A 144,179-nucleotide genomic window follows, 5' to 3' on the forward strand; every position below is an offset into this window, starting at 1 on the left:
CGTACGAGGGGGACGCTGACGAAGAACTGGATAAGGACTTCAGCGTAGAAGAGATCAGGACGGCGCTGCACAGTCTCAACAGAAGATCGGCAGCGGGTCTAGATAGGGTGTCGAATCGTGCTTTAAAGAATCTTGACGACCGATCCTTGCAGTGGCTGACGGAATACATGAACGACTGCTGGCAGCGGGGTTGCTTGCCGGAATAGTGGAAAGCTGCGAGAATTCTTATTTCCAAACCCGGGAAAGCGCCGAGCATCGACAATCTTCGCCCCATATCGCTGACGTCGTGTGTAGGCAAGGCTATGGAGCACGCTCTACTTAACCGCTGGCAAGCCTATCTAGAGAAAAAAGGGGCATATCCATCATCGATCATCGGATTCCGCCCACAGTTATCCACACAAGATGCAATGCTACAGTTGAAACATCACGTACTCGTTGGCAACACGAAAGGGACCAGAGCAATTCTTGGCCTCGACCTCGAGAGCGCGTTTGATAAAATCGAGCACTCGGCGATACTGCACCAAATATCTCGACAGAACCTCGGTCTACGTGCGTACAACTGCGTAAAAGATTTCTTGACGGACAGGCGAGCCGTTCTGGTGGCAGGAGACCTCCAACTAGAAGAGCAAATGTTGGGAAGCACTGGCACACCACAAGGATCGGTAATCTCGCCCATACTTTTTAACCTAGTCATGATTGGGCTCGCTGAAAAACTGCAAGCAATTGAAGACGTCCGGGACTCAATCTACGCCGACGACATTACTATCTGGGTGCACCGAGGCAGCGATGGCCACATCGAAACGGTGTTACAACTAGCAATCGACACAGTAGAGGAATATCTCGATGGAAGAGGACTACGATGCTCACCAAAAAAGTCCGAGCTCCTGCTCTACCGCCCCACACACAGAGAGAGGTAGGCCACTCGGGCCTAGGGGAATGGCGGCGAGGACCAGACGAGAATACGAAGAGATCAGGCTACGCACGAGTAACGGAGCAACGATTCCGATAGTAAAAAGAATAAGGGTCCTCGGTATGATAATCGAGGCAAATGGAGCTAACGGTGAAATGATCACTAAACTAAAACACAAGACTGCAAACGCCATGACAGTTCTCAAGAGGGTCACTAGCAGAAGAAGCAGAATGAGAGAGGATTGTCTCATACGACTTATACACTCTTTCGTCATGTGTCATATTGCGTACAGTGCGGCATTTCACAACTGGTACAAGGTAGAAGCCAAGATCAACGTCATTATCCGCAGAGTGTACAAGGTGGCACTGGGTCTACCCGAGTCCACCAGCACACACCTGCTACTTCAACTGGGACTTCACAACACGTTAAGCGAAATAGCCGAGGCGCAGCGCACTTCACAACTGAAAAGACTATCGGGCACGACAGCGGGACGCCATATCATGAAAAGTCTCGGCATCCGTTATTACACCGAACAAAGCCAGAAAGTCGCTGTGCCAGACGCGATCCGACAAACGATAAGGGTTGAGCCAATTCCACGCAACGTTCACCCGGAACACAACCCGGGCAGAAGAGTGGCCAGGGCAAGAACTTTCTTGCGCACTTACGCCGACAAAATGGGAACGCGGTTCGTTGACGCCGCTCAATACGCAGACCGCTCGCGATTTGTAGTCATGGTCATCGATTGGAAAGGCGAAACGAGACTATCGGCAAGTATTCGATGTGACCACGCACAAGAAGCGGAGGAAGTAGCGGTGGCGCTCGCGCTCACGGATCCGTCATGCACTACTGTCCTCTGCGATTCGAGACAAGCAGCAAGAAACTTCGCCAAAGGATGGATCTCGCAACAAGCGGCTAAAGTCCTGCGCAATAGAAAATTTTATCAAGAGACAGAGCTTCAAACCAGAGTCCCGTGGTTCCCGGCTCACATAGGGGAGGTATCGGAGACACACCGCAACCTAAACTAGACGGCACACGCCAAGGCACGCGAGCTCGTGAACCGCGACGGCGACCGTCCTCTATGGGGAAACACCAAAGATTGTTTGACGACTTATAATAAAATTACCAAGGCTTTCCACCTGGCCCGCCGAACCTTTCCTCCACCCAGCGAGAAGCTGAACAGGATGCAGGCGGTGTCTTTGCGACAGCTGCAGACGCACACGTATCCCAACCCATCGCTGTTTAGCAGACTATACCCCAACATATATCCGACGAATATATGCAATATATGCCATAGTGAGGTTGCCACATTAAGTCACATGCTCTGGGACTGCGCTAGAAATCCGCAAGGTGCTAAATCCGGAACCCTTCCGCCGCGGTTCGCCGCTGCCCTGTACAGCCCTAGCCTCGGTGACTAACTCTGGGCCGTCCAGCAGGCCCGCGAGGCGGCGGTCAGGGCAAGGTCTTGACGTCCCCACGCGGGAGACCTAGGGTCCGGTCGGCGAAAGCTCTGCCTGACTTCCAATAAAGTTCTTACCAACCAACCAATGTGCTTTTTCTGTCGTTTCGGAGTTAACTTGTAATTTTGTCGAGCATACTTCTTTCACGAGCGATTCAGATTGTGATCAGGATTCGTGGACACTTGTATCAGGTATGTCGTGGAATACCAAGTTATGCTGTCTACTATGATTTTCAAGATCATCAATCTTATTTTAAAGCAACTGTATCACCCCGTGCCGGGTATCACAGCGCGCGGTACACTCAGTGATAGCGGCTTCTAATTTTGACAGCACTGACGTTTTCCCTTCCATTGGCGATACTCATTCACTCAAGTCATGTTCCGCTTGGTTTGCTTCAATGGTATTAAGCTTTCGAACATTTGCGTTTTGCCCATCCAAAATTTTCTGTAGCGTCACATTAACGACAGGGCCAGGATTCATTTCGATATCCCCACAGAGAATTAAGAACAAAAAATAAAAGCAAAAACGACGCAGCAACAAAATTTGACGCTTTGAGCAGCTCCATCGAAAATGCAGCCGGGATTGGATCCCGCGACCGGCGGGTCAGCAGCCGAGTATCTAAGCCACAGTATCACAGCGGCGGGGCGGTTTTTTGCGCTTTGTGATGACAGCAGTTTACGAGGACAAAATTATCTAAGCCACAGTATCACAGCGGCGGGGCGGTTTTTTGCGCTTTGTGATGACAGCAGTTTACGAGGACAAAATCACCAGCGCAAAGCTTTGCTGGGCAACACACGCATTCATGCCGTTGGTGGTGCAAAAAAGTCACTTTCACCAAGCAATGAATGTGATAGCATGCGAAGCAATGAATGCGATAGTAGCATATTCAAATGTTTTACAAAGCAAGGCTAGCATTTTTAGTAACAATATTAATTGTAGTCGCATGTGGGCACATTGTTTGTCCGCTTCGTGCTGTCGAACTGCGGGGTCTTGCAGTTGCTGTCGCCTCAGCCTCGTACTTTTGCACTGAGACATCTGGCGGGCCAATCACAATGTTATACGAAGCAAGGCTCCCAGTTGGCTCCTTTAGATTCGATCTCACGTTAACTCTACAAAACAAAACTCTCACGATAACTCTACATTTCTCAGCTACATGGCAATTAGCATTTCTCACCTGAAAGATGACCAGCGCTGTCACAGTTATAGTCGATGAAATACATATAAAACCTTACTTTAACTACAAAGGAGTCGATATTACTGCCGCTGCACTTAATAGAAATGAAGCTGCTACCTATGCACTCGTTTTCATGGTGCGCAGCCTGATGTGTAAATTCAAAGAAGTTGCGCACATCGTGCCGATGCACCGAGTAGAGGCAGAGGTCCTGCAAAAGACACTTTAAAACGTGATTTGATGGTTGGAAAAGATTGAGTACCGAGTTATGTGCGTCGTCAGCCAGAACAACTCCGTGAACAGAAAAGCGATGTCACTTTTCGAATCACCTCAACGTAACAGAATTGTGTACCAACATTCATCAGACCCTTCAAAGCCGCTGTTCATTACAGACCCAGTGCACATTCTAAAATGCATAAGAAATAACTAGGTAAACCACAAGAATGACCAAATTTGTTTCTAGCTCCCGGAGATCCACGGATATATGCAAGACTCAGAGTGAATGCAAACAGCGTCATTGCAACAATCAGGGACTTTGACAGCAAAGAGTGCGACCAGCAGTTGAAATATGGCAATGGGCTGTTAAAAAAAGCCCTCTACCTTTCGAGTCTTGAAAGGCATGATGTAAGGCTTGCTTTACAAATCTTCAATGATTATTTACCAGAGGCGTTATGTGCTGTTGGAGCAAAGCATAACTTATTCTCTTTCGAGGCCACAGCTACATTCATCGAGAACATAGTCGAGTGGTGGAAAATTGTAAACGTCAAAGCTCCACGGAAGGGTTCGCTTAGAGATCACTTCCAACAACCAGTGCTTTCCATTGATAACGATCCAAAAATTGACGTTTTGCACATGTTCCTGAAGCGGCTATTTTCTGAAGTGGAAGTTTCTGAAGTGGAAAAACAAAGGTTTTGGCAAGGATACTTCAACAAAGAAGACTCGTGCTGCTCTTGAACACAACACCTACACACTTGTTGAGTTCGCTAGGTACGTCTTCAAAGAACTTGAAATGTAATACTATGTCCTTTTATGAAATATTCAGTCAGACTACCCTGAAGACCAGTTCGGAAGGAATAGGCAGCTGGCAGGTACGCAATATCACACCTCTATCAGACAGATATATGAAGTCGGAAACAAGCTACCCTTGCAGAGCACCTCGCGTACAGTTTTTCCTTATCAGCACTGGGAATATGTCCAAAAGCAAGTCGAGGCATTGCCTCCTAGCAGTAACGTAGTTGTTACCAGCTAGGCTTTTACGAAGATGCAGGACGTCCTCCCATTCCTCGTCTACGTTGCAGGTTATGCAATATATGGGACACTTTAAAAGTTGAACTGCGAGCAATCTAGGGACTCGTTGACCGTGGACAAGATAACAGTCTCTGCCTCAAACGAACATTATGGTCTCGTGAAGCAGCTGGATCGAGAAAACTTGGTCTATCCATCAATATTTGCACGTAAAACAGTTGCTCACGGCTACGTTGTAGTAGAGCAGCTCACTACAAAGCCAGCGCTGCTTATGACACCTGAACAATGCAAGGTCGTAACCAAAATAACACTACTATTGCTGGCTAGTGAGGAGCAGTCCGATACGTGTGAGAATGGCCACACAGTTGAATTAGGGCAGAAACACATCCTGCAGTGCAGCACCAACATTCTGCTAAAGAACTTTTGTAGGAAGCTGAACGACAAACTTCTTGACGCTGCCGATAATTTAAAAAAAACACAAAGCCACAACTCTTGAGGCCAAATAACTGCATGCATTGTTTTTAATATAAAGCAAGCACAAAAGAAACTGGGCTTTGTAAATAAATGTTTTGCTCCTACTGTTTTCTGGCGTTCTATTTTTTAATATATGCACGCTTGTTCTTGCAGACAAAACAAGTTTCGCGCAGTTTACCTGCGAGACAACCTCTCTGGAACAGCTCAACATCTTTATTTTCAATCCCCTCCATCGTGTGACGTCATGTCAACACCCATGATGTCACACGATTAAAGCAAGCAGATACAGTGGTGAGATTGCCTTCGAGCATTTTAAAGCTTCTCTTGGAGCTGGCAAAATCTGCTTTTGGAGCAGCTGCCTCAATGTTTGGAGAACACACGAGCTTTCTATAACGCACACCAAGGAAGAAACTTTAGCTTAAATTTAGTTTAACGTACCTCAGTAATAGAGCATCGCACGCATTACTTGATGGTCGCAGGTTCAAATACTGAAAGTGATCAGTCATTTTTCCGTCCACTTTTCTTTCTCCACATGTTATTACAATTGTTTCTAATAACAACCATTGTGCTTTCCCTGTAATTATTGTCTAATATTTCTCACTATTATTGAGTCTACCAAAGAAAACGAGCCCTTCATTTATTTTCCTTCACTCAGTTCACATAACTACTTAGAAGCAGCGAGCCCACAAAATAAGCAAAAACATAAACCAAAGTAGGATTAGGGACAGAAGCGGTCATATAAGGTAGTGAAGAATATTGCACCAACAAGCTAGCAGCAGCACGCGGTTCATAGCAACGCGCACACAAACTCACACATCAACACACAGACTCATTCAAAGCTCATTACAGTAAAACCTCAATACGTTCATGCATGCCGAGAACTTGCCAGGAACGGTGCTAACTGCAGACTAAACGTAGTAAGCACTAAAGGAGAGACTGCAAGTACACAAGCTTGCGCAGGGTTTGATCTAAGGAGGGAGGGGGCAAAGGTTCCTCAAGTGCCCCCCCCCCCCTCCTTATGTCATGATAGGGGCTGACTGCACCCCCTTCTCGCCCCCCCTATGACTATGTGTAGCCCTGTCCCTCCCCCTATGCACACGCCAGTGACAAAGTACACACTTCTGTTTCTTTACATGCGCCATCACCGCTCAAGAAGGAATAAATATAGTGCCGATGTTGCCTAATGCCCCCACCATGAAGCCATTTCTTTCTTTTTGAAAATGTTAGAAATGATTGGCATTCTCGCATGACTGTCTAAAGGCGCACGGTGGAGAGATCAAAGAGCATTTCAAAACTACTGTGTGGTTCGGGATACGCAGCCAACGCAGCGACTTTCTAATTGGTGCAGGTTGGCACGATTGGTGCAGCTTTCCCCAGTACTGCACAAATTACCAATGTTGCCTGGAATAATTCTCGCAGTGTCACATATACTCTTGGATTGTTACCTCTATATTATGGCGCGCACCCATGAGATGATAAGCAAGCAGCGTTCAGTTGGACATTCCACCTTTTTCTGGGGTCCGTAACACTGTCAATCTCGGCAGATGTGATCGTGCGCACCCAGTGCATGCCTTACACTTGCCAGCTCGAAATACTGAAACCTGGTAACTACCTTTTAAGGTGTTCACAGACAGAGGAGAAATAGACCTTGCGTAGTTACACCTGGCCAATACGAGGCTAAAAGACCCTTCTGGTTTTCTAGTGGTCTGGCTATTTGCTCTTGTGCTGCCCTTCTTAGCCACGCCGAAAAGAAAGAGACCCAGGAGCATGGTCTTTCTTCCATGGTGGAGACTTGCCTTACCATGTTGGGCAATAAAAGAAGAGACCGTATTCTTCAAACCATGCGGTAAAAAGGACAACTTAATTAGCATTGCTATGCCAGCATTGACAATCGGCTTTGCTATGTAGACACAGGTCGTTGACGTCTTTTCAAAAATGTGAATTTTTGTAAAAGTTTATCGTGTCTATATTTAAGACTTTGGAGGCCAAAAACTGGGTTTTGTCTGCCTATTTTTGGCGCCTAAAATGCGATTTTTAGTGCCTAAAAATCCAGCCTATCTTCATACCTAACACCAGTTAAGCAATACTCACATTTCTTCATACATGCTCCTGAAAGCTACTTTCAATGAGCAATGAAAGCAGCTGTTACTTTTCTACAAGATTTTCCACGGCGTTTTGCTCACACTCGTCTGCAAATACTTGCCACTGATCAACGTCGAAGCCGATGTTGCTGTGTTCTTTTGGAAACATTGTTCACAAAAAGGTCATAGCCGAAGTTACTTGGTTTGCTATCAATAAATCCACATTTCAGTTCCTTCCCTAAAGTGATGTCCTCAAAAACCACAACTTACCATTTACTCACTCGATTGTTCTCATAGGGCCGGGTCACTGGTTTGTCTCGACTTTTTTGCAATGAAATCCAAGGGCAGCAAATTAAATATTAACGCACAATGACTGTTACCAAAGCAGTAAACGACAACGAAACGAGCCCAGGGCCAAAACGGAAGGTGTGTGATGCTCTCAACTATATATGCTGTGCAATAACTATACAACACTGAGCATAAAACCAAGGGCAGCTTGACCCCCACCAAACGATATTTTTATTTTGCGCATGATGGGGCCCACCACTTTCAGGGCTGTCTGACGCAGCACCGTGCCTGCTTGTGCATGTAGTCGAGCCAAGTGCAACGCGGCTTCGCAGCACTGCGCACGACTGCGATCGCCGGGACTTTGAGGCGCATCCGCTCCACCCACACTCGGCCTTTGCCACATAAGATTTTATCGGGCACTGTATAATCAAATAACGAGCTACTTCTGAGGCCCCAGAGGCGGCGGCCTCTTGGGGTAGGCACCCGAGCGTGTGACGAGCGTCGACAGTGAGTCGAGGCGCGGGAAGCGCGTAGCCATCGGGTGGCCACTCTCCTCTTCACCCGGCACGTGCACAATCATGCGTTCCGCATCGTGCGCTGCGTCTGCGTGCACGCGCTGCACGTGGCTGCGGCAGTCCGCGCGATTATAAGACTGGTAGCTGCAGCGAGTGCACTGGTACCGACTGTAGCCCAAATGCACAGCTGCGTGCCGTCGCAGGATCGAGAAGCTGGAGAAGAGCCGATCACAGCGCAGGCACGCCAGCCGGTCATAGTCAATGATGGCCAGAATCTTGCGCTCCATGGCTGGCGAGACGCGCTTGCTGCAAGCACTGTTGCGCGGCGGCTGCACTGTTCTCTCAGAAGTCCTGTCTGGAGTTGAGGGCGGCCTGCGCCGCGGCACGCCTTTGCGGCGGGCTTTTTTTGCTGCCGTTACCGCCGACGTCCGGGGAGAGCAGGGGCAGCCAGTGGACGGCCGGCCGCAGCGGCTGCAGAGCCCGGCAGTGCCATTGTTTCTCAGCAAGCAGTCGACCATGTGTTGCAGTCTGCTCTTGCGCAACTGGACACCACCGCGGATGCTGTCGCGCAGCTGCACAATTTGTTCCTTGGTCTGGCCATGCACACTTACCAGGTGGCGTGTGACGCCCCACATTTGCACAAAACTGGCGCGGCACAGTGGGCACGGGTAGTAGCGGCGCGTGGTCGAGTGCAGAGACACCATGTGCAGGTAGAGCGTCTTGACGGACGTGTACGTGGTGTCACAATTGAGACACGCCAGCCGGGTCAAGTCACAGTCGCTGCGCGCCGACAGGTAGCTCGTCCGAGACGAGGTGGCTACACTTGATGAAGGTCCTTTATCCTGCTGCTCTTGCTGCTGCGGCTGCTGCTGCTGCGGCTGCTCGCGAGCCACCCGCTGGTACATGGCATTAGTGTTGCCCGTGATGGTGGTCAGCTGCAGCTCACCACCAGTGGTCGGCTCCTCCGCTGGGGCTGACAGCGCGCACAGGGGCATTGCCTCGCACAGGTGCCGCGTGCAGTAGACTCGCTTGTGGGCCAGCAGGTTGGCCAAGCTGCGAAACAGGCTGCGGCACACCTTGCACTCGAACAGCACGCTGCACTCGTTGAGCAGCACGTCCTTGACTTCCCGGCTGCCATTGGTCATGCACTGAACGATCTGGCGCACACCCTGCACACCCAAGGTGATAGGCTGCTGCAACACCGAGTGGTCCTCCTCCTTCGGTGCCTGCGAACACAATGCTCCACGTTATGCACACGCTTCCTAAAATTATAGAAAGTACACCTTCCAACAGCACAACACAGAGCAAGAAGCGATGCACTGAAATCAAAATCATGGTCACTTTCTAATTTCCAAAGCTGGTCACTTTCTAATCTCATGTAGCGTAGGCCTTTTCCTATGACCTGCGATTGGGGGCCCAGGTGGCGTCACTTAAAGGTCCCTGAAACACTTTTTGAGCAACCATGAAATTAATTCACTGGACAGGCGTACTGCCTCAAAAAGTCAATGCCGCAAAAATTTTAAGAATCTGTTCAGTACGAGTGGAGTTACAAAGATTTGTCATATGCTGCAATCGCATTCTCTTTTTATCTCGTCCCGAAGAAAGCGCTGGAAGCTAAGCAGGGAGGTATGGGAGGGGTAAACAAACAATGTCGCGCGCGTCTCCCGACTTTGAGCACTCTTTCCTTTTTTTTTTCTTCGAATGCACGAGTTTTTCAGTGTGATCGCGAGCACACGTGTGGATAAGTAGCAATCTCCCGCGGTGATCTCAGTAACGACTGAGCACACCATGTTCAAATCAGCCAATGGCTGATAGATGGGCTTACTATGAGTGATTTTTGGGCTTATTCCATGATTTATCGAGAGAAGAGAAAGCAATTTTTACCTGACTTTGATAATTAATTGTGAATTCCAGGCAGCATGCGGCACTATTATATTTGGCTCGCGTGTTGTCGGCAGCCTCTGCTACCGATCGGCAGCGTTTTCTGACCATGCTCAAAAAGTGTTGCAGGGCCCCTTTAGGTGCAAACTAACTGTGAGTTGAGAGAAACAAAATAGTGAACTTTGTGGACATGCTGGGAAGCGTAGTTCATTGAAGCAGTGGGCTTCATGTCTATACTCGCCTACAACCTAGGAACACATGCCAGCTACTCCCACAGCCATAACCATCCATGCTAAAAAAATTCACACAGTTGGTTCAACATTACTATGCTCACTTATTTTTGCATCGTGAAACATTCATTAATGCCAAAGACAGTCGAAGGTTTCCATATAGAGACATGCATGTGATTTTAGACACAGCTTTAATGCCCTAGCAATTCTAGCAGAAAGTCCAATGCCACTACTCAGCCAAAGAGACTATTTTATTTAGCATTTCAAGCAGTACTTACATTAGCATAAAGAACTTTAACTTTCATTGAAAACCAGCCGATACATCTTCGAAGAAATTACATATACTAATAATAACAATAATTTCTGGGAAGTTTTATGCTTCAAAACTATGATATCGTTATGAGAAACATCACAGAGGCACAAAACAGTATACAGAACGCCACCTTATTGCCCGCCACCCCACCCCGAAAATGCCTACGGGTCAACAGCCGAGTGCCGTAGCCACTGATTCATAGTGGTGGACTGCATTAGACGCTAACACACCGTGAATTTGTGGATTGAGCTTACTTATCTTTATGTTTTAACCAAGAAGATAATTAAACGCTGTCTGGCATATTCCCAGGACTAGAATACCACAGGATGGCCGAGGACAACGAAGTGACGAGCCTGAGCAGCAACCACCGTTCCTCAAAGAAAGACGACGCTGCGGAGTATGCTCTTTTGATCCTTTGAAACGTTGGCAAGTAAATAAAAATTATCAATGTTTCACAAGTCATAGAAAAAAGCATTTAGAAAATTTATTTAAGAAATTTAGTATTACCCTTAGTTCTGAAAATATCCTTTCTCTTGAGGCTTCTTTTCCGAGCCACAGCAACAGGAACTTGCATAGCAGTTTGCGAATTCCTTAGCGAGACAAGAAGGTATGGTTATTCCTAATGAAATCCTACTTATTTGGAATTCTCATTTAGATATTATTTGAACTAAAGTCCTGTAGCAACTTTATTCTTACGTAACCTTATAATTGTCTAATTTTATATCCCCTAAATGACTCAATAATCCTTTTCCTTCATCAAGCTTTTAAATTCTTTTTTCCTCATCATGTTAACTGCCAGTTTAATCGCCTCGTAGCATATACAGGTAAACCTGCTTATAACGAACTTCTATATAACGAATTCCTCGATGTAACAAAGTTTTTATACTCCACGTTGTTACTCCATAAAGGCACATGCATATGCAGCCTCTATGTAACAAAGTCACAGTGGGAGACAACCTTGATATAACGAATTTTCGCCACGAACAATCTAAAAATTTCTGCCCTGAATTTTGTCATTTTAGCACGAGCATGCACCTTTTGCGGTTGCCCCACCACTGACAAAGTGCGAAGCGGTGGCGGCAAGCTCGTGGCTCGGTGGCTCCCAGGTGAGAGCGAGCTCTCGTAATTGCACACAGGCAGGCCTGCGTCCGTCGAGCCGGCGTTTCTGTCGTTTGCGGGTGCATATGCCCTCCACCCCTCTCCAAACAAAAAAAGTCGCAGCATATCCTCGGAGTGAATGATGATGAGTGAGGCGAAGCGTCCATCAGCCTGTCCGTGCTTCCGTTCGTCCTTGCTTTCATCTGTCCGCGCGATCATTCGTGCATCCATTTATGCGTCTGTCCATCTTTTAGTCGGTCTGTCTGTCCATCCGTCCGACCGTTGGTCCATCTAGTGAACACTCCAAGAACCGCCATCTCGGATCTCGAATCCCCTGTAGCACATACCCGCTCTGCGCGTCCATCCATCCGTCCGTCCATCTGCTAGTCAGTCTGTGCACAGACCGTCCGTGTGTCCATCTAGTGAACACTACAATCTCCCATCTCGCATCTCGGTGGCTACGTACAATAACAACAGAGGATGGTCAGATCCACGCCTTAAGGAGCTTTGCCCCTAAAAAAGAAAACTACTTTTGCATTGCCAGTGCCACGCTATATTTAGTTAGCTTCACATATGTGGGGCTGGGCTGGACGTTGTCGAGGGCGACACTAGGCGCGTACAAAATAATGCACGCGCCTGGCGTGGGCCCCAACGACGTTAAGCCTTGTTTATTTTTATGCGTAGAGTTAACAACTGTGTCGTCACAACCAGGGGGATTTCCGATTAAGTGCTGATGGAAACTCTCTGAGATCACAGTTACAATAAAAAATTTTCAGAGGTCAACTCATCACGCGCTTCTGCACCGCGAGACTGCAGCCTTCATGATTAGCTGATTAATTCTGGCAACAACACGGTGGCACATTGAATGGAATGCAATGAATGTGATACCAACAAATTATAATGTTATACGAAGTAAGGCTGGCAGCGAACTCTTAAGGATACGATATCACGGAACTCCTACGAAACGCTAAATGCGGCCGCTTCAGGGAGAAGTGCTTGCTTCACAGTCTCTTTGCGTTGAAAGTGCACTGATGCTTACCGAGATAGCACATTGGCCAGCGATTTCGACCACGCCCTTGAAATCAAAGTTCATCATTGCTATTCAAGCGACCCCCTTCTTTCCTCAAACCCCGCCTTTTTTCATGATAGTTCAAGACGAGTGGTTTCCTTTCTGTATGGCATTCGACGGCAATTCTAACTCACGGATGGATGTTATCGCGTTTGCTTTCCAGGCGATAGGGATGGGCCGGCTTATTTGATTGCTGCTTCAGAAGCACTCATACACCTTTACCCGCTCTAAAAAGTTACGATGCGCGGTGGCATGTTATCGATTCGGGCTTGTTACAGAACATGGCGGTGACCGCAAGAACCCACGGAAAGAGAGTATACAATTGCTATCGCAATATTAACGCAGTTTTTACCGCCAAATAAGTGCTTTAGGTTACTCTGCCTTGACTTCCCTTTTTGTTTAAAATGTGCGTTTACATTTAGAATTTTCGTACCGAACTTGCATATAATGAAATCTTCTTTATAACAAATTTTTTGCAGAATTCGTCAATTTCGTTATATCCAGGTTTAACAGTAACAGCAAAAACATTGGCTCAAGCAAAAAACCAAGCAAGCAAAGACCTTGCTTTCCACTGTCACACCGTGGTCCTGTTTTTTCTGTGTTGTGACACTGGTGAATGTGCTAGACTTCAACTCCTGATTCTCAATATTCCTGGGAGACGATTCCAGGAACCAACCAAAAGTTTTGAAGAAACCTGACGTTTCAAAACAGACTTGGTTCCTTCCTCAGCGGTGACTGCAAAGACTACGTAGCAGCAGCGTCTTCAAAGCACTCGCGGGGTGGATAATGACGCCCTCTCTCTCGTTTTGCCGTGGAGCGCAGTCCGTGTGTATACACTGGGGGACGGATTCCGAGAGAGCGGTTGATGTTATGGGCTCTCCTCTGTATGTGCCACGACTCGAGTAATAACCTTCTCCTCCAGTTCGGCTCCCTTTCAAGGATAGCTGTTGCTTCGAAATTTATCCGGTGATCCAACCTCTCAGCATGTTCGGCGACTGCGCTGCGCTCTTTGTAGAACTTCCGCACATCGTTGGCGTGTTGCTTCAGTCGTTCCAGTAGGTTTTTCGTCTCGCCGATATACGAAAAGGGGCACTTGGCGCACGGAATTCCGTAAACGACACCGGGGGTCCTGTCCATTGTTGGCCGGTCTTTCGGGCAGGGGAGGAGGCAGCCCAGCGTACACGAAGGCATGTGCGGGATGCGAACCCCTTCTTTCTTGAAGGTCCACGCCAACATGTCGCTGGTTACCTGAACGTATGGATCTGGTACACGTTTCGGGGGGCTGCCAATTAAGGTTAATTAGGGTTTTCATATCCTCTGTTGCTCTGCCCGGCGGATTGCGGCTCAAATGAAGTTTTTTGGGTATTCATTTTTTCCGAGGTCCGCAATTACGCAGGCCTTTTCTTTCCTTTGCTCTGTGTCATTGGAGCATAAGTTCCTAGCTCTCTCGAGTAGCGTGGTCACAACCAAGGCCTTGTGGCAGGCGGGGTTGGAAGAGTCAAATTGAAGGTAGCGGCCAGTGTGCCTAGGCTTCCTATGAACGGAGAACTCCAGGCTGTTGTGCTTTATTGCCACCTGGACCTCGAGAAAGGGCAGGCAGTGGTCGCTTTCACAATCAGTCGTGAATTGTATGGCTGGGTGCATCGAATATAAGTGTTGTCTGAAGTCTTAATGACGGTGTAGAAAATTTGAGAGGGCTCGGCATAGGGAGGAAGTGAAGTCTACAATCGGTCGGAGGGGGATGTCAGGCTTGTGAATTTTTGGTATCCTCCCCATGCGAAGCCCTTTCAAATTTTCTACACAGAATCTTCGCCCCACTAACCCGGAAAACAACAACTCATGTCCGTGACTCCGGCCACTTCGTGCAGCTAGCGTCAGATGTGAGCATCGACGATAACTAGAGCATGGTCTCATGTTACGTCGATTCATTGTTCACCAACGTGCCAGTTCCCTTAGCTGTTTCCGCTGCCCGTTCTGCGCTTCAGGAGGACGCCAGCCTGAGTGAAAGGACTCTTTTGGCAGTTGCCGAGCTCTGCCGTCTACTGGAGTTCTGCCTGTCCAGTGCGTACTTCTCCTACAGAGGAACCATTTTCAGGCAGAACAGTGGAACCGCGATGGGAGCTTCGATCTCCATCACGATGGCAAACCTGACCATGGAGTACATAGAAGAGAAAGCACTCAGCTCCTTCTCGCCGCGACCCAAGCTTTTTCTGCGTTATATGGACGATTGCTTTTGCGTCATGAAGACCTCTGAAATTGAAAACTTAAGACCGCACCTAAATTTCGTGCACCAGCCATACAATTCACGACAGAGTGCGAAAGCGACCACTGCCTGCTCTTTCTCGACGTCCAGATGGCAAGAAAGCGCAACGGCCTGAAGTTCTCCGTTCATAAGAAGCCAAGGCACACTAGACGCTACCTTTAATTTGATTCTTCTCCCCCCGCCTGTCACAAGGCCTCGGTTGTGACCACGCTACTCGAGAGAGCTAGGAATTTTTTCTCCAATGAGAAAGAGCGAAAGAAAAAAGAGGCCAGCGTAATTGCGGACCTCAGAAAAAAACGGATACCCAAAAAGCTTCATTCAAGCCACCACCCGCCGCGCAGAGCAACAGAGGATACAAAAACCCCTATCAACCTTTATTGGCAGCCCCCCGAAACGCGTACCGGTTCCATACGCTCAGGGAACCTGCGAGGTGTTGGTGCGGATCGTCAAGAAGGTGTAAAGGAAAACTACCGATTGGTGAAAGACCAGACTGAACGCCATTTCTCGTTTTTAACTTCTTCTTCTTCTTTTGCAGTACTAGCCTGCACACGTTTATTCCTTTTCTTTTCCAATATACTCCCGCCCCCCAGTAGCGTCGCTCAATTCCAGTCAGTACAATTTCTGTACTGGTCTTCTGAAAAACTTCCCGTCTTGAGCTTTCACTCAACAAGGATAGACTGTTTGGGGAGAGTGTGTGCAAGCTGCAGTTGTTCGACGTCCTTCGCGAACACTTCCAGCTGAACATATCGGACCCAAAACATTTCAGACTTTCTTAGCTCCCGTGCCAAAATTGTTTCGCTGAGCAAAGTTTGAAGTCCTTGGCATTGATTCACAAAGCGAAAGACCCAGGCGGTGACGCGCAGGAGCTTCTGCAGGTCTTTATGCTTCTTTATATCGATCACCGGGTGTAAGTTTCTGGACAACATTTGTAGAAATACATATTGCATCTCAATCTCTGTCTCTTCGTTTATCGGTTCGTACTGGTTAGGTTCTGGAGGCCAGCCTGATTTTTGCTGGGACAACCATTCAGGTCCATACCACCAATAGCGACATGCATGTAGAGTCCTTATCGGTCTACCTCTAGTCAGTACATCCACCAGGTTGTCTTCGCAAGGCCAGTAGTGCCATAACGCTGTTTTCGTAACTTGCGTTATTTCAGTCACTCTGTGCTTTACAAACTGACTCCACTTGCTATGGTTTTCGCGGATCCACCTCAGTTTGATCATGGAGTCAGTCCACATGACGTAATGGAAATGCTTGAAATCCCACGAGGAGCAAACGTATTTTAGCAATCTGGCTCCCACTACCGTGGCCATAAGCTCGAGCTTTGAAAGCGTTAATGTCTTAATAGGTGCCACCCTTGAATTCGCTACTCTCAGAGAGATAGCTGAGTTTTCACCTTCATCAAATGCTCACAAATAGGCACATGCTCCATAAGCTTTCGGGCTGGCGTCGACGAATATATGCAGTTCAGCCTCTTAAAGTGCTCCATGCAGTCCGTCTCTCACGCAACGCGGAATTTTTATGTGGCCGAGCTGTATTACATTTGCACACCAGGCTGCCCACTGCGTCTTGATCTCGGCGGGCAATTCTTTATCCCAGGAATGGCCTAAAACCCAAAGGCATTGAAACAAAAGCTTCGCAGTGATGGTGAATGGCAATAGAATGCCAAGTGGGTCATAAATTCGAGAAGCAACCTTCAGTAGGGTACGTTTCGTGTCGAGCTGGCCAGCCACTAAATACTGGGCCACCGACTTGGTAGAAAATTTGAAGTAATCATTTTCTATATCCCATTTCATTCCCAAGACCGCAGCTGCTTCTCCGGATGCTCCTTCTACTTGCTCCTCCTGGTTGTCAAAAATGTTCTGCAGCTGATGGTCATTGGTCTTCCACTTTCTGAGCTTCATGCCAGCATCTTTCATAATTGCTTTCGACTGCTCATAGATGCGCCGACCTTCATAGAATGTCTCCGCACCCACCAATAAATCGTCGACATAAAATGCCTTCTTTAACGTAGAAGCGAGCTCTTTATCTTTATTAGCTAATGCAGAAGTGAGCTCTTTATTAGATAACATGCGTTATCTGAATGGCAGTTAATAGTTGCCATGAGCAAGAAAGGGCTTGGCATTGATCCAAACAATACCCGTGTCATGCGCCATTTGACGAGCTTACGATGTTGGCTTACGGAAATAGAGTCAAACCAGAAAAACCGGAATGCATCTCGGTCAGTCTCCTGTATCCTAATTTGTAAGAATGTCTTTTTGATGTCGGAATTGATGGCGACAGGGTACCATTGAAAGCGAAGAAAGACTTGCAGCAATTCTGGATTGAGGTTCACTCCTTTATCCAAGCAGTTGTTAAGGAATGGTACACCTTGGGTGTGTGACAATGCGTCGAACACTACACGCAGTTTGGTAGTTAACGATTCCTCTTCTATTACTTCCCAATGTGGCATATAATATATGGTGTGATCTTGATCCCGAGGAGTATCCTTAGGCACCACTTCCGCGTGACCCAACTCCAGATATTGCCGGATTACTATGTCATATCGCTGCAGCATTCCTTCCATCGTTGATAGCCTCCGTGTTAATTTTTGTAGACGCAATTGCGCGATTTCCCGGTTGTTTCCTAGAAGCACTTTCTTATCTTCCTTCCAAGGCAACGCCACAGTGTATCTGTCACTTTTCTTGCTAATGGTTTCATGGAATCTTGCAACGTACTCGTGGCAGAAAGGTTCCATTGAATCTGCGATGCCCATTGCTTCTGGTTGCCAAAAAGATTGCAAGATCTGCGAGGTTGATTCGTCATCAACGATTGCTTGCACTTTCAGAATGCAGACCATTAGGCTAGAGCTGCAGTCAAGAAAGGCTTTTTGGTGACTGGGTCCTTGTAGCGTCCATCCAAAAGCTGTATCGATTGCTACCAGTCCTGGAACTTCTGCACTTTTGACGATACGTCCCGACATGATTTGCCAGAGGTGGTCAGCGCCGATCAACAAGCTGAGGCTATTTTCCGTTTCCGCATCAAACTTCTTTTCGTCCACAATGATCTTGCCTTCAAGACGCAGGTTCTGAACGAAATGGCTGTCAGCTTTCGGGGAAGCAATATCATGGCAGATAACTGGAACAACGATTACGCGCAACGCACAGGTGTCAGAACCGTGTTGGCTACGCAGAGGAACTTCTACCACTTGCCGTCTTTCCACAGTACTTAGTGATGAACAGCCAAACGTATTCAGCACAATTTGTGTTTTTCCCAGCACCTGTAGGTGTAATGTCTTGACGAGATCTTCCGTGAAGAAGAATTGCTGGCTCCCTCCGTCGAGAATCCCTCGGACATACCTTGTTTTGCCGTTTTTGATGACAAAGGCGCGAAACGTTTGTAGATATAGTTCACTGTGATTTGTTGTGCCCCCACTCAGTGAATCCTTGTCACACAGGATAACTGATTGTGACGACACCATTCCTACAGTGCTGCCAGAAGAGTCAACTGGATGAGAAGATGTCGCTGTTTGGTTCGATGTATAGTGCGGGTCGCACATACTTGATGCGTGCCTCTCGTGGCAACTCGAGCACGTGAGTTTGACACGGCACGAACGTGCCTGATGTTCTCGGGACGTGCATAGATAGCAGCGGTTGTCTTCCGTAAACATTCCTTTCTTCAAATCAATGGCAAGGTTCTCGTCACAAGCGCGGGTGCCATGTTTCTTCGATTTGCAGAAAAAACACTCCACCCAGCTGCTCGATGTACTGTGTAGTACAGAAGCAGTGCTGGTGTTGCCGCTTCGAGTCCTCTGTGCACTGTCATCCAGCAGTCGGTCATTAAAGGGCTTGCACTGCTCCCGACTTTCTAGCTCTATACGTGTATAGGTGAGCAGCTCCTTTAACTGCGCATCAGGTGCAGCAGCTGCCACGCTTGGCTCAAAGACATTGGCAGCAGACCCGTTTTCTCTTAGTGCCTGACTGCGCTTTGCACGTGTGTAGGCCAAAATGATGTCGTATGGTAGGGCTTCCCGTAAAATGTCAATCAGCATAGCGGAGAAGCTAAGCGTATCAACATTTAGTGCAGTTAGACGACGAATATTTAGCTGCACAGCATCGTTAAGTCGCCTAAGGCTGCGGACGTCGCTTCCCGACTTGATGTGAGGTAGATTGCGCAGTGCTGATAGGTGGTGTTGCTCAATCCGTTTTCGATCTCTGAAGCGTTCCTTCAATAACTCGATGGCGTCTGCATAACAGGCTTCGGAAGTCCGAAAACCACATATCGCAGCTGCCGCTTCACTCGCAAGATAATGACGTAGATAGAAAAACTTCACCGTTGTTGACAAAGCATTGTTCAGGTGGACAGTTTGCTCAAACTGCTCCCAGAAAGCCGACCATTCATGTATATGACCTCTAAATGTTGGCATGCCAAGGTTCGGCAGCCTTGGGCCAATTGTGGTCGGCACGTCAGAAGGTGATGTGTTTGCTTTCTAAGGAGCAGCCGCTGCTGTACTGTCTCCATGTCGCAAACCGTCTATGTTGCAGCGAATCTCAGCGAGCATGCTTATAGCTTTGTCGTTATACTCTGCTGCCGCGACATACTCAGCTTCGAGCTCCTCGTCCGCTACATACTCCTCGAGCGCATCATTGATTTTCAAGAGCTCGTTGTTACTCGCTGACAAACGGTCATAAATACCTGTGAGCTTGGACTTGTCCGTGGTAGGGTCACTTAGCAGTGACCTCGCTCCTTGCAGGAGCTTGGTGTTCTGGGCTCGTCGAGCGGAGCGCTTGGTCTTGAGGTGATCCATCGGATCCAGTGTTGGAGTCTGGTCCGGTCTACGCCGATCAGGAACGATTCGTTGCAGTCCTCGCCGCACACAAAACGACGCGGTCGAGTAGAAGGTCCCCTCGAGTCGTACGATGAAGGAGACAAGTCCGCACGAGGGGTTTCGGCACCACGATGTAAAAGAAAACTACCGATCGGTGAAAGACCAGACCGAACGCCGTTTCTCGTTTTTAACTTCTTCTTCTTCTTCTTCTTTTGCAGTACTAGTCTGCACACGTTTATTACTTTTTTTTTTCCAACAAAGAAATGGTTTTGCATCGTGCATGTGCCTTCGTGTACGCTGGGCCGCCTCCTCCCCTGCCCGAAAGACCGGCCTGCAATGCACAGGACCCCTGGTGTTGTTTACGGAATTCCGTGCGCCGAGTGCCCCTCTTCGTAAATCGGCGAGACGAAAAACCTACCGGAACGACTGAAGCAACACGCCAACGATGTGCGGAAGTTCTACAAAGAGCGCAGCGCAGTCGCCGAACATGCTGAGACGTTGTATCACTGGATAAATTTCGAAGCAACAGCTATCCTTGAAAGCGAGCCGAACTGGAGAAGAAAATTAGTCTTCTTTGCTACGGTACGACAAACGATACGACGTGAGCGACACCATTAGAAATCGTAAGCGCCAACCTATAGGTCTGCAGAGACGAACGCCCAGTAACAGCACTGATAGATACTGGTGCAGGCTTTTTTATCTTTGTTTTTCCGATACTGCAGCCCGAAGCAAAGCTTTTGCAGGAGTGGTGTACATAAATAGCAAGGACTAACAATAATATCACAACATGTTTTTTATAAAACAAATATTGTCACCTCCTAAGCAGAATGAGAGAAAAAATAGTAGCCTTACTCAAATGACTCTAGAAAATCTGGTTTATTCATTTTACAAATAGAAATAAGTGGATAGTTCCAGTAAACAACAGTCCTTGAAAAACTATATTTGAACATGTTAGTACTTGCAGAAAATGGCTTTATGTCAAAATTGTGACCCCGTCTCATTGGCAGAGCACTAGTATACAGCGCGTAATTGTCATTAGACAGCCGACATGACGTGTTAGCAAAAGAGAGCAATAGTTTCAAGAAAGAGTTGATGTCACGCCTAGTGCACAATAATGATAGTTTCAAAGATTTGATTGCAGATGAAAAAGAAATATCCTAGTCATAGTGATGAAAAATAAAACAAACAGTCTTCCTTTGGACAGATTCAAGTTTACCTGCATCACACACCTTGTACATATTCCACATGCACTAAATGTACTCTAATATAGGACAAATCAATATTTTGTACATTAGCAATTTGGTGCATTTTGGGGATGTAGCTGGCATATTAAGTAATTCAATTCTTTTCAATGCTTTAGATGTAATGTAGTCTATGTGATGCCACCATTGCATGTTGTGTGTGAACATAATGCCAAGGTACTACAGTCGAACCCCGCTAAAAGGAACGCCGCTTCAACGAAATTCCCGCTTCAGCGAAGTATTTCTTATTCTCCGTCAGCTTGCCATAAAAAACAATGCATCAGCGTTCTCGCTACAACGAAACATTTTTTGGGGCTTGTGTTTGCTTCAACGAAACTTTCGCTCAGCGGTGCTTGGATCGAAAATTGGTTTGATATTTATAACTGAGCGCATCGCCAACTGTGCAACTTTTCGTACGTTGACGACGCTTTGTTTCACCGAAAATGTGCGGCCATGGCACGCCGCACCGCCTGTAAACAAAGTTATGGAGAGCGCCATTTATTGGTGGTCATGACGATGCGGCTGGCTGTCTTGCAACGTGAGGCTGTCGCGCTTTGCTGAGCCGGAGCCACAGCCAAGACGTATCCATGCCAGATCACGTGATCATCTGTGACCGAAGCTGCCAAAGCCGCCGAGGTGATCATTGCGTTTCATTTGTACTTGTGTGTACTCGCGTATGTAGAACTCGGTGCCATCATGGCAGTAAAGCGCAAGTGTCTTACTCTTGAGGTAAAGGCACGAATCATCAGCGATGCTTCAACCGGCAGAAATAAAGGAGACATTGCTGCGGAATTCGGCATCTCAAACAGCACGCTGTCCACAATTTTGAAGGCAAAGGACGCGGTCGCCAGTGCTATATCAGCAGGGACGTCCACAAAGCACAAGAAGTTGATGTCGCCGGCACACGAGGGTCACGAAAAGACATTGTACACTTGGTTCCTTGACATGCGCGCCAAAAAGATGCCTATCAGTAGAAGTGTGTTACAACAAAAAACACTGAATTTTGATTGCATTATAGGCATTGAGAACTTTGTTGCAAGCACAGGTTGGCTGACACGTTTCAAGGCCCGGCATGACATCGCGGGAAAAGCTTTGTGTGGCGAGTCTGCAGCTTCAGACGCCAATGATGCAGCGACTTGGGCGTTGTCTACTTTGCCGGGCATACTAAAAGACTACGCTTCGTGCAACATTTATAATACGGACGAGACAGGACTTTTTTTATTAACTGCTTTTGAAAAAGACTCTGCATATAAAGGACCAAGCAAGCAGCGGAGGGAAACACAGCAAGAAACGTGACTCTGGTTCTCTGTACTAACATGGATGGTTCAGATAAACACTACCCACTTGTCATCGGCAAGAGCTTGAAGCCTCAAAGCTTCAAAGGCAGCAGAATCTTGCCAGTAAAGAACGTGGCGAACAGAAAATCGTGGATGACATGGGCCATCTTCTGTGATTGGATAAAGGTGTTTGACCATGACATGAAGGCCCAAAACAGCAAGGTGTGCTTGCTAATTGATAAGTTCTCAGCTCATAACGTTGAGGACGTTGAGCTGAGCAATGTGGACGTGCGATTTTTCCCAGCCAACTGGATTGCTTTGATTCAGCCGTTACATTAAGGCATAATTCGCAGCGTTAAAAGCGCTTATCGGCAGTGGCTCATTCAGCGACGGTTGCTGAATATTGACACAGGGCGCCAGACAAAAGTGGATGTATTCGTGACCCTACAAATGGTTGCCGCGTCGTGGACGGTGACTTGGCGAAGCATCATAGAAAACTGTTTTACTCACGCTGGCTTTAAGCCTGACACTGAAGTAATGGCCAACTCGCCAGTTCAACTCGACGAAGACGATGATCGTGGCAGAATGGAGCCACCTTCGAGAGAAGCAACTGCGACCTGGGCAGCCCTTTGGGACACCCAAAATATACCAGAGAATGTCAGCATCGATCAGTCCTTCGCCAGTGATGCAGAGGTCATTGCTCGCGAGAGGCTCACTGATGAGGCAATTATTGATGAAGTTTGCCATGACAACGCGTCGTCAGACGACGAGTGTGTCGCTCAAGACGTTTCGGCGCCGCCTCTTGCGTTGAGTGTAATGGATGCATTTGATGTGATTCGCAATTTCTTTGGCATCCATGATGATGGCCTCGCGATGCAGCAGATCACCGACTGCGAACATCGCGCCACGGCACTAATGTCGAAAGGAAGACGGCAGACGAAGCTGTCAGATTTTTTTGGCAAATAAATTATGTTTGTCACGTTTCTAGTCAAATACAACAGTGTTCTGGGGCAGATTTCGCCATAACCAAATTTCCGCTTCAACAAAATTTTTCGCGCGTCCCTTTAGGTTCGTTTTAGCAAGGTTCGACTGTAGCGTGTCTGTGCTCGATCGAACTGCGATGTTGAAGAAATATGCATGATGTGATAAAGAATGGTTACTCGTGAATGACAAAAAAAATGCATTTTTTAGAAAGTTTGTGCACATCTGCCCATCCAAAAAATGCGAGGAAGAATCCTGAAGTTTGGCGTGATCATTAGGAAAAGCAAATTACCTGGCAAAATACACATTCATCGGCGTAGAGACGAGCTTTGGATCTAATATTACTGGGAAGGTCATTTACAACAAAAATTAAATATAACAGGGGACTCGAAACAGAGCTCTATGGGACACCAGATGTAACTTTTGCTGCTCAGGACAGCTAGGAATTAAATGAAAAGAATATAGAGGGCAAGTTTAGAAAGCCTGCTATCCAGTCGACCAATTGCAGATTACTTAAAATTACCTACAAGCTTGCTGTGAATATCAGTGTAAAAAGCCTTTGATATGGTGATAATGATATATGAGGTGTAACGTTCCAACCCAAGATCACCGTATGATTATGAGAGACGCAATAGAGAGGGCTCCAGAAATTGCTGCCACCTGGGGTTCTTTAATGCGCACCCTAATCTGAGCACACGGGCCTAGCGTAAGAAGCTTTTGGAGAATCTATAAATATGAAGCATTGATTAAATTACCGATGCCTAAATTATTCATAATATCATACGAAAATTCCACTAGTTGTGTTATTGGGCTGAATCCATGTTGTGTGCTGGACAAAAGGTAATTCGATTAAAGAAACTTGGTGGTGTGCTCATGAATGATGTGTTTGAGCAGCTTTCCAAAATTAGAAGTGATATGGATCTATGATTGAAGAGGAGCTGTCTGTTTTACTACTTATGCAGAGGCAGGACCTTGGCTAGCTTCCATGACTCGGGAATTGTATTTGAAAACAAAGATTTGTTAAAAACGAGGGTCAAACAACGCGAGTACCAGAGAGCGTATTGCATCATAAAGCTATGTGGAATATTATATGGGTCAGTGCACTTCTTTGCATCTAACTTAAGAATCAAGGATACAATATGTGTTATTTACCGGATCGTCAATGTACAGCTCTGCGCTAGAGCAAAGGGAGAGCATTACTGTCGTGTGTGAACAGTGACTGAAATAGATACTAAGATCATTGAGGTGAGCTCGTTTGTACGGATTCATTAGAAACACAGCACTCAAGAAACACGAGACAGCACAAATCCTTGTTCTTAAATACTGAGTGCTTTAACAATCTTGAAATTTCAAGCAGCCATGCTATCTATAACAAAAGAAAGTGAATCTGTTCAAGTGCGGTTGATAGAAGACCAGAATTTGTGAGGGTTAGATGTCAGTAAAGCAGGAAGTTGAACTTCGCAATAAAAATTGCTAGCACATTTCACTTTTTTATGCAGATATATTACAACAGTGTTAAGGCGACCGAGAACATATGAATCACCTGTGTTTTTCAAATGGCGCAGACAACGAATGCCACATGAAATCAGCAGCAAGCTATCATTCATCCATGGAATCTGCAGATCTCCTTTTTTTTTTTAAGAGGAACAAATTGATCAATGCATAACTTCACCACGTACTCAAATGTGCTGACTTATGTTTCAATGAAACCGTGACTACTAAGAGCTTTAAATCAACCAAAATTTAAAGCAACAATATTTATTTCTTTATTTATTTAGTGATACTGTCAACCCACACTGGTTCATTACAGGAGCAAAGAACAAAAAGAAAGCAACAAGGGTGCTATGTTCCACGAAATGACATACTTTACATGTGAAACATTGGAGGTGCAAGCTTTAATATTAGATTCGAACTTATTAAAGCAGATAAAGTGTACTAACACCGGCATACATAATACAAAAAAGCGCCTTTCACAAGAAAAAAAAAATAGATGAAACAGTGTTTCATAGCAAGATAATGTAATGAGTTCAAAGATAATGTAATGACTGCAAAGTAAGCAGGCCGACAAGTCACGGCAACACAAAACAATGACTTAAATAAATCAGTTAAATATTTCCATGAATTCACCCAATGATGATGCCTACACTACAGCATCGTGCAGTCCATTCCATTCTTTGATAACTCTTGGGAAAAAACTAAATTTAAAACTATCGATAGAGGCACAAGGTGGAGGAATGTGTGCCTGTGATTCATGTAGATGTCACTTTGGATGATAAAGTAGTCATTCTTGTTTATGGTGATGAGATTGTGAATGATAAGGGAAAGAAGTTTTAGTCTTTCAAGGGAGGTCCTAGACTCTAATGAGTGCACATTGGCAATTTTGTTGAGTTCTTGTTGCAGCTGAGAGGAGGAGAAAAACCTGAGACAACGTCGTGCAGGCGGCCGACGGGGCCGTGTCGAATCTCACGACTTTAATACCCTCGAGTCAAAGCTCAGCAGCGGCGGCTGCCAGCATCCGACAAGCCAGGCGCATGTACCCGTTCTGTCCTCGCGCCGCTCGAGCTAGAATCAGCTGCGCGAAAGGCGCGGTACGGTGGTCAAGAGAATGATGCTGACATTGGCGCAATACAGAGCTCCCCCCCCCCCCCCCTAGTGCTTTGCACGACTTCAAACGCTTAAGCAAAAGAACGAGATGGAAAGAGACTATATACATGAATAATCCCTAAAGTCTCCATTTGGGAAGTCCAGGTTGTCAAGGTGGATAGGCCATCGGGAAGTCTCCGGTGGGCGACTCTTGCAGTTGCGCAGCGGACGAAGAAACAAACAACGGGCCGTTGTGGTCGATGACAAGCAGGTCCCACGATGACTTGGTGGGTGCATTTGTGAGCGCGCCAGGTAGCACGAGCAGACGCGTCTGGGAAATGTGCTCGTAAGAGTGCCGACTTGACTGCTAACATTGGCAGTGGGTCATTGGTGCTCGTGCTGACGTCGGTGTCTACACAACACAGACCTCAAGGTTGTGCCGCGTTCAGCATGCTGGCACGGATACACGTGCTTGCGGTCACGGGAACGTGTCCGAATAACGGCGCCACCTGCACTGCGAGTAGTCGGGTGCCCAGCAAGTGGTTGGCCATAGCGTCCAGGAGACCTAGTAGGCACTTGTGCCGTCTTGAGGGCCACGACTGCAGCATATGGATTCGTAGCAGGGGGGCTCAAAAAGGGCCACAATGTTATTATGCGGAGCACGTTGACTTCGTCGACGAAGTCTCATGAGTGGTAGACTACAGGATGCATGGGCATCATCACTGTTGTGACCAGCGAGCCTGCGTTGTGGACACTCGTTTGATGGCTGCCGTCTGGCGTCAGAGGCTGCAGGGGATGGTGGTTGTGGATCCCAGTCAGCGTGGGCTCTGCCAGAGGACGGGCCTAGATGCTGGTGCTCGTGGAATGACCTGCGGTAGTCTTAGCCTGAGGGTTGGCGTGCAGGTCTGCATAATCATTGGCCGCCTTCATGGCAGGCGTGTCATGTCTGGTGTACCCTGCCGTAAGCATACCAGGCACCTCGTTCTCCAGCGTGTTAGTCATAGTTGCAGCGTCTCTGAAGTTCAGACATAGTTAAAGGGGACTTGAACTTCCGCTGCAGAAGACTGAGAGGGCGAGGCTGGTCGCTGCTTACAAATCGGACAGAGCGTCGAGTTTTATAAAAGGTCGGGTCAGTCGATGACTGGTCGGGTGAAAACAGTGTCTGTCTGTGGAAGGCTCCAGGGCGTGCGGCAAGGTTGCCGTCATGAAGCCTAATGCGTCAGAGGTGTTGTGGGCCGTGGAGGTTGGCCAAGACGAGTGGGTGGCGAGCATGCCTACAGTTATCTTCAGCCGAGGACGATGAAAAAACGCACCTCGTGGTCGACTGGTCTCATGCCGCACGAATGTCCTGAACCTTGTCAGATAGGCAGTCGAACGCGAGACTCTCGTCACTAGTGGCCGGACGAGAGGTTATAGGAGACATAGCCAGAGAAGCAAAGTCCTGGTCGAGACACAGATGATGGCCAGTTGATGCCGCTTGCTGCAACTCATGGTAAACCAGGAAGTCAAGGGTCAACAGAAGCGGGCGGTAGATAAGACCGTAGGAGGCCAGCACCACAGAGCAGAGGTCATCGTACGGCTGCGGGCTGGAGCTTGAAATGTCAGCGAGATGACACAGTTCTACAGGAAGGGCGTCAAGAAGAATGGTGTGCATCAGCGGCTGGTCTGTCACGCTATTCACCGCAAGAACGGCGTCGAGCTGCGTAAACCATACCTTGGGGTAGGTCGATTGAAACGGCGGCACTGGTGGGCAGAGTTGCGGGAACATGGCACCAATTGCTCGCCCAAGCGTGCGTTCTCTGGGTCACCACTGTTGCGGGCGAGAAAAGGAGAAAGAGGTGAGACGACGTCGTGTAGGCGGCCGGCGGGGCCATCTTGCTACATTATTACCCGCAGGTCAAAGCTCAGCTGCGGCAGCTGCCAGCGTCCGACACGCCAGGTACGTGTACCCGTTCTGTCCTCGCACCGCTTGAGGTAGAATCAGCTGCGCGAAATGTGCAGCGCAGTGGTCAAGAGAATTATGATGATGATGACGCACCACATTCTAAAGGGCAGTCATGTCCTCGATACTTACTATAAAAAAAAAACCTTAGCACGAGATGAAGATAAAATACAAGTTTACGTTTGTTTGTTTCCGTGTAAGGGTCCCATATTATTCTGGCATGCTCTAAAATAGGCCTGACTAATGTTCTATTTGTGTGCCAGACTTCTCACTTCAAGAGGTGCACTGTAAATGCGTCTTCTTAATGGCCCAAGAAGATTCTTTGCCTCAGAATACACGTCAACAATATGAGTATTCTAACTGAAGTCAGATGTTATTGTGACACCAAGGTATTTACACTCTTGTTAAGACTGTGATAAAATATGTATGAAGCATGGTTTTCTTTTTTTCTCGAAACCGACATGACGGCAGTTTTCTTCTTGTTTAATACCATCTGTTAAGTGTCATACCAAGTTTTAATCTTTTGCAAGTTTGGTTTAGGCAGAGTCTGGTTATGGGGATCCTCTACTTTATTACAAAGGACACAATCGTCTGTGATATATTGATACTGTGATATCACTGGGCCTTTCATTATTAAAAATTAAAAAAAGACAGAGGCCGAAAACACTGGCTTGAGATACTCCGGAAAGCAGTGATAGTAAAATCGGTGACAGGGGCATCGTCTGCACGAACAAAGTCATGAAACCGTAAATATTGGCTGCTGTTCTTTGGGAGCCAGCTGTGGTTTGTTTCTATCTACAGGGATCGCTGAACGCCAATATGAAATGTTTCCACTAGATGCAAAATGCATGCATTTCTTCAAGCCTTCACAATGTAAAACGAATTTATTAAAAACAGTTTCAATGAACTCATCTTCAACATCAGATGTTTTAAAGGCTCTTGGCAATTAGCGTTTGCTCAGTTCAGAAACATTTACAAGAAAAAACATTGTATTTACATGAAATGCAACTGTTTCCACGGCAACTGAGTCTGCATTAACACGGAAACGGCCACAATTTCCCACTTTTATGTGATGAGCTCACTATAGTGTCCACTGTGCTTTCGTGTTGAAGCTCCCTAGTATGACTGGTCATCACAATAATAAATATAACAAGATGGCTAAACGGGTAAAGAAAGCCTCTTTTGTAGCACACATGTGTGTACAAGCTGCTGTGCGGTGATAATCACGTTTGTTTTTGGGCGATCGCACGTAACATGAAGTGAGATGTACACTGTGGTGCACTGTTGACCATCGTGCACGATGGTCATGTTCATTTACTTCGGTTTGTCTTTTTTTTTTAAGGCAAAAGCCTTAAATTCCTCGTCAAACAGTGAAATTAACCGCCGGCATCCCGTACCGTCAACACGAGTGACACAAAAAATTGTCACGTGATGGCATCCCCATGACATCACCGAATTATTTTTATTCATTTATTTATTTATTGAATACTGCAGACCAAGAACTGGTCCTAGCAGGACAGGTACAAGAGGCAGGATATAAATAGAAAAACTCATGAGATAACATAAGAATATATGACGATAAATAGAATCGAAAACTCGTACTAACAGAATGCATAAAAGTTAACATGGCAAAATATTACATAAAAAGAAACAGAACACAAATTGACAGCGCTTATTTTAGCTCTAAACAACAAAAAGTTGGCCGAGATCAGTCAGGCAGTTCCACTCTGACACAGTACGTGGAAAAAAAGAAAATTTAAATGCGTTGGTTTTGGCAAAATACAGGGTTAAAGAATGGGTGTGATGATGACATGTATGCCTAGTGGACAGAGGAGATACATATGCACTCGGATCAAGGGCTAACTTGTGATTACTTAGCAGATATAGGAAGTTAAGGCGGTTCCTTTTTCGTCATAATGAAAGTGTTTCAATGTTGTTAGCAATGATGAGTTCAGTCAGAAAGTCCGTAAGTTTGAACTTAGAATAAACAAACCTAACAGCCTTCCTTTGTACTGCTTTAGTAAAAGGGTCCCATACAACACAAGGGTATTCTAGTTTTGTTCTTATGTACGTATAATAAATAAGTAGTTTTATGTTAGAAGGAGAATTTTTAAGTTTATGTTGTAGAAAACACAGCTTACGGAATGCAGAAGAACATACGTTGTCTATGTGAGTATTCCAAGACAGGTCATTAGTTATTGTCATGCCTAGATATTTGTAGTTTTTTATCTGTTGTAGTAAGGATGAGCTGAGATTATACGTAAAATAAAGGGGTGTTTTTGAACGAGTCATGCAAAGATAAACAGGTTTTTGTGCGTTCAGTACCATATCATTGTCACTACACCAGACTAGTATCTTATTAAGACATACGATCAGGTTCTCTTGATCATTAGAACAAGTAATTTCACGAGAGAGCACACAATCAGCTGCAAATAATCTGATTTGAGTTCCTGGTAGTACTGTGTTTACAATGTCGTTTACATAAATTAAAAATAACAGCAGGCTCAGGACACTACCCTGTGGCACGCCTGATGTAACAGGAAGAGAGCTCGAATCGATCCCATCTATTGAAACAAACTGCGAAGGTTCTGACAAATAGTGTTGTACCCAGGAAATAAACATGGCGGGTAGATTTTCTTTATGTTTTATAATTAATTTATGATGAACAACTCTGTCGAATGCCTTGCTAAAGTCAAGGAAAATGACGTCCATTAAACCATTTTTATCCAGAGTTTCTGCAAATGAATGAACCACTGAGACTAACTGAGCTACCGTTGAATAAATTTTTCTAAAGCCATGCTGAAAATTTGTCAGCCCAGAGTTTTGCTCGAGAAATTCCACAATGCGCTTAGATAATACATGTTAGAGCATTTTAAAAATTAGTGATGTTAATGAGATGGGACGGTAGTTTTCTACAAGTGAATGGTTGCTTTTCTAAAACACGGGAACAACACGAGCCCTCCTCCAATCGCTGGGTAGTTCTGCACTCAACAGTGAACACCGAAAGAGCACAACAACAAAAGTAGTCATACTTTCGGCATAACGGTGAAGAAAGACATTTGGAATAGTGTCTGGACCACAAGATTATTTAGTATTCAACTTCAAAATCATTTCAAGAAAACCAGAATAAGATATAAAGTCCACTTCATTAGACTGAAATACTCTTTGCTGAAGCGTATGAAGACTTGCCTCAGAAAACACGCTATGGAAAAATTTGTTAAAATGTTCCACAACAAGCTTCAGATCTGTAATTGTATTTCCATTAACTAATATATGTGATAACTGTTTCTTACTATCACTGAGGTTTGATGAAATTAGTGATGGCATCATGATGTCATTTAGTGTAATTTCGATAGATCAAGTCATTGCATGGCATGGTCACTTAGCACCGCCTCTGTGGGCCGATCACACAGGCTATGTGAAACCAGGAGAGGTGCAGAAACCTGGGGGCAGGATGCTACCAAATTAGAAATTAGGTACAGGAAGCTTTAGGGGGGGGGGGGGGGGGGGCAGTGGAGGATCAAGACACTGCATGAAGAAAAAGAACAAGGTATGGCTTTTGCCTTGGGGTCATTTTAGGCGAAAGCATAAGGGACTGCGAGAGATTTTTTATTCATGTGTATTTTACCTATATGATAAATTTTTCAAAATGTGTAGGTCCTACATCTGACATCGATATTGCTGATCACCACATTTTCATTACCTGATGGAGACACATCGTCAGACCACGCATCGTCGGAATCGTATGAACTTTCTGCGGAGAAACGCAAAACACTTCCTGATACTAGTTATGCTTGCACAGTGTGAGACGCATGGTTAAAAAGAGTCATTACCCTTTTTAGCCCTGGATTTTTTATTTTGGTCTGATACACTTTTTGTGCGCGTTTTTCTCATAGTTAAGACCTCAGAAGACCACAAACAAAAAATTGTGCCATTGGTACAAGCATTTTTGTTTTAATTAACGTGGCATCAAATTAGGTGATTAGGGCCCAGTGATTGGAAAATGAAAAAAAAAATGGCTTCTTTTTTTCTGCCAATCATTGGTGTACACGCAATGGAAACCCACGTCTTACTTTTCAGCCTAATACTCACTGAAGCAGCTTCGGTACGTCGTCCCGAAAATGGTGCTTACTCGCCTCTACTTACGCGCCTAGGCTTCACGGTAGACCACGGTCGCGCTTCTTCTTCTTTGTGGCTGCTGCCTCCACAAACTTGCCGCAATATTGGTGTAAATTGCAGTGGGAATCATGCCCCCAAGAATGGAGTATTCATTACATTTCCAAGATACTAGGGTAAATGTTGTGCGGTGGTGTCAATGGACACCGCCAGGGCCGAAAGGGTTAAGTTAATAGAAAAGGTCAAGAACTTAGCAGTATGGTTTGTTCTCTATAATTATGAGTGGAAATTGAACATACTCTTCGCAAAGGCTGAGGAAAAAGCGAAGATTAAAAATTTGTTTTGTGTTGTGTTGAGTTTTGTGATGCAAAAGAAACTATGGCCATATTGCATCAAAGGCAAGACATTTTTTGTGTACAAATGAAATATTGAAAACAGGTCCTAATATTTTGGGTAATAAGCGTCAGAGTAGCTTCAGTACATTTATAGCTTTTAGTAATCTGGTGAGATTTTTCAGCTCTATTGTAGGGTTTTCGCCCATAAAAAAAGCTGGATGAAATGGTGTTTGTTGATGGTATAGGAGTCAAAAAAATAAGTTTCCGTTCCCGCTCTAGTTTTTTACAAGAGATCAAAAGATGGTTTACTGTCAAGATTTCTTCACACCTCTGACAAGTTGGTTGTTGCTCCTTGCGCAAAAGGTAACTATGGTTCAAGTGTGTATGCTCAATTCCTACCTAGTCTGTACAGAACTACTTCTATGAAGCGTTCCTGGTGTCTGCCTGGCTTCCATTTTCCGATCATTGGTTTAATAACACGGAGTTTGTTAGATTTTTATCCCACTTTAGTAGCCATTGCTTGTTGAGTGATCGCCTAAACGTTCCTACACAGTCGGTGGAAGGTACTTCTATGTTTTTTTATGGGCAATTTTGTTGCCATGTTTGCACTGTTATCTGCTCTATCATTTCCTTTTATACCGACATGACTTGGGATTCAGCAAAATTTTAGAACTTTCCCGGTTTCGTTTGCCTCTGCGACGAGTCTCAATATATCTCCTACAATAGGGAGTTGGTTTTTTTCGGACGCGATTGATTGGAGTGCGCTCAGAGAATCACTACATATAACTGTATTGTGGCTGTTGTAGTTTATTGCTTTTCTTACAGCTGTGTATATCGTGAAGAGTTTAGCAGTAAAAATCGAAGCATGATTCGGTAAGTGTATTCTCTCTTCCTACTTCACTCCGATAACTCTACAGCCGATTTGTTTACGCATTTTAGATCCGCCGGTGTAAAATTCTATGAAGCCTTGGTTTGGTAAGTTTCCTGCATAGAATAGAACTGCTGTATGAAGCGTTCCTTTGGCATTTCTCTGTTCAGTTTTCAGTTTTGTAAGCCTAAAGTCGCAGATGGCATGAAAACTTTTCCATTGCAGAATAGCTTGTGGTTTTTTTCATACATACAGATATTTTTCTGGAATATTTAATTTTTGACAAACCTCTTCTAATCTGAGGCAGAGCGGTTTTACAGCGGAAGGTTTATTAGTATATAGCAGTTTTTCTCTGCACTGTGGAACAATGCTAAAACATGGATGTGTGGGTAATGAGCGAACTTTTAGGGCATGTGTTGCTAAAAGTAAAGAACGTCTGGTGTCTAGGCATGGTTCGTTAGCTTCTACATGTAGGCTTTCTAATGGGGATGTTCTGTATGCTCCCGTGGCTAGTCATAGAGCATGGTTATGAATGGGATCTAGTTTTCAAAGGTATGACGGTCTCGCTGATCCATATACAGTACAACCGTAATCAAGGATGCTGGGTACCAATGATCGATACAGATGAAGGATGCATGCTCTATCGAAACCCCAGCTTTTTCTAGATAGCATCTTTAGAATGTTAAGAGATTTATTTGCTTTTGTCTTCAGAGCATTTACACGAGGTATAAAACTTAGTGATTTATCAAATAAAACATCGAGAAACTTGTGTTCTTTTTCTTATGGGCAGATTCTGTTTGTTAAGCCGCAAATCAGGGTCAGGTTGAAGTCCTCTTTTGCGCGAAAACAGCACAGTCACCGTTTGTGTCGTTTGAAAACCTGAAGCCATTTTTATCTGCCCACTCAGATAGTTTATTTATACCTTGTTGTATCTGTGTTTCACAGGTGTGAATTTTGGAAGAGCGACATGCAATTTGTAGGTCATCTACATATACGAAATGCTCTACAGTACGGGGTGTTTCTTTTGCAACAAAATTAATTTTCACAATAAAAAGGGTTGTGCTTAAAATACGTGGTCGATCGGGCACGGCGGACCATCAGCAAACATGTGGCTTAAACCGTTCTGCTACCTCGTTCGTGCAGGTGCTTGTTCATGGTCTCTCCGGATCAACGATACCGCAACAGCCGAAGCCAAAAGCAATCGACCAGCCATATCTGCTCGACTTCAACAAGTGTACATGGGCCCCAACTACGTCACTGATGCCGCGTCATTGCTGGTTCAACGCCTCATCTTTGCCATTTTGGGATGCACCATGACTGGTGCCACTTATGGTCTACTTGACGTCGATGCATCGGTTAAAAAGACACCACCACCAAACCTACGCCTTTTGGGGGCACGGCGAACCATCAGCAAACATGTGGCTTAAACCGTTCTGCTATCTTGTGCAGGTTAGTAACTGTTATAGCACGATTAGGCGTGATTGCCGCGGTCTTTTGGTCTTGCCGTGCCCCGAATGCTGTACTTCTGTTATGATGTTTATTGTGCGTGTTTATTGTTACTGGGCGGTGACGTCGAGTTAAATCCCGGTCCCACTAACAATGGTGGCGCTTCTATCGAGTCCATGTTAAAGGAGCTGATGTCTGGCCAAAAAAAGTTGACAGCAGATGTGGCTGCACTCAGAGAACAGCAGAGTAACATGAAAAAAGTTATCGATAGTTCGAGAGATCGACTAATTGAACTAGAAAGACGAGCCTTGCGTGTCGATGACCTTGAACATACTGTAAAACCACCAGAATATACATATTTTGTCCATTTCTAAGTTTCAATAATGTACAATTTACATAAGAAAGGCGATTACAATTCACTGGACAAGAAAAACCGTTTGCAAGAAAGGGTGAAGTTACACATAGCTTTTATTTCTGGAGGCACAGCGCTCCAGGGTTTGAGCTCCGAATAATTCTAGCAGTCGTTCGCCACAAACAATTTTGCAGGGAGGAAGATTTAAACTTAAATGACTTGTTTGCCTGGTGTTTGCACGTGGGAAGTTGAATATGGTGTTGGGTAGTGGAAAGTTTGTGTGCAGTATTTTGTGAACTAAGCAAGCTACCTTACAATTTCTCAGCACCGTAAATGAAAGCATATAATGATAATTGAGCTATGAACGGGAGAAAATGTTATTATTCTTAAACTACATTTTTGTAACTGCAGTATAGGTCTAAAATAACTTTTGTAAGTTAGGCCCCAAGCCTCACAGCAATAGCCAAGGTGTGAATGAAACAGGAAAAAGTATAAGCAATGGAGTAGATAACACGGAAAATATTGGCGGGAACGGACCAGTGCACAACAGCTAAAAGCTAGTTTACTACACACAGCATTGATCTAGCATCTTCAGTGCAAGTGTTAGTCAAAAAGAACTCTTAAATATTTGAATGTGTTGACCTTATTCACAGTTTGGTTGGCCAAAAAAATATTAAGGCTGCTCTAGTTTACTATTTTCCTGCATGGGTGAAATACGATGTACTGAGTTTTCGAAAACTTGTCGCTCCTGCTTGACCCAAAGCGTCCCCACGCAGAAGGCTTTGGGGTCCCAATTCTAAAACTCCCTAATACCGTCACGCAAAACTTTTGCTTTTTTAACTCCCTTGACTTTTTTCCCCCATGTAAGGAAGCCTCCGCCTTGAATTGATGCCAACTTTTGCGAGAAAAATAAAGTGGGTTCATTATGTTTGAATAATGTGAGCCGATGTCCGTTAAAAAGCGCATACCTGCTAACCTAGAGACTTCTGATATTAGGAGACTTGCATAAGGAGGGGGAGGGGGATAGAATAAAAAACTTTTTGCACGACACCTGTGATTGGCGAACAAAATTGTCCTTATCTTTATTAGTCACTTCAAACGAGCCCAGCAATATTTTTTAAACATCCTTAAGATTCACTGCAAATTAGCAGTTAAGGCTCTTCTGGACATGTGTGACAAATACGGCACAGCACGACCCACGGTACTTGTGTTTTCATTTCATGAACACCTAAAAATGGCTCGCTTTAGTTTCGGTAAAAAAAGAATAGCTATTTTCATGATCGTGAATGCATCCTGAATTACTTTATAGAGATACTTCCAGTTCGTTTAACAACTGACAAATTTATGTCACTTCAAAAACACCCAACTAAGCCCTCTTATTATTTCCTGCCTTGACAATTGGTCGTCCGCTTATTTTATTGCTTTCCATGCTCATGAAAGACAGTGTGCACTTAGTTAAGCTCATGCTATTTTCAACTCTACAGAACAGAATGAAAACAAGCAAATGCTGAAGCTAGGAGAGGAATAAGGTACGTTAAAACAAAAAAGCAAGTTGTCTTTTCGTCCATGTAATTTCCCATCTTTATAACAATTACAATGCCCTTAAAATAGCACAATTAACCTCCCTTATACCTCCATTATCCGGTGGTCTTTATTAAGGTTTTGTCGAACAAAGAAATGAGCGATTCTCTTCTTTTGTTTTACAGACACGAGTGGGTTTTGCACTGAGCACACTACGACAGTGCTTATGGCTTCATACTTTCAATGTCAAATTCGCCGGCACACTGGGCAGTGCATGCTTTCTCTTTTACTTGACTCCCAAGCTAGAAAGCTTGGCAGACACATTACTTCGTGCTCAGTTAGTGCTTCAAGATATGCCCTCCGGGTCTGACTATTACTTTTCTTTCGCTACCATGTCAGAAACAAACCAAATAATTTAAATGGTAATGATGATACAGATTAATAATTATTAATTGTGAAGAAAAGCTGAGTTGTAGCCCCCCACTTGTCATGATAAAAATTGCTTTCCCAGCTGGCTAGGAACTGGCCTGCCCGAAACAAAGCAAGAAAAATGAACTAAAATCTTACAGTGGCTCTGTTGTCCGAAGATGCCATCTTACTAAACGAAGAGTGTCATATGAGGTCCCTCTCCATACGACTGGTGGCAGACAGTCTTTGTGGTGCAGACATCTGAAACAAACAGCACCGCAAAGTCGGGATGATTTCTCGAAGACACAGCACCCTAAGAAGGGCCCGGACATAAGCTAGACCCCTTTCTTGAGCTTAGCAGAAATATTTTATGGGCACTGTGCGAAGGTGGATGACCAACAAATCTTGCGTAATACACGGCACAGAGGTGAAATTTCAGGAAAAGGTACAGCAGAACACAGAGTTTTCTCAAAAGGTACAAAATATTTGCACTCAGTTTTGTGTATTCTCTCTTATTAAAGTTCTCTATGGGAGCAGCACGCATCTTTTTGCCACAGCATGCATCGCATTGCTTGGTTTTTCCCCCATTTGGCTTTCTGTTGAGAGGTTGTTTAAAGAACATGAGTTTTCCACATTCTCACCATTTTAGTTGACCTGTGGTGTGTGTCCCAGTTTCGTCACATGACAACATCAGAGTGGAGCTGACCCCTCCATGCACACGATTCACTATGAAAGTAGAGCTATGTCACAACACACGTGGTCGCACACAGGCTATAACATTCCTTCTCCCTCTTTCCCTTGTTCAGGGCATCGAAGTCGTGCCATCAGCACCTTCTGCACAATAAGGCGTTGACCTCTTACCATATTGATATTGTCGCGTGTGAAAAAGAGAGACTTCGGGCAAGGAATACCGCATAGTCACAGAGACGCAGGTCAGTGACGAGACACAACCAAAACGCCTTACTGAGAGCACGCGCTGTCCCGAAATGACTTCCTCGTTTGTTTTTCCTGAATGCAGGCTCGTGCTCGCCACAGTTCATGGCAAGGTGGCATTATTGCCCTACTGAAAAAAAAGGCATCGTCCCGATGCTTGCGCAAATGGTAGCGCATAAGCGGAAGTAAACCAAACGTGCACACTGAAGAAGAAAGAAACAACAAAGAAACAAGGCCGAGGCACGGTCGCACTAACACATGAAGTACGGCTTGAGCCGTACAATGTGAACAATCTCTGGGTGGTGCTTTCAACGCTGGGGCGACATGGTTCCGTCTGGGACCACCTCATCGTTCACGTCACTCACGCGACACACTACTCTGTAGAGCCCAAAGTAGAGACTCAGGAGCTTTTCGGACAATCCTTGGCAGCGAACCGGAGTTCCCACCCAAACTAAATTTCCTGAGTGGTATTCGAATTGTCCATGGCGAAGATTGTAGCGGCGTACATCGGCAGTTTGTTGTTGCGTGATATGCAGGCGTGCCAACTGTCGAGCTTCTTTGGCGTACTGAGCAAGCTATTCAGCGTCAGGTGTGGGCGACCCGTCGTAATCCTGTGGCAAGATAGCGTCTAGCGTAATCTGCACCTGACGCCCGTAGATGAGACGGAACGGTGTGAATCGTGTCGTTTCTTGAATGGCAGTGTTGTACGAGAATGTTATGTATGGGAAGACCTGATTCCACTTCTTGTGCTGAACGTCCACATACATGGATAACATATCGGCGACGGTCTTGTTAGGTCGCTCAGTCAAGCCGTTAGTCTGCGAGTGATACGCCGTTGTCTTGATGATGTGTAGGGCTTAATGGCGCAAGAGCCAATTGGTGACCAAAAAGCGCCATTTCAGTGACTAAATATGTGGACAATGATATGGCGCGTGGCTGTATAAGGGCCTTAAAATTCCTCGCGCTAACGCGGGTAAAAACATAACTAATAAAATCATGGCAATGGTGTGATATGGATAGTAAAAATGGGTGACAAAAGGTTTCGATAATAAAAGCATGTGTAAAAATATTTGGCACTAGCACAAATGCCTCATCAGCGTCCTTGTGTCCAAGGGCCGAGAGGCAAGTGCTTCTCAATGTAGCCACTACAGCAGCAACCTCTCTTGAGAGGTCACGCTACGCAATGCCTGGGTATATTACATGGTAAAAACCGACATCTCTTAAAAAAGCTAGCAATGATTTATGGTAAAAAGTGGTTCCCTACCGACAAACATTGCGGGGTGTAATGGTATATGTTGTCGGTAGGGTAATGGAAAGTGTTGCCTTCTTAGAGTGTCTAATTGTTTACACTGGATTAAAACGTGAAGAACTGTTAATGCCTCACCACATCTGTCACACAGTGGTGGATCGCCACCGGACAAAATATATGAGTGTGTCGTGTATGTGTGTCTTATCCTGAGCCTTGTTAGTGTTACCTCTGTTAGACGTGATTTTGATACTGGTGGCCAATGGCCAAGGTGTGGCTTGATAACGTGTAGCTTGTTTTGTGTGTCAGTAGTCCCTGAGCTTTCGTTTGAGAGACGACTTAAGATCAGGGGGCGGGATCGATATGGGTGCAGTGGCACTGATTTCGTGGACGGATGCAGCAAGCTGATCAACCATCACGTTGCCTTGGATCTCACGGTGCCCTGGCGCCCAGCACACTACAACATGTTGTTTGAGTGTGTAGAGTGTGCATAAAATAGAGTAAAGTGAGGTGAGGACAGTGTTTTTGTTTTTGTTTTTTAAGATTGTGCAGAGCCGTAACCACACTGAGGGAGCCCGTATAAATTACTGCTTTTTGTATTTGTGATTGCTTGATGTGTTTAGCCACCACAAGTATCGTGCAAGCTTCCGCTGTGAAGATACTTGTGCCTGGATGTAGAGGGCCAGCATCCGAAAAGGATGGGCCGACAGCAGTGTAGGACACAGAGGAGTTAGATTTGGAGGCATCTGTAAAGAACTCAGAATGTGTGTATTTGTGTTGAAGTTCGAGGAAGTAGTTTCGGATATGGGCAATAGGTGCATGTTTTGTAACTTCTAGGAAAGACACATCGCAGTCTATAATATGCCACTGCCACGGTGGCGGGTATACTACAGGAGCTATTAAACTGTGTTCAAGTGACACTCCAGTTTCCTCAGCTAGACCCTTCAGGCGAACTGAGAAGGGCTGCCTCATCGAAGGTCTGTTTTGAAATAGAGTAGAGCTCGACAAATCATTAATAGTGGAGTATGAGGGGTGCTTCTTGTCTGCTTTCACCTTAAAAAAATATACAAAGGATATGTAAGTTCTTTGTAGATGAAGCGACGATTCATTTGACTCAACGTAAAGGCTTTCTACAGGGCTGGTGCAAAAAGCACCCGTAGAAAGGCGGATGCCCAAATGGTGCACGGGATCCAACATCTTCAAAGCACTTTGAGTCGCAGACTGATAAACAACGGCCCCATAATCTAAGCGGGTGCGAATGAGGCTTCTATACAGGTTCATGAGACATTGCATGTCACTACCCCACGTAGTACGTGGCAACACTTTTATAACATCCATGGCTTTTAAACATTTTATTTTTAAATACTTGATGTGTGGTACGAAGGTCAACTTGTAGTCCAAGATTAAGCCTAAGAATTTATGCTCCGCATTGACAGACAGACGTTGACCGTTCAGTTGAATGTCAGGTTCTGAGTGCACGCCTCTCTTTCGGGAGAACAAGACACACGTGCTTTTTTCTGGGTTCAGCCGGAATCCGTTTTCCTCTGCCTATTTGGAGACCTTGTTTAAACCTAACTGAACCTGCCGCTCACACGTTGCTAGGTTGCATGACTTAAATCCAAGCTGGACGTCATGGACATATGTGGAATAGAACATGTTGCGGGGGATGAACAGGTGCAATGAATTAATTTTGGTAATAAAAAGTGTACAACTAAGTACACCACCTTGCGGTACTCCCGTTTCTTGCACAAATGTTTGGGAGAGAATACTGCCCACACGGACACAGAAATTCCGATTGGACAAGTAACTCTCGATTATGGAAAGCATTCTACCGCACACACCCAGGTGAGACAAGTCTCTTAATATGCCAAAACGCCACGTTGTGCCGTAAGCCTTCTCGATATCGAGAAACACTGAGAGGAAGTATTGTTTGTGGACGAAAGCATCTCGGATCTGCGCCTCTATACGCACCAGATGGTCGGTGGTGGATCTACCCTCTCGAAACCCACACTAGAACTGGTCAACCAGATTGTGTGTTTCAAGGAAATGTAAAAGTCAGCGGTTTATAATTTTATCAAAAAGTTTACAAAGGCAGCTGGTTAGTACAATGGGCCTATAACTTGAAACTGAGGAAGGGTCCTTGCCCTGTTTGAAAATAGGGATAACAATAGCCTCCTTCCAGGAAGCAGGGATGGTGCCAGAAAGCCAGATAGCATTGTATAGAGAGAGTAAAGTTTTTCGCGTTTTGAGCACCAGGTTTTTCAACATTTCATACGTGACATGGTCATAGCCTGGGGCAGAATTACTGCAAGAGTTTAGTGATGTTTGTAGCTCAGCTAAGTTGAAAGGTTGGTTGTATGCCTCGTGATTTGTGCACTTGTATTCTAGTTTCTGCTTTTCTATCCTTGCTTTATATCTTTGGAAAGCTTCAGTATAGTGTGACGAGCTAGACACTTGCTCGTAGTGTGCACTGAGGAAGTTCGCCTGATCTTCCAGGCTGTCACCCTGTGTGTTTACGAGTGGGAGCGAGTGTACTTGTCTTCCTGCTATTCTACGAACCATGTTCCAGACTTTAGCCTCTTGTGTATATGAATTTATCCCTGATAAAAACTTGAGCCAGCTTTCTCTTCTGGCCTGCCGACGCGTTCTCCTGCCTCAAGATTTTATTTTCTTAAAGCTTTCAAGGTTTTCCGCTGTTGGCAAGTTCCCCAGCAACCTCCATGCCCTGTTCTCTTCCTTTCGCGCATTTTGACACTCAGTGTTCCACCACGGGACGTGTAGTTTGCCGGGCAGTCCAAATGTTTGTGGAATGCACTTGGCTGCTGCATCAGTAAGAAAAGCCGTGAAGTACTGCACAGCTTCATCTATGCCTAATCCGCATATGTCAGTCCAACTTAAGTGAGTAATCTTTTGAAGTTGTTCCCAGTCGGCTTTGTTTACCAGCCATTTGGGAATATGTGGAGGACATTCATATATTAGTGGTGTACTCAAAACTAAAGGAAAATGGTCCCTTCCGTATGGATTATTTATGACTTTCCATTGAAGTAATGGTACAAGTGAAAGAAATGCGATACTGAGGTCTATGGAAGAGTAAGTTTTGTTGGCAAGGTTATAGTATGTTGCCTCTTTCCTATTCAACAGACAAGCACCTGATGAAATGAGGAATTGTTCAATGAGACGACCTCGTGCATCACAGCAAGACCATTATGTGCGTTCAGGTCCCCAAGGACCAGATAAGATTCAGGTAGTTCGTCTATTGAAGACTGGAATTGAAGTTTTAGATGCGGAGCATCTTATACTCGCGCCTTGTAGTGCGCCGTCCGCACCGCTTCTCAAACATTCGACAGCTGACGCGCGCGCATGCGCCGTCGCGCCGTCGCCCACTCTTCCACCATCTGTGCATCCCTTCCTCCTCTACACACCGCGCGTGCTTCACTCCTCCACCATCTGTGCACCCTTTCTCCTCTACACACCGCGTTCGACATCTACAATTCTCCTGATTCTCCAGTGGACGCGCATGTGGCGTCGCGCTTCGAGAACATTCAACAGCTGACAGTGCATGCGCCGTCGAGCTGTATATATACTCAAGGTCGGCGCTCGCTCGCTCAGTTGCCGCTCGTCGGTTGGTTTGTACGGCGCGTCGACGTCCAAGGTCGCGGTGAAATGAATTCCAACGAATCCACAAACACAATGATCGACGTCCCTTCGACCAGCGCCGCCCTTTCGCATACGTGTGTACGTGTTCACTCATTTAACACCCCCTCCTACAACCACGTTAACCAATTTAGCCATCGACCCAAGTAAGTCGCAATTTAACACCCCATTTCACAACCACGTTAACCAATTTAGCCATCGACCCAAGTAAGTCGCACTTTAACACCCCGTTAACCAATTATATGGTCCGCATCCTCCTCAGTGTTCCCCCGAGGGAAGCTGCGGGCAATTTTTTTTCAAGACGGTGGTGCAAAGGTATGTACAAAGAGCAGACAGTGACAAGTTTCTTTAGAATAACTGCTCGGACAGCCACCGCCTCGAGGGAAGTTTGAAGAGGTAATTGTGTACATGCTATACCTTGACTAACTATAACCGCTACACCACCGGATGGTGGCATGGCATCATCTCTATCCTTTCGGAAGATTACATAGTTACATAAAAAGTTTGTATTTGTTCGTTTTAAGTGTGTCTCTTGTACACACAGCACTCTAGGATTGTGTTCATGGAGGAGTTCTTGTAAGTCATTGACGTTCCGAAGAAGGCCTCGGATGTTCCACTGTAATATTCCTGTCTGCATATTAAAAGAAGAGATGCTGCTGTGTGTGTAGAGACTATCCTGTGTTAGAGTGAGCTTGTTAATTCAGGTGGCAGGACGGTCGTCTGGCCCCGTTATTGGTTTTTTATTTTTCTTGGCGCGCTCCAAGGAGCTGCGCCGCTCTTTTGGTACCAAGGGTACCGTTGTATCCATTGCCTCCTCAGAGGCACTGAATGTCCGCACATGCGAGCTGGTGGTTCGGATTTTAGGCCTCGCCTGGTAAGGTGAGGCCTTGAGACCAGAGGACCCTGGAGTCTCCGGCCTCAATTTGCTTGGAGGCGGAGTAGACTGAACTACTGCCGCCTTGGGGGCAGGCGCCACAGCCGCTGGCTCGCTCTGCGCTGGCCAAAGGAGTGGCGAGAGATGGTGCGGCGTTGCCCCCTGACGCGCCGCATCAGTATATGTTGCACCGTAAAATGGCGACACTCTTGGTCTTGCTTCTTTGAATGTGATATTTTCTTTAATTTTCAATGTGATGATTTCTTTTTCTTTTTTCCAAAATGAACAAGATCGTGAGTATGCGGCATGATTTCCGCCACAGTTCACACAGTATGATGATTCTTCGCAGTTTTTAGAATTGTGGTCTGACACTCCACATTGTGCACAAGTTTGGTGACCACAACAGCTTTGTGAGTCGTGGCCATACCTCTGGCATTTAAAACAACGACGTGGGTTAGGTATGTATGGTCTGATCGACGTCTTCGTGTACCCTGTTTGTATACTTTCTGGCAAATTACTGGAAGCGAACGTGAGTATTAGGTGTTTTGTTGTCTCTTCTGATGATGATCCTTTGTACATTGGTCACATTCTGACTCTTCCACCCCTCCAGAAGTTCCTCTTCGATCAAGCCGAGCAAATCGGCATCAGATACCACTCCACGGGTTGTGTTCATAGATCTGTGTGGTGTTACAGTGATCGGAGTGTCACCAAAAGTTGAAAGATTCTGTAGCTTCTCAAACAGTTCTTTTTTTCGAACTTCAAGGAGGAGGTCTCCGCTGGCCATTTTGGTAACATTGTACCCGGCCCCAAGAGTTTCTGTGAGACATCTGGCTACTACAAAGGGGGAAACAGTTCTGGCTTCCTTGTCACTTATCTCACTATGTATAACATGAAAATGGGGAAAGTTTTCATTTGATCGATTGAAAAAGCCTAAGTCTTCGGTGCGTACGCGCTTTAAGGCAATACGATCACTTAACAAGGAAAACGCTCTATGCATGCCAGTTTAATTTTCTTCAGAAGCGTTGGCGGCCACCCACCACGGAGCCCAACGAGGGGACGCTACAAGTTTGCGGATGCTAAAACCTGCAGACGCCAGCCGTACAACGCTACTATAACCCAATGTACCTAGACCAAGGTAGGCTATATGCACAGGGTTAACCCTAGCCGCCAGGAAGTTTGGGAGTAAACAGAAGAGAGTAGAAGACAGGACAAATAAATAGTAAGAGATAAAGACGAAGATGTAGGGAGAGAGAGATAGGAAAAGGCGACTGCCGATTTCCCCTGGGTGGGTCAGTCCAGGAGTGCCGTCTACGTGAAGCCGTGGCCAAAGGGGTGTGTTGCCTCTGCCGGGGGGCCTTAAAGGTCCAATCACCCAGCGTCAGCTCAACCCCCAGAATCCCCTTTTCCCCGGACATGGCAAAGCCACGCACAGCTAGGCGTGGGAGGGAGTCAAAACTCCCCCATTAGCTCGGGTCCGTGGTGTCGCTACACACCAAACGCCTACTTGCGCAAGTGCCCCTGCGGGGCACGCCGTTGTCTTGCGATGGCTTGTCAAGCTTAGTTTGAATACATCGTCAATGAGCTGAGCCGTGAAAGCTGTTCCGCGATCAGTGATCATGCAAGATGGGGCGCCATGGCGAAATCTGATCGACGAAAAACGGCAACATCGGAAGCTGTACCTTATTGGAGGGCTCTTGTCTCGGCGTATCTCGTTAAATAACATGTCGTACAACTATCCCTTTGTTACCGGCAGATGACAGCGAAAATGGCCCCAGCAAATCCATTTCTATTTGATCCAACGGTGCCCATGGCGATGTGATTGGCTGCAGCAGGCCTCAGTGGCGGAGACTTGCAGCGTTGGCATTCACGGCAGCTTTTTACATATCGCTTGACACACGTAGCAAGTTTCAGAAAATAGTGCGCCTGTTGAACTCAAGCAAGAGTTCGTGAAGATCCTAGGTGATCGGATATGGGCTCGTCGTGGCAGGCCAGAAGAATGTCGTCTTGCATTTCAGAAGGGACCATTAGCAGGTAGGCTTTCCCATCGCCGTTCGAGTTTGTTGTGAACCAGACACCATCTTGTAGGCACAACCAAGAAAGATTGCAAAAAAGGTGTCGAGGTACTGGTGCGTTGTGTCCTTCTAGATTGTCGATAATTGCACGAACCTCGACATCATCGTGTTGTTGTGCGATCAAGTCTGTTGCAGTGAGGACTCTGAGACAGCCACTGTCATCATCATTGGCGGGATCACAAACTGGTGCACGGGACAAGCAATCAGCATATTTGTGCTTGCGGCCTGATTTATAGACGATGGTAAGGTCAAATTCTCGCAAACGAAGACTATCGCGCCATACGCCTAGACGAGTCTAATCAGCACAATGAATGACCAACCAGCACAATGAATTATGATCACTCACTACTTTGAAGTGACAACCATAGATGCAAGGCCTCAATTTCATGGTGGCCCACACTTCCGTTAGGCACTCCTTCTCCGAGGTGGAATAGATCATCTCGGCGCGAGACAAGGTATGGCTGGCGTAAGCTGTTATGCACTTGGTGTCTTCTTGATTTCGACAAGCACGGCGCTGAGACCTACATTGCTCGCGTCGGTATGAACTTCAGTGGCAGCATCCTCATCGAAGTGAGCAAGAACTCGAGGTGCCTACATACGCTCATGTAGATCAATGAAAGCCGCATTCTGTTCTTCATTCCAAGCTAAGGGTACGTCGTCACGTGTGAGAAGAGTCAGTGGCTCGGCAATTCTAGAAAAATTGGCGATGAAGCGACGATAACAGGCAAACAGGTGAGGAAGCGACGTACTGCTTTCTTGTCACAGGGAACGGAAAAGGAGGTTATGGTGGTTGTCTTGTCGGGGTCAGGTCGAACACCGTCTGTGGTTCACAACATGGCCCAGAAATTTCAATTCCTCATAGCCGAACTATAGTTTTTCTGGCTTCAGCGTGAGTTTCGCAGAGTGGAGCATTTCCAGAACACCCTGTAGATGCTTCAAGTGTTCCTCGAAGGTGACCGAAAACATGACATCATTGAGATAAACTTAGCAGGTGTTCCACTTCAGACTGGTAACAATGTCCATCATTCTTTGGAATGTCGCTGGTGCAGAACACAGGCCGGAGGGGAGCAGCTTGAATTCATACAGGCCATCCAGTGTAACAAAAGCAGTTTTTTCTGTGTCTCTTTCATCAACCTCAATCTGCTAGTATCCGCATTTCAAGTCTATGAATGAAAAATACCTTGCCCGCCGTAGTCTGTCTAGTGAGTCTATGGATGAAAAATACCTTGCCCGCCGTAGTCTGTCTAGTGAATCATCGATACGTGGCAGAGAATACTTTTTTTTTTAATCACGCCGTTTAGCCTTTCGTAGTACACGCAGAAACGCAACGTTCTGTCTTTTTTTCTTTACAAGAACGACTGGCGATGACCACGGACTATTACACGGCTGTATAACATCATCTTGAAGCTTTTCTTTGAGCATTGATCACGTCCCATTCTTCAGCCGAAACTCGGTAGCGTAGTTGCTTTATGGGCGAGACATTGGTGTGCGTAATAATCCGGTATTTCGTAACGGTCGTTTGACGCACCTTCGAGGATGAAGTGAAACACTTTCAGAATTCAAGCAACAGTTCTTGCAGCGCTGTGCGTTCTTGCTGCGTGAGACTCTAATTTATGTCCACCTTTGCAAGAGCCATAGAAACGCCTGTCGATGTCAATCGTAGCCCTCTGTTCATTGATGTGGTGGCAAAACATTCAGCAATGTCTACGGTGGGATAGGTGGAAGCGATAGCGGTGTGATGAAAAAGGCGTTGCTGCTCATTACTATATATTGTCACAAGCGGCGTGGCACGTCTGTCGTGAAGCATAATGAGACTGCGAGTCGCGCAGACACCTATGCTGAACAAAACTGTCAAGTTGCTTTTTGCAACTGCCTTACCGTCACGTAGCTCGTCACACATGACATCAACCAGGACGCTTGAACGCGGGGGCAACGTGATTATGTCAGCCTAAACACAAAACGTGCCGAGATGGCTGTCATCAGGTTTATCTGCTGCTTTGCCTATCGAGAACGTTAGGGTGCGCTGTCGGAGGTCAATTATAGCCTCGTATTCACATAAAAAGTCCATGCCCAGGATGAAGTCTCGGGAGCGTTCGAGAAGTATAGCAAGCTGCAGAGAAATTTGCGCCCGCGAATACAGACTCTAGTCGTGCACATGCTGAGAGGGGTGACGACGTACCCGCCGGCTATACAGATTTGTGTTCCGTACTGTGATGCAGGTTTACTGTTTAATAAATTGTTGCTCGGAGGCAAAGCCTCGGAGCTTAGAAGTGACGAAACCGTTTAAGGTGTGAAAAGAAAAGTAGAAACTTTAAGCCTAATTAAGAAAAAAAGAATGAAGTTGCAATGTACAGACGAGAAAACTAAAGTTTGTCCTGTAAGCTGTCCAGCTATAATGTTAATGAGAATCAACAGTCACCGGTGGCGTTGATGGTGGCGGTGGCTTGGTGGGTTGAGGCGGCGGACGCTGGCGATGTCTCAGCTGCTGGAGTCACGCGCTGACCAGCACGGCGACGCTTGGCAGAAGACGAGGTAGCTCTTGCCTTAGCAAGAACTGCGGCCGCTTGCCGATGCTGGCTCGTTTCGAGTAGCTGATCACCACGCGGAAGGTTCCACCTTCCCCGGGTGGTTCGGGATTGGAGTCGAAGCCCGGACACCTGGGATGTGACCTTGAACAGTCACGGCCGGAACGAACACCTGGGACGTAACCTTGAAGAGTCACGGCCGGAACTCTGGAAGGCCGCGTACCTCCGAGTACACCGTGGGCAGCTGGAGCGTCCTGGCCTTGCCTGACTTCACACGGTCAGGTCCGGAACCCGACACCGCAGTCAGGCGACACCCAGGATCTGCACTCCAGCCAGCTAGATCTCGTTTTGCCCTCGACTGGTCTTCTTCTTCTTCTCTCTCGTGCATTGGCAGTGCCACCTTTCGCGCAAACTTCCTCTCCCTTTTGGCGGGCCGCAGTTTCATGCGTGACGTTTCGCGCCAATGTCATCGTCTTTCCGCCGCTCAAAAGAGAAGCACCGCTGCCGTCGCCTCCGAGCACGTTGTACATAACAACACGGTGCCACCACGTCACTATACTACACCACAATAGGCCCCTTTTTTGGAGAGTTTTCCTGCACGAAAAACTGCTGCTCAGTTCTTAGATGAAGTAGCTCAAAACACACACACACACAGCAGGCCAAAAACCGAATATGTCCAGATGAATTATGTCGGCGGTTTACTGCATTGAGATGTAATGTCACCATGCTGAAATAGTTGCGCCAGTGTATATAGTCACTGAATTCGGCTCATGTAATCCGCCCCGACATTTTCAGACCCCTTAATGTGCTCTACATGGAATTCATATTCCTGCAAGGCCAAACTCCATCTCAAGACTCTGCTGTTGAGGTGTTTTGCCAGCGACAAATATTGCAAGGGTTCATGATCAGTCTGAACTACAAAAGGGATTTCGTATAAGTATATATGAAACTTTTCTATAGCCCACACAAGAGCTAAACACTCACGCTCTATAGCCGAGTATTTCTGTACACGAGGTAATAACTGTCGGCTAGCGTATGAGACTGGGTGCAACACCGAGTCATGATCTTGCATAAGGACTGCGCCTATGCATGTATCGGAAGCATCACTGCGTAGTATGAAGGGTCGTTTTACATCCGGAGCCTTGACGATCGGTACTTAAAGTGAGTGCCTTCTTGAGGATATCGAAGGCCGCTTCCCTCTCGCTGTTCCAGCGAACCTTGTTGCTTTCTCTTTTCTTGGTCATTTCGGTTAGGGGCTGAGCCTTCTCCGCGTAATGGGGTATCAAATCACGATAATACCCTGTCAGACCAAGGAAAGAGCGAAGTTGCTTCTTGGTATCAAGTCGTAGAGCTTTTATTTTACTATCTTCGAAATCATGTCTTCCACCGGTTGAATTAGTCCACCTCCAAGTCTATGGCCAAGGAAAACTACAGACATCACGCCAACTTCACACTTCTGGGGCTTGATCGTCAGTCCGGCCTCGTGGATCCTAATCAATAGGTGCCGCAGGGTTTCCGTGTGTTCTTGCCATGTCGTAGTGGCGATGAGCATGTCATCGATGTAGTGTACAACATTTGGTATGCCCTGTAGAAGGCGTCTCGTTAATCGAGTAAAAACAGCAGACGCCGTTTTGATCCCAAACGGCATGTACAAGAAATGATAATGTCCTGATTGAGTGGAAAATGCCGTTTTTGGTTTGGAACTCTTGTACAGAGGCACTTGCCAGTATCCTTTAGTGAGGTCGAACTTTGAGAAAAATTTTTAGTTCCGACCTTCGCAAATATGACATCTGTCCTTGGGATTGGTTCCGCGTCGGAAATCAAGACATTGTTAATCCGACGGAAATCGATGCAAGCGCGGTAGCTTTTATCTGGTTTCTTAACCAGCACCAACGGTGAATTGTATGGAGAGTCGGACCGTTCAATCACTCCAAGCTTGAGCATATCTTGCACCTCTTTTTCAATGACTTCTTTCATGGTTAAAAGGCCGTGGATACTGTTGAGTGTGGATGGGCTCAGAGGTGGTCAATTGCAGACGGCATTCCAACAAATTTGTTTTTCCCGGTATTTCCGAAAAGACGTCTTCGTGACTTGCCAAGATCTCGCGGTTCGTTACGCTGGCTTTCTTGGAGGTCTCGGCCAAACTTAACTGCTTCTATACCAGAGCTCGTAGTGGCCTTGAAAGTAGGTATTGGCGTATCGGTCTCTTCCTCCTCCACTACAATAAAGGTTGCCGACCGTGATGCGTTTTCAGGTTGACGCTCTTCATAACGGTTCAACATATTGATATGAAAGGGCTTAGTATTTTGGCCCATGTCCAACCAGTAATCACAATTTCCTTTCTTTCCCGTGACCATAAAGGGTCCCTTCCACTACATCAGTAGCTTGTTCTCTGTACTTGGAAGCAGTATGAGGACGCGATCACCTATGTTCAGTCGACGGGTTTTACTTCCTCGGTCATAATACTATGAAGTCTTGGTTTGGAAGACCTTTATTAGGCCCGAGGAACCGGCAGCCAACAGCTGAGATGAACAAACCAAGATGATGATGCTACGTGACAACGATGAGGATGCATGAGCAACACATGATAATGATGGTAATGTACAGATGAAGAAGATTGGTATACTAAATTCCCACACTAATTCCCCCCACATGAAAGCGGCCAGCCTGGCCGCGGCAAGTCAAGGGGACAAAGAACGTCGCATGAAGGGCTTCATATGGGAGACATGGACGACCTCAGTAGTTCGATAACGGCGATCTGCTGGGGCTACAAGTGGCGTCATGCGATAATTCACTGGTGAAGTTTCTTCAAGAACTGTGTACGGCCCGATAAATCGTGGCTGGAATTTGTCGCACAAACCAGGTGTGCGAATAGGCGTCAAAAGGAGCACTTCGTCTCCAGGTTGAAAGGATACAGCACGATGCGATTCATCATAAACCAGCTTTCTGCCTTGCTGTCGGGCTTCAGTGCTTATACGAGCACGTTGGCGGCTCTCTGCGAGCCGTAAAACGTACTCCTCTGAAGAGGATGGAGATGAATCCGCATGGCAGGTAAAGAAAGAGACGTCCAGGAAAGAAGTTGGGGAGCGTCCATAAACTAGGTAAAATGGTGAATAGCCGGTTGTCCGCTGAATAGCCGTAGTGTAGGCGAAAGTGACGAATGGTAGAACTACATCCCAGTTCGTGTGGTCTGGTTGAATGTAGGCGGCGATCATGTCAGCAAGAGCGCGGTGGAATCGCTCAGTGAGGCCGTTAGTTTGGGCATGATAACTAGAGGCAGTCTTGTGAGTTGTGCCAGAGGCGCGAAGAAGTTCTTTCACTAGTTGTGAAAGGAAGGCCCTTCCACGGTCGCTGAGCAATACACGTGGAGCACCATGACGCAGTATAATGGCTCGGAGGATGAAATCGGCAATTTCAGAAGCTGAACCGGTAGTGACAGATGCCGTCTCGACGTAGCGCGTCAAATGGTCAACGGCTGTTACTATCTATCGGTTTCCAGCAGCAATGACTGGAAGGGGGCCATAAAGATCGATGCCTACAACTTCGAATGGTGTGGCTGGGCACGAAAGAGGCTGTAGTGTACCAGCTGGAGCAGATGTGGGCAGTTTTCTACATTGGCAGGTAGTGCAGGACCCAACGTACCGAGCTACACTAGTGGTAACACCTGGCCAATAAAACCGACTTCGAAGGCGATCGTATGTTTTGTGGTAATCAAGGTGACCAGCCGTCGGATGGTCATGAAGTGCTCTGAGGACTTCGGACCGAAGCGATCGGGGTAGAACGGGAACCCAGCGCTGACCATCAGGATGGTAAATTTTGCGGTACAGCACCGAGTTGTCCAGCTTAAACTGCGAGAGTTGGCGATGGAGCCTCGCATTAGGTGGACGGGAACTGCCAGTGAGGTAGCCTATAATACGTCGACAGTATGGGTCAGCCAGCTGTCGAGAATAAAAATTGTGCGGGTCGTCCGAAGGCAGCTGGTCCATAGAGGCGAGAGAGGAAACCGCCGTAGACATGGACTCCGAGGATGTGTTGTGCAAAGTGATTGCGGAAACGCTGAGGGGAGCCGCTGGTAGTGGGCAGCGAGAAAGAGCATCGGTGTCGCTATGCTTTCTGCCACACTTGTATACGATGGCAAAATCATACTCTTGTAGGCGTAGAATCCAGCGGCCGAGGCGTCCCGACAAGTTCTTGAGTGTCGAAAGCCAACATAAAGCATGGTGGTCGGTCACAATGGTGAAATGGTGGCCGTGAAAATAGAGACGAAATTTCTGCACTGACCAAACGATGGCGAGGCACTCCTTCTCGGTGATCGTGTAGTTCCTCTCGGCTACGGAGAGGGCGCGGCTGGCGTACGCAACGACTCGCTCCCGCGAAGAGTTGTCGCGCTGGAGAAGCACGGCTCCTAAACCGTGGCCGCTAGCGTCTGTATGGAGGAAGGTCGGTGCACCATCGTGAAAATGAGAAAGTACAGGATCGGTCGTGAGGGCACTCTTCAACCTGTCGAAAGCCGATTCACAATCCTGAGACCACTGAAAGGGCGTACCAGAAGCAAGTAGCTTATGGAGTGGTGCGGCTATGGAGGCAAAGTTTTGTATGAATCGCCGAAAGTAAGAGGCGAGACCAAGGAAACTTCGCAAATCTTTCGGCTTGTCAGGGCGAGGGAAGCGAAGCACCGCAGCAGTTTTCTCCGAGCCTGGACGAATTCCGTCCTTGCTCACAACATGACCGAGGACCTTGATAGATCTGCTGGCGAAATACCACTTCTTGGTGTTAATTTAAAGACCAGCGCCAGCAAGGAAAGTCAGGACCTCGTCCAAGCATTGCAGATGTTGAGGAAACGTCGATGAAAAGACAACAATGTCATTGAGGTAACATAGGCATGTCTTCCACTTCAGGCCACGCAGCACGGTGTCAATCAAGCGCTCAAAAGTTGCGAGCGCATTGCATAGACCAAACGGCATAACATTGAAGTCGTATAGGGCGTCCGGGTTTGCAAACGCAGTTTTTTCTTTGTCATCTTCGTGCATGGGGATTTGCCAATAGCCGGAACGCAAGTCCAGGCTTGAAAAGAATTTAGAACCTTGTAAGGAATCGAGGGCATCGTCGATACGTGGCATGGGGTATACGTCTTTCCTAGTGATCTTATTGAGTGCTCGGTAATCAACGCAAAATCGTACGGAACCGTCTTTTTTACGCACCAGAACCACTGGAGACGACCAAGGACTGGTTGAGGGTCGGATTATCTCCCGTTGCAGCATATCATCTACGTTTTCCTCAATGATTTTTCGTTCGGCTAGGGAGACGCGGTACGGACGACGATGCACAATGGATGTTCCGTCGGTCTGAATACGATGTGCTGTAGCAGTTGTCTGACCCAGGCTGGATCAATGAACGCCAAAAGAGTTTGCATGCTTTTGCAACAAATCAAGCAGCTGCTGCTTCTGCGAGTCTGTCAAGTCCTTGTTGATGGCTGCTGTAAAGGCCGAGGAAGCAGCATGATCTCCAGGATGGCCTTTAGAGGAGGCAGGGGTAAGAGGCACGACGCACACAGGCTCCAGATCGGCAACGCAGGCGACAGTAGTGCCCCGCGGCAGTAAAATTTTATCTGGTGTGGTGTTTGTAGCAGCGAGGACAGCTGATCCATTGTTGAAGCGAGCCACACCTGATGCGAGAGCTATGCCTTTATTAAGACAACAGGGTGATGGAGTGACCAAAATGTCACCAGAGTCGACGTCGTTGGACAAAGCTGTGACTAATTGATGTTCATTTGGGGGTAACTCGATGTCTACAGCAGCGATGAGTCGAAGTGGCCTGTAGGTTTCGTCACTAAGCAAGTGGTCTGTGTCAGTAAGATGGACGACACGTTGTGCACAACAAATAGCCGCAGAAGCAGATGAAAGAAAGTCCCAGCCTAAAATGAGTTCGTGCGAGCACGGGGATAGCACAGCGAATTGTATATGATGAAGAATGTCGTCGATTAGCACACAGGCAGTACAGAGAGCGGAAGGGCGAATCATTGTTCCCTAGGCTGTAACCAGTGTTGGTCTATCATAAGGTGTCGTGACTTTTCGAAGACGCGTACACAAATCAGCACGAATAATAGAAAACCCAGCCCCAGTGTCCACCAAAGCATCATCGTCCACTCCATCAAGTGAAACTGCAATCATATTGTAAGGGCGCTGGAGGAATTGGAGTACTGTGCTGGAATGCAGTTTGTCCTCCAAAAACTGCATCGCTTAGTTTTCCGGACGCCGATCAGAAGCGAGGAAAGCAGGCTGAAGAGGAGAAGAGGAGCGACGGTAGGGCGATGGTGAACAACGTCTGGTTGATCGATGACTACTGCGCAGTTCACCGGACGCTGGCGGAGATGGAGACCGACGCGGCGGTGACGAATAATGACGGCCTTGGTACAAGGCTCCTGCGGCATAGTCTCGTTCGCGTATGTCGTACCCTCGGCGCTCATCTTGCTGGCGCTTGCGGCAAAAGCATGAAATGTGACCACGATAGCCACAATAATAGCACGTAGGGCGAGTCGATCGATAAGGAGGGTAGTAGCTTGTGTTAGATGCACCGGGAGAGAGAGCAGTGAGAGGGACAGATGATGGTTCAGGCAGTGGTGATGGAAAGCTCGTGGGAAAGCTTCTGGGAGGTGCGGCAGCAACCGATGCGTACGTTGGTGGCGGTGACGTCGAGCTGACAGTGCCTGATGGTGCGGCGACGGCATGCGAAAACGATGGGAGAGTACGAGCGACAGTGGGCTGCAGGTGGGCCATGTGGGTCATGGACGCGAGCTCCTCCCTGATGACATCCCGCAATGACATTGAAGAAGACTGAATGGGACACACTGAAGGTAGTGTGAATCCCATTGATTCTAATTCTTCGTGTATAATTACCCTTATTGTGTCTCGTAGGTTTGGATCCGCCGTAATATGGACCGCGTCACTGTCCGGTTGTAGGCGCATAGACTCGAGTTCTTCGAGGCGCTGACAGGTTGTCGCAACGTCAGCAACGGTAGCTGGATTCTGAATTGCAAGGGCATTGAATGCGATGGGTGCGATCCCCTTAAGAAGCTGGCGTACCTTGTCTGACTCTGTCATTGGGGTTTCGACCCGGCGGCAAAGTGAAAGGGCATCCTCGATGTAGAATGTATACGACTCCCCGATGTGCTGTTTCCGAGCCGCGAGAGCTTTCTTTGCGAGAGCCGAACGAACAGTCAGTGTGCCAAAGACATGGCGAAGCTGATCTTTGAAGGCTGACCAGTCGGGGATGTCGATGAAGTGGTTGAGGAACCACGTCGTCGCGACACCCGTGAGGTAGAATGACAGGTAAGCGAGTTTGTAGGTGTTATCCCACTGGTTAGCAGCGCCGACACGTTCAAAATCGTCCAGCCATTCTTCCACATCTTCCCCGCGCGTACCAGCGAAGGGATGGAGCTCATGCTAGAGGCTGTTAATGACGTGAAAAGGCGCGGCACACGGTGGCGGAGTGGGAACGGTTGCAGCACCGACCTCTTCTTGGTGCGACATATTTCCGGACACCTGGCCCAAGCGGCGACCTGAATGTAGCTCCAGGGGGTAGAGTGGTCGAGAGGATGACGAGGGATCCACCGCTTATGAAGTCTTGGTTTGGAAGACCTTTATTAGGCCCGAGGAACCGGCAGCCGACAGCTGAGATGAACGAACCAAGATGATGATGCTACGTGACAACGATGAGGATGCATGAGCAACACATTATAATGATGATAATGTACAGATGAAGAGGATTGGTATACTAAATTCCCACAATACTTCTTCTAGGTCACTTCGGCACGTGACAAGCTCTCTTGTGCCAACGATATGGTCTTTTTTAAACGATCTCTGAGGTCTAAGACATACGCATGCGTGGTCTTTACTTCTTCGCATATATGATCTCCTGTCAATAACTCTTTGAGTATGCTAAGCGGTCCTCGAACTTGTCTGCCATACAACAACTCGAATGGTGAGAAGCCCGTACTGGTCTGTGGTACTTCGCGGTACACACAGAGCAGAGGTTCCAATAATCGATCCCATGACTTGAGTTCCTCTTGACTCAATTTCCGCAGCATTTGCTTCAACGTAGCATTGAATCGCTCCACCAAACCATTACACATTGGATGGTAAGGCATCGATCTAAAATGCTTAATGGCTAACAAATCATTCACTTCTCTCATCAGCTCAGATGTAAAACATGATGCCTGATCGCACAGTATCTCGTTAGGGAACCCAATACGAGAAAACATTACGATCAATCCCTCAGCGACAGTGGCGGAATCAACCGATGGCAGAGCTACCGCGTCTGGGTATCGAGTAGCGAAGTCTACCATAGTCAGTATGTAGCGGTTCCCCCTATGCGATGTGGGCTTTAAAAGTCCTATGATGTCCACCGCCACTCTTTCAAAAGGAGTGTCGATTAACGGCATGCGACCAAGTGAGGCGTTTCCAACCTTGCTCTTAGGATAGGTCCGCCGGCATATGTCGCAAGATCGTACATATCTTTTCACTGCCTCCTGAATACCAGGCCAGTAGAATGCGCCTAAAACTCGGTCGATAGTCCTTTTCATTCCCTGATGTCCCGACATCAATGTTTCGTGAGCAAAAGCCAACACTTGACCACGTAGTTTTTGGGGTAGAACCACTTGTTGAATCACTTTGTCTGAGGGTCCTCGGTAACATCGGTATAGAATTGCCTTTTCTATCTTGAACGAGTGCGTTGCACACTTTCCTCGGAACACTTGACCCACTTTCTTTCTACATGAATCTAAAGTTCTGTCTTCCTTTTGAGCTTTGCTCACATCCTCTCCAGTCAAATTCAATGTCTTCATGTCGACCTTAGATGATGTCGACCGTTCTTGGTCCTTGACACCAACCACCACAGAATCCAGCAAATCTTCTTCCTTCGTTCCTCTTCCTCATGACCATTCTAATTTCGACTTATTTTCAGTAATTCTCTCTTTCCAGTTTTCGTCGGGATTTTGAACTTCCATTGCTCCTGAAACATTGCCAACGATGACATCGTACAAAGGTCTTGTCATGCATTTGACCACTGAAATACCCGAAAAATAGGGTGACTGGATTTCAACCTTTGCCTCCGGAACGGCAATGCTACTGCCATCGGCGAGAAACAACGTATCAGTAGTACCTGTTAGAGCTTCATCTGGCACCAGATCTCAACGGACTACTAGCGTATTGCTTCCCGTGTCTCGCAGCACTGACACTGTCTGGCCAAACACTATGCCGTGCAAACCGGCATCTGGCGAGTCACAGCTTTTGGGTGAGTTCTCACCGCGCTAGCAACATTTCCCTCTGGTTCATTGGATGGTGGATCGGTATGTTCAGTGGGGTCCTCTTCAGGAGACAACAAACAAGATGTTTTCTTTATAGAGCCATCTCTTTTTGTGCAGACTTTCGTATTGTGCCCTGGCTTATGGCAATATCCACAGTAAGGTTGTTTAAGCTTGGTTCGGCAATCCGAGGCCTTGTGACCAGCTTTTCCACATACAAAACACGTTATGGTCGTTTTCCTAGATAAGCCTCCGCTCTTCTCCATGATGCTACTATTCTCCGTTTTCTCACAAAACAGGAGCAAGTTGGGCTGTCGTTGTGCCTCTAAAAAATCATCGGTGGCTTCTGCTATGTCTTCAAGCTTGTTCAGCTTCTTTTCACGAAGAAACATTTTTAGCCGTTGATGGCAGTTGTTCAAAAATTGCTCCGACACAATTAGATTACGGAGTGCCAAGTACTCTTTGTTTGTCTTTGACATTTCTACCCACCGATCAAAGAAACTCGAAAGCATAGTGTGGTTGGCTTGGTGGGTTGAGGCGGCGGACGCTGGCGATGTCTCAGCTGCTGGAGTGACGCGCTGACCAGCACGGCGACGCTTAGCAGAAGACGAGGTAGCCCTTGCCTTAGCAAGAACTGCGGCCGCTTGCCGATGCTGGCTCGTTTCGAGTAGCTGATCACCACGCGGAAGGTTCCACCTTCCACGGGTGGTTTGGGATTGGAGTCGAAGCCCGGACACCTGGTATGTGACCTTGAACAGTCACAGCCGGAACGAACACCTGGGACGTGACCTTGAAGAGTCACGGCCGGAACTCTGGAAGGCCGCGTACCTCCGAGTACACCGTGGGCAGCTGGAGCGTCCTGGCCTTGCCTGACTTCATGCGGTCAGGTCCGGAACCCGACACCGCAGTCAGGCGACACCCAGGATCTGCACTCCAGCCAGCTAGATCTCGTTCTGCCCTCGACTGGTCTTCTTCTTCCCTCTCGTGCATTGGCAGTGCCACCTTTCGCGCAAACTTCCTCTTCCTTTTGACGGGCCGCAGTTTCATGCGTGACGTTTCGTGCCAACGTCATCATCGTATTTCCGCCGCTCAAAAGAGAAGCACCGCTGCCATCGCCTCCGAGCACGTTGTACATAACAACACGGAGCCACCACACTTTACAAACACCACCACGTCACTATACTATACCACAGTACCACGACGTAGCAACCTTCTTGAGATGCATCGTCAGTTTTCTGCTCATGATGGAGTAGTCAGCCCATGTGTCTAATAAAGCACTAGCATCGTGGCGGCCATCGAGCACTACAGGTATGTCCAGGGAAAGTTTCTGATTTGGGAGCTGTCGTCGTCGAATCGCTGCTCCTAATGAGGCTGGAGATGGATCCTGCAGCAGGTGGAGGTGGGCAGTGAATCTTTTCCAGGTCGTCACATACCAGTGATCGGATGAGGTGGCAGAGTGCTTCGAGACTGACGTTACTCCCCGCTACTCCAATCTGGTTGACCGGTGAAGCAGCATTGACATGGCGATCGTACACAGCCGATCGCTGCTGCAGCATGTTTTCCATCGTCGTAGCTTCACTTAAAAACTTCCCCAAAGTTTTCAGAAGACTTCGGACGAAACCAGTTAAGAGCTGCTCCTTAACTCCTCGCATTAGGCACCGCAACTTCTTGTCTTCTGCCATAGCTGGATTGGCAAGACAGAAAAGGCTCGTCTTGCCCTCCACGTATGTCATCACGCTTTCATTCAACATTTGAATGCGTGATTGAATGGCCCACTTCGCTCGTTCATGGCAATGGGGTTCGGCATAACTTTCCAGCAGCTGACTGCAAAGCACCGTCCACAACGAAAAAGGTTCGCAGTTCTCGTACCAAGTAGGAGCACCATCCTCAAGGCTGGAGTATACATTCCGCAGCTTGTTGGTGTCGGTCCACTCGTTGAAAGCAGCAACACGTTCAAAGTTAGCCAACCAGTTCACGACATCTTCCAAAATGGAGCTGGGGAACACCATCAGCACTCGTGGCTTCTGCAGCGCGCAATTAGGAATCGGAGTATTTTCTGTACTGCTCTGGTGTGGTGCTGTTGATGTCATCTCCGGCAGAACTTCATGCTCGGGGGACAATCCTCGTATTCTCCGACTGGCCCGATGGACAGGTATAGTGAGTGCAGGTACAGGGCTACCAGGAGGCATTTGGATCATTGGCTGGGAATACCCACATCTCCACCAGCTGTCGTGTGTGAAAAAGAGGGATTTCAGGCAAGGAATACCGCTTAGTCGCACAGACGCAGGTCAGTGACACAACACAACCAAAAAGCTTCACCGAGAGCACGCGCTGTCCCAAAATGACTTCCTCGTTTCTTTTTCCTGGATGCGGGCTCATGCTCGCCGCAGTTCATGGCCAGGTGGCAATATATAGACCCAGGTTTGATGAAAACTGATCAGGGGAGGGCAATTCTTAGAATAAATATAGCAGGCAGTCGAATAGTTCCAAACGAAAGAATATATTAACCTTTAAGGGCATGGGCCCCTTGTTCACAACGAAGATGGTTGCAAGCAGATACGACTCATGTGTTATTTGGCACAGATTGTGTGCATATATCACACGGAGAATGTCTTGAGCCTGGCTAGTCCTGTTTCTAGTCTTTTGGCAGTAATACTAGTTGTAACTTGCATATTCCAGATTACGAAATTCACCTGCTACAGCTCCTTCCCACCCGGCTGTCATATTGCCCATGGTCGTGACGAGCACAGCGGTAGGCTCCCTGAAGGTGGAATTCTTTGTTTGGCCAAACTCGTGGCCAAGACACTAAAATTACAGCAAGCAATGCATGCCATACACTGATATTGGTGCACAAAGCGTTGGTTGTCGGTAAAACTGGTCTGAGGCAAGTTGTGTTGGCGTTTATACATGTTGCATCAAACTTTCGAGCATTATAACTTGTGGCTGCATTTGTGAGCTCAAGCCAAACAGATAATCCTAAGATGATGTGGAATGCTCCCAGACACTCTGGCGTAATTTGCGCAAGGCAGTATTTAGACGTGTAATAGACCGGCAACATGAAACACAAAAAGAAAGGAGCATGTGCGGCAATATCACCTATGATGAGCTGAAATTTCACATCAGATTAGCATTTTTATGTTGTCCAGTGCATCATGCAAGCCTGACATCATGTGACGTCATTACATGTGCAGCTATCATGCTATATTCCAGTTTTTCTTTGAATACTCTATATTAGCTAAGAATGAAATGGAGCCGCACCATTAGAAGCATTACAAATTACAAACAAATATGTGATTTAAAGAAAGAAAAAAAAAATGAAATATCAAGTGAGAAATTGACACACTTTGAAATCTGATTTTTACGAACATGCGAGTTCAGGCCTTACAATTTTCTTTATATGCTAGATAATGAGCAGGTATTAGACAGCACTTGCACATGCTATATTGTATCTCCAAATGAAGATGGATTACAAGATTTTATGATGCAGTGAACAAGCCGGTTGTCACCTTGCAACATTATCAATAGCCTGCTAAGTTCCTAACACATGGCTCGTCTGCTGATACCCTCTGAAACATTCGTTGGTTCATACCCACCTGCTTAGTGCCGACAGTACCACCAGATACTGAACCCCTTTATAACAGGCTTGTCTTCTATACGACATGTCTTTTATAAGCAGGGGACCTCGTACGCATTTTCCTATCTTCCCCGTGTTTTACTGTAGGCGTACTGGTGTCTCTTATACCCATTTGCCTCTCATATCAGTGTCTTTTATAAAGGGGTTCCACTGTTTTTAAAAAGTGTAAATAAGATTCCTTTTTTCACCATAATTATTTGCTCCTGCTAGTCAAGCTTTAGTTATTAGGCAGTATTCGTAAGGCATCTAGCATTCGAGCCACAGTATTTCACTCTCAGTTCTTTCTCAAAAGAAATAATGTTTTGGTGCATAAACCGCTTCGGGCAGAACTTTATTTTATAATGACTACTATCTAGCTCAAGGAGTTCACAACTGTATAGTGACTATCAGTGAACGAGGTAGAAATAAACAACAAGAGAGGGGGATTATTTACATATGTATACAGAGGGTTGTTATGTCTGATGGTTCCCGCATGATGTAATATCCACGATAGACTTTGCAACGAGCCCCACATTCCGGCGCTATATGTCATAAAGAGCGGCTGGCTAGTGCAGCAGGACTACCATAGCAAGTGTCTGTGCACCGAATGGGCTGACAATACTGTCGGCGGGCAGCCTGGGCGTGCAGTTTTTAGCTCAACTGCTCCCATCACGCTGCTTCAAGAGCACCGCGCAGGGCAGAGACAAGTGCATAAGGGTCTTCAGGAAAGGAGAGAGAAAACAAAAGCTATTTCTCAATGCCTCATTTCCCCAAACAGAAACAGCAAGCTTCTCATCCCTTCCCTATCTAAACTTGCATGTCGGCGAAAGCTTGGGACATTCTCCTCCCAAATGTTTTCGTGGTCCTGACCGAGTGGCATCTTCTTGTAGCTTGAATAGAACTACTAGCATGATAGCAAGAATGAAACCACCATCTTAAAAATAAATATATCCAGACAAGACAGAAAGGTTGTGTAATTGAATGAAATTATTTAATTTGATAGACTAGACTAGGCAACAAATGAAGAGTTGTGATGCAAACTAGAACACCTGTAAATTGCTAGTTGTGATCCTCCAATGCCCGTATTCTGAAATGCTCCTTACTTCATGCCTTACGTGAGGAGCCCTTCATGCCTTCTTATCCTAAAGGGCCACTCACCAGGCTTCATACCAAATTTTAGTTAGATCGTGGAAGTTGTTGGGTGTCCGGTGAGGAACATTTTGCCCCAAAAGTTTTTTGGATTGGTTCATTACGAGCTGAGAAAACTGTTTTTCTTTTAAGCGATGCCAAACGAGGATGAGAGGAGGCGAGCTCGAAACCCTTTCCACTCCTCCGCGTAGCCTTCACAAGCCAAATCTCTTCCCTACCCTCTCCGGCATCGGACCAAGAGGTCACGTGCGGATGACGTGCCCGAACAGGCCCAATTTCCGTGCAGGCGAGTGGCATTTTTTTTTTTTACCAGCGCTGATTTGAGGTATACTGCCCGTTTCTGCGGGATGGTTTGGAAACGCTGGCTTAGACGCGGTACAATAGACAGAGAAGGCACTAGAACAGATAAGCACAATGAGTGCGCGAGCGCGTAGCAGCGTTCCATGGCTGTTGTCTGCTTGATGTGCTGGCCGCGGTACCACGAAGACACGAACGCATTTCCGGCACACTAGCCCCGCATCTCCTTGTAATTCGAGGGGGGGGGGGGAGAATGAGAAAAAAAGGACGCTAACATTCCATTATTGTGTCTCATTATTTATCTAGAGATTTCTTATTAATCTCTTCAAACAACAAATACATTAACTACACATGTCGTGTGAAATATTTTCGCCACGTCATGTGCCACTGTTGGCAATGTCAGAGCATAGTCGTCTACGTAGAGGACCAGCGTCACTGCATTGTCGTGTGCGTAAAGCCATTCATTCGCGCACATCTTGCCCCCATTTTCTGGGCGCACGGCCGAAAAAGGAAGAGGGAGCGGCGTTCATCTTGAAATTCGGCCCATTTTCACGGCACGTAGCGGTGCAAATTTTGGCAGGCGTGATCATAACACCTCATGTACGCATTGCGCTTGTCAGCTCAAAACTGTCAAACCTGGTGAGCGGCCTTTTAAAAATGTAGCCAGCGTATTCTGAAAGCTTCCTTCTATATTCCTTTGCAAAGGGCTGCCTTAGTAAGGTAAGGCATGTGTTTCACAAATCTTGGATTGAAAGTACAGCAGCCTCTCAGTAAATGGAAATCTGTTAAACGGAACTACTGCTTAAATGGAACTATTGCCTCTGCAATGCTTTGTTTCGGGCTTGTATTCTGCATTCATGTTCACATCTCAGTAAACGGAACTCCTGCCAAATGGGACATCATTTTCTGGTCCCTTCAGGTTTCATTTACTGAGAGTCTACTGTAACTGTTAAATACGGACTAAACATCATTTATTTAGCGAAATTAATACATATGTTTTGTACATACAGATGTATAGTAACGCGTAAACACCTTTTTCATAACATTAGTATGCAGCCGTTCTCATTTATTTAACGTTCACCAGTTGTAGCAGGCAAGAACTGGCTGGTTGAGCAACCTTGAAGCTCATTGCTTTCATTGATGCATTTCAACGACCTATTAAGTGTTTAAGATGTGGATGAGTTCGACTTTCATGACCGACCAGTGTGGAGCTTGTCGAAAGTTCTCAATTTGGGGCAAGTTTGTCTCGAATGTATGCATGTCCAAGTAAATTATTTTGTTTACATTCTCAAGAAGGGTGTGTCTAATGGGTCATGCATCACGCTTTTGTGGATCGACCTGTTTCTAACAAAACGAGACAGTCTTATACAAGCGATTCCCAGGAATCCCTGTCTTGAAATTATTCCTTACCATAGTCTTACAGTGCAGTGCCTAGGGGCTGCATCTGAGTCATCACAAACATAAGAAATACTTGAAAACTGTCTGTTCCCCCCTGGCCATAACACGTAAGTTTGATTTCTCGAATGATCATGTCTGTAGAACGTACTAACCAGGCCTGTACAATCAAAAGGGTCATTGTTTGGGCTTGCCTCTGCGCATTAAAATAGTTCTGCTGCCACAGAGTGGGTCCCATTTTGCAGGCGTAGGTCACTTGCCGGTGTCACGACGGATTGCTAATCTAAGTGATTAAGATAATCTGCAGAAAAGAAAAAAAGGGTCACCTGGGCATACATTGTAGCTTATGCAGCTGTACTGCTGAATATGCTGTATGACATATATGAGTTTCTCCTACCCAGACCGCATGTGCATCACAACAGAAGCAGTCGGCATGGCATGTAAAAAATGCCCATGCAAACTAAGACATCATTAGCCTAAACGCAAGAAGAGCTGTCCTTGGAAGACTCGAACATGAACAGTGGTCGATGAGGCGCTCTTTTTGTAAGTACTGTTTCGCATTCCTCATGTCTTCTCTTCTTTTTTCTTCTATTGCTGTAAAATATCTTGTCCTCTTAACAGCGCACTGTTTTAATGAAAAAATTTTGCTGCTGTGTAAGCGCACGTTGAAAAACACGTCTCGCAAGCAATTATTGAATAAGGATGAGGATACAATAATGCCGGCTTGTGCAGAAATATGAGGCATCGATCAAAAACAAGAAATTAGAAACAGTGTCGCTGACAAAGTACTGCACAGAAGCGCCCTTTCCCTGCAAGTAGCAAGGTAAGGAGGCATGAAGGTTGCCTTAGCGCCACCTTGACTTGAGCTGAACACCAAGGAGGGCCTCAGCGAGGGAACCTCAGTAAGGAGCATTACAGAATATGTGACAAGCTGTCCTCCAGCAGTTGGGGCTCGTTCACTGAGGTAAGAAAGATATCAGAAGATGGGTCTAAGACACGAACAAAATATTGCCGTAAATACATCCTCGAGAAGTAACTGGTGCGCTGCTAAGTTACATCTCGGGCAGAGCAAGACCAACTATTTTACAGCAGCCTTCCACCAAAAGCAGCAGTTAATGGGGCCCTGAAACACTGTTTCAAGTAACCGTGGAATGAATTCACAGGAAGAGCTTATTGCCTCACGAATTCAACGCCGCAAAAATTTTAAGAATTTGTTCAGTGCGAGTACAGTTACAAAGATTTGTCGCATGCTGAAAGCTAAGCAGGGGGGGATGGCAGGGGCAAAGAAAAACGTCACACGGACTTCGTGACCTTGAGATTTTTTTTTTTTTTCTTTGCGGGACTTTTACAGTGCGATCACGCATACATGCATGGATAAGTCGCAGCCTCCCACGCCGGTCTCTGTAACGACCGAGTGTGCCATGTTCAAATCAGCCAATGGCTGATAGATGGGCTTTTTACAAGTGATTTTTGAGCGTCTTCTTTGATTTGTCGGGAGAAGAGAAAGCAAATTTTAGCTGACTTTTATCATTTATTGCGGATTCCAGACCACAGGCTGCGCTTTATTATTTGGCTTGCATAGTGTCAGGATCCCCTACTACCGATCAGAAGCGCTGTCTGGAAATGCTCAAACAAATTTGCAGGGCCCCTTCAACTGATACGTACGCAAGGTAGGTTGTAGAAGATTTCACTGTAAAAGATTTCATTGTACAAGATTGAAAGATGCGGACGCTCCCACGGGTGCTCGCAACACCCGTCCCCCTTCAGCAGGGACGCAGGAATCACCCAGGAAACTAGCTTTGTCACGCACATTGCAGAGGTATGCGGATCAACACACCATACGCATTCCCTCTAGTGGCTATGTCAAAGCTTTAAGAGTGAAAACCGTTGACAACTGAAAATAATGCAACGTGTGCCACAAAAAAGTATAAAACTTATTTTGATCTCTCGCCTAATCGACCATTGGTCCGACGTAACAGCACTTTTGAAGGAGAGTTTACTCAATACAAGATCAGAGTAGAAATCGACTGGCATTACAAACAAAGGTAAGGTGATACCCCAAACAACTTTTTCTGTTTTTCTCGAATTTCCAAACATCTTAGAACATTCTCTTCCAGCGTGCAAGAAAGTGACAAGTTTCTTGTATGGTAATCTGTGTTTAACTTACCTTAATTTGGGCACTCTGCACGAGTTCATCAAGTCCACTGTTCTGGCCACATTCTGCTTTGGCGTCTCGCACTCCTGCACAAGAGAAGAATAATACCATGAGACACAATGGGGTTTTTTCTTGAGCCACTGTATGCGGCTTTTATCCTTGCATCCGCTCTCCCCTTATGTATTTTTCAGGGAGAAATAAAGGATTACTTCACAAGTCCTTGCTGGCAAGCTCCAACACCCAGAAACCACCAGAAAAAGACACACAGCTATGGCAAAGAGACTCGGCAGATCACATGCCTTGTGGTAATCCATGCGAAGCAGCCAGCAAGGAATTGTTCATGCTGCATTCTCGGTTTTGAGCCAAGCGTTTCGAGGCGAGTCTATGTATTTTTGTTGTATTGTGTGCACATCATAGGCGTACCAGGAATCCTGAATACACTGGCATTTAAAGTGTATAATGGTCTTACGTAACGTCAAACTCACGTAAGAGCACCAACATTGGTATTACTGGTATTAGACATGTTAGGAGAAGACAATTATTATACACAAAATTTGTTAACATAATAATCCTTTGGGATTGTGTAACACGTATTACAGCTTGCTGAATCATAGGCATGCAAAAGTAATGTTATTATACTATTACGTCAGTGAAGCAAACACTTGAACCAGAATCAACATGACGCCTGTATGATGGAAGTACATATGTAGTGTTTATTTCCTTGTTATAAAATTTCATAGCCAGCACTGAAACTCCTACTGATTTTGCGTTGACACGTTGCAAGAATAAGGTGCTGACACTCCCCGCTCTACATAACGAGAGGGAACGGTCAGCTTGTGTTCACCAATGACTTTGAGCCACAAGTAGTTTTCGTGGCGTGAGATAGAAGACGCTAAAGTATGGAGAGTGGGTCAGGAATTTGCGTGGCGCTCATTCTGAAATTTGCGGGCAAAGGAAGATCTTCCTGAAATCTTTGTGCGGATGGAATTTTGTGACTTACAAACGATTCCATTATCTTTGAAAACACCAGAATAACGGCTAGAAGGAACTGTGAAATGACTCGTCTTATAATAGAAGCCGAACAGATTGCGGCACTCGGAGATATGTGTGTCAGCCAGCCGTTGATGGTACTTTCATAAGAAGAGTTAACATATTAGCACAAGCCTTAGATTATCACTGTAAGTGTATACATATGCATGTATGTATTTCATATTTATGCTGTTGCTTTACTCAATGTGCTTACATGACTGTGACTCGGCAGACAATTGTATAAATGTTTCCTAGTTTCCAAAAATAAAACTATGTTGGAAGTTAGCGCTCTGTCTGTCTATATGCGCCTTCATTTCTTCTTGTTTTTTACATGAGCTACAAGGAAACTTACTGAAGATGTTGCCGTGCCTGTGAGCCCTGCCAATGCATCTTTTTTTACTGACTCGTACTTTGTGATTGATTGATTGATATGTGGGGCTTGACATCCCAAAACCCCCATATGATTATGAGAGACGCCGTAGTCCAGGGCTCCAGAAATTTTGACCACGTGGGGTTCTTTAACGTGCACCCAAATCTGAGCACACGGGCCTACAACATTTCTACCTCCATCAGAAATGCAGCGGCCGCAGCTGGGATTCGATCCCGCGACCTGCCGGTCAGCAGCCCAGTACCTTAGCCACTAGACCACCGCGGCGGGGTCTCGTACTTTGTGATTCAGTGCACGTATACCTAGAGGCTGCATATGACTCCGAGTAGTGTCAGCGGCCTTGTCGCTGGCTGCACCGTTTTTCAATTCTTTTTTTGTATCTTTGGAAAGCTTCACTATAGTGTGACGATCTGGACACTTGTTCGCAGTGCGCACCGAGAAAGTTTGCTTGATCTTCCAAGCTGTCACCTTGTGTGTTTACGAAAGGGAGTGATTTTCTTGTTCTCCTGTTATTCTCCTAACCATGTTTGAGACTTTGGCCTCCTGTGTATATTTATTTATTCAATACTGCAGACTCGAGGTCCAAGCAGGGTGGTAGTACACATACAAATAACATGATTGCAAAACGAAACAATAAAGGGCGAAGAAGGTTGTTTGGTAGGTTAGTTCATTCATCACATGTATTAGTAAGACAGTTCCATTCACATATGGTTCTTGGAAAGTGCGAATACTTCAGTAGGTCTGAGCGAGCAAAATATGGGATCAAGGCCTTTGGGTGGTGGTGTCGGGTTGGTCGGCTACTAAGGGGTGTCAAATACGGGGATGGGTCTAGAGCTATTTTTTTGTTCAGAAGTTGATCAAGGAATTCCAATCTAGCTTTTTGTCTTCGCATCTGCAGTAAGGGAATGTTGTTGGCTAGCATTAAATCTGAGGGTGAGTCTAACTTGGAGTACTTGTTGAATATAAATCTAACAGCTTTTCTTTGAATACGCTCAAGAGTGTATATATTACTTTTTCTATAAGAATCCCGTACTATGCTCGCGTACTCAAAATTTGGCCGCACAAGTGCTGTGTAACAAAGTAGTTTAACATTCGTGGAAGCACTTTGAAGTTTATGTTTAAGAAGACATAGTTTACGAAAGGCAGATCAACAAACATTATCAGTATGGAGATTCCAAGATAAGTTGGAAGTGAGTGTCACAGCAAGGTATTTGTAGTAGTTTACTTGTTGCAGTGGTGAAGACCCTAATATGTATGTATACGATTGTGGATTTTTTTGGCGAGTCACTGGAAGGCACATACATTTGTTCGCGTTGAGACACAATGCCCATTTGTTGCACCATTCATATATATTGCAAAGACTAGTGCTAAGATAGTTGACATCGTTAGTGGAACGTATTTCTTTGAACAAAACACAATCATCTGCAAACAATCTTATTTCCATACTAGGGTGAATAACATCAACAATATCATTGATATAAAATAGAAAAAGCAAAGGGCCTAACACACTGCCCTGTGGTACGCCCGATGTGACCGGAAGACAGTCCAAATATTGGCCCCCTACATCAACTTACTGTTCGTGATTATTTAAATACGCAGAAATCCAACAAATGAATATTTCGGGTATACCTATTGTTCGAAGTTTGGAAATGAGTTTACTATGGTAAACTTTATCGAAGGCTTTGCAGAAATCTAAGAAGAGCATATCTGTCCTACCGTGTATATCGATGTTTAATGCAAGAGAGTGAAACAGTGCGACGAGTTGAGTTACGGTGGATAATCCTTTCCGAAAACCATGTTGATACATGGTTGATATAGAGTGTTGTTCAATACACTTGTTTATACTAGTAGCTATGATGTGTTCAATAATTTTACAACATTGTGAAGTTAGTGAGATTGGACGGTAATTTCCTAGTGCTAAGCGGTCCCCCTTTTTAAAGATGGGTACAACGCGGGCTGTCCTCCAGTCACTGGGCAGCTGGGAAGACAACAAAGAACAGCGGAAAATAATAACCAAAAACTTTGCTAGAGATAAAGCATATCGTCGTAGAAATACGTTTGGTATGTTATCAGGACCACAGGATGCCTTAGATTTTAAATTTAGCAACATAGACACCACGCCTGGATAAGAAATAAACAGTGCTTAAGCATAAGGAAAGGCTGTAGCATTAGATATACAGTTGAACACACTCTGGAAATATTGATTAAAATGCCGGGCAATGTCTCTCCGATCGGTGACGTTGGTTCCATCAATTGATATTTGGGACACAGGCCTTTTCTTTTCACTGATAAAACTCCAGAATTTACTGGGGTCATTTGTAATAAAGTTAGGTAATGAGGTTTTAAAGTAATACTCCCTAGAGCTGCGGACAGTTTGAGCGAGACTGTTGTGCGCATCATGTATCAAATCAGTCGTTGCCCGCCTTTTTTTCAGTCACTTAACTTTGCGCTTCATATGAATGATGTTGCGATTTATCCATGGTGTTTGTTAACTTTTTTGTGCTTGGAAGGCACAAAATTATCTGAACAAAAATGACACATTTGTTTGAATCGTGCCAAAAGCACGCTAACATTTACGTCATCAAAATTTGTAAGACATGTTTCTAGGTGTTCAATTATGTCTGCATCATTAGCCCTGGAAAAGTCTTTAAAGCAGCAAAATACCGGGTTTTTATGGCCAGTTAGTGGAACAAGAGGAAAGGAAGTGAAGACATAGCTATGATCAGAAAGACCTTGTCCTACCTCTACTGTTAATTCAGAGAAATAGCGGTTCAGAAACACAAGATCTAATATTGAGGGGGAATCCCTCTGTACACACGTAGGTACCCGGACTACCTGCAATAGGTCATGTATAAGCGTGATGTCAAACACTATGTTAACATGTTTTGAAGTGTTAATGCCGGCGTCAAGGCGCTCACAGTCTACTCCAGGTAGGTTCAGGTCACCAATCAGTAAGACCTTTTTACTCTCAAATTTGGCCATATAATTTTTCAGTGTGCTAAGGTATTCAGGTGTAACGTCTGGGAGTCTGTACGACTCAATTTCAACGAGACAATGACCCCAGCATGTAGCCCTAATACATAAGCATTCTATGTAAACAAGATCATCCAACAAAACACCATCGATACACTGTTTTACCAATATAGCCACCCCTCCTCCCCTAGTGCGTCTGTCTTTACGAAAAACTGTATAGGATGGGGGGAAGACGTCGTCATTAGGCAAATGCTTGTGTAGCCAAGTCTCGGTAACAACCATAATATGTGGATCATGTTGCAACAGAAGCACTTCAAACGCTTCAGTTTTATTCACAATGCTTCAGGTATTAATATTTAGTAGCCTTAACTGTTTGTTACATAGTGCTGGAATAGGTCACGAGTGTGGCTTGGAAGATTGACGGATTGATATGAATCGATGTCTAATATAAAGTTGAGCCAACTTTCCTTTCTGGCCTGTAGGCGCGTCCTCCTGCCTTCAGACTTTATGTTTTTAAAATTTGTAAGATTCTTCGCTGTCGAAGAGTCCCGAAGCAGCTTCCATGCTTTATTTTGCTTTTTACGTGCATTCCGACACTCACTGTTTCACCAAGGAACATGTTGCCTGGCGGACAGTCCAGTTTGTGGGATACACTTTTGCAGCATCAATAAGAAGTGCTGTCAAAAATTCTACAGCTGCATTTATACTTAACTCACATATATACGACCAACTTAAGCGAGTAACTTCTCTGAAGTTTTTCTAGTCCGCTTTGTCTGCCTGCCATCTAGGAATCTGTGGGGGACCATTGTCTACTGATGTGCTTAGAATGATCAGAAAGCGGTCACTTCTGAAAGGATTGTTGATCACTTTCCATTGAAGCAGGGGTACAAGCGATGGGGACACAATGCTCAGATCTATGCATGAGTAGGTTTTGTTGGCGAGGCTAAAGTATGTTGGCTCTTTCCTATTCTACAGACACGCACCCGAAGGAAAGAGGAACTGTTTGATTAAGCTATCTCGGGCATCGCAGCGAGAGTTGCCCCATAGACGATATGTGCATTCAAGTCCCAAAGGACCATATAAGGTTCCGGTAGCTCACTTATCAGGGACTCGGGGACTAGAATTCATGTTTTCTGCGACGGTACTGTGGAGGTATGTAAAGAAAGCAGATGGTGACAAGTTTGTTCAAAATAACTGCTTAAAAAGCCACTGCCTCAAGGGATGTTTGTAGTGGTAGATCTGTATATGCTACACCCTGATCAACTATAGTAGCCAGACCACCAGATGACGCTACAGCATCATTGCGGTTATTTCTGAATATTGCATAACGATGTATAAAATTGGTGTTCTTGGAATTTAAGTGTGTCCCTTATACACACAGCACTTTTGGTGAATGTTGATGTAAGAGTTCCTGGATATCTTCGAGGTTTCTAAGCAGTCCTCTGACGTTCCATTGTATAATTTGTGTATCCATTTTGAGTGTAAATGAGTGCTGTGTGTACTGAAAGAAGTATTGCAATAAACCAGGAGCCCTTGTCAGGCCCCATGATGATGGTTTTTTACTTTATGGCGCGCTTTAAAGAGCCACGCCTGTTCTTCGGTGCTGAACACACCGTTGAACTTGCTATTGTGTCCACCACCTCTGACAAGGTGCTGGATGCCCACTTGCGGTTCATGCATGCGATACACAAGCCTTAGGGCTGTCTGTGGAAACAGAAGGCCCTGGGGCTTCAGGTCCGGAGGCCTGCAAGCCTTTTTGTAGCGGAACAGCCTGAGGGGGTGAATTGCGCTGCCGCCCGTCAACTCTGTGTGGTACGTGCAGGCGCCGTGGATTTTGGTGGCACAGCCCCCTTTGGTGCCACCTCCCCGAATGAAGGACCCTGCAAAGGTAGACGCTTGCGCACCTCCCTAAACGAAATGTTTTCATTTACTTTGAGTGCGAGTATTTCTTTTTCAAGTTTCTGCGTAGGACATGTGCGAGAGTAAGCATGGTGTCCTCCGTCGCAGTTTGCGGAATGGGGAATTTCTTCTCTTCACATTTTGTCTGTAGCGTAGAAGGGCCATGTGATTGCCGAAGAGCGCCAGTGCATGAAACAAAAGATGTGGGCAATGGGTATTAGGATTGGCTATAAAGAGGTCTGAAATTCCTCACGTCAAAGGCGGGTAAAACAGAGGTAATAAAACTATGAGGGTGACATGAAATGCACAGATTGAAAGTTAGCGGCAATCGGTTGCGATGATAAAGCTGTGATAAAGCACAAATGTCTCGGCAATGTCTTTGTTTCCAAGCTCTATAAAATGGTGTTTTGTAGTTTATCTACAACAGCAGCAACCTCTCTTCATAGGTCGAGCTGCAGATTACCAGGGTAGATCACATGAAAGTTACGAATATCTTTTTAAAAGATAAGCAATGGCTTATGTTTGAAGAGTGGGTCCTTACCCGCAAACATCAATGAATGAAGAGGCATTTCCTTTCGGTAGGATTCTTTGCATTCAGTGGGTCAATGCTGCCTATGTTGACTTTTTTTCTTAACTCTTCCTCTCGAATTGACAATGTTTGTTTTTGTCGTGTCTGGATCTGTCAGTCTTGTGTGGCACATACCACATTCCATGGTATACGGGTACATGCCACAGGGTGTCTCGAGGAATGAGTTTAACAATATATGCAATAGGATTTTCATGTTATTCATGTGACAACCACACAGACATGTTTCTTAAACCCTTTTACGCTCTCACACCACTATTGGTCTACAACAAGTTAAAGAGGTGATCGTAAGAGTACCCAGACGTAGACAGCTAGCCAGATAGATACAAACATAGAACTGCTCAAAGTGCCTTAGGTGGGCATTTCTTAGCAAAACACTTACTTTCTCTGGTTGAGATTCCAGTGCACACCAGCGTTGCTACGCACGAAAAGTTACACTAGACAAGAAACTAGAAGGCAGGTAAATATAGCTTTTAGCCTGTGACAACAACAGCATTAAGACTGCACACGCTCAAGTTCCTCACGCGCACAGGTGCAATGGACACGCCCTCCATGAGCTACCATCCAAAATAAAATAAACTTAATTTTCGGACATCACTGTCACTCTGGCTTTGCTCTATCGAGATCCCCAAAACTAACGACCTGCACAGTCATACATCAGCAATTGATGACACCCGATGTAATCCTGGTCATAAACTCGTGTGCAGAGACAATCGTGAAACAACAGTTTCCCAAGGCCAGAAACCTTCTGAGCAATGCATCAAGTCCTCATGTCAGGCCATTGGTGTCCACTGTAGAGGAATTGGCTGCCTTTGATGTGGTTCCTTCAGGCCAAATCATAATACCAAGTCGATGGCTGTAAACAAGATAGTTGCTTTGGGTAATTAGGGTAACCTTAGGGTAATTTATTTATTTATTTATTTATTAGAATACCCTCAGGGCCCGTAGGGCATTACAGAGGGGGTGGGTACAACATATATAACACACAAGAAAAAAAGACAAAATAAAGAAACAAGTATCAGATGCGCAAATCAGGAAGGCAACATAAGTCAACTAAAAATGTATAAGAATTCAAGCACATACAAGACAAAGATAGATAATGGAAACTGCGTATAGTTACAAGCATTGCTGAGAAATTGCAGTCTTGAATAACAAAGGGTCTGTTATTGATACAACGGAAGAGGGAAGGTGGTTCCAATCAGCGGCTGTTTTCGGTAAGAAGGCTGCTGAAAAGAATTTGGTGCGGCAAAACGGAATGGCAACCTTATGCTGATGATCAATGCGCGATGAGTGGTATGACGGTTGTGAAATGAGGTCTCGCTTCATTGATGGATTGTGAAAAAATATCTTATGAAAAAAATGCAGTCGCGCCAGTTTCCTCCGGACAGTTAAATTGGGTAGGTCAAGGTTAGATTTCATTTCTGATATGCTAGCAGTACGGGAATAATTAGAACAAATGAACCGAACTGAGCGGTTCTGAACAGATTCTAACGCGTTAATTAAATTTTGATGCACGGGATCCCATATAGCGGACGCGTACTCAAGCTTTGGGCGAATTAGTGATCGGTATAATAGAATTTTGAGGGACAGCGGAGCGCGAGAAAAGTTGCGGCGTAAGTATCCTAGCGTTCGGTTAGCGTTATTACAGATGTAGGTAACATGCGTGTGCCAAGATAGATTGTTGGTAATGTAAACGCCGAGGTACTTATATGAAGAGACATGCTGGAGGGGAACGGCGTTAATTCTGTAGGTACAGGGGGGAGAAATAGATCGCCGGGTTATTGACATGCATTTAGATTTGTTAGAGTTGAGAGTCATAAGCCATTTATTGCACCAGGTTGAGACAGTGTCAAGGTCTGACTGTAGAAATTGGTTATCATATTCATTGTTTATTTCGCGGTAAATTACACAATCATCTGCAAATAACCTTATAGCGGAGTTAATGCTGTCTGGGAGATCATTAATATATATAAGAAAGAGTAAAGGGCCTAATACGGAACCTTGGGGTACGCCGGATGTTACTTTAGAAAGAGGTGAGTTATAGCCATTAGTTGTTACAAACTGAGTGCGATTAGTCAGAAAGCATTCAATCCATTTAAGAATGTTCGGGTCAATGTTTAAGGCACTAATTTTCAGGAGGAGTAATTGGTGAGGTACTTTATCGAAAGCTTTTTGAAAGTCAAGAAAAATGCAATGCACAAGTGAGCCGCGATCTAAAGCCGATCCTATGTCATTAGTAAAATAAAGAAGTTGGGTTTCACATGAGTAACTTTTTCGGAATCTGTGCTGGTAGGGAGTAAAAAAAGAATTTGATTCTAGGAATGAGACAAGGTTGGAGTAAATTATATGTTCTAACATTTTACAAGGAACACTGGTTAGGGAAATTGGTCTGTAATTGAGAGGAGACTGTGTGTTACCAGATTTGTGCAGAGGGACCACCTTCCCCACCTTCCAGTCAAGCGGCAAAGTGGAGGTCTGAATAGATTGCGAAAAGATTAAGGACAAGTAAATTGATGAATACAATGCAGTGTTTTTTAGAAACTTTGAGTTGATTTCATCTACGCCACAAGAAGAGGATAACTTAAGCTTGTGAATTAAATTTTGCACTCCAACGGCATCAACGGTAACAGGATACATGGGTAAAAAATCACGACTAGGCATTTGCGGCAACGCAGAAGCAGAACAACTTGAAAAAGAAGTAACAAAAAAATCATTTAATGCAATGCAACACTCTTCACAGCGAACTGGCTGCCCATCTGAGTTCGTAAGCGAAATGTTTATCTTTTCCCTAGGTTTAACAGTTTTCCAAAACTTAGAAGGGTTGGTTACAAGAATTGAAGGAAGGGTATCATTAAGAAAAACGCGCTTGGCTTCCTTGATAGCTGCTCTGTATTCGGAAAGGACAGATTTGTACACGTGCCAACGGGCTAACGAATTAGTCTGCTTTGCCTGACGGAACAACCGTTTCTTTTTATTCCGCAATTTTTTTAAGTCAGTTGAGAACCAAGGGGGGCGTTGGCGACCCTTGATAACGTATGTGGGAATGTATCGCGTGATTAAAGATTCAACTTTCATTTTGAACAAGTTCCAGTTTTGTTGAACGCTGCGATCAAAGAAGCCATCAGCAAAGCTCTCAAAATTCGATTCGAGTTCACTGTTGATTGAGTCATAATCGCCGCGTGAGTAGTCTCTTATTGTTTTGCAATTGTTTGACCGACGCCTTAAAGAACCTGTTAGATTGAAGTGCACGAAACAATGGTCACTTATGCCTGGGATATATGAAATAGAATGGACAAGGTCAGGTACAGTGGTGAGAATCAGATCAAGAACATTTGATGAATTGGGGCCCATTCTTGTTGGTTGCGTTACGAGTTGGGTAAGGTTAAAGTCTTCGCACAGTTCCACGAAATGTAAACTGTCGGCTGAAAGTGAGCTTAATGAACAGGAAGGAAGTGACCAGTTTATTTTCGGATAGTTAAAATCGCCTAGAATAAAAACAGGTGTATGCGGGTGCCTTTTGACAATATCATTCAAAGCATCATGCAGTTGCTCGCAAAACTCTGGCGTCGCACTCGGAGGGCGGTAACAGCCACAAAATATGACATTTTGATAGTTGACATGGAGGGCAACACAGACAAATTCTAAAGGTGATGCTATTGCTATATGGCTAGAAACTATATAATCAGCTACGGCTATAAGTACACCACCTCCTGGTGATTCTTCTCTATCACATCTGTAAATGGTATAATTATTTTCACAATCGAACAGCTCTACACTTGCAATGTTAGGGGTAAGCCAGGTTTCCGTTAACACTACAACATCGGCGGCGCAGTCATCAAAAATTGAAGATAATGCATCCCGTTTGTTAAGAACACTTCGTACGTTAGAATATAAAACTGAGTAGTTACGATAAGTAGCCGAGGGGTGAACTTTGTTAGGATAAGAGCGTATCTTCGTCGGCATGCGTAGCGGAGGACGAAGCTTCTGATGAGTTCTGCGCATTTGTATGCAGCTCACAAACGCTGTCGGTCACCGGAGAGTACATAAAGCACTTTTTGTTGATGTAAAGCTTATTGTACTTGACGGTATACTTCTCGCCACTCGCCCTGCCGAATTCAAAAAGCTTCTTGCGCACGCTTCTTGTTGCGCGGCAAAAATCCTCGCTGATTGACACATGAGACTCGCGAAAACTACTTCTAGACTGCAGTATGCTTTCTCGGAACTTAAAAGAAGCAAATTTTACTATCACTGGTCGAGATTTGCCAACTACGAATCTGCCTAGCCTGTGCGCGCGGGATATGCGGTCGTCGCTACTTCCCAAGTTTAGCTTCAGAGTTTCATTGAGGATTTGGCAAATTTTTTGTTCTGATTGCGCCCACGTTTCCGAATCGCAATCTTCTATTCCATAAAAAATCAAGTTTTCTCGGCGAGAACGATCTTCGAGTTCGTCAAGACGCTTGTTAACCGAAAGTACCTCCGGTACCCGTTGACGATTCGGCTCGCTGTCTGAGACCCGGACACATTTCTCAACTGCGCATAATCGGTTGTCTAATTCTGCCACTTTTTTGTTACCCTCCTTGTGGAGTATTTTCAATATTTTTGGCCAGTGTAGGATAGTACGATGTCAACATTTTACTCATCATTCAGTGAAAAATGTAAAAAATCTGCGCAACATATCCGAAGCTTACATTTTATCTTGATTCCAATGCCACCAGCACAAAAGACGAAAGATAAGTCAAACATCTTAGTGCCAGATTTGTTTTTCTATATCAGAATTTTTTTTTGTTCCTCTTTGTAATCTTCCATCTGGTTGTTTTGTTGAGGGGCTTTTAAATTTTGTGACTGTCCTCGGCCTATTATGGCGAAAACTGTATATGCCTCACCATACACAAAAAGTCATGGTCGACGTCAGCGCAAGTGCTGCAAAAAAATCATTACATTATGCTGTCGCCTCATGATAATGTGGCTGGCATGACATATCGCAGTATTATTTTTATGCAAGCATGAAGTCACTGTGGCATCACAATGTGACATCAAAAGATGGCATTATCAGATGTTATGGTCCCACAGTAATAGGTGGGCGGATCTTGGAGGCACCTCATATGCCTGAATAGAGTGCATGCTTTCTGTATGTTATCACTCTTATACCGCACTACTTCTAGGTGTAGGGTAAAACGTAGAGTAATAGAAAAACTATGAACCATCTCTCCGAAAGAAACCCTGATGGGATGCGAAGCAGCAGCGGTGCGCATGGCGTTGACGTTGACCTGGTTAAAACTGGCGTCGACGCAGGTGCTGGAAGAACGATCTGAAGTGAAACTTCGTGTAGCGTTTACTCGAGTAAACGTTTGTTTGAAATGCAAATACACAGGAAGCAGTACACATTGAAGACGCTTGTGCTCGTCTTCCTTGGCTCCCGTCTTGTCAGTGTTACCCGCGCGCCGTCTGTATTCTCGAACGCGATCATTGTTCTTGACTCACACCTCATTGGTGTCGCTGGTCTTCCACTGCCGACGCTTCTGTTTGGCTTTCCTGGCTTGCGTCTCGTCAGGTCACCATTCGCAAACGCGATCGGCTTCGCTAACCCTCACAACGCCGGCGACAGCCGGGAAAGGTACGTGCACACTGGCAGGAAGCATGCCGCGACGGCCCCATGCCCATCGGCGCGACAAGCAGTGGCGCGCTGCCCATATCGTCAGTGCCGCGAGATTCTCGAGCCGCACAGCTGTCAGCTCGCGGCTTCTTCTAGCCAACAGATGGAGAAAGATAGCACATGTGAGATGATGCCTATGTGGGGAGTAGACTCGAGCCTTGCGAGCAGTAGAGAGGCTGAAGCGAGAAAGAGCTGACACATAGCAAGCGCACGACAGGTGAGAAAGAGAGACATCTGTAGCGTGCATTCGATGGCAGTCGCCTCCTTCAAAAATTTGTCGACGCTTGAAGGCGGGCTCTACACGAGACGGTACAAGGAACTGCTCCTTGCATGACGTGGTTGATCTTCCTGCTTTCAGACATACCATATTTTTTTCGCATAATTTGTACCTTTGCACAATTTGTGCGCCCCTAATATTTTGCCAGCTTTACGAAGAAAATCCTTTTACTCGCATATTTTACGCTCCCCGACTCACCCAAGCAGGCTCACCAGCAATGATATTTTAACTGAGCCGGCTCAACGGCGCACAGGCAATGATATTTTAGACCTTTGGATTCCTTGAACGAGTGTGCTGGCGCCCGCCTCGCTGAGCAGGCCAACACAATCAAACAGGCTGCGAGTACGAAGCTCCTTTTTCCGAGTACTTCCCCCCGAACTATAGCCCCTAAAATATGTTCTAGCCACTATAAATGAACTAGGGTCCCGAGAACACCGTACCCACCGGAACTGCTCGAGCGTTTGCCTCCCTCCCCCTATCTCTAGATCTCTACCATGAGAACGTACACTCATGGCATGGCACGAACAACTTTCTGCATCGGAGGCGTCTGAGCACCTGTCGCACCAGTCACGCCAACTGTTCCCCTCGTTTTTTGAGTCTGCGCTGCAACGCACGCTTGGTTGATTTCCGAAGTTTGACTTTTGCCATTCGTCTGTCGCCTTTTCACTGTTCTCTTGCGATGGCCTACGCTAATTATATACATACAGCAACATTCAAGTTCGCTGTTGAGAAGCTTGCTGAAGAAAACTGGAACCGTGCTGCCGCCAAGCACTTCAACTGAACTGCAGTGCGTGACAATCGGTGCGATTGGTACCAGAGAAAGCAGAGTGCACATTTGCCAATACGATTTCTCTGCCATTAAAGAAGGCCTTTCCAAGTATTAACGAAGGCCTAGGTTCTTCGGTAGCGCCGTGCCGTGGGATCTAGTTTCTCCCAGTATTGTCGAGATCAAGAAAATGGAACAGTCAATTGCCCTCGATAGAACCTAGAACGATGCACTTTGGAAGTGCAGTGACAGCGGTTGCAACGATGATCCTCAATCGAAACTTTCGATCAGTGATTCCAACTAGACTGTGCGTGACCGGATTTGACCGGATCTGCTAATTTTGTTTAATTAGCAAGTATACTTCATTTGTGCTTCAATTTAATATTTAAGTGCATATACCACGCACATTACGACTACTGCACATTGTGTCATATGCGTTCGTGAAATACCCGCGTAATTTGCGCACCCCCTTCTCGGAACCCATAAATCGCGAAAAATGTTTGTAAATTATGAGAGTAAATACAGTATCGGAATCTGCTCAAAGAAAAAGATGGGCCATGTCCTGAACAAACATAGCAACAGATTTATCTGGCTTCTGGATCCGTGATTCTAGGAGTCGCTGTGCATGCTCCCGCCTCTGGGTGTTTGCGAAGAGTGTCGGGCCGATGGGCCCTTATCTGCAGCCTGCACGGTGGAAGCAGGGCGAGGAGAGCACATGCGCATTGCGAGGAGAGCACATGCGCATTGCACATGCGCGGGAAAAGTGTCAGCATCCAAAAAGCCACAGGGCGCGGAAACATCAATGGCAGATAAGAAGGGGTGTGAGACAAGCCCAAGGGCTTTCAAGTGGCAGGCTAGGAATGGGATGCGGCGTCAGTCGTGCTAGACGCGATGTGGTGTTCCCCCATGAGTGCTACAAAGGAGAGGCCACGCCGGTTTGGGGCGTCGGCTAAGGCAAGTCGATGGCTCTTTTTTTACTGCGAGTTACGTGTGAGTTTGATTTCCTGCTGTCATGTTTCGCACAGGCTTTCCTGCAGTTATAGTTTCACTTCCTATATTCCATTGACCGCCAGTCTGCAGGAGTTGTTCGTTACGGGTTTTCGGTCCTCCTGTGTGCGCTAGTGCAGTGTTGAGCCAATCCAGAAGGCTGTTTGTGATTCTTTTGAGTAGTGCATTGAAGGCGGTTCTTGTTCCCAGAGTTGCTGGCTCGCATCCAGCGGATTTTCGCTCACTGACCTCCCTGAGCGGAGGCGGGGCCTTCAAAGTGTCCACGAACTTCCGCCAGAACTCGTCCCACATTAACCACACACGATTCCTGAACGATGGCCGCACTGTCTTGAAGAGGAAAATACACGTACCCCAACTTCTATGCGGCGTTCCAGCCTTTAATGTTGGCTGTGCGCTCAAACTCTTCGAGCCATCATCTGCGTCTTCATATGTGTTGCTGTCGAAGTCCAAAGGCATTCTCGGGGGTGAAAACAGTCACCTGTGTCGTGCTTGGGCTGGTCATGGCAGGCTACTGCATGGCGGGGCTAGGGAAGTATCTGATAAAGCTTCTATAGTAATTGCCGAAGCCCAAAAGGTACAGGCCCGCAAGGCTCAGGCCATTTAGTAGACTCTGTACATCACTTAGGTGGTCTTCAGCGGTCTTGGAGAGGATTATTATTTTTGCGGAGTTTGGCGAATTTGGAGAGGATGTCGTCCAGGTATGCGAGGTAGACTCTGCATAGTTGACTGGCAAGAACTTTATTTATCATTTGTTAGAAAGTTACCGGCACGTTACACAGGCCAAATGGGAAGACATTGGACTCGTAAAGACCTGTCCCTGTTGATAAAGCAGTTCTTTCCTTATCAGATTTCCTTGCAGGCACCTGCCAATATCCTGATATGTCCAAAGTCTTAAAGAAACAATACCCCTGCAGCATGTCCAGAATGTCGTCTACTCAAGGAAATGGGTGCACATCTTTCTCGGTTAACCTCTTATAGGCCATACAGAAGCACCATGCCCCATTACGGTTCCGCATGAGGACTACCACTGATGACCCTGGTGCTAGTAGATTCAGAGATGACACCCTGGGCAAGCATATCACTAGCTGACTTGGTCTTGGATGATCTGCCTCTGTGCTGCTAAGCTTGGGTACAAATTCTTACACTCAGGCCTGCAACTGTCGGTGTCAATCTCAAATTCGATCTCACCGGTGTCCTTGACAACGGCACACATGAGTCTATAGTCCTTAAGCAAGTTCCCAAACTGAACGCATATGTCTGAGTCAAGCTGGCTGCCATTTTCTAGCTTGGCTACCAAGTTCTTTGTTGATACAGGTGGTCTGACACAAAAAATTTGGCAAACGTAAATACCTTGCGAATAGATGTTGTGGCAAGCATGCGTATGGAAGGTGACAGTGTTGAAATTTTTTTGTTCAGCAAAACGTTACAGAGTGACACGAAAGATATTGTTACGACCTCAGTAGGCGTCTGGGGGTTTATTGATACACGGTTCGAGGGACGAGCCGTATCGGCGCAGGCAGATGATGATGATCTTCTTCTTCCACACCCCTTGCTTCTTTTTCCTTCTTCGTCCGGCACATACGTGGCGTAACATTTCCCCCCTCGCAGACAAAGCGCGCCGCGCGTTTCATGCAGTGTCGCGTTGACTGAAAGGCTTCAGGCGAGCGACATGCGTGACCTCTGTCTTTCTGGAACGTCTCCCGCTAGCTGTAAGACGTGCGATGCGGTAGTCGACTGCGCTCAGGCGGTCAAGGATAACAAAAGGTCCGATGTAGTGCGCGAGCAGTTTTTGGCACAAGCCACGTTTGCGTAAAGGCTTCCACACCAACACGAGATCTCCCGGAATATATGTGGCCTGCCGGTGCTTGCTGTCATAACGAACTTTCGATCTGTCTTGCGAGGCTATTGTACGTAAACGAGCAAGACGACGAGCTTCTTCGGCGAGACAAAGAGTTTCTGCTAGGGAGATTTCTGATTGGTCCCGATCAGAGAAGGAAAATATTGTATCCAGAGTATAACGGGGGGGTCGAACATAGAGGAGGAAGAACGGGCTGTAGCCGGTGGTCTCATGTTGGGAAGTATTAAACGCGTATGTGACGAACGGCAAGACATCGTCCCAGTTCTTGTGGTTCGAAGCAACGTACATAGAAAGCATATTCACCAGTGTTCGAATTGTTCGCTCGACGAGACCATTCGTCTGCGGGTGATAAGGCGTCGAGTGTCTGAGCTCTGAGCCACACATACGGAGAAGTTGTTCGACAACGTCTGCCGTGAATTGACGTCCACGGTCACTTATGATGACGCGAGGGGGCCCATGACGCAGTATGATAGAATGGAGAAGGAAGGACGACACTTGACCAGCAGTCGCGGATGGCAGGGCAGCAGTCTCGCAGTACCGAGTAAGATGGTCAGCACATACCACAATCCATCTGTTGCCTTTCGATGAACGCGGAAAAGGGCCCACCAGGTCAATGCCAATTTGTTCGAACGGAGAACTGGGAGGCGTCACAGGTTGTAGGTGTCCGGCCGGAGCTGCTGAGAGAGATTTGTGCGCCTGGCATTGCGCACAACTGGCCACGTACAACTCAACTGACTGGCGCATACGTGGCCAGTAGAAGCGTTCCTGGGTACGATGAAGAGTGCGCGTCGTTCCGAGGTGACCTGAAGTGGCGTCATCATGCATGGCGTACAAAACAGATGACCGTAGTGCCTCTGGAACCACCAGCAGGAAGTGGGAACCGGTGCCGGAGATGGATTTCTTGTACAGTAGACCATCACGGACGCAAAAGCGGCTTTCCGGAGTGGATGCTTGTGCGATCACGAATAACGGATTCAAACTCACGTCCTTCCGCTGCTCAGTTTCAAAGGTGGCCTTATCCGGGAACGCTGGTGCTACGGACGCAATCAGATGATCGAAATCGTCAGCGTCGCAAACTGTAGCATCAACTGGCATCCTTGAAAGGCAGTCTGCGTCCGCGTGTTTCCTGCCGCTCTTGTACGATACCGTGAAGTTGTACTCTTGCAGCCGGAGGGCCCAGCGTGCTAGACGGCCTGACGGATCCCGAAGGTTGATAAGCCAGCACAAAGAATGATGATCCGTAACTACTTGGAAAGGACGACCGTATAGGTATGAGCGGAATCGCTGCACAGCGAAGACGAGTGCAAGGCATTCTTGTTCGGTCACAGTGTAATTGCGTTCCGGCTTACTTAAAGTACGACTGGCATATGCGATTACGTGTTCCACTTGATTACATCGCTGTATCAGGACTGCACCTATGCCAATGCCGCTTGCGTCGGTGTGAACTTCAGTCGCCGCAGAAGGATCGAAGTGCCGCAGGATAGGCTGCGACGTGAGCAAGAACTTCAGTTGGTTGAAAGAAGTTTCACAATCAGGAGTCCATTCAAAACTAGCACCTTGGCGGAGAAGACAGGTCAGTGGAAAGGCAACTTCTGCAAAGGCGGGAATAAATCGGCGAAAGTAAGAGCAGAGGCCCAAGAAGCTCCGAAGCTCCTTCACTGAGCCAGGTGGTTTAAAAGCTCTAACAGCCGCCGTCTTATTCGGGTCGGGCCTGATGCCATCCTTGTTGACGAGATGTCCCAGCACCAGTGTTTGTCGAGCTCCGAAATGACACTTCTTTGCATTAAGAACCAAGCCAGCATTTCGAATACATTTCAAAACCAGCTCTACCCTTTCGTTATGTTCACTGAATGTACGCCCGAAGATAACAACGTCGTCAAGATAACACATACAGATGTTCCACTTCAGGCCGCGCAGAATGGTGTCCATGAATCTTTCAAATGTAGCGGGCGCGTTACATAGACCAAAAGGCATCACGTTAAATTCATATAGTCCATCCGGAGTAACGAAAGCCGTCTTTTCTTTGTCCATTGAATGCACAGGTATTTGCCAATAGCCTGAGCGTAAGTCTATGGACGAAAAGTAGGATGCTGAATGGAGGCAGTCTAGAGCGTCATCAATGCGTGGGAGAGGGTAGACATCTCTCTTTGTGACGGAGTTCAGACGGCGATAGTCCACACAGAATCTCCAGGTACCATCCTTCTTTTTGACTAGAATCACGGGAGCCGCCCAAGGACTCGATGATTCTCGAATGACACCCTTCTGCAGCATATCACGCACTTGTTCATCAATTATCTTGCGCTCAGACGGCGACACTCGGTAGGGTTTCTGGCGGATGGGCTGTGCTGTTCCCGTGTTTATCCTGTGGAGAATCCGAGACGCGGGAATCGAGGGCGCATGGTCATGGGAAAAATCGAAAATCGCCACGTATTTCGACAAAACGTCCAGAAGCATGCGGCGTTTGTCAGTAGTAAGTGACTTGTCGATCATAGGTAAAAGTTTTGAATCGGCCGTAGAAGTATTGGCTGAGGCCCCACCTGGAGCATCACTGAGGGCAGCCACTGCCATCGGTGAGTATGTTTTGAACTTGGCAAGCTTCAGTCCTCCTGGTAGAACCACCGACTCAGCTGAACAGTTTACCGCCCATAGTCCTGTGCGTCCTTGAACGAGTGACACTATGCAATGCGGCACCAATGTGTTCTTCTTAATGCAACTGAGATGAAAGGGCTCCACTAATGCGTCGAACGCACTGTCACTGTTTTCAATGCGTGAAGAGTATACAGGAACACAGACTGCAGAGAATGCCGGCACAATGCTATCTTCACTGACCCGGAGCGCACCGTGCTCCCTGTCTGAATTCTCTAATAGTTCTCCAGGGGCAGCATCACATATGTACACCTCTCCATTTCTACAATCAACAGTGGCGCCACACATTCGAAGGAAGTCAATCCCCAGGATTATGTCGTGTGTGCTCCTTGGAAGAATCGTAAACTCTGTGACAAACACTTGATCACCCAAGCACACTTCTGCGGTACAGACACCAATGGGACACAGCGAGTTACCACCAACGCCACAGAATGTTGTTGCCTTCTCCCACAAAAACATCACCTTTTGTCCTAAACGGTGTTTAAAAGCAGCACTCATAATCGAAACTGTAGCACCAGTATCCACCAAAGCCATCGTACACACACCATCAACAAAAACTTCTACCTTGTTCTTGAACATCAACACAGACGGGGGTATTTCGTTTTGCAGCAAGTCACCAGCGACCTCACCCCCATCGGCCGCACTGTTTAGTTTTCCTGATGTGGTGACGATGGGCGGCGCCGTGGCGATGGAGACCGGTGGGATCGAGGCGCAGGAGGTGGCGTCACACTTCGATCAGAGGCAGGGGAGTTGTTGCGCCGGTGTCCGTGCCAGAAGCTGCTGCCGGGTCTTGAGTCGGTGGGCCAGTGTCTTTGAAAAGGTGGGACAGCAGGTTTATCGGTCAAGCTTGTCCACTGATCATAGCGTGGTATGCGCGAACGATCGCAATACCTCGATATGTGACCAGTCAGACCACAGTTGTAGCACACAGGCGCAGGACGAGGTCGTCGCCGTTCTTCGAAGTGTTCACGTCTGCGAGCGTTCGCGTAAGCCCGAGATTCAATGAAATCAGTTGTCGGTGGGTGGTATGGGCGTACGGAACGGAAACGTTGAGGGTACTGTGATCGCTCGTAAAAAACCGGACTTGACTGCTGAATACGCCGAGGCCCTGCAACCTCCGTTGCGTTGACGGATGGATGTTCATAAACTGTAAGCTGTGGGGCAGTGGTGTCCTGCGGGAAATAGGATGGAGACGTGGCAGCTGCCCGTTCACGTGTCATTTCGCCATGTCTGAGTAACTCTTCCCGAACAATTTGGCGGATGGTTGCCGAAAGGTCACCAGTTGAGGCCGCTTCTATGCTGGCTACTGAGGTGACATTTGCCAGACGACCAAACTTAGGCGCTATTCTGCGCTGCTTCAGGGTTTCAAACGTGCGGCAGTGCCGTACAACGTCAGACACTGAAGTCAGGCTTTCCCTGCTAATAAGGAAGTTGTAAACATCTTCTGCAATTCCCTTCAGCAAATGCCCCACCTTGTCCTCTTCCGACATGCTGGAATCGACTTCCCTACACAGCCTCAAAATCTCTTCAGTATACACGGTGCAGGTCTCACCGGATAGCTGGGCCCTCTGTGCAAGACTCTGCTCGGCAAGCTTCTTTTTTGCAGCTGAGTTGCCGAAACACTTCTTGATTTCTTCAACAAAGCGTTCCCATGTTGTCAGAATATCTTCATGGTTCTCATACCAAACGAGGGCAACATCAGTGAGGTAGAAAACAACGCGTGACAGTTGGGAGGCAGCATCCCATTTGTTGCAGTTGCTTACTCGCTTGAAATGTTTGAGCCATGAGTCCACGTCGTCATTGGCCCTCCCGGAGAAGGTTCGTGGCTCTCTGTGATACGGCCAAGAACTGCTGGGGACTGGTTCCCGAGCTTCTGTTTCGTCAGGCATGATGGCCAAAGAAGGAGGCAGGCCGGCGAGGCGACGACTCCGGCGAAATCCGAGGGGTAGCGGTCCCGTCGTTGGTTCCTATACCCAGCACCTTCCACCACTCTGTTACGACCTCAGTAGGCGTCTGGGGGTTTATTGATACACGGTTCGAGGGACGAGCCGTATCGGCGCAGGCAGATGATGATGATCTTCTTCTTCCACACCCCTTGCTTCTTTTTCCTTCTTCGTCCGGCACATACGTGGCGTAACAATATGTACAAATACATGCACAGACACATATTCAACAGCCGCATATGTTTTATATAACGAGATGTTTACAGTTGCGTAACGATGTCAATAGCAACATAGATATTAGCAGCACCAGAAGCGATAAGCTGATATGAAGTTTTGGTGCTCACAAGAATGGTAGCCCTGGTGACAGCTACATAAATCAACTTCCACAGATGGCACCTAACTATTACTGATGTAAACCCAACGAGACGGCTGTATCATAGGAGCAAAAGTCTAATGTCCATGAAATTGGATAACAGCACTGCAACCATAATTGATGTTTCACGACCATTACGGTCTATCTGAAACGTAGTTCCGAAACCTGGCATGGCTCTGTAGTAGAATACTTGATAGCGACGCAGAATGCTAGGGTTCAATTCCTGCTGGCACCCAGACATTTATTCTTTGCATTCATTGGGTCAACACTGTCAATGCTCATGGATTAAAATGACCCATATCTGTTCTCACCAGTCCTGGATCAATACAAACTGTCAATCATCTGTGGCACATACCTGCATAACTGTGGCCCATATCCACTCACACGTATGTGCCACACATCTAGCAGAAAGGGTTTGACAACATACACAGTGATATTTGGAGTTTATGTCATAATCAGAGAGTCATATTTGTCAAACTATCTTAGCCTCCCATACTAATCTGGGTTTACCCCAAGTTAAGGGTGTGACCACGAGAGCACACAAATGTAAGCGGATGAACAGACAGACAGACAGACAGAGAGAGACAGACAAACAGACAGATAGATGCTGAATCAAAATAGGCCTGCAGCACGCAAAATAAATGGTTCACATTTGATATCGACGAGACAAAGGGGGTAGTTTCTCTGATGGCCACTCACTTCACAATATTCGTGATGCTGGCTGTTAAGTTCGCTAGGTGAATGTGCACTTCCCTATTTCAAACATCAGCCAGCGTACGAGCCATGTGTGGGCTATTCTTGCTGGTGGAGCAATGCAGAGGTTAAATTAGGCATGCTCCATCCATCTTGACCTCAGCTGGTAGCGTTTCTGTAAACGGCGAAATCCATGTGGTTTCACGGCAGTAGTAGCACTCTTCATTGACAAGTCAGCCTCATTAATGCAGAGTCTCATTTTTCTTCCGCAGAAGCTTATTCTTCTAATGGTGAAGCTTTTTAGAGTATCTACATGCTGTTACAGAGGCAGTCGAACAAATGAGGTCATAGGAGAGCGAGTCATAACCAACAGTGTTTCCTGTATTTCTATCGGTCCTACCTTTATTGCCAGCTGTACTTGGCCAGCCGCTCTTGTGAGTTTACTGCTCACGTTCCTGATGATAGCTATGGTTGGGAGTATCACAGCTCTGATACGTGACACGAGGTCTTGTGAGGCTATACTTAAATAGGCACCAGTGTCTATAATCACAAGGCTGTCTTTGCCCTCAACCAAAACTGCAACAGTTGCCCTCCTGATGGCAACGGAAACATATAACTCGACCCGTCGCATTACGAGATGGGTTGTTGGAGAATATACGTGCAGGGTGCAGAGCGAGCATTCCATGCCGATTGTCAGTGCCTAATATTTTTCCAAAGGAACCTGGGCATCTGTGACTGATCAATAATGCCTGTGTTGTTAGGAATGAGGTGTCGGGATATCCCACCGCTTCTACCACAGATAGAAAATGGTCGTCGCAGTATCCCACCACTTCCTCAACAGCAAGGACTGGGGTTGCGTGGCCAGTACGAATGCATGTGGCTCTCATGCTCGGAGTACTCATGAGCACGAGTTGAAGGCAGAAAATACTTTATATACAGTATTTACATGTTAACCGTCTCAACCCTCAAAAAACAGGCAGGGCGCTCTTCAATGCACTTGACTAAATGGGAATGGTGGAGTCCATCCCCACCTTTTCTATGTGGTGGCACAAGTTTACCAATCCAGGTTCACTTGCTGGCACATAATGATGGCCACGCCCGGGCTTCCAAGGGACAATACCCAGCATAGATGTAGGACCTCATGGTGGGTCAATGACTGCTCTGGTTATCCTGCTTTGGAGTCAATGGCTTGCTGTCAGTTCCTGTCGCACCAGGACGGGGCAGGTCCAGTCTGACGAGTTCAGCATGATGTTGGACAAGCAGCACCGCATGTGCGCGGGGCTTAATTGTTCATACCACACAAAAATGTTACTTCACGGTAGTTGCACCCAGCTTAGAAATAATGCTCTGCATAGAACGACAACTGCAGGTAGTGAACGACAAGGCAGCAGCACAACATTCTCCCGTGTATTGGAGGGCTCATCAGAATCGCCACTGCGATTGTGGTTAGCTGCTAATGTGCCCACTGGTGGTACCGGGCACAAATGGGGCCACAGCCACGAAGCCTGGGAGTGCGTGAAACGGCATAGAGCCTCGTCGATTTACACGTCTCAGACAACTCCGGACGCCGGCGCCGCATTCTTTTTTCTCAGAAACTAACCGCAAGCTTTGCCCACTGGTTCAGGATCATTCGAATGCATGTTCGTTTTTCGCGTGCCTGGCGACATGCGGGTTGCCCAGGAGTGTCCGAACAATTTCTTTCGAGCAGCTGGCAGATGACAGCACAGTGCACATGCCTGTGCAGCCATCTTAAGTTAGATACAGGAAGTTTTCGATGTGCCCTTGCTCTCTTTTTACTTTTCTGTCTGCTTCTCATATGTTTCTAATTTCGCATTGTTTGCGCACCAGGTTCTTGTTGTCAGTGTTCAAAGCCACGTTGAACATGTTTGTATTCTCGAAGGTCGGGCAAACACGCGTTATACTAGTTAGAAGAAACGACAGTGGAACGACCGCGCAGGTATACGATGTGTGCGCGCTCTAGTAGTTGACTTACAGGAAGTTACATCAACCCGGAAATAGGTATAGTTTACTGATGAACTGCTGTTGAGGTTGGAATTTGGTCGGCGTTGTGGCCTGTGTCGCAACCATGGAGGAAGCAGATAACATAGCAGGCGCCACAACGGACGCACACAGCATCAAGCGTGCAGATGGCCTGAGGCCGCTCGGGCTGGCTCGAGACTTTTGGATCGCGTGCATGCGACGTAGCCGCCTATGAGCCGCCGTCTCCAGGCCGCCGGCAAGTGGTTAGCACATCTTCTCTGACTCTGTCATGGAGGTGTTTGCACTGGCACAAAGTTATAGTATTGGGGGCGTGGGCATAACGTGACGCCATCTGGCGGAATCCTTCTGCGACAAATAAAACGACATCCCGTGGTACCAGCTGTGCGAAGTGTTCGACAACTCTTGTGATTCAGGCTGTTTTGCCATGGCTCTTCTCGCTTCGCAAGCGTCGGTGGTGTTTGCATTAGCTGTGAAACAATCTAGAGTGTTTGCCAACAAAGATTTCTAGCGAGCCAACATACGTTCATCGCCACACTGCGCACTTTCAATAGAACGTGTGCGCATGGCGCCATGGACGCACTACGTGAAGAGGCGCTCTAGGAAAAGGCGAGTTGTAATGAAAATCATCTAGTAATCTGTGAATCTAAGCATTCTCACATTGCGCGAATTGTTATGTTTACTGAGGCAAGCGCAATGGCGCACACCTGCTTCTTGTATTTGCGCAGAAAGTGCGAGGCCAAGAGGTAACGTTTTGATAATTGTGGACTGCCACGCACGATTCACGAAAACACCTCGCCCTAGTTTTCAGAGGAGTATCAAGTGGCCAAAAAGGAATGGGATGCTTTGGCATTGGTCAAGTTCGCTTGACCTTTCATAAGGTTATCTAGAGCTTTTTTACCGCAATAGCATCACTCTTCACAAGAACCGTAGATTGTTCGGGCAGCTACTTTCACCAGCATTGCTACTGGACAATTATTTATAAGACATATTTCAATGAGTGGAACCTCACCCGCATATATTTTGTCTCCCCAATCCCCACTTTCAATACACGCACTTCTCTACACGGGGTGTATTGACTGATCTGATGCACGAACATTGCAATACCTGCTCGCATCGTTTCTTGACTATTAAATACAATTACGTTATCCTGTTTTCAGTGACTGGTCTCTGGTATCAATCATTTTTTTTACCAGCAGCTCAGCACAACATGGCAGCAAATATGCAAGGGAAAATGACAGCATCAGGACAAAACTATTCTCACCATCCTTGAGCTGCGAACAGCTGGAAAAGGCCTGCTGGCCTGGCGTGAATAAACATCGCAAGTTCCTATGTGTACAGTCCCCGAAAGTCACACGCCATACTAACCAGATATCAACCCTAGTGCAGTATACAAAATATTTTCGCGAAGGTTCTTGCCACACATGCAATATTCAATGCTGGGTTGTTTCTTCATTCTCGGCTTTATTGAGCATGCACAGCGTATGCACGAGAACTCACACCAGGGTGAGAAGTAGACACCACATCATTCGTTCCTTTAAAGAGGTCATGACATGGTCACACAACAATTGATAGTTTTCGGCGAAAAACGAAGGTGGAGGCTCAAATATGCTTGTACACATGTGAAAACTGGACTGTAAGAGATTATTTCAGTCCAAAATAAGCCGTAGAAGTCATCAGCTGTAAACTCAGCCCACTGCCGGCGACCGCCATTTCGTCATGACATGTGTGACGTCACAAGCCGAAGGAGCAGTGTCGCCGTCTGCTACCAAACAGAAGCGAGCTTCGCTCCCCAATACACAAGCCGTGAGCAAGTCACCCTCAAGAATATTCCATGACTACGAAGTGTAAGTACCACACACCTTCAAGCAAGCTCAAACAAAAGCTTATTTATGTCAAAGGCTGCCTTGAAACAAAAATTCCCAGGCGTCGTCTACAATATTCTGTGCCATGACTGTAAGGTGTGCTACATAGGCGAGACGGAAAACTTTAAAAGAAGACTACAGCAGCATCATAATGATGTAGCCAAATACACACTGTTTGCAAAGCGCTCACAGAACACCAGCAAGAAGAGTGGCCTTTCAGAGCTTTTTCTGAACACTCATTGGGTAACTGGTGCAAGCACACTTGCTTGACGCCCATTACAGCATTAATAATAAAGATTTTGGGGTAGTAGGCCGGCATTTGCTATGCTATTTTTCGTCATTCTTCTGACAAGTGTGGTATCTGGTAAACTATTGTGAGGAATTTTGTGCCAGTTGTTCATTATGCTTGAAGTGGGTATGTGCCACAATTATTAGCTGAAAAAAAAAAAAAAAAACAAGCTTTTGTAATTGGTTGGAGCATTGGACGACCCCCTCATTACACTATTCGCATTGTGCGACGACTGCTTCTTCGTTCGCTGTTTTAAAACGCTGTATAAGTCCTATTAACACGATTGCTTTCATGACATCAAGCCATACTGAGGCAAGTCCCAAGCACCAGCGTGGCTCAGCGGTAGAATACTGGGCTGGCACCCAGCGGACCCTGGTTCGAGCCCCACTGTGTCATTGGTACTAGGTTGCTTTTTTCCAATTTCGCGCAATGTGGTTACGAACACTGGCGGCGGCGGACAACTACAGTGCTGCGCGAGACCCAAGTTGTGATCTCATAACAGCTTTCACCGTAAAACTGGACCCTGTCTGGACTGGCGATCTGCTTCCCCAACCGAAAAGGGAAAAGATTATCACCCACCTGCTCATCGAATCATTTTGCATGCAACCTACTCCTAACACAATAAATCAGACATGGGTCCACTCAATGAGGTATAAGCAAAGCGCACTGCGTCTTTCAACACATACATAATAAAATGCATTCGTTCATTGTGAACAAGGCACCTGTATTGGGCACCGAAACGTCAATTCTGTTCTTTTGTGTTTTTTTTTAATTGGCAAGTAAGTTTTGTTGAACCATGATCTTCCCTTGCTAAAAAGTCTTCAAACCCTAGGCTACATTTGGCAACAATGTGATTTTGATGCCAACACTGCTAATGTCTAGAACATTCTTAGGTGAGTGTTTCAGCCGTTACCAGTACCATCGACACACCATGACGTTGGGGAACAGAACTGTTGTGTTGTGCTGTTCCGCTTAGCTTCGTTTCTGTTTCGATTGTTATGTGGTGCCTCGAGCGGCAGTGTTATGTAACACATGTATATATGTGTAAATAAATCAGTTGGTGACGAAGCGCTTGTGCAAGACAAACGTTTCTTCGGCGCTCTGCGCCCTGTGGCGTGGTGGCTCTTCAGCGTGCTTGCCGGCAGCGCTGCGAGCTTCAGTTCAATGTTCCTTGTTCTTCTTCATCGACGCCAAACTGCCAATACACGACACAAGAATGGCGACAATGTGAAGTACGGACAGTTTCTTTTGTAGTCTTTTTTCCTCTGTTGTTCTGTCCACCTCGCTGTCCCATTCTGCAGCTACGCTACTTCAGTGTTTTGTGCCTTTGTCTTTGTTTCTTTCTTCTCCGTAGCGACCGCCGCGTTGAGCCTCTTCAGCTTTTTCCTCGGCGAGCGACCGCATCGCATCGTTCCTGCCTTCGACTCTGTGGACTTCTTCTTTTCACGTTCTTTCTGATTTCCATGTTCAGTTTTCTTTTTTTTGTTAGTGTAAAGTTTTCTCAGTTGCAATGGCGTCTCCAAACCTCCACCGCTTTTTCTTTCCACGCCCAGGGATCGGCCTACCCCTTGGGCTGATAGGAAGTTAATTTTTGAGGAATACGTGAATGCTGTCAGAGAAAACGCCCGCAAGCCAGAGTGGCGGAAGGCCCTACTGCTTAACGCATTGGGCCACGCCGGCCTAAAACTCTATCAGACTGAGTACCGCCAACAAGTCAGAGATGCCTGCATTGTCTGACGTATTACAAAGATGCATCTAGCGATTATGTCGCGCGCCTTCTCTTTCAAGAGCATTCTCAGCTCCCCGGCGAGCGCATTGTAGACTTCGTTGCTAGTCTTGAGTCGCTAGCCGCGTCCTGCGAGTTTGGCGCGCTTAAAAATGACATAATCAGGCAGCAACTCTTCATTGGCGGCGCATTCGATAATGTCCGTGTCTGGCTCCTCCCGTCACTCTTTCAGAAGCCCTCTCGATTGCACGAGAGGATGAACTTGTACGGGTGCAGTTGAAGCATTTTGCTTCACGTTCGGTGCAGCAACTTTCTGCTGCGGGGGCCTCATGATGCCGATTCGTTTCACGGGTCACGCCAACACGGCGGCCCTTTTTTTTCTTTGGCGGGAAGGCCAAAACGGCTCTCCTTCATCCCAGCTTCAACGTGGTGCTCAACATGACTGCCCTTCCGCCTCGCGGGGGCGAGGAGGCCGCCAAAAGGGTGCGTCCCTGCCTTCGACTTCGCCTTTTCAAGGCCAGCAGCGAGCTCGAGCTCTTCCAAACATTCTTCTGCACAGTCACTGCCTGCCTTTTGCTTCCATTATGAATCGGTTCGCGACTTAGCGAATTTCGCTCAGTGTCCAGCTTGGTACCGAATTTGTCTCACATGCCGCATGTGAGACAAATCCTAACGCGGTCATTATCAGGCCGTCTGCAATTGTGCTTCACTTCAAGATACAGTCTTTTCGCCGACTTCGTGAAACGGCCAAGCAAATATGGTAACTGTTTTAAATGTGGCTGATTGCCACAGAACATCTGATCCTACCATTGTCGCAACAGTGGACATTGTTCCCTTGACTTTTCTTGTGGACACTGGTGCACCCGTCGCGTGAATTGGCGCCGCCAATTTTTATACACAATTTCCAAGCATTAAGCTTTCTCCTTCACACATCGTTCTGCAGACGTATTCCAAAGAAACAATCGACAATCTCGAATCTTTCACAGCACAAGTCATGTATTGCAGTTGTACTGCATCTGTCACTTTCTACGTCACTGCAAACGGCAGCTTCTTACTAGGTCATGATGCTATGCCGGCATTATCGCTAAACATTCTCGGTGTTTCCATGAATTGTGCCCAAGTCGGCGTGCAACCAGATCTTCCGGCTAATGCACCCAGTGAATTCCGTAAACTGTTCACCAGTGAACTGGGTTGTGTGCGCCGCTTTGTGCATAAAGTAGTGCTTCGACCTGATGTGCGTCGGGTTCATGCAAAGCTTTGACGCCTTCCACTTCTGCTCCGTGAGAAAGTTTCTGCAGAACTGTTTCGTTTTCAAGCCAGTGGTATCATCGAGCCTGTATCCGCTTTCGACTGGGTGTCTCCACTCGTCGTTCTGAAGAAAAAAAATGGTTTTCTGCCCCAGACTTGAGTGAACCAAACATGGCAATCCTCATCGACCGGTTCCCGCTTCCATACATCGAAGAGCTTCTTCAACAGCTGTCTGGGGCGGTACGCTTTTTGAAGTTGGGCCTTGCGTCCGCGCATCGTCAAGTTGAACTTTCCAAGTGCAATATAGACTTGACCACATTTGTTTCACACGATGGGCTGTCTCCTTATCACCATGTGTGCTTTGGGCATGCGTCTGCCCCTGCTGTGTTTCAGAAATTATGTCTAAAAATTCTTAAAAGTTGCAAAGGTGCACTGTGTTTCTTAGACCACACATTGGTATGGCGTCGACATCGCGAAAAACACGATTCAAACTTACATGCAGTTCTTTCCCGCATCATCGAATGTGGTATAAAACTTAACAAGTGCATTTCGGCTGTGAGTGAATTGAAATTTTCGGGCCACAAGATCAGTTCCCGCTGCTTAGCTCCTGTTCATTCAAAAGTTCGGGCCATTGTGAATGAACCACGTCCTACTAATGCCAAATCGTTACAGTCATTTCTTGGTATTGTAGGCTACTATGCAAAGTCCGTGTCACAGTATGGAGATGTGGTTGAACCACTACGCATCCTACTTCGGCAGAGACAGTCTTTTGCCTGGTCAGCTGAAGCTGAACAGAGTTTCATTAGAATCAAGTCACTCCTGGCCTCGAAGCCAGTTGTCAGTATTTTCAATGAGAAGTTACCCGTCATCATCACAAAGACTACGTCCGATGTTGGACTAGGAGCAGGTTTCAACAACAGTTAGCTGATCAGCTGATCACCATTGCATTTGCTTCTCGCACATTATCCTCTACCGAGCGCAGGTATTCCACTGAAGAGTGTGAAGCTCTCACATTTCTTTTTTGCTTGAGAGAAATGACATGTTTATTTGTGGGGTCGGCACTTCACTTTGCACACAGATAGTCAAGCTCTTGTCGCACTTCTTTTTGCGTGCTCCAAAGGCGGTTGCACCCTTCGCGTTTCTAGGTGGTTTTCTAGACTCAAGTACTACAACTTCAGTGTGCAGTATTGTTAAGGTGCCAATAATGTAATTGCAGATGCCTTGTTGCGTCTCCCTCTTTATCTACCGGTTACTGAAGAGCGTGATGAATAAATTGTTTCCTTGGTTACTTCCTGCATTACCAAATCTGATCTTCAGGCTATCATTGCTGCTGATCCGACATTGTCTCAAGTTCTGACATATGTACATATAGAATGACCTTCCAAAAGTTCCCTTTCAGCTGAGTTTTTGCCTTAATTCAATGTCAGACAGAAACTCTTTTGTGTCGAGGACTTGCTTTTCTGTGATGAGCGAGTGATTCCCGCGGCATGTTTACGGCACAAGCTTATTCACCTTGCCCTTGAATTGCACCCAGGCATTGTCTGCACTAAACAGAGCCTTCGTGACATGTACTCGTGGCCACTCTTAGGCAAGAAGGTCGAACAGGCAGTCTACAACTGCCACATATGTCAGGCGGCTTAAAAGCCAGCCAAACCTTCATTTTCTCTCTTGCACCCTGTTCCGTGGCTCTATCAGCCTTGGCAAAAGCTTGGTATGGGCATCATTGGTCCTTTGCACAATTTTCCGCAAAATGCGTGGTTCATTATTTCTCTCATTGACTATCACTCCATGTGGCCTGAAAGTTGTTACATGCATAATGTAACTTCTGAAGTTATTATCGAGTTTCTGTCTCCCATTTTCAGCGGAGAGGATTGTCTTAATGCAATAGTTACAGGCAATGGTCCTCAGTTTCATTCGCTCTAGTTTGAGACTTATCTTTCGCAAAGTCGCATCCAGCGTTTGAATTCACCTTTCTTCTACCCGCAATCGAATGGACAAATTTAGCTATTCAATCCTGTTTTGAAAGAACACATTCAGATTGCACAGTTGGAACAGCGTCTACTCAAGCAAGCCTTGACTGAATGCTCGGCTTCGCACAGGTCTTCTCCGAAAGGCACTACAGGAGTGTCTCCTGCTCAACTTCATGGTAGGCAACCTCGAGCCGCTCTCGACATAGTTTCCTTTCATCGCAACACTTCAGTTCTTCTGAGTCTGCAACTTCAGACCAGAGTCTTTTCCCGTCAGAAGCAATGAAGCAGTATGTGGACAATCGTCATGGTGCTAAGCCCTCGAAAGTTCGAGTCGGTGGCACAAAGTTCGTGTCTCAGGAAGACGTGCCAAGTATTGGGGTCAGTAGAAAATCTTGGAACAGCTTAGCCCAACTTCCTTGCAGTTGGGTTACGGCAACACATGGAACTCCCTTATATGGTGATTTTTCATACGAATTCGGCTTCAATGCCTCGAACTTCTACTTATCACCATTCCACTTCTTTGCATTACTCATCAGAATATTATTGTATGTGGCCTCCCTGCTCAGATACTTCCTTTTCAAGGGGGGAAGGACCTTTCAGTAGGTGTGGCTCCAAGTTAAACAGTTTACATTGAACCCTCATCAACATAAGCCTGTCAAATGGTAAATTCCTCTGGAAAGTCTTGCTGCTACTTCATGCAACGAGGCCACAACCGCAAGTGCAAAGTCCAGCCCAGCACTTTCCCAGCCTCTTGACCGTGCAGTGAAATCGCCAAGCCAGTCGTGACAGCGCCACGCTTGTAACAAGTGGACTAGACCTCGCCATTTCGCGGACTATGATTTAGACTGATGTGGAACTTTTTGTTTTCTTGTTCTCGTATTGATTGTACTGGGTGTTCTTGTGCCAGGTGCTTGTTCTTCTATGAGCTGTGTGTATTGTTCTATTGTATTTTCTTATATGTGTCTTTTTTCAAGGGGAGAATGGTATTGTGTCATGCTGTTCCACTTAGTTTCGTTTCCAGTTTCTGTTTTGATTGTTATGTGGTCCCTCCTGCGGCCGTGTTATGTATCACATGTATATGTGTGTAAATAAATGAGTTGGTGGCGAAGCCCTGGTGCAAACGAACATTCTTCTCTCAACGCTCCATGCCAAAGTCGTGGGTGGCAGCCACCGTCAGCGTCGACGTGCTGTGTCCTTTAGTTCTTCTTCTTTGTTGGCGTCGCGGCCAGCCAACCCGGCACAACAAGAACGCAAACAAATACACTGCTTGTGGCCCTTGCGTCATATGTCAGTTTTCACTCCGGACAATGTTAGTGACAGCGGTCACCAGTGATTGGAGCCTCTATGCTCGGAGTTCCCATAGGTTTTCACACAGAATAGTCTGTGCGAAATTTGCAAAGGCCTGCTTCTTGCTGTCAGACATAAGGCATGCACTATGCATAGCCATAATGTTGGAGCATTCATTCTATCACAACCTCTGCTCGATAGTGTGCTCCATCATGATTGCCTCATTCGTGAACTCACTCACGTTTACTCGTGCATTGTGCAAGAGTGCAGTTAAAAGCTGTTCTCCAACATTACAAATGAAATTTCCCACCTTCTGTTCCTGAAACATTGCAGGGTCTGCATTCTTGAAAAGTCAGAACTCGTCCTCGACAAATCTAATGATTCATGTTTTGCCACTGGTTTCTACATGGAATGACATGTTCAGCTCAGTCTTTGCTTTCAGTATCATGGTAGGCGTCGTGGAACTGTAAGCTAAGGTCTTGCCATGTTGTAAAGGAACCTTCACGATTGTCGCACCATGTTTTCACAGAGCCTTTCAATGTGAAGTGAGCTTTCTAAAGGTCATGGATGCCTTTCAGATGCTTTAGTTTATGCTAGCAACCTGATCAAAGAGGTCGAGGCAGTCATCGACTTCAAAAATATCACTGCTCCGTGCACCTGTGGGGCATAAAAAGCATGCGGGAGAGCGGGCATCGTGAGCTCCACTTGCCAGGCTTGTGATTAAGATTGACATCTTCTCAGTCTTGATGGCCAGGAACCAAACTTCGAAGCTACTCCTTACTGGTGGTTGCCGCTTCTTGCAGTGGCCGTCTCCAAGGTGCTGAGAATCACAGCTGTAACTCCGGAGAAAAGTTATATGCCTTGGCCATTATTTTCACAGGTGAAACAAGAAAGAGAGCCAGTAATTGAAAGTTTTTCCCAGGACCAGACCAGAAAAACATTTTCTGCTTTCACACCCGAGTACATGCATGTCACTGCAGATCCTTCATATAAGATGTCGTGTGGCAATACGCATATACAAAAGTATGAAATTTCGGATTCTGGCAACATCTAAACAAAACAGAGATGTAGAATTTGAGCACTGAGAGAGTGCTGCTGCTTTAAAGTAAAGTGCAAAGAACACAATAAATGAGGCTCACTGAATGGGTATTGAATCACTCTCAGCTACTCGCCTGTGCCACACTTCTTGACAGTGTAAGGTGTTGAGAGTTCACACAGAACAGCCGACTGTGGTAGCGATGCCCGCTGTCATCACCGGTGCCCGTCACAGGTATTACACATGAGAGAAGAAACAAGCAAAGAGGGTTTGAGCCAGAATCGAACCCGGGCATTTCGTGCAGCAATCATGTGCTGAACCGCGGAGCAGGCAGTGCTCAATACTTTCCCAGAAGAAGATCCTCCAAAGGCACATATCAGTTGAGAAATCATGTTTACGGATGTAATATTGTGTAGCAAGAAGAGTGGAATGCATCTAGTGTCACACCATGTTAAATGAGGAGCAATTATTACTTTTTATATCATCATCGGCCACAGCATCAACAAAATGTGCTGCTATGGCGGTGCGCATATTACCTTACAAATGCGTAGTTGATACGTCGCAAAATCATCAATTATGGCAAAGAAAGTACTTATCAAAGAGATCATCTGAGCATATCGTGTACCTCGCTATCATAATTGGGCACTTCAGGAGGATTGCAATCCATTCAAGGAAGGCCGGTCATCCAACTTTGCTGCGAGCGAGCTACGTGTTCCGCACAGAACTGGTCTTCCGTCCTTTCTTCTTTTTTTTTTCACTGTCATTGTTGCAAATGAGAACATCTTTTCGTTCTTTCAAACTTCTTCTTGCAATCGGTGTGTCCATCAGTGGCAACCCACTGCCAGCAAGCTAAGCTACCGGTCCGAAGTGAGAGTTTAACACTACGGTTGCCAAGCCTGTAGCGGCAACCACTCGAAAACATTGACATTAAGTAAGTCAACATGTGAGTCAGCTAAGTTTACGCAACTGCAAAAGCTGACTATGTTTCATTCAAGCAGAAATGATTTATTTATTCATTTATTAATTTATTTATTTGGGAGCTTAACGTCCTAAAATCACCATATGATTATGCAAGACACTGTAGTGGAGGCCTCCGGAAATTTTGACCACCTGGGGTTCTAACTTCTTTAACATGCACCCAAATCTGAGAACACGGGCCTACAGCATTTTCACCTCCATCGAAAATGCAGCCACCGCGGCCGAGATTCGATCCCACGACCTGCGGGTCAGCAGCCGAGTTAAAGCCACTAGACCACCGCGGCGGGGCACGGGGCAGAACTGAGCAGGTCGCGTAGCCCCGGCACGCGAGAATGCCAACACCCTCCATCGTCGGGCGATCGCGCTCCCGGCGCGTATGCGGTGCTCCGCCAAGAAAAACGTGGTTGTAACCTGCCAAAGTAAAAAAAAGAAAGCGAGTCTGCTGCGTCAGTCTTGGCGCGACGTAAAAGTTGTTTCGACAGAAAACAGGGAACCGAGCCTTGTTGTCGCAGGGGCACCACGGTGGTGCCCCGCTACACAACTACGTACCTGGCGTCGTCTCTGGTTCCCCGCAGGTGTCCACGTCGGTCGCCACTCGGATTTCCCTGGTCGTTACACGGAAGAAGATCGGACTGCGTGCAGCTCAAGGCACTATTTACGTTGACCAAGGCAACCAAACCACCCGGTTAGTCGTCGTCCAGAAGCCCAGTTTAGAAGGAGTCGAGAGAGAGTATTCTCAAGTTCCAACAATCGCTACAGAGGGCGAAAAATCATCCGCGACGCTTGCAGCGCATCCTAAAAATTCAAGAAAGCTGATCTACTACTCGCCCACCTCTCTCTTGCGTGGAAACCATGATGCTGGTAGGTGGCGCGACCACTGATAACGAAGGCACCACGGAGGAAGGTGGAAGGCACGAATACAGTGTACTAGAAGAGAGCAGTGGGCTTACTCCACCGCTCCTCTGACGCAGTTGGTGTCACTACAGGAATCTTCGATGGAAGCTTCGCCTGCAGAAGCTGCTTGCCACTGGCCGCTCGTACAAGTTGCGACGCGCGTTTCTTCGATATGTATAATAAACTTGCTTGTATTGACTTCCCTTTGACTGTACTAAGAGCGTATGTTGCTCTCGGTTCGCCATTATTTCCTTTTTTTCTTTGCAATAGATTTGCCGAAAGTCAGTCCAATAGCAGCTTTTGCAGATATGCTTCTCCGCGACGCAGTTAATGCTTTTTTTTTTTTCTTGGGTGCGGGGGAGCTTGAGTTCTTTGCACATTTTGGCAAGCACTACATTTGTTCAGGCCACATCGTATTTTCCTCAATATAACACCTCACCAAGCATAAAAGGACGGTGCACCCCTCAAAATATACGGTTTCATACAGTGACCAGCCGTGTACTTCGATCTAGGTGCAAGGTAAAGAACCTCAAATGGTCGAAATTTCCAGAGCCCTCCACTACGGCATCTCTCGTAATCCTGTCGTGGTTTTGGGACGTTAAACCCCAAATATTATTAATATTACAGTGACCAGATATACGGTTACATGCTGCGTAAACCAAAAATAATTTTGTAGCAAGATTGTGCCCTGCCTTCCACCAGATAATTAGAAAGCAGTGCACGCTTGCTTCCTAGCTGAGCTTTAACATGCAGGCGTGCTAGCTGAATTTGTGCCTTTGTTATGATGAAATGAAATTGTAGCTGAAATGTATTTTGTTCTAATTTGATGTTGCACGTGGCACAGTAGTTTTCTTGGGGTTTTTAACAACTATAATTACGCAGTTACATATCTGTTAGGCCTATCTACAAGCTTCTGTTCTTGACATGAAGCTCTCATATTCAAAACTGAAGCACAATATTAAACCACTGATTTACACACACTTTATTCACTTCATGTGCAACGGCTGAGCTTAATTCAGCTGCTTGGCCCTCTGCCGCTTTCCTCCTTTGTCACTGTTCAGTCCTTTCACATAAAAATGAAGACGCGTGACAACGTAAAAACTAATAACTTTCGCTGTAAGAGTGTAGCTGCATGCCCACTGCAACCAATTTCGATGGAAAGTTTGTGTTGAACAACTGCCAGCATGTCCATATTGCTGTCAGAGTGCAGCTCGCTCTGGCAGAAACAATCTGTGAAGATATCTTCGAGCTTTTTGAAAGAGGCGTACAGAGGGATGGAGGAGGCCGACTAGAGGTATGGATGAGGCCTGTTTGGTCACAATAGTTGGTTAGCCGACCAAGCTGCAAAGATTCACCAGGTGAGGTCACGGTGAGCAGCTTGATGCAATCTTGGCATTTTGTTCTAGCATTAAAAACGCATTTTCGTGCAACATAGCCCGAAATATGATAAATGAGCCTGGAGTCGCTTCTGACCACGCGCTGGTTATGGACATTTGAAGCCTGTGGGCCAGCATTATGCTGGTGTGCCATGATTTTTTTGTTTTCTCTTCAGCTGCAGTGGTAGCAGCAGTTTGACTACACTCCTCTCTAACAGTTGATAGACAAGTGGTGCTGCGACAACAGCTGCTGCGCAAGAAGTGGCCAGCACTTTCAGCCGCCGCGCTCACCCAGAGTTCTATGGATGGATGGATGCTATGAGCGTCCCCTTTATAACGGGGTGGTGACAAGTATGCCACCAGGCTCGACAAAAAAAAAACAAAAAAAAACCTTTTTTTCTTTTTATGTTGGCCTAATGCCTCTACTTCGATAAATTCTATCTTAATGGAAAAAAAGGTAAATTTTCAGCTTAAGTTCTCTGCCATTTACGGCACACTGTCCATATTTTATTTTTCCAATATTTATTTTTGTCCTTTCTCTCTAATTTTCTGCCACCAATACTCTAACCGTCTCTTACTTATTTCAATCGCGGGTGTGTTCAGCGGGTGTGTTCTAATGATGGCGATGCCAGCGCCGCTACCCGGGCGAAGAGAGAAACACACACTGGCGACGTTTGCGGAGTCACTAGAGGTAGGGTGGCTAGAATGGCTAGCCACCCTACCTAGCCACCCTACTAGAGGTGTGCGCCGAGGCGATTTCGACCGGCGATGGCGTGGGGGTCGTCCAGAGTCGGGGGCGTTGTCGGCGCAGCCGGTTTTTTCATCGGCGGCGGCGTGCGGCCAATTTTCGTCGGCGTCGGCGGCGCAGAAACCGAAACTGAAAATTCAAAGAATCTTCTGCCACAGGTTACTGAATTCGTTGAAATTTAGGGATTTTCATCCAAATAGCATAAATGACACTACACAGATGTGTCGACATCCCGATGAATGCAAAGCGTTTTGTAAAGTAGTTTTTATATTGCCTTCATAAAAAATAACGCGTATTTCAATCTATGTCTATGTTCTACTGTAAATGTGCAGCACTTTGCTTTTTTTTAATTTAAGATGCAGCAGTTTGTTGCTGTTGTTGGCTACGTCATACTTTATGAAACCTTCTTTCATTGAACAATGAGCAAGCTGTGACTCACGTCACTCATTTCGCTTTTTCCGAATACGATCTTACTTTTACACTGTACGCTGCACAAAAAAGAAGCACCTCTGCTTCGAGTTTTCTTGTTGCGATTGCATGAAACCGCTTTTCAGAGTATCTGTCATGCTTTGAGTGTGACTTTCCTTCAAACGAATCAAAATACCTTCTGTTCACAATGTGAGAATCTTATATGCAGTGGTATAGGATGCGGAAGGAAACAAATCTGCGCATTTATTCAACTAGTTCTCAGCACGGTGTTCAATGAATGAAGTGTAGACAGGGCGTGGGCGAGGCGGGTGGTGCAACACGGACACTTGAACCCTTCAAGCTCCACCAGTACTTGCTACCCACTCTAGCGACAACAACACGACCCGCTCCCCCAGTCGTGATGCAAGTTGAAAGAAGGGTTTGCATCCCCCCAAAACAAAAACTTGTCGATGGTCATATGTGCAGATGAGAGCAAAAGCAATATTTGCTCAGATACACAGCCCATACTGGTCACGAGCTGGGCGTCCGTTGACCACGCCTGCAAAGAACGTTGACTCCCCGAACCCTTGGTGTTTGGTCAGGGAAGGGGGACACCCACTGCAAGTGGGCCCAATTAAAATTTCTCTTAAAAACGTCAAAAATAAGAATGCTTGATAAGCATTTATAAAACATTCAACTTTCCAATGCTTTTTTTTTATAGCGTGTACACGTGCTCGATACCCATCAGATGTGTGAGACAATCGAAATAGCAACTGCCACTCTCGACATGTTCCGGAAAATACTCAATAGAAGAATGCAATTACGAGTGCTGGGAACCGATGTTCGTTTGTATATTTGATTTCTAGGCATGATTTAAATTCTTATATAAACAAAAATAAAACCTGCAACATATTTAAAAAAAAGGCTGCTATTGCAAGATGTGTGTTGCAAGAGCGGATTTTTCTAGACTTACATCTCTGCAAGGCACATCTGGTGTCAAAAACTTGCAAGTGTCCCCCCTTTTCCTCACGACATTTCCCCATTCCCACCCCCCGCCCCACCTCTCTAATAAAAAGGCACCAATGTAGGCCTCCGTAAACCTCCGTGATTGCCTACGGGTGCGTGGCGGGCCATTCCGGCGGCTAGGACCAACAGTGCCGATTTCGACTTGCTTTATTGCAGGTGCTGAAGGATCAAGAAAAGGCCGATATTTGTAAATTTCTTGAGATTTCAGTGATAGTTTCTTTTTGAATACCGTGGATTATTTAACCTCGCTTTGAGTGTAATCCTCCAATGAAAAAAATGGTTTCATCCTGTGTCACTGCAGAGTCAGAAGCCATCACATGTGCAGGCATCATTAAGCTTATTGCTAAGATTCAGTACATTTGTACAAATAATTCTCGTTAATTTAACATTTTGAGTATAATCCTTGCTTGGTTTAGTATGTGTGAAACATTAAGTTGAGTTTTAAAGATTCTCCTTGTGGGTTCCTGCAGTAAAGACACATTTTTTAAAACTGATGACTTCGAGCTACGGCAGAGGAAACATTCGTTATGTTTTTTTCATTTACGGTAATAGTAATGCGTTACCTTTTTTATGTATTTATACAACGTGGAGCCGTGAAACGTTCCCCTTTTTCTTATTAGAGTAACGAGTGGGGTATTTAGTTACTTTTTACTGTAACGGATACATCACTAAATAGACTTACAGGAGTGATCCCGGCCCACACCGTCAGTTGTTGTTGCGGTCTATAGGCTGGCTGTAAACATTACATGAATATATTCCTTTCACCCAGCACGTGATATGGAAGGGTTGCTTGACAATTCAGGATTTCGACCTTTGAGAAACACACAACAGCTTCTTAATGATATGCATATCATCCCACTGAAGCGTGCACTTCGTTTCGTTAAAGTTTACAGTCAACGTGAGTGCTGTCGTCATGCCGTATGTTTTAGGTAGAAACTTAGCCTACTCGAAATACCCAAAGACGTCGATCCACCTAGCAACGCGTGGCTACCCGCTGACGGTTCTGTATGAAAATAGCATCCACAGTGGAGCCTATTGCATCTGCTGAAATTTTATCGCAACATTAATATACTGCCACTTCGCTTGTATTTTTATGTGACTGTCTTGCGCAAACACACCGCCATTGTGGTTCAGTAGCTATAATGTACTCGGCTGCTGACCCGCAGGTCGCGCAATCGAATCCAGCCTGTGGCGGCTGCATATTCAATAGAGGCGAAAATGCTGTAGGCCCATGTGTTCAGATTTGAGTGCATGTTAAAGAACCCCAGGTTGTCCTAATTTCTGGAATCCTCCACTATACGGCATCTCTAATTATCATGTGGTGGTTTTGAAACGTTAAACACCACAGCCTTGCACAAAGGACGCTTGGCTGTCTGCGAAAACTCTAGATTATTTTAGAATCTTCTGATAAGTTTGAGACACCTACGATATGGATGCTACGTGTATAAATGGCGACGTACCTTCGCGCAGATCATATTAGCAACGACCAATGCTCTGATTACCGCTATCTGTGTAAAGCACGAATTTCTAGTACTTTGCACTTTCCTATGCACATGTTCACTCAACAAAAAGTGTCGTCTTGAGCAACCCACGTACCATCTTCTTTGACGTCGCAACCACGTGGCAATACCGTAAGTGAAATGAGAACGCTGAAATGTTCGATGCAAAACAGTGAGATGGGGCGTAAGTGCACGCCCAAGTTTGATTTGAGATGCGTATACCAAAAGCTATTTTCTTCTATATGATGCGGATTTGTTAAATTACTGTGAAGTCGAATGTCAAGAAAGGAAGAACACGAATTTGGAAAGAGAAAGTGGAGACGAAAAGTGATAGGTATTGACGTAAAGTTTGATCGGTCATTCCACGCCAAACGTCCAAGGCGTTTTGGGGACTATCTCAGGTGTATTCGAAAAATGTCGGGCTGATTTACTCTAATGAAAGCAGTCTATTGCGAAAATGTTTTGCAGAGAAAAATGTTTTTGGTCACCTATAAGTGACTGAAATTCCGGCAATAAGCTGGGCCCAGAACGAGTCCTAAGATAAAAGAACAATTACTGAGTGAGTCTATGTGGGCTCTATATATTTTGCCGACCTATGGTTCCGAATATTTAAAACCTCCCACGATGGCGTGCCTTGCTGTCGTATTGACGTTTCGGCTTGTAAAGCCGAAAATTCTATTTTTCAAATTATAAGACTGTTCATATCTCCCCCCTCCCCGGAACTCATTCTAGGGTTGGTCCTTTGATAAAAACCAGTCTTATATCTTAAAAAAATGCTTGGATATGAACTATTCAGAACTCTCATTAAAGATGTTGAAACGAAATGGCCATCACTAAATGACTGATGAGGTGAAATACATACTGCAAAAGGCTTGATGGCAAAGTCGTTTTCCATGTTCAAGTTCCTCGTACCCATCATTTCGCGCTCTTTGTGCACTTCAAGGAATGCAGAAAGACTACAAAACAACGCAACGAGCTCTACACCTTGCCTTCGGGTCTGGTATGCATGGCCCAAACATGTTGCGAGTGGTCTCGCAGTGTTCTGCCATTGCACTCCGTTCGCTGTTCCCAGAGCTCAAGTTGGGTCGACACGCGGCGTCCTTGCGGCGCCATTGTTGTCGTGTTTCCCGTGTCTTTTCTTATACACAGTGTTCTGCGAATAAATGCCTCCGTTTAGCGGCTGGTGCCCAGGTCACGGATTACATTTTTCCTTCTTTCCTTCGGCAGCTGTGGTGACAATTGGTGGTTAGATTATTGGTTATTTCTTTATTTATTTTAGTTTTCTCGTTTAGCTAGTTTTCTGTATTCTTGCCCAAGAAAGGTGATTCAGAACATTTTTTTCTCGTGGGAATGACCATAGGTATGTGCGTATGTCGTTGCAGCTGCACATTTCCAAGTCGTACGACTCGGACTCCCCTGCCGACGGCCCCTATACTCTTTTTGCTCTAGCAGCCATGGCCGTCATGTTATTCCAAACCTTCTCCTCCTACCTACTTCTAAACTCTTTTCTCCACTCTCCTCTTTCCATTCAAGCGACTGAGCCGTGGTCTCGCAAGGAAAGATAGTGTCTTTTTTTCCTTTTCTTCAACCACACATTCATCCATTCAGGGGAAGCTTGCATGCAGTAACCGGTTTGGAAAGAAGGTAAGGTCCGTGGAAAGTCACCTTACCCTGAGCTGCCGAGCACAAAACAAAGCTTAGCCGAGAGTCATGAGAAGGCAAGGAGATTACACAGCAAGATGAAAAGAGAAGATGCTTTGCCTAATGGATTATTGCGAAAGCCAGTGGGGAAACCCTTTTCTTTAAAACCATCCCCACTTCTAGTCGTACATTGAAGTAACGAGAAAAATCCAACCAAAACATATTTAAAAGAAGCGACGTTTTTAAGCCAATCTCTCACCCCTGAGGAAAAAGCCGGACCAGCTTCGAAACAACGGGTTTTTTTTCCCCTTAAATATATATTGGTTCGAGTTCTCATTCCTTCAGTTTCTATCCAAAACAGACAGGCTTATGTCGAATGTTCACCTTTGATTCCAGTCGTACATTATATCCTCGCTGCTCCGACAAACCCCCTACCACCGAGACATTTAGAGGAGTGACAGGTGCGCAACCGTAAGCAGCCCCTCTTCCTTCTTGGACGCTTATAGCTCTCGTGTGCGTGTGTGTGCGGGTGGGGGGGGGGGGGGAGGCTAGAGAGAGGAGTACTGACGAAAAAAATGTTGCATCTTGTTTTTTTTGGACCAGGTAGCTAACGACCTAGTCATTATTTTATTTTTGAGGAAGCAGCATACAATACAACACAATCATGCCCACCTAAAAAGACGCAAACACAGGCGTTGAATTGCAACTGATGAGGTATTGTCGAAAGACTCAGCTTCTGTAGGATAACACGCACATGTGCACTAACACCAAAGCATACAATGAAGACAAGTTTTTCTTGCAGTGTTTTGCAGGAAGACTTGATGAATGATGAACTATGAATGCACCTTACCTCATTTGAAACTCGGGACAGGTAACAGACTTTTTAAAAAACGCGACCCTGTCAAATCATGGTTCTCAGATTTTATGCAGCAAAAATTTTATATTACACCATTCCTCATAATGAGGAAATTACAAGCGTAGGCGAATGTATTGGCCAGCATAGTATCACCAAATTTCAATATAGCACAGGTATTTACAGCAGCCAATTCATGTGGTACTCATTGTATATAGTGCTATCAGCGCGCATGTGCCTGTCGCGGAAATTGCATGTTATGTTAGGTTTCTCTATAATATTAATATGTAGAGGCACGGGAAATAACTTGTTTCTGTATGTTGAAAGCTTATATATATATATATATATATATATATATATATATATATATATATATATATATATATATATATATATATATATATATATATATATATATATATATATATATATATATATATATATATATATATAAAATAAGGGAGAGAAGTGTATACCTAAGGGCTCGTATTTCCGTGTTTTAACACAATATTATTGAGATATAACAGACAGTAATGCCAAGGAAAGTACAGGGGAAGTTATTAGAACCAATGGAATGTAAAAAATAAGAAGAAAGAAGAAAGAAAAGTGGATGAAAAAATTACCAGCTGTGAGCAGCTATATATATATATATATATATATATATATATATATATATATATATATATATATATATATATATATATATATACGTTGCTTGGCAATTGCAATTCTTTCACATGTGTGTTAAATGGTGCTCCTTCGACCTTTATTGTATGAGCCGGACCACGTCGAATATCGCTCATTTTTAGTCCGAGTGAGTCCCAAAATATTTTTATATATCGTTATTGAGTTAGTCTGAGTGAGTTCCATTTATTTTGCCAACCTATGCCATACATGGGATCTTTCCGTATTCCGCAGGGTGTAGTCTGAGTGTTGTTTGCGAAATTTACTATAACCTTGCTCGTTTGAATGTCGAATTTGGTTTTCATGTTAAGCAAAATCGTTTGTTCCAGGTGTTAAAAGCTGAACAATATTGCTGCTATTTTTCTGTCATACAAAATTCCAGAAATCTTGCCGAAATTCTCTGTTTGCGTTCTTTTTGCAAAATCGCTTGATGCTGCTCTGGGCAACCCGGACAATGACGACATTTCAGTTTTTCCACAACGAATTGCACACAAGCTGTTTGCGATAAGCAAGAAATCACTCTGATGTGCGATTGGAGGTGGAAAAGTTTATAGTTTGCTATTTGTATGAAGGCTTGAGATAAATGTAAAGGGACAACTGGAAATGAGGGTGAAAGAGTGTGCAGGCGTAACCTCTAATTTAGGTAGGTACCTCATCTTCCAGTATAGCTAGGTGGCGCAGACATTTTGATATTTCGGTGTTTCGGTAGATAGGTGTTTTGATTTTTTTACTTGGTGCCGAAGACTGAGGCGCAAAAAACGTATCGTGAAGCAGGAAGAGCAGAAGAGAAGAAAGAACAGCGCCATTGACATTTTACACTTTTGGTATCTTGTTTAATCGGCTTTTTGATTTTTCGGTGTACTAACTTACGGCATTCCAATAGTTCGTCATTTCAATTTTCGGCGTTTAGAGTGCCACATTATTATAGTTTTAGTCAACAAAAAATGCGAACTCTACCCAGGTGCATTTAAACCACGTGCAGCGCTCCGCTTACCGGGAAGTGATACCAACCTGTGCGACAAAAGCAAATAATCCATGAAAAAAATATTGCACAGCAAAGTCACAGTTATGAACTAACTGAATAGTATTTAAGGGACCATGTTTAATTAACCAGTAATCATGCGTTGGTTTATAATTGCAACTCATCTGCCACGAAACATACCTTTTTTATTTCTGCGGATTCTTTCCTCATTGTTCTCTATCAATTGATTATTCTTCGGATGTAATTAACCAGGTGCTTTACACGTCAGTATTCCTTCACAGTGTCACGAGAGATCCACGTGGTGCACTCTAAAGGAATTCGAATTCTTCGATGACCAAAGCAAATACTTGCAAGGAAATAATTTGAATAAGTACTTAGAGAGCTCTATATACTGTCTAGATGTTTCTCGCGTCCACTCAGCTTGTACTTAATCCTAGGATTGCACTTATTGCTAGGAACCACCACAACCAACCACCTTAATATAAACACATGTGAGGACTGAGATCAGTAGAACGCCAATTTAAAATTGCCAACCTGACTAAACACAAAAAAAAAGCTTTTTTGAAAAAAAAACTTACAGTCGGTACACAGGGCAGGCTGCTAGCAAATGCGCTCTGGAAACATCAATGTTAAATTTAGAACGTAATGCGGCGCGTCATTGGCTCAACATTTTTCTGCAGAACACCACAGTCTAGATGCTGATGGTCTACAAGTCCTTCAATTAGCAGAAGTGGTCTCTTACAACGTGCTTCATTTTTCTAACTGCGTCATGCGTATAGTCTTCTATGCAGCCCCCTAGAATAGGTTTAATTGAGGGAGTCATTGAAGAAAAGATACAAGCTAGCTAGTTTTCTTTTTGTACCAGCACCAAAAAGCACATCGGCACTACTGCCGCGTGCTCCACATAGCACCACTCAGTGAATAGACAAACGCCACGATGAAAAATAGCAATGAGCAAAGTGCATGGTTTAACCCACCAACCTCAAGACTAGAGGGTTTCGTTACACCGGCCGTACAGACAATAGCATAAAGGCTTTTACTTGTCATCTTCGTGTTCGCTATGGTCAAGAGTTGTAATGTGCAACATCTGTGCACCGGGCCCCAGTGCATAAACCGGGTTTTCAGCAAAAATATGTCGCTTCTTTTAATGAAAATATGCCGGAGGGAAAATGTCTGGTGATCGAATGCTTGGTAGTCTGTAGGAAGTCCTGTCACAGCGTTGATACGGCTTATTGTACGCCATTCTATAGAAGCGGCAGTGGGGCTTAACATTCATGAACCATGGAAAAGCACCGACAGAGAACAAGTACTCCCACGTGCGAGCTTAGTTTAAAAAAAAAATGTTGGAGCGATTTCCTTTTTCTTGGCGCATCATTCAGGAGTATCATTTCCAGAAATCATACGCGGCGAATAAATATTTGTAGTACTTTAACCCAAATATATGTGACTAACAACCACCTCATACTTCAGCTATATAATGAAAATATACTAGAATCCCAAAACTAAGAAAAGAAGCTATGGCATACACTGCACGCCTTTTTATAGCAGACGCACGTTACGTAAGTCATTGTAACCACTACCAATTCCCTCTCGGAGTGAAACTGTGCGTGCTTGTGCGCTTGTGTCTGTAGAAGATGTTAAGATCGGCCTCTTTGGCTCGGCGCCGCTTGGACGCGGGGAACGATTGCTGCTAAGCCTACCCTAATTCATTCCAGATCAACGCTCTCGAGGTGCGCCAAGACGGCCATACTTCAAATTTTTCAACACAAAACGACAGTCATACTTCGAATTCTTTAGGGCTGTTGGCTCCCCTCGTCAAAAACTCTTTGGACACGCCTGACTGACTGAGGGCCTAGGAAGAGCTGTTTGAAATCTAGGCTGCTTGATTTGTTTGACGTGCCAAGAAACGCGCTGAACAATTAGCCGAGAGCTTGAGATCCGTCATCAGGTATGTTTCCCACACTCTGTGGTGCTTTCAAGTCTTCCATTCCCAGAGCCCGTAGCCTGCCTAGTGCTGCAGACACTATTCTGCACGTGCGATGCAACGTTATTGCACTCTGCTGTGACCTACCTTGTGCGTCTCCCTCGCCATCTGACGAACTGAACGTGCACACTCTCCCTTTCCTGGGTTGAAAAGAAGGCAGTCTTTGACTTTCTCTCTCTTTCTCCTTCTCGTCTTTTTTATCCTTATTCGCTGCGCCATGCTCCCTGCTGGGCTACAGAAATTAGGCGCCTTCTTCTAACAACTACCCCCCCCCCCCCCATGTGGGGGACGGAGATGAAGAGGGCAATTTCTTTGGACTGCCCTGGACTAAATGGACATGCAGTCTGTCCGTTTACAGTGATATGCAAGGCGGCTTTCCTATAAGGTTTATTTTTCAACCAAAAACTCTCGTTCACAGACTGCTTTTCTCCCTCATTGTGCCTTTACCTTTTCGAATTCCAGCGAATGCACGCGAGCACGCGAGTACAACAAAATGTCACCTCTCCAAATTTCAGCGAAGGCACGCGAGCACAACAAGATCTCAAAAAGGTGCATGGCAAAAACAAAATGAGCGAGAAAAGCAGTCTGTGAACGAGAGTTTTTGGTTAAAAAACTAACCTTACAGAAAAGCTGCCTTGCAGATTATTGCAAACTGTCTATTGTTTTCTCCTGTGGAGAATTTTAGGAAGACCACGGCTTAAATTGCGAGCACCGAGACGCTCTGAACCAGCTCTCAGAAGCTCTCATCAAGCTTCCATGATGCTACCATCAACATATAGTATTACGCTACCTTTAGTGTGTAAATAGTGTATATAAACGTTGCTCTTATCAGCACCGGCTACTCTGCTTGACTTCTACCTGACACTTGGCTAGCTCCCTCGAATACATCATGAGCAAGAAAAAGGGCACGGAGTTGTTAAGATGAAAATGTGCAACATCACATCGCTTTTATTACGGGACCTATTCGTTGTGCGCCGCATGCGCCCAATCGTGTCTACATATAACTTTCCAGTTTTTATAGCGACGACACACCGTTGATTGCAGTCACGTCATTGAATGTCAATTAAACAGCGGTTGCATTATTTATTTGCAAATTACTTCTTCGTAAAGTAATGTGAAGTAATTTATTATTTGGCCACCTAGGGAGCTTTCTAACTTGACTTACTTCTTTATCAAGACTTGAATATAATGTTAAGTTTTATTTATATGATTTTGAGCATTACCTTCGCAACAGAAGTACATCTGTCAGCGACATTCATTCTTAACCTCTCCCAGTGCCAGTAGGTCCGTTCAAGTTACGTGATGAAAACCAGTTTTCTGGACTGTGTCATATATGACATGTCGCTCAAATTTCGGTCTCTGCATTTTTGATGAATCCAGCCGTCTTTTCTAAAGTCTCTACTGGCAAGGTTTTTTAAAATTTTGTTTTGTTATTTTTAAAACTGGTGCCCTCAGACAAGCTTATTACGCCGCTTCTCACCACTGGATAGCCGTTGTTACGCGCGGCGCCTGCGCTGACGGGGGAGGGCCGCGTTCTTTGTTCATCAAACAAGTCACCGAAGGGCTGCCAGCCTGCTGTCCGCCATGTATCGTCCATCTTAGCCGGGAAGTGAGGTGGCATTCCGACAACATAATACGTTCGACAAGACGATCACAATGGTTTCTTGGTGTCGGGTGCAGTGTGGTGGCCACGCCCCAATCAAAGATCTTGACTTGAGCGAGCGTGAGCGGCACCGTCAGAAATGGTGTGTATGTCTCGTGATTCAACAGCGCATTCTGGACCCATTCCCTGATTTAGTCAAAACGCACACTTTATAGTGAGCCACCCAGCTTATTCGCAAGAGATCTCTCGCCCTGTCTGTACAGAATGTAATAAGTCCTCTGTTAAGTTTGCCGTCGTACTCCTGAGTGCACATGCGTTTTCCTTTCTGTCTCTCCACACGCCCTTTCTTGCCCATATTTCTCCACCCCCAGTGCTGGGCAGCAAACCGAATGCCAAGATCTGGTTAATCCCCCAGCCTTCCTTTCTTTCTCTTGCCATCTTACTGCCTTGGCGTCTTCATCCCGGATATCCAATGTCTTAAAAGGCCGGTACAAATAGATAAGTTGAAGAATAAAACAGATGGTGAATATTTTCTGCATGTTCAGACGCTGCATATAAGTGGTCATCATCGAAAATTATCAACTTTAACACCGCGGACAGGTGCTGATGTACCCTGAGTAGCTTCGAGCATGTATTTAGACTCGACGCTTTTAATCTTCATTAAACTCCTCCCTTTCGATTTCATCCTTCGGGGCTTTATGTAGTTATTGATCTAACGCGCTGCATTCGTGCTGCACTGCTACCACTTCATTTCTTCTGTATATACGAACTGTTTCGGGCACAATTACAGGCTGCCATCTTGGACTGATAATGATGCCGTTTTGCATCCGTATGAATATTGGAATAGTGCTATGGTGAACTCGCACGCATCAAAACGCTGGGCCATTACAGTCAACATCGTATGACCATAATCATAGCTATTCACGACACGAAAAACAGCAAAAATTGCTTTTAAGCTTAATATGGCAGTGTCTATTCTTTACTGTAACTGTTACATTTATTTTTTGTCAATTTGTCCAATATGTCATTTCATGTAGCGGCCGCCGAACTTGTGCCGCTGTTCATAGTGGTACTCTCGGCTTCTGAAGCTGGATGAAGATAACTAAGAAGCCTGATTTTTACTGGCTACATAAAATGTGAAACAAAGCTATGAATCAAGATGAAAAAGAAGAGAAATCTGTGAAAAGTCAGTGCTGGCGCATAAATGGTGCGCCGATTGCGCCGATGAAACACGTCGGCGGCGGCGCGCCGATCAGTTCGCGTCGGCGGCGGCGTGGCGAAAACTCTCGGCGGCGGCGCGCCGACCAGTCGGCGCACACCTCTAGCAGAGGGCATAGAGTTTCCCGCAATACTTACTAGAGTGAACTCTGGAGCTAGTGTCTAAGGAAGCTGCAAAGCACGGCGCTTCAGCGAGCATGGGAATGATGGGTAGTACACACATTTGTCTAATATTAGTACTTCAGGCCTGCTTTTGGCTCCGTTCGTGTGGCTTAATTGGAGCTGTTTTCTTACGAAACAAGTATTAGCAATATTTCAGCAGCTGCGCTTCCCCATTTTATTTTTTTAGACTTACTTTCTCAATTGGCTCACGAAGTTTAAAAGGTTTCAATCTTTGTTTCAAAACAAAACCAAAACACAGCAATAAACGAAGCCGCAAGTACGATTCGCCGCCCGCCAGTATGAAGACTAGGCAAATGTGTGTACTACCCATCATTCCCATGGTTGCTGAACATGATGATGATGATGATGATGATGATGATGATGATCTCTGTGGTCTTCCCCTTTATACCGGGGGGGCACCTTTTAGTGTCCTGACCGGAATGAGGAAAAAAAAGGAAAGAAAAATCACACCAGGTCCATGAACATCACAATTGTTCACTGTCTCCTTGACCACCACTGTAGAAGCCTTGCTTTGGTTATTGCTGTCGCTGCCAGGGGGTGTACGTTAGTATCGCGGCTGTCGCCACCCGGTGCGCCGCAGTCTTTCACAAAGCTGAGAGCCTCTGGTAGTGTGGCGCCATCTGTCTGACGGAGACACAGGCATTCGCAGTGAAGCACCAGGTGTTCAATGTTCTCCTCGTCTTTCCCGCATGTCCTGCACTGTACAGTGCCGTCGGCCAACGACGGGTCGAAGTGACGGCGATACACCTGGGTACGGAGCGCTCCAGCACGGGCCTCAAACAGAAGCGCACTGCCGACATTATTGTCGTATAATCGTTCGGCGGAGATGGTGGTCTTGTGAGCTCTGTATAGGGCCAGACTGGGTTTCTTCTCCATAGCCGCCTGCCACATCGACGTCTCAGCTTCCTGCACTCTATTCCGTACTCCTACTGCCCATTTCCTCTCACTGTCCTCCTGGACAGGGTCAGTAAAAAGGGAGTACTTGCGGCACAGATTGTGGAGACGCCTGCACCATGGTGTGTTCGTGCCCTTGATAGCGGTGTATCTAAATACACGACGGGCCCACCGCTGGTCGCTCATAAGGCGAAGACGTCCTTCGTAGGCCGCCTTGCTCCTTGCCTCGCGTGCCTCGTAACTTGACCATCCGAGGTCGCCTTGTATAGCTTCGACAGCCACACGTCCATGACACGCCAGCGCCAGTCGCCCGACCTCACGTTGACCTCTTTCCAACCACTGGCGTGTTGCTGCAGACAGGCAGATGACAGCGTTGGCGAATGTCAGCACTGGCACATGTACTGCCTTGCACAGTTCGCGCACCAATACAAACCGGTTGCACCCCCACAGACTCCGCCGTCGCAGCACGTTGGCGGCCCTCACAGAAGCCTGTCGAACGTGCTCCTCTTGCTTGTCATAGATATCTGCGGAGGTGCAAAGGTTGACACCGAGATACCGGTACTGGTTTGATACCGGAATGCTTCCTCCGTCGGGAAGCTGCACATCAATGGTCTCCATGCCTGAAAACTGCAATATGGCCGATTTTTTGGCATTGAAGTGAAGGCCCAGACTCTTCAGGTGGTCGGCCGCCAGTGTTACCAACCTCTGAAGGTCACTGCTGCGCTCAGCCAGTAATACTAGATCATCCGCGAACACCAAGCCGGGCAGCGTCCATGTCTGCGCCACCCCACCAATCATGAGGCGGAACGCGAAGCCAACTCCCCATTCCACGAGTGCCTGCTCGAGTCCCGCCACATATATCATTTATAGCAGCGGAGACAAAGGGCAGCCCTGCCTGAGTCCTCTTGTCACTCTCACAGGCTGTGTTCTGGTGCCTCTGAAGCATGCTACCACCGAGCTATCTGCATAGAGCCGCCGGAGAAAGTCTGTCCACACGCTTGGCATTTGTCGTTTGTCTAACTGGTGGAAAAACTCCTCGTGTGGCACACTATCATAAGCCTTGGCGACATCCAGAAAGCATCCAAGCAGACCTCTGGTTTCTCTCCGTGCCACCTCGATGGTCTGGGTGAGCACGAAAAGATTGTCTTCCAAGCGTCGGTTCCGTCGGAAGCCATTCTGGAGTTCCGACAGTAGGCCCCTCTTCTCCGCCCAGCCGCTCATCCACACCTTCAAGACTTGAGCGAAGAGTCTATATAGGACGCTCGTCACCGTGATTGGTCTATAGTCACCCAGCAGTCCAGCGTCGCCTCCTCTCTTGCACACGAGGCTTACTCTGCCGCATTGCCAGTCAGGTGGGATTGGACCGTTCTTGAGGATGGTATTGAAAATTCCCGCGAGGTGTTCTCGAGCAGACTTCCCCAAGCATTTCACAAGGCCCGCCGGTATGCCGTCCAGTCCAGTAGCAGTGCTTGCACTGATACGCGGGAGTGCATGCTCAAGAGCGATACTCGTTATCTGCCAATGGTCCTCTTCACTTGACTGGTGAGGCTCATCCGGGTCGCCGTTTACTGCTGAGGTCGATTCGTCATGTGTGGGATTGAAGAGCTCTTGCATGTGGGTCGTGAGGTGCGCTGCGAGGTCGGTGACCGGTAGGTTGCTAGAGTGGTGTCGAATTTCCGGTGCCGGAGTTTGGCGATCTAACAAAGACACATATTTCCAAAATTTGTTTGCACCGTTACGCCCTACCTCTGTGATAGCTCGCAATTGTTTGCTATTGTACTGAGCTATTTTGCTTTGTACGAGGATCCGCATCTCTCTTTTGAGGCGGAGGTATTCCTCCCAGGTACTCATGCACACCTCTCCGGGTGATGTCCTAACAGCCGCTCTGTGTAGGCTTCGTCTTCGCCGTTCGTCTTGCAATTAGGGCCCGTTGCACTTCTTCGTCCCACCAGCCTTTGCGCCTTAGGCCGCCGCGGGAATTTACGCGAATTTCGTGCTTCTTCATGATGCGTCTCAGTTCGAGCACAAATTGATCGTATGTTGGTGGTTCCGTCGGTTGAAAGTTCTGCTCGAATGCTTCCGCGACTGCCGCATACTCCGACTGCGGGAGGTGCTTCTCAGCTGGGTTGCGATGTTCCTTCGCAATGGTTCGCCAGGAGGATCGAGAAAAGCTCAACTTGATTCGGTTGTGGTCACTTCCTATGCTGAATTCACCCTTTTCATCGATGTTCATGTGGGTGAGACGTCGTGCTAAAGCAGGGGCCGCAAGCACGTAATCAATACAGCTGCGACTGTTCCTGGCACTCCAGGTGTACTGTCCTTCACATTCTGGACGAAGATTTAGCACATCTAAGGCGAGTGTACGTGCCAGTGCCAGTAGTAGTTCCCCATTGGTATCTTGGAAGCCATCCAGAGCTTGGAGGTGCCCATTGAAATCGCCCATAATGAGAACCTCTCACTGGTTTGCCCATCTTGCCACGTCTTCCCTAATGCACTGCGCCATTCTTGAGTTACCAGCATCGGCTCCAGAAGATATGGCAAAGTAGGCCACCCCTACCAGGACTGCCAGCCCTTGCAGGTAGCCCTCAACCCACATATGCTCAACACACGGGCTGTCCAGTTTCTTCCAAGCTGACCTAGTTTTCCACAGGAAACCTATTCCTCCCCCTTTCCTCGATTCACCTGAACGGTTCAAGCCAGCCCACTGCCAACTTTTATGTACTGGTGGCTCTTCCATGACTCGAAGGTGTGTTTCAGCCACGGCATATATCTCTATATCTTCGTCACCCATCATCTGATATAGTTCTTCCCATTTGCTCGCCGTTCGAGCACCATGTAGGTTAAGGAAGCCTACATGTATGTCCGCGTTCTTCTTGCGGCTGTGGCGACGGCGGGTCGACTTTTTCTTTACGTCCTGTGCCAGGAGCGCTTCTGCCTCCTGTGTGGATTGGCCATTTGTAGGATTGCCTGTCCCAGGGCAGTCATCATGGAGATTGTTGGTTTCACCCTCCATGCCCTGTGCTTGTAGTTGCCCGACGGGCGAAGCCCTAAAAAAGCACATAGTCTGCGTCCCAATCGTTGTCCTAGTTGCTCGGCGACGTATTCACTGTAGCAAGTTCCATTCATCTTATCCTGGAGAGCCTTTGTGACACTGACGAACTCCACGCGCGTTCCAATGTCTGAGAAAATTTGACGTAGGTTTTGATTCCACAACTCGCACTTTATCCGCATGGTATTGTCTTTGGGTCCTACTTCTGGGACGCCGTACACCACAAAAAGTGGCCTTTGGCTCTTGCCTTCCAGGAAGTTATTTGGGACTTGATCTTCTCAGTTGAATCACGTGGAGATGTGTCGTCTTGGATGTCGCTGAGACCGGCGTGTAAGAACCACGATGGCCTTTGTTGAATCCCAGACGTCCGTCGCAGTCTCAATGGCTTCCATTGTTTCCACAAGCGTGGCATCTTTTTTCGTACGGCAGTGTACACCTCTGTGCCATGCACTGGCTTGGAGGACTGCCCGTTTGAGTCTACGTGCATTGCCATCGCCGTAGACGAATGTGCCCGGGAGTCCCGCTGGCCGTTCTGGGGGGCCGTTGGCTGTTTTCTTGCGCGAAGATGGTATGGAGGCCTGGCTATCCTCTGCCCTCTCCTTGCGCAGTCACTTCTGAGCCCGCTTGCTGCGTTTGACCTGCCATCCTACGGCCTCCGCGGGAGAGCCACCCACTAGCTCTTGATCGCTGTTGGGCTTGTTCTGAGATTGGTCTATCACTCTGCCAGCATCGACGGCCGCGGCTTTGACCGCATTCCTGTCATCACCACCCAGTAGCTCTTGATCACTGTTGGGCTTGTTCTGAGTTTGGACTATCTCTCTGCCAGCATCGACTGCCGCGGCTTTGACCGCATTCCTCACATCGCTTACATCCTCAGCAGACTTGGTCACTTCTACCCTCCTCGTCGCACTGGTGTTCTCGTAGCTGCTGGTTTTGTCTGCGTCTATTATGTTCAAAGCTCTCTGTAGTGCTCCAACTTGTTCAATTAATGCTCCTCTCAGCCTTCTCTCCTCTGCAAGTTTGTCCAGCAGCCCCTCTCGCTCGTTTTTGCTGTTCACAATATGTGCTTCCAACCGCGCCGCCAGGCTATCTAAGGCCAACTGCCACCTCTCCGACTCCTGTTTGTATTGTAACTGAGACTGTTCACTCATGACCCTCATTCTCTCGCATATGCGACAAAGGAAGGATGAATCAGCCTCCGCCTCTTGCGTTGTCTCAAATGGTGTGTCTGATCGCTCGAGCCATCGCTCGCAGCTCGGACACTGCACCCAATCGACCAGCTCTTCTGGTGGTGGTAGTGGTTACAATGAAGAGGAAAAAGGCACCTAATTTCTGTCTGCCTTCAGGCGACACGGCGCAGTGCCTTATAGGGGTGGGGGGAAGGAGGGATAAAAAGAATAGAAGGAAAATAGAATGAGAAGAAGACAGCCAACGAGAGGAAAAAGAAGGAGATAGGAAAGTGGGGATCCGGTCGAAGCAGTCCAAGGGCGGGGCACCACAATGCGAAAGCTGCACTTCTCCATCTAACGCCTTTCCTTTTGACGCCTTCGCCCTCTTGGTGTGCTTCATTTCGGAGCGCCAGAGTGCCCTTTAGTCACAATCGCAGCGCCAGAGTGCCCTCTAGTCACGGAGGAAGGAAAGATGCCTCTAGGTAACTTTGAGAAACTCTATGGCAGACGCAAGGAGGTTATATTTAGTATAACCTCCTTGGGCAGACGGTACCAGCTGAGCGTTTTTCATCTGCTGCCCATAGGGGCGCGTCAGTCGAGAGTTGATCTAAGGTCCCTAGATAAAGTGAGCTAGAATATGGTAGTGGGCTCACTCACCGGTCGGCGCCATGCATTGCGGTGACGCCGCCAATGTCACACAAACGCGCTTCGGCGCGCCTCCGCGGCGTGGCGCCACCACCGCATTAAATGTAACGAGCGTTGGCGCTAGGGCAGTTGCTGCCTGCTTGGAGTGGCGGTCGGTGTGTGCGAGTTTTGTTACTTTGAGAACTCGTCGCACTTTGCATCCTCAATCCCCTAGGTTCTTCGGCGAACAGCGATGTGGCCTGACAAGCAGTGACTCTCAAACTAGGTTAAAATGCTTCCGCGGCGGCAAAACCACTGTTTTGCGCCAGGCTGTCGTACAGGTTACGTTCACGTGAAAGGCAGCAAGAAGCCGTCTTTGTTCGGCGTTCCGAAGAATGCAGCCCCGAAGAAGCAATGGGAAAGAAATTTGCATCGAGCGGACAAAGCCCTGGACGACACATCTGCCGTGTGAGACCTGCCTTTTCAGCCGAAGAATGTGCTACGGGACTACGTGCATATAATCTACGTGACTGGACTGCGTGTGACTATAACCAGTGTGCTAGAAATGCTTTCTTATTTGACAGGGAAAGTGGCATTTAAATACATAATGACATCAAAGACCAGCCAAGACCCATTAGAAAATTTATTTGGTATTATACGTCAGTCATCCGGCAGCAACGACCACCCCACGCCAACTCAGTTTTTGCTAACCATTACTTGTGTGTCATTCTATTTTCTCGTGAAAAGAGTTAGCCAGGGGAATTGTGACCAAGGCGAGCAAGCTTCACTGCTGGAGATCAATGCTGCTACTGACACACTGCCACAAGACGATTCAGTTGGCAGTGCAAGCACTGTGAATGAGCCTGGTTTTGTGCCAGCACCTATTGACCACAACCAGCATATTATTGCTAGGAGTGATTCCAGGCTGATCTTTTATGTTGCTGGCTATATTGCACGAAAGTGTGTCATCAAAACAAACTGCGAAGATTGCATAACCCTACTCACGATGCCAGCTCAAGGAGAAGATTTTCAGCTCACTCATCTAACCACCTTTCGTGACAGAGGTGGACTGTTGTATCCATCTAGCCACCTGTACAGCTTTGTGAGCAAGCTAGAAAACATGTTTACAGAGTGCTTTTCTAGCTACAAGTTGCATTCTGACAGCATCTTGGATGTATTGACAATCGTGAAAGAAAAGTTTTCCCAAGAAGTTGGGGGCGCACAACATGCCCCTGGCCTCTCAAAAGACGTAATCAGCTTTTATATTGTTACGTGGAACCGAGAAGCGGGAAAAGGCAAAGCATCTAAAGTTGAGCCACTGCTCCTGAAGAAGAAATATCCAGTAAGCAACTGTGCCCAATATTTATCTGATGAATAAATTTTCATTTACTTGTGCCCAGTACTTGGGGAGAGTGGCTTCCTGTTTTTCTTATCTGTGGATTTTAGTCTTTGCATAGGAATATTCAGTGCAGAAATAGCCAAATTACAGAGTCAAGATAATGGAGATTTGCAGAAGGAATGAGCAGCTGAAAATTTTTAAATACTGTGAAATGTATAACATTAGGAGCTCGTAATAAACTCCCGAGTGTGTGCCAAGGTCAGCATCGCTAATAATTTCACACGCTCGTAAAAGGCGTGCGTGACGAAAATAGGGCCCGAGGAATGCAAAAAATCCGGTTTAAAGTTGATAGCCGCGCAACGTAAGCTTTGAAAAGTTCGCCATTGCTGCTTATCACTTGTAAGAGAATATAAATGCATCTCATCTTTGCACAGCATCCCTTGCATGCATCGAGTTCTGCGTGCAGTTTAATCGCGCGAGTTACGCCGACAGAGTTTATGAAAAGAATGTTTTCTACAGCTTTATTCGCACGAGTACTGACGGTATTCGGTGTGTTTCATATAACATCAAATAACGAGCTAACAGTATAGCTGCATACACCATGCTACAGTGTTCTAGATGGTTACCTATGCGCACATGTAGGCCTACGCACCTAGCTTCATGCTAATTTTCTTTCTTTATTTTTATTGTCTTAGCGACATCAGTATCATCGTTTACACTGCCAAAATTCTAGTGCATTTTCGTCCAGTGCATGGGATAACAGCAAACAAAAAGCATGATCTCAGTTGCGCACCAACGCCTCCGTAAGGCAGTGCCCTACATTGAAGTCGCTGGTGGCACCACCACACGTGTGACATACCCAGCGTCAAGCAGGGGACCCCAGCAAGCCCACTACCCTATTCTAGCTCACTTTACCCTAGATGAAACAAGTTTCCAAGGTAGCGACACCCTCCCTTTTCCTCCTCGCTTACTTGCCTGAAGCGCCCCCTAGAAGGTTTAAAACTTTCATCCAAAAGTGAATGTTTGCGTTCTGTTGCTACGTTGAATAGATGTAAATGAAACAAAATGGAACGAAATAAGACGTAGAATAAACAGTTATCTTTATGAACATAAACGGCACAACACAAGAGCAAGCGGGATGTGCGTTACTCAACCGGCAACGTTGTGCAGTTCTATACGTTACACCACTAGCCATGGCGTCTCGCGTAGTACATTTTAGTTCCACGGCCGCGGTATTTCGTCCCGTTCTAACTAGTCCACTTCTCTGGTTGTGTTTTGTTCGTGCTGTGACACAGTGAACGTGCTTCTTGCTGGATCCTGTAAGTGGCCACAGGGCGTGACGTTGTGGCGATTGATTACAACTGGCTTGTGCACACGCAAGAAAAAAAACTACGACCAGACTAGAACGAACACTCGTCCAGCAGCACTGCGATGACGTTTTCTTTAAATGTGCCCATTTGGACAATCGTGATGCCAAGTGATTCTGATGCGGTGCTGGGAACTTCCTGAAAAGAGAGATCTACTGGTGAGGTGTCTCGAAGCAGCGCGTTTCGGCTCAAGCGGGAATTGGTCAAGAGTGAAATGTTTCTGAAGGTGCATTGATTACAACCTACAGCTGCTCTGTATACGCGCATACCCACATGTATTTGTACCAACTGGCATGCACTAGACACGCATTAGACGCGCGCCTGGCGTTTCAATAAAAACCGACAAGTGAACTCGCTTCGCAGATCCGCGTCGACATACGTTGACGGAGTTGCACGAAAGCATTCGCGTGAAATGGTTCATAGTTGCACTTCATGGTGCGCTTCATCTCGGAAAGCACGAGGTAAGTTGAAGAGAGCGAAACCATTTTGTGTTGTTTACGGCAACGCAGCATTGCTGAAAAACGCAGATGTTGCATTGAACGAGCATGGCGAAACAATCTTGGTCGACTTAGCGCACACCGAAACGCTCCTTCTCTTCAGTTTATGTTCTGGCTACGATTTTGTCTTTGGTCACGGCGAGAATCCGGCTGGAGCCATATGCGCATGCGTACTCGTTTTGAACCTTTTGCATAATAATAAATAACACCACCAGCCGTTTGCAAGATAACGTGCAAGTAATGCACCAATTACAGACGCGGATGGCAGAGAAAAAGAAGAGTAATCGAGAGAGTGAGGAGGACGGCTCGAGAACAATGAGTGACGCTACCTTGTTTCATCTAGGGACATTAGAGTTGATCGAGAGCTGCGAGTTGCAACTAGAGGTGTGCGCCGACTGGTCGGCGCGCTGCCGCCGAGAGTTTTCGCCACACCGCCGCCGATGCGAACTGATCGGCGCGCCGCCGCCGCCGCCGCTTTTCATCGGCGCAATCGGCGCACCATTTATGCGCCAGCACTGACTTTTCACAGATTTCTCTTCTTTTTCATCTTGATTCATAGCTTTGTTTCACATTTTATGTAGCCAGTAAAAATCAGGCTTCTTAGTTATCTTCATCCAGCTTCAGAAACCGAGAGTACCACTATGAACAGCGGCACAAGTTCGGCGGCCGCTGCATAAAATGACATATTGGACAAATTGACAAAGAAATAAATATAACAGTTACAGTAAAGCATAGACACTGCCATCTTAAGCTTAAAAGCAATTTTTGCTGTTTTTGTGTCGTGATTAGCGATGATTATGGTCATACGACGTTGAATGTAATGGCCCAGCGTTTTGATGCGTGCGAGTTCACCATAGCACTATTCCAATATTCATACGGATGCAAAACGGCATCATTATCAGTCCAAGATGGCAGCCTGTAATTGTGCCCGAAACAGCTCGTATATACAGAAGAAATGAAGTGGTAGCAGTGCAGCACGAATGCAGCGCGTTAGATGAATAACTACATAAAAACCCCAAAGATGAAATCGAAAGGGAGAAGTTTAATGAAGATTAAAAGCGTCAAGTCTAAATACATGCTCGAAGCTACTCAGGGTACATCAGCGCCTGTCCGCGGTGTTAAAGTTGATAATTTTCGAGGATGACCACTTATATGCAGCGTCTGAACATGCAGAAAATGTTCACCATCTGTTTTATTCTTATACTCATCTATTTGTACCGGCCTTTTAGGACATCGGATATCCGGGATGAAGATGCCAAGGCAGTAAGATGGCAAGAGAGAGAAAGGAAGGCTGGTGGATTAACCATATCTTGGCATCCGGTTTGCTGCCCAGCACTGGGGGTGGAGAAATATGGGCAAGAAAGGGCGCGTAGAGAGACAGAAAGGAAAACGCATGTGCACTCAGGAGTAAGACGGCAAACTTAACAGAGGACTTATTACATTCCGTACAGACAGGGCGAGAGATCTCTTGCGAATGAGCTGGGTGGCTCACTATAAAGTGTGCGTTTTGACTAAATCAGGGAATGTGTCCAGAATGCGCTGTTGAATCACGAGACATACACACCATTTCTGACGGTGCCGCTAACGCTCGCTCAAGTCAAGATCTTTGATTGGGGCGTGGCCACCACACTGCACCCGACACCAAGAAACCATTGTGATCGTCTTGTCGAATGTATCATGTTGTCGGAATGCCACCTCACTTCCCGGCTAAGATGGACGATACACGGCGGACAGCAGGCTGGCAGCCCTTCGGTGACTTGTTTGATGAACAAAGAACGCGGCCCTCCCCCGTCGGCCCAGGTGTCGCGCGTAACAACGGCTATCCAGTGGTGAGAAGCGGCGTAATAAGCTTGTCTGAGGCCACCAGTTTTAAAAATAACAAAACAAAATTTAAAAAAAACCTTGCCAGTAGAGACTTTACAAAAGACGGCTGAATTCATCAAACATGCAGAGACCGAAATTTGAGCGACATGTCATATATGACACAGTCCAGCAAACTGGTTTTCATCAAGTAACCTATATGGACCTACTGGCACTGGGAGAGGTCAAGAATGATGATCGCTGACAGATGTACTTCTGTTGCGAAGGTAATGCTCAAAATCAACCAAATAAAACTTAACATTATAATCAAGTCTTGATAAAAAAAAGTAAGTCAAGTTAGAAAGCTCCTTAGGTGGCCAAATAATAAATTACTTCACCATACTTTACGAAGAAGTAATTTGCAAATAAATATTGCAACCGCTGTTTAATTGACATTCAATGACGTGACAACAATCAATGGTGTGTCGTCGCTATAAAACATGGAATGTTATATGTAGACACTATCGAGCGAATGCGGCGGAGAACGAATAAATAGGTCACGTAATAAAAGCGATGTGATGTTGCACATTTTCATCTTAACAACTCCGTGCCCTTTAGCTTGCTCGTGATGTATTCGAAGGAGCTAGCCAAGTGTCAGGTAGAAGTCAAGCAGAGTAGTCGGTGCTGATAAGAGCAACGTTTATATACACTATTTACACACTAAAGGTAGCATGTTGATGGTAGCATCATGGAAGCTTGATGAGAGCTTCTGAGAGCTGGTTCAGAGCGTCTCGGTGCTCGCGTTTTAAGCCGTGGTCTTCCTGAAATTCTCTACAGGAGAAAACAATAGACAGTTTGCAATAATCTGCAAGGCAGCTTTTCTGTAAGGTTAGATTTTTAACCAAATACTCTCGTTCACAGACTGCTTTTCTCGCTCATTTTGTTTTTGCCATTCACCTTTTTGAGATCTTGTTGTGCTCGCGTGCCTTCGCTGGAATTTGGAGAGGTGACATTTTGTTGTACTCGCGTGCTCACGTGCATTCGCTGGAATTCGAAAACGTAAAGGCACAATGAGGGAGAAAAGCAATCTGTGAAGGAGAGTTTTTGGTTGGAAAATAAACCTTATAGGAAAGCCGCCTTGTATATCACTGTAAACTGACAGACTGCATGTCCATTCAGTCCAGGGCAGTCCCAAGAAATTGCCCTCTTCATCTCCGTCCCCCACATGGGGGGGGGGGGGGGTAGTGGTTAGAAGAAGGCGCCTAATTTCTGTAGCCCAGCAGGGAGCACGGCGCAGCGAATAAGGATAAAAAAAAACGAGAAGGAGAAAGAGAGAGAAAGTCAAAGACTGCCTTCTTTTCAACCCAGGAAAGGGAGAGTGTGCACGTTCAGTTTGTCAGATGGCGAGGGAGACGCACAAGGTAGGTCACAGCAGAGTGCAATAACGTTGCATCGCACGTGCAGAATAGTGTCTGCAGCACTAGGCAGGCTACGGGCTCTGGGAATGGAAGACTTGAAAGCACCACAGAGTGTGGGAAACATACCTGATGACGGATCTCAAGCTCTCGGCTAATTGTTCAGCGCGTTTCTTGGCACGTCAAACAAATCAAGCAGCCTAGATTTCAAACAGCTCTTCCTAGGCCCTCAGTCAGTCAGGCGTGTCCAAAGAGTTTTTGACTAGGGGAGCCAACAGCCCTAAATAATTCGAAGTATGACTGTCGTTTTGTATTGAAGAATTTGAAGTATGACCGTCTTGGCGCACCTCGAGAGCGTTGATCTGGAACGAATTAGGGTAGGCTTAGCTGCAATCGTCCCCCGCGTCCAAGCGGCGCCGAGCTAAAGAGGCCGATCTTAACATCTTCTACAGACAAAAGCACACAAGCACGCACAGTTTCACTCCAAGAGGGAATTGGTAGTGGTCACAATGACTTACGTAATGTGCGTCTGCTATAAAAAGGCGTGCAGTGTATGCCATAGCTTCTTTTCTTAGTTTTGGGATTCTAGTATATTTTCATTATATAGCTGAAGTATGAGGTGGTTGTTAGTCACATATATTTGGGTTAACGTACTACAAATATTTATTCGCCGCGCATGATTTCTGGAAATGATACTCCTGAATGATGCGCCAAGAAAAAGGAAATCGCTCCAACATTTTTTTTTAAAACTAAGCTCGCACGTGGGAGTACTTGTTCCCTGTCGGTGCTTTTCCATGGTTCATGAATGTTAAGCCCCACTGCCGCTTCTATAGAATGGCGTACAATAAGCCGTATCAACGCTGTGACAGGACTTCCTACAGACTACCAAGCATTCGATCACCAGACATTTTCCCTCCGGCGTATTTTGATTAAAAGAAGCGACATTTGCTGAAAACCCGGTTTATGCACTGGGGCCCGGTGCACAGATGTTGCACACTACAACTCTTGACCATCGCGAACACGAAGATGACAAGTAAAAGCCTTTATGCTATTGTCTGTACGGCCGGTGTAACGAAACCCTCTAGTCTTGAGGTTGGTGAGTTAAACCATGCACTTTGCTCATTGCTATTTTTCATCGTGGCGTTTGTCTATTCACTGAGTGGTGCTATGTGGAGCACGCGGCAGTAGTGTCGATGTGCTTTTTGGTGCTGGTACAAAAAGAAAACTAGCTAGCTTGTATCTTTTCTTCAATGACTCCCTCAATTAAACCTATTCTAGGGGGCTGCATAGAAGACTATACGCATGACGCAGTTAGAAAAATGAAGCACGTTGTAAGAGACCACTTCTGCTAATTGAAGGACTTGTAGACCATCAGCATCTAGACTGTGGTGTTCTGCAGAAAAATGTTGAGCCAATGACGCGCCGCATTACGTTCTAAATTTAACATTGATGTTTCCAGAGCGCATTTGCTAGCAGCCTGCCCTGTGTACCGACTGTAAGATTTTTTTTTTCAAAAAAGCTTTTTTTGTGTGTTTAGTCAGGTTGGCAATTTTAAATTGGCGTTCTACTGATCTCAGTCCTCGCATGTGTTTATATTAAGGTGGTTGGTTGTGGTGGTTCCTAGCAATAAGTGCAATCCTAGCAATAAGTACAAGCTGAGTGGACGCGAGAAACATCTAGACAGTATATAGAGCTCTCTAAGTACTTATTCAAAATATTTCCGCGCAAGTATTAGCTTTGGTCATCGAGGAATTCGAATACCTTTAGGGTGCACTACGTGGATCTCTTGTGACACTGTGAAGGAATACTGACGTGTAAAGCACCTGGTTAATTACATCCGAAGAATAATAAATTGATAGAGAACAACGAGCAAAGAATCCGCAAAAATAAAAAAAGGTATGTTTCGCGGCGGATGAGTTGCAATTATAAACCAAAGCATGATTACTGGTTAACTAAACATGATCCCTGAAATACTATTGAGTTAGTTCATAACTATGACTTTGCTATCCAATATTTTTTTTCATGGATTATTTGCTTTTGTCGCACAGGTTGGTATAACTTCCCGGTAAGCGGAGCGCTGCACGTGGTTTAAATGCACCTGGGTAGAGTTCGAATTTTTTGTTGACTAAAGCTATAATTATGTGGCACTCGAAACGCCAAAAATCGAAATGACGAACTATTGGAATGTCGAAAGTTAGTACACCGAAAAATCAAAAAGCCGATTAAACAAGATACCGAGAGTGTAAAATGTCAATGGCGCTCTTCTTTCTTCTCTTCTGCTCTTCCTGCTTCACGATATGTTTTTTGCGCCTCAGTCTTCTGCACCAAGTAAAAAAATCAAAACACCTAACTACCGAAACGCCGAAATATCAAAATGTCTGCGCCACCTAGCTATACTGGAAGATGAGGTACGTATGCTTAAATTAGAGGTTACGCCAGCACACTCTTTCACCCTCATTTCCAGTTGTCCCTTTACATTTATCTCAAGCCTTCATACAAATAGCAAACTATATATTTTCCACCTCCAATCGCACATCAGAGTGATTTCTTGCTTATCGCAAACATCTTGAGTGCAATTCGTTGTTGAAAAATTGAAACGTCGTCATTGTCCGGGTTGCCCAGAGCAGCATCAAGCGATTTTGCAAAAAGAACGCAAACAGAGAATTTCGGCAAGATTTCTGGATGCTTGTATGACAGAAAAATAGCAGCAATATTGTTCAGCTTTTAACACCCGGAACAAACGATTTTGCTTAACATGAAAACCAAATTCGCTATTCAAACGAACAAGGTTATAGTAAAGTTCGCAAACAACACTCAGACGACACCCTGCGGAATACGGAAAGATCCCATGTACGGCATAGGTTGGCAAAATTAATGAAACTCAGACTAACTCAATAACCATATATAAAAATATTTTGGGACTCACTCGGACTAAAAATGAGCGGTATTCGACGTGGTCCGGCTCAGACAATAAACGTCGAAGGAACACCATTAACAACACATGTGAAAGAATTGCAATTGCCAAGCAACATATATATATATATATATATATATATATATATATATATATATATATATATATATATATATATATATATATATATATATATATATATATATATATATATATATATATATATATATATATATATATATATATATATATATATATATATATATATATATATATATATATATATATATATATATATATATATATATATATATATATATATATATATATATATATATATATATATTGTAGTGAAGAAGAGGAGCTTCAGCGGCATTTCTCGGCGCATCAGAGGCATCGCCATCAGCATAAGCTCGTGCTTGCTGCGCTTGGCCGGACGCTGCTGACTGCTTCGCTTTCTGCGTTCTGCGCTGCAAATAAACCCCGTTACAAGTGGTGGATTCTGCTGGGTTTCGATCACCCTGGAGCTTCGGAATCGCACTTTACCATCCATTATGCCTACCGACGCAAGCGCCGCTCCAACTCCTCCACCGGCACCGCCTACTGTTCTCTGCACCGGTTCTCTGCGTCTGCGAGATCCCCCTGTCTTCTCAGGCACAGAAGACAAGGACGTTGACGACTGGATTTCAATGTACGAGCGAGTGAGTACTCACAACAAATGGGATGACACCGCCAAGTTGGCCTACGTCTCTTTCTACCTGTCGGACGTGGCCAAGCTGTGGTTTATAAACCACGAAGCGGAACTCCCTACATGGTCGGCCTTCAAAACGAGCCTCACACAAGTTTTCGGGCGGCCTGAGGTACGCAAACGCCGTGCGGAACAACGCTTACATACTCGGTCCCAGCAGCTTGGTGAGAATTTCACAAGCTATATTGAGGACGTTCTGGACCTTTGCAAGCGAGTGAACGAGTCAATGTCCGAAGAGCTTAAGATCAAGCATATCATGAAGGGCATTGAGGACGACGCTTTCCAAATGTTGCTTTCAAAGAGTCCTCGCACTGTCCTAGAACTGACCGAGTTATGCCAGAGTTTTGACGAGTTGCGCAGGCAACGTCTTTCCACCCGACGTCCCTCGGTGCTCGACGACTCTTCGTCCAGCCTTTCCACCCTTGGCATAGGAGAAGACCATGCCCCTCTTCTCTCCAAGATCCAAGAGTTCATCCGCGCTGAGGTCGCTCGTCAGCTCTCTTTGATGTCCTGTGTACCCGATCAACCACGCAGATCGCCGTCTACACTCCGCGACTTCATTCAAGACCAGGTCGCACAAGTTCTTCCTCCCGCCCGTGAACCTCCCCCAGTCGCCGCACCTCTCACGTACGCCGAAGCCGTTGCTCGACCTCGACAGCCTGCGTTCCAGTCAGCGCCTATGTATTCGCCGCCGCCCTTTTTGCCGCCGACCTATTCACCGCCGACCTATTCACCGCCGACCTATTCACCGCCGCCTATGCAGATACCACCTCGGCCGCAGTTTTCTGCCCCCCAGCCGCAAGTCGGAGTCTACTCCGACCAATGGCGGACCTACGACAACCGTCCCATATGTTTTTCTTGTGGTGGTGTTGGCCACGTGGCACGTTATTGTCGTCGTCGCCAGGCTGCCCAGAACATTCGACGAATGCCCTCTTTCGACCCTCAGTTTTCGTCTACGCCTTCAAGCCCTCCTTCCTCTTCCTTTCCTTCTGATCGTCCACACGGCCCGACCCGCCACTCCCCATCTCCACGTCGACGTTCGCTTTCCCCTATGCGTCGCCGTTCCGGACCCACCGACCAGGAAAACTAACGGCCGCAGTTCCCGAGGCACGAACTGCGTCCCCGTCGCCATGCACAAGTCCTCGCCCCTGTCCAGCTAACGTCATTGAAGTGTCAGTCGATGGTATCGTCGTCATGGCGCTTGTTGACACCGGAGCCGCTCTATCCGTCCTGTCCATGAACCTGTGCCGCAAACTCCGCAAAGTTCTGACACCATTATCCGGCCTCTCTCTTAGAACGGCTAACGCAGAAAGTGTAACACCTCTCGCAGCCTGCACCACACGAGTCGTCATCGAAGGGATTGTGTATATTGTCGAATTCGTAGTGCTGCCCTCGTGTTCCCATGACATGATACTCGGCTGGGACTTCCTTGCGAATAATAATGCCTTCATTGACTGCTGTCGCGCTGAACTTGAGCTATCTGCACTTCCTGATGTTGACGCTGTCGAAGCCTCCCTGCCGTGTTATAAACTGTTTGTTTCCGACGACACCACCGTACCACCGCGCTCTTCTCTGCTGGTGACTGTGTCGTGTGACGCTATTTCCGACGGTGATGTTGTATTTACGCCCTCTGCCCTGTTCATTCAACGGAAATGTTCTCCACTGCCCATTGCTCTCCTTACTCTCCACCATGGCGTCACGAAGATGCTCGTGTACAATACGCTAGAAGGGCCTTTACCTTTATTCTATGGTGAATGTCTCGGTCACGTGCATCCGATCGACGCCCGTCACATTTTTGACGCTCCATCTAGTTTACTTTCTACGGACCTCAGCGCACTCATTTCTGATTCTGTTGTTGACCAGTCACTCCTTGACGCTTTCCACCGCTCCATCGATGTCGCAACGTCTTCGTCAGAACGAAGCCAGTTAGTGAACTTGCTGCAAAAGTTTCGTACTTCTTTTGACAGCCACGCTTCTGGCCTCAGTCGCACATCGAACATATCTCACAAGATTGACACAGGAAGCCATACGCCTCTACGGCAGCGCCCCTACCGAGTCTCAGCGTCGGAGCGCCGTGTTATTGACGACCAGGTTGCTGACATGCTCCAGCGGGGTATTGTACAGCCTTCTAACAATCCCTGGGCGTCACCGGTCGTTCTTGTTAAGAAGAAGGACGGCTCCATTCGGTTCTGTGTGGATTATCGACGTTTAAACAAGATCACCCGCAAGGACGTTTACCCGTTACCTCGAATAGACGACGCCCTTGACTGTTTGCAGGGAGCAGAATATTTTTCTTCGCTGGATTTACGGTCTGGATACTGGCAAGTTCCTATGGAAGCATCTGACCGACCGAAAACAGCATTTGTCACACCTGATGGGTTATACGAGTTTACCGTTACGCCTTTCGGCCTTTGTAACGCTCCAGCCACTTTTGAAAGAATGATGGACGCTATTTTACGAGGCCTCAAGTGGAACACATGTTTATGCTACCTCGATGACGTAGTTGTCTTTTCCACCGATTTCGACACCCATTTAAATCGTCTCGAGCACGTCCTCACACGTCTCACCGACGCCGGCCTTCAACTCAACCTCAAGAAGTGTCGTTTTGGTGCTCGGCAGCTCACCATTCTTGGCCACGTCGTATCGCGGGACGGCATACTTCCCGACCCCGCCAAGCTTCGAGCAGTCGCCGATTTTCCGAAGCCAAAAAACTTGAAGGAACTTAGAAGCTTTGTCGGCTTGTCGTCATACTTCCGACGCTTTATTAGAAATTTTGCTTCCATATGTGCGCCCCTTACGGACCTTCTTAGCGGCGACAAGGACCTTTCCACCTGGTCACCAGCATGCGACGATGCATTCACCAAATTACGCCTCCTGCTGACTTCACCACCCATCCTCCGCCACTACGATCCTGCCGCTCCCACGGAGGTTCATACTGATGCCAGCGGTGTTGGACTTGGCGCTGTGCTCGCGCAACGAAAGGCAGGGTTTGATGAATATGTCGTCGCCTACGCAAGCCGTACTTTGACGAAAGCCGAGGCTAACTACTCCGTGACCGAGAAAGAGTGTTTAGCTATTATTTGGGCCCTTGGAAAATTTCGCCCCTACCTGTATGGTCACGCATTCGACGTCGTCACTGACCACCACGCCCTTTGTTGGCTATCCACACTTAAAGACCCTTCCGGACGACTTGCTCGCTGGGCGCTCAAACTTCAGGAATACGACATCCGCGTTATTTACAGATCTGGTCGTAAGCACACGGACGCCGACGCCCTTTCTCGCTCACCCATATCGGATGAAGGTGTTTGCCTCTCTTCTCTCGAGCCTGCACTTGCGTCATCCGCCTTGCGCAACATGACGGTGGAACAACGAAAGGATCCCTGGATCAGTGGCCTCATAAGCATTCTTTCTGATCCTCTCACTCCTTCGCCGTCTCGCGCTCTCCGCCGCCAGGCTAGCAACTTTTGCCTAAGGGATGATCTTCTTTATCGACGCAACTACCTTTCTGACGGTCGCAAGTGTCTCCTTGTGATACCCCGCCATCTTCGAGCTGCCATCTGCGAAGCTTTTCACGCGGACCCACAGTGCGCCCACGCAGGCCTCTTCAAGACATACGCTAGGCTTCGACTCAGATATTATTGGCGTGGCATGTATAACTACGTGCGAAAGTTCATTCGCTCGTGTGCTCAGTGCCAACGACAAAAGTTACCTCCCGGGCAAGTCTGCCCGTCACAACCTCTTCCTTGTCCTAGTCGACCTTTTGATCGCGTCGGCATTGACATTTACGGACCACTACCATCAACTCTAGCTGGTAATCGCTGGATTATTGTTGCGATAGACCATCTGACACGCTATGCCGAAACAGCCGCGCTGCCGACTGCCACAGCCCGTGACGTTGGAACGTTTCTGTTGCAACGTTTCATTCTGCGTCATGGGGCCCCTCGCGAGCTCTTAAGTGACAGAGGCCGTGCCTTCCTTTCTGACGCCTTGAAGGCATTACTCAACGAATGCCGAATCGTGCACCGCACAAGTACAGTGTACCACCCTCAAACAAATGGCATGACGGAGCGCTTCAACCGTACTCTTGGAAGTATGTTGTCGATGTACGTCGCCTCTGATCATTCAAATTGGGACCAAGTTCTCCCGTTCGTCACCTACGCGTATAATACTGCCGTACAAGCTACTACTGGGTTTTCGCCATACTTTCTTTTGTACGGACGAGAACCTTCAAATACAGTAGACACTATTCTTCCATATAAACCTTATGAGTCCGAAAGTACAACTCTGTCCGAAGCTGCCCGACATGCTGAAGAATGCCGCCAGCTTGCCCGCTCTTTTTCTACCGAGGACCAGTGGCAGCAGCAATCCCGCCAGACTGGGGACCGTTCGGCTCCGAACTTTCCACCTGGTTCATTAGTATGGCTTCGGGCACCTGCTACCGCGCCTGGCCGCTCCGCAAAACTTCTTCCCAAATACATCGGGCCATACCGCGTTGTAGAGCAAACGTCACTCGTCAACTATATCGTGGAGCCCATCATCCCATCCACAGACCTACGCTACCGCGGCCGCGACACTGTCCACGTCTCTCGTCTCAAGCCATATTACGACCCATTAGTCGTTTCTTCTCCCTAATCCGCCAGGATGGCGTCTTTTTGTGCGGAGGGCGATTGTAGTGAAGAAGAGGAGCTTCAGCGGCATTTCTCGGCGCATCAGAGGCATCGCCATCAGCATAAGCTCGTGCTTGCTGCGCTTGGCCGGACGCTGCTGACTGCTTCGCTTTCTGCGTTCTGCGCTGCAAATAAACCCCGTTACAATATATATATATATATATATATATATATATATATATATATATATATATATATATATAAGCTTTCAACATACAGAAACAAGTTATTTCCCGTGGCTCTACATATTAATATTAAAGAGAAACCTAACATAACATGCAATTTCCGCGACAGGCACATGCGGGCTGATAGCACTATATACAATGAGTACCACATGAATTGGCTGCTGTAAATACCTGTGCTATTTTGAAATTTGGTGATTCTATGCTGGTCAATTCATTCGCCTACGCTTGTAATTTCGTCATTGTGCGGAATGGTGTAATATAAAATTTTTGCAGCATAAAATCTGAGAACCATACTTGACAGGGTCGCGTTCTTTAAAAAGTCTGTTACCTGTCCCGAGTTTCAAATCAGGTAAGGTGCATTCATGGTTCATCATTCATCAAGTCTTCCTGCAAAACACTGCAAGAAAAACTTGTCTTCATTGTATGCTTTGGTGTTAGTGCACATGTACGTGTTATCCTACATAAGATGAGTCTTTCGACAATACCTCATCAGTTGCAATTCAACGCCTGTGTTTGCGTCTTTTTAGGTGGGCATGATTGTGTTGTATTGTATGCTGCTTCCTCAAAAATAAAATAATGACTAGGTCGTTAGCTACCTGGTGCAAAAAAAACCAAGATGCAACATTTTTTTCGTCAGTACTCCTCGTACTCCCCCCCCCCCACCCGCACACACACGCACACGAGAGCTATAAGCGTCCAAGAAGGAAGAGGGGCTGCTTACGGTTGCGCACCTGTCACTCCTCTAAATGTCTCGGTGGTAGGGGGTTTGTCGGAGCAGCGAGGATATAATGTACGACTGGAATCAAAGGTGAACATCTGATATAAGTCTGCCTGTTTTGGATAGAAACTGAAAGAATGAGAACTCGAACCAATTTATGTTTAAGGGAAAAAAAATCCGATGTTTCGAAGCTGGTCCGGCTTCTTCCTCAGGGGTGAGAGATTGGCTTAAGGTGGCGGTTATACTGTCGCCATATTGCGAGTAGTTCTGGAAAAAACACCCGACGGCGCCACCAAGTCAGGACTGGAAGGCCAACATTTCGGAGGTGAACTGCCACACGTGTGCCGGTGCGCCACACTGCATGACGAGGGGGTGCAAATCGCGCTCACACGGTTCGAAGAAATGAGGCACTGAGCTGGGGCTTTTTTTTTTCTCCCCTTCAACGACACCTCCATCTCTCTCCATGCTCACTAGCCCCTGACCCCTGCGGTCGCTGCTTTTCAAGAGATCCCTCATGTAGGCTGCGTAGCCTGCTTGGCCAGCTGCTCTACGTTCCATACAGTGCCGGAATGCGGGGTTGAGTGAAAAACTCTATCGCGGAGGTCACAACAATGTATACAACGGAGATCAAAACTTGGACTATGAGTATTCATGTGAGGTTCAACGGAACAGTTCGTTCTACACATAATTGGGGTTGCTGGAGCATGATGCGGTTCGGCGGGACAGGAGAAGGCGAATTACATTTGACTATGTATACTTCCTTCCCAGTATGACCTAAGCTTCCGAATTTTCAAAACAAAACAAAAAAACGGGTAGTTAGGCAAATCGCGTGCTAAGAAGTACGGCCGCTGTGGCTCACGGTGACCAACAAGTGCCGACTGCATAATCATTAGTTTTCCCCACTATACGTAGCGTAATTTATTTCATTAGAATTGAAACTTCAGCAGGCTAGTATGAATTCATGTTTTGGTTGATGCAGCGTTTATTTATCACGTTGCCATACGCAAAGCATCAGACTAGTCGACAAACTATTTTCATGACGAAAATGAAGCAATTACCTATTGTGTGTCATATGAGTGAGACTCGCACATGCGTGGCCTGAATGGTCCAGGTGCGTTATTCCCTTGTCCAAGGAACGACTTCTCTATTCGCGTACGCTATTTCAACATCATTTTTTTTTCCTGTAAAGGTCGTGGCAATAACATGAAGAGTGATCGTTTCGCCCAAATCAGTTATTGACTGCAAGCTCGTAGATTCGAGGCTGTTACCTCAAGCTCTATAAACATCTCATGATAAAAACTGGGGCGGATTCACACAAACCTCCCAGGAGTGCAACAAGGGAGGGGAATACTTGTGGTACAGTGCATCTCCCATGCATCTTTCTACACAGCCGCTGCTTGTATTACTTCTATGTTGTACCCATTTCGAGTTCGTATAGCGCATGCAAGGCAAAAACATGAGTACACAAATACAATAGTTGCAAAGGAGTTGAAGAAAGGTCTTGTCGCACTGGATAAGGCTTTTGAATGCATGATTGGTCAATTCAAATAATTATGTCGGCTAACATATCTTCAAGCAACGAGTCTTAGTGTTGTGTATATGCTATGCAATGAAGGGCTGTCATGCAGTAAGTAGGATTGAGTCAATACACGTTGTTGTGACAATTTATTTAGAACCAAACGAGCGTCGGCAGCACTTGGTTACAGCTACGAAAACACCTGAACATCACACACACAAAAAAGCCCGCAGAACTACTACGCATACATTCAGAGAAATGTGAAATCGCACAAAGCAAAAGTACATATAATCACGACTTTCGGATGCGAACTTGTGACAGCAGAGAATGAAGGTGTATGTTTTATTATTATTTCCCGTTATCCTATATCACACACGAACTTTTTACAAAAGTTCGTTGGCGCTTCTGTGGTCATGTCTCTCGGTCATTGCTGCTGCAGAACGCACGTGAATGGCTGATGACACACCCGACACAAGAAAGTGAATTGCTACCTCATAGCTTGTTCGAGCAAGAGTCTTTGCTATCGTAAAATCTGAGCCTGCATCTGCCATTCGATATATACAAGGTCGTTCTCCTAATGTGCAGTTCTTTAGTGCGAAGCTCTTACGCACATACTGCTGCGTTGAGCGGCGGCGCCTGTTGGCGTCGTCGGCGTAACCAATAGAGCGAACAAGGACGAAAGAGAGCGAACGCGGAGTCTGCCGATGTCACCGTCACCCCCGGAAGCTTTTCAGGCCTGCGCGTCACGTGACGTGACGTCGACGACGTCACATCCCGCCGGCCGCCCTTCGCTGGGTGGCTGCGCCAGCCGCGAGCGCTTGCCGCGCGCGCCCTTCACGCCTACCGACTCAGGCGAGGTTCCTTGACACCATGTCCGCACGATTTATCAAGGTATCGATTGATTGTATGGTTTAACGCGCCGACGCAACGCAGGCGATGAAGCGCGCCGTAGGGGAGGGCTCAGGATTAAGTTTGACTACCTGGGAATCTTTATTGTGGGCCGAAATCTCGTACACACGGGCCATAGCCTCCTTTATTTTAAAGCCTCCATAGCCTCCTTTAAAATAAAGGAGGCTATGCACGGGCGTTTTTGCTTTTCGCCTCCATCAGAAATGCGGCCGCCGCAGCCGGGTATCTAACCCGCACCCTAGTGCTCAGCAGCGCTACGCCTTAGCCACTGAGCCACCGCGGCGGGGGAACTTATCAAGGTATCAAGAAATAATGAATATCGTGAATGGAATAATGCATATTTATTTATCACAGCCAGACGCCGTCTGTACAAATATCACAGTGCGCATTGTTCTCGGTCCAGGCAGACGACAGGCAACACAAGATGTTGCCCTTAATGCTGAAAATATGCCAAAAGTACAAAACACAATATCTTGCCACATAAAACTCAGAAAACAAAACAGATTGTACCAGCAAAAACATCCCCGAGCTTTGGAACAGAAAAAGCACACTTTCATTTAAATTGTAGGCTAGAGGAAAACATACCATTCGTTTATCATAGTAGAGAGAGAGAGGGAGAGAGATAAAGATACAAGGAAAGGCAGGGAGGTTAACCAGACGCACATCCGGTTTGCTACCCTGCACTGGGGAAGGAAAAAAGGGGAGAAAAGAGGTTGCAGAAAGATGAGAAGGTGCACACAATCACGAGCACACTCGGGGAGCACACACAGTTTACAGGTGGTCGCTCAGGTTTGTTGACTTAAGGTAAAGTAGCAGTGCTTTAGTTGCTTTCTGCGCAACTGAGGCAGATGCCCAAGGTCCTAGTATCTTCTGCACACAAAATGGTCCGGGGTCAAGTCGATTCAAAACCATCCGTAGCTGGCATCGCTGTGTGTAGTAGCAAGCGCAGCTGCACAAGACGTGTTCGATGGTCTCTTCATCTCCGCAGTAGTCGCATGTAGGAGTGTCTGTCATACCAATGCGAAAGGAGTACACCTTTGTGAATGCAACACCCAACCAAAAGCGGCATAACAGTGTCGCATCGGAGCGGGAAAGTTGTGATGGTAGCTTTAGCTTGAGCGAAGGATCCAGTTCATAAAATTGACACCTTTGGAAGCTGGTAGACGACCAGAACGTGCGTGTGAGATCTCGAGCCAGCAGGTAAAGTTGTCTTGCTGCATCATTCCTTGATAGTGGAATAGGGACTACACAGGTTTCTTCATGGGCTGAGCGGGGTGCATCATCGGCTAATTGATTTCCGGTAATACCGATATGTCCAGGCAGCCATTGATATATAATATCATGCCCTCATGCTAGAGCTTCATGATGGCAATGTCTTATTTCATGTACCAATTGCTCATGATTCCTCTTACGCATGGCAGACTGCAAACTCTGAAGCGCTGCCTTCGAATCACAGAATATGACCCATTTTCCTGGACGTTCTTGAACGACATATTGTAAAGCAGCCCTTATAGCAGCAAGCTCTGATGCCGTAGATGTAGTCATATGCGACAACTTAAACTTGATTGCCATTTCTGCAGCCGGAATTACAGCGGCACCTGATGAGCTGCTGGATGAGACGGACCCATCAGTGTATATCTGCGTTCGGTCTAAGTACAACTCATGTAATAATAGCAGTGTTGCTTGCTTCAATGCTACTCCGGAGTGACTGCTTTTCTTTTTGATTCCCGGAATTTCTAGACGTACTTGCGGCTGGTCGAGGCACCACAAAGGGCATGCCGTTCTCGCAGCTGGTGTATATCCTGATGGAATGCTGTTTATGTGCTTGGCTATGACGTCTGAAAACGTAGCACGTGGTCTTCCGGAAGGTAGAAGGGCCAAGTGGTGGTCGGGGACACGGCTAGCATGTCGAATGTGCGCTCTGAGGCAATCCACAACTATATATGTCCTGACCAGATGGTCTTTGGCAAGCATGATTGTGGCATAAGTAGAAGCGCATCGGGGCAGTCCTAGGCAGATACGCAGTGCCTGACCCTGTAAACTCTCCAATGAATGAGTATTCGATTTGCAAGTGTTAGTCAGTACCGGCAAGCTGTAGTGCAATAGACCCAGAAATAGGGCCCTGTACAGCTGTAGCATGGAGGCCACAGAAGTTCCCCATGCTTTACCGCACAAGAATTTCATGATATGCACAATAGATAGCAATCTCTTCTTCAAGTACGCACAATGTGGGCTCCACGAAAGACTTCTGTCAATTATTATGCCCAGGAAACGATGCGTCCGTGCATATTTGACACTCTGCCCATTGATGTAAACAGGGTATGGCGTCATTGGTTTGCGTGTAAACGCCATCAACGCGCACTTCACAGTCGATATATCTAGGCCTTGTTTCTGAAGGTAGGCTGTTGTGAGGGTTGCTGCCCGCTGTATTCGTGCACGCACCTGAGGGCGAGTAACTGCAGCACTCCAGAGGCAAATATCATCAGCGTATATGGATAGGCACACCGACTTTGGCAGAACCTTCACCAGACCAATGAGGGCCACATTGAACAATGTGGGGCTTAAAACACCTCCCTGAGGTACTCCGCAGTAGGTGTAATGTTGGGCAGTTGTACCCTCATATGTTTGTACAAAGAAACCCCTGCCATTTATATAATCTTTTATCCATTGAGACATTCGTCCACCAATGCCCATTGCTGCGAGAGAAGTGAGGATGGCATCGTGAGCTACATTATCATATGCACCCTTCACGTCAAGAAAGAGTGCCACTGATATGCGCTTGCGACTTTTTTCTTGTTGAACAAATGTCAATAAATCAAGGACACAGTCAATGGAGGAGCGGCCCCGACGAAAGCCTGCCATGCAAGAAGGGTATTTGGTGTATCGTTCCAAGTACCACTCGAGACGAAATAGAACCATTCTTTCCATCACTTTTTCGAGGCAGCTTGCGAGGGCAATAGGGCGATACGCTGTCAAGTCCAATGGTGATTTTCCCGATTTCAAAAGTGGTATTAATCGACTAATTTTCCATTCTCGGGGAACACTGCCGCTGAGCCAGGAGTTGTTGAAGCATGTTAAAAGTTCTTTTCTAGCTTTTTGTCCAAGGTGTCCCAACGCACTATAAGTAATACAGTAGGCACCGAGGCAGTTCGAGTTAAAAAAAAGAAAAAAGTACAGTACTTTTAAAAGCTAACAACTTGTAAAGAGATACAAAACTGGAAACAAGGCTCATTTTACATAAGGCAGAAGTATACCAAGGAAATCAAGTCATGACATGTAATCAAATACACTCTGTGCAGTTTCACAAGAATAAATGTGAAGAGAAAGACGCAACACTTGGAAAATTACTTTCCAAGAAAAATTCGGGCCTTTCTATTTTTCGCCTTCTGATCTTTTTCAATGCGTAAAAGATCGTTCCTTTGCTTGCACAAGTTGTTGAGCATTATATTTGCTGCACAGTTTGCAACCAATGTGATGAGGAGCTCGTAGGTGTGCCCGTTTTCACACGTATCTATGTCCTCAAGCCTTGGCAGAGAGTCCAGTGTAAGTTGCCGAACGACATTCTTTTGGTTCGGCCCATGGAGAAACTGGGTAGAGGTACTTTCCGTCATGAGCTTTCTAACTACAACCTCCGTGTACATAACTACTGCGATTACAAGAGCAGAAGGAAATTTAAGGCCACCCCGATCCAGTTGTGCGATTAAAGAATGGGTGTCCTCTCCTGTTTCGGCCGTATTTCCGGTAACGACCAACTGCCTCTGGCAGCTTTCACACTTGAGAACTTTCATTGCAGCGTGTGCACAATACCCACCAACATAACCAATCACCGGCATTTGTGCTCTGAGCTCATCAAGGTCAGCATCGCTAACATGAACACTAAAAGAAGTGCCCGCATCCCTGACACTGTCCATCTCTTCGATGCCTCTGAGATCATCGTTGCTCATCCTTGGAAGGGCATTTTGAAGGCGAATCCTTCCCTCGGTTTCGCAAAGCTGGCGAACAGATATGTGATACTGCCCACCAGCCATCTGCCTGTACTGTCCAAAGCGACTCTCGAGGGGATCCGTCTGGACTTTCCCTAGCAGAATATACTTAAAGTGAAGCTCACTAACGCAGTACTTCACCAATGCCAAAAGGGATTGAGCAGAGAGCCTCAAGGCACTCAATGTCTCCTGGGTAAGTACTCCGGTGTCGTGCCTATAAAATTCCCACACATCGAGCCATGTGATAAAAGCGCTTAGAAAGCTTGCCTTTGGGTCATCTGTGTGGTTTGACATGGGCTCTTCGTAAACATTACGGTGATGGAAGCCCTTACTAGGTGTCTTTACATTGACAATGCTTCACCAACGAAGAATTATTTTGATGAACTCGGCGGTTGCTGTAGCATGTTGAAAATCAGTATGACCCTTGCGAGCGACCAGGGCTTCGGCTACGTGCGGATTAAAAACCTGCTGTACGAGTTTGACGTCCTGTCGTTCAAAGCTGCTTGGATTTAGAGCTTTTGACGTCAAGCCATACCCAGACTTCAGAAGCAGGGGCGACTCCTCTTTGTGCAAATCTCTCAAATGCTTAAATGAAGCAGTCATCTTGCATTCGGGATGAACTTCATTGTTCAAAAGCTCGAAGCGTGGGTAGAAAAAGCAAGTTCCAGCATTTTTCTGGTTGAGCCAATTATTTCTTATGCATTTAAA

At 46.4% G+C, this 144,179-nt stretch overlaps 1 protein-coding gene across 6 annotated transcripts; it reads right to left on the reverse strand.

Moving 5' to 3' along the window:
- Nucleotides 1-7,818: 7,818 nt before the first annotated feature.
- On the reverse strand, nucleotides 7,819-101,413 carry LOC119169109 (zinc finger protein 800). 6 transcript variants are annotated; one of them, XM_075886411.1, is made up of 7 exons: nucleotides 101,128-101,410; nucleotides 66,102-66,175; nucleotides 37,035-37,136; nucleotides 27,778-27,871; nucleotides 27,602-27,697; nucleotides 26,016-27,507; nucleotides 7,819-9,367 (listed from the first exon to the last, which is right to left on the reverse strand). In XM_075886411.1, the coding sequence occupies exons 6-7, from the start codon at nucleotides 26,259-26,261 to the stop codon at nucleotides 8,066-8,068; spliced, it is 1,548 nt and encodes a 515-aa protein (XP_075742526.1). In that variant the 5' UTR covers nucleotides 26,262-27,507; nucleotides 27,602-27,697; nucleotides 27,778-27,871; nucleotides 37,035-37,136; nucleotides 66,102-66,175; nucleotides 101,128-101,410; the 3' UTR covers nucleotides 7,819-8,065. The 6 variants fall into 6 exon arrangements, with proteins under 6 accessions (XP_075742526.1, XP_075742527.1, XP_037276109.1 ...); XM_075886412.1 differs by lacking the exon at nucleotides 101,128-101,410 and adding an exon at nucleotides 100,774-100,815; XM_037420212.2 differs by lacking the exon at nucleotides 26,016-27,507.
- Nucleotides 101,414-144,179: the final 42,766 nt, after the last annotated feature.

This window comes from Rhipicephalus microplus, chromosome 2, assembly GCF_043290135.1.
Source record: "Rhipicephalus microplus isolate Deutch F79 chromosome 2, USDA_Rmic, whole genome shotgun sequence".
In the NCBI taxonomy this organism is placed as follows: domain Eukaryota; kingdom Metazoa; phylum Arthropoda; class Arachnida; order Ixodida; family Ixodidae; genus Rhipicephalus; species Rhipicephalus microplus.

What these genes read in the sequence shown, in the direction of transcription:
- LOC119169109 (XM_075886411.1), bottom strand. Translation starts at nt 26,261, where the DNA reads ATGTTAGCAGTCAAGTCGGCACTCTTACGAGCACATTTCCCAGACGCG. An exon ending in AGACTTTAGGGATTATTCAT is followed by an intron (nt 9,368 to 26,015) that starts GTATATAGTCTC and finishes TTGTGTTCGCAG; the next exon opens with GCACCGAAGGAGGAGGACCA.